General features: G+C 43.3%; 9 protein-coding genes across 12 annotated transcripts in view; 6 read left to right on the forward strand and 3 right to left on the reverse strand.

The window, feature by feature from the left end:
• Positions 1-6,166: 6,166 nt before the first annotated feature.
• Positions 6,167-10,813, forward strand: tada1 (transcriptional adaptor 1). The gene is made up of 8 exons (XM_070974594.1): positions 6,167-6,265; positions 6,871-6,962; positions 7,066-7,131; positions 7,675-7,769; positions 7,909-8,121; positions 8,528-8,679; positions 8,882-9,038; positions 9,668-10,813. The coding sequence occupies exons 1-8, from the start codon at positions 6,174-6,176 to the stop codon at positions 9,818-9,820; spliced, it is 1,020 nt and encodes a 339-aa protein (XP_070830695.1). The 5' UTR covers positions 6,167-6,173; the 3' UTR covers positions 9,821-10,813.
• Positions 10,814-11,203: 390 nt separating this feature from the next.
• Positions 11,204-13,236, reverse strand: LOC139339120 (transcription factor Jun-like). The gene is made up of 2 exons (XM_070974596.1): positions 13,024-13,236; positions 11,204-12,873 (listed from the first exon to the last, which is right to left on the reverse strand). The coding sequence occupies exon 2, from the start codon at positions 12,867-12,869 to the stop codon at positions 11,913-11,915; it is 957 nt and encodes a 318-aa protein (XP_070830697.1). The 5' UTR covers positions 12,870-12,873; positions 13,024-13,236; the 3' UTR covers positions 11,204-11,912.
• Positions 13,237-16,940: 3,704 nt separating this feature from the next.
• On the forward strand, positions 16,941-26,235 carry fggy (FGGY carbohydrate kinase domain containing). Of its 4 annotated transcripts, none has more exons than XM_070974218.1 (16): positions 16,941-17,045; positions 17,377-17,570; positions 18,411-18,522; positions 18,851-19,002; positions 19,276-19,364; positions 19,570-19,685; positions 19,798-19,926; positions 20,889-20,992; positions 21,497-21,604; positions 21,813-21,874; positions 22,232-22,394; positions 23,663-23,737; positions 23,878-23,998; positions 24,127-24,221; positions 25,457-25,518; positions 25,710-26,235. In XM_070974218.1, exons 2-16 carry the CDS (start codon positions 17,388-17,390, stop codon positions 25,789-25,791), a joined length of 1,653 nt encoding a protein of 550 aa, XP_070830319.1. In that variant the 5' UTR covers positions 16,941-17,045; positions 17,377-17,387; the 3' UTR covers positions 25,792-26,235. The 4 variants fall into 4 exon arrangements, 2 of the variants coding, with proteins under 2 accessions (XP_070830319.1, XP_070830320.1); XR_011602636.1 differs by having other exon boundaries at positions 16,958-17,045; positions 24,113-24,221; positions 25,710-25,786; XR_011602637.1 differs by having other exon boundaries at positions 16,958-17,045; positions 24,113-24,186; positions 25,710-25,782.
• A 910-nt stretch (positions 26,236-27,145) lies between these two features.
• On the reverse strand, positions 27,146-29,255 carry LOC139339199 (peroxiredoxin-6-like). The gene is made up of 5 exons (XM_070974701.1): positions 29,149-29,255; positions 28,369-28,525; positions 27,650-27,799; positions 27,369-27,515; positions 27,146-27,274 (listed from the first exon to the last, which is right to left on the reverse strand). Exons 1-5 carry the CDS (start codon positions 29,253-29,255, stop codon positions 27,146-27,148), a joined length of 690 nt encoding a protein of 229 aa, XP_070830802.1.
• Positions 29,256-29,800: 545 nt separating this feature from the next.
• Positions 29,801-31,796, forward strand: LOC139339324 (polyisoprenoid diphosphate/phosphate phosphohydrolase PLPP6-like). The gene is made up of 2 exons (XM_070974880.1): positions 29,801-30,189; positions 31,219-31,796. The coding sequence occupies exons 1-2, from the start codon at positions 29,811-29,813 to the stop codon at positions 31,638-31,640; spliced, it is 801 nt and encodes a 266-aa protein (XP_070830981.1). The 5' UTR covers positions 29,801-29,810; the 3' UTR covers positions 31,641-31,796.
• A 2,785-nt stretch (positions 31,797-34,581) lies between these two features.
• On the reverse strand, positions 34,582-36,701 carry LOC139339411 (myocilin-like). Its single transcript, XM_070975021.1, has 3 exons — positions 36,218-36,701; positions 35,518-35,622; positions 34,582-35,384 (listed from the first exon to the last, which is right to left on the reverse strand). Exons 1-3 carry the CDS (start codon positions 36,699-36,701, stop codon positions 34,582-34,584), a joined length of 1,392 nt encoding a protein of 463 aa, XP_070831122.1.
• A 9,369-nt stretch (positions 36,702-46,070) lies between these two features.
• LOC139339326 (dynamin-3-like) lies at positions 46,071-66,977 on the forward strand. Its single transcript, XM_070974883.1, has 21 exons — positions 46,071-46,424; positions 46,837-47,217; positions 49,295-49,368; positions 49,528-49,677; positions 50,986-51,189; positions 52,062-52,160; positions 52,370-52,530; positions 52,882-53,024; positions 53,207-53,342; positions 54,239-54,306; positions 55,036-55,174; positions 55,298-55,384; positions 56,004-56,074; positions 56,263-56,317; positions 57,871-57,984; positions 61,993-62,102; positions 62,937-63,051; positions 63,263-63,427; positions 63,601-63,836; positions 64,006-64,179; positions 65,265-66,977. Exons 2-21 carry the CDS (start codon positions 47,057-47,059, stop codon positions 65,305-65,307), a joined length of 2,505 nt encoding a protein of 834 aa, XP_070830984.1. The 5' UTR covers positions 46,071-46,424; positions 46,837-47,056; the 3' UTR covers positions 65,308-66,977.
• Positions 66,978-68,833: 1,856 nt separating this feature from the next.
• LOC139339107 (SUN domain-containing ossification factor-like) lies at positions 68,834-81,996 on the forward strand. Its single transcript, XM_070974567.1, has 24 exons — positions 68,834-69,120; positions 71,691-71,805; positions 72,274-72,393; positions 72,759-72,991; positions 73,215-73,319; positions 73,670-73,811; positions 73,899-74,016; positions 74,160-74,284; positions 74,385-74,452; positions 74,544-74,651; positions 74,769-74,874; positions 75,387-75,407; positions 75,874-75,929; positions 76,591-76,673; positions 76,890-76,955; positions 77,063-77,128; positions 77,391-77,481; positions 78,016-79,362; positions 79,450-79,537; positions 79,786-79,890; positions 80,202-80,359; positions 80,736-80,827; positions 80,964-81,019; positions 81,286-81,996. Exons 1-24 carry the CDS (start codon positions 69,056-69,058, stop codon positions 81,751-81,753), a joined length of 4,002 nt encoding a protein of 1,333 aa, XP_070830668.1. The 5' UTR covers positions 68,834-69,055; the 3' UTR covers positions 81,754-81,996.
• Positions 81,997-136,596: 54,600 nt separating this feature from the next.
• The window catches only part of LOC139338830 (complement component C8 beta chain-like), a 49,626-nt gene continuing 44,177 nt past the window's right edge, over positions 136,597-142,045 (forward strand). The window contains exon 1 of the mRNA XM_070974106.1: positions 136,597-136,922. The gene's annotated coding sequence lies outside the window, so the exon portion shown is untranslated. The remainder of the gene's footprint in view (positions 136,923-142,045) is intronic.

The following is a 142,045-nucleotide window of genomic DNA, read 5'->3' on the forward strand; positions in this document are numbered from 1 at the left end:
TCCATATACAGTCTGTGCATGTACTTGGAATTTTTCATAGTCAAAATTTCCCTCATTATGTAAAGGGTCAAAAAATGAATCACTGACTGATGCTGATGATCCTGGACCACTTTCTGCGGCTGGCGGCTGAGGCTGATTCCTCACGAAAAATGAGCCCATAACTGTTCGTCCATAAACTGGTTAGGTCGTTGTTAGAGGTGAATACGCTGCAGCCTTTAAAGGGTCAGTTCAACAAAAAAAAAAAAAAAACACTGAATGTCACTGCAACTGGTTGCAACACTTGGCAACCCTAGGACACGGTGCTTAAAGATCAGCACCACTTCAGTACGAGTTCGGTAAGTAAAATAGAATATCTCCTTTGTTTAATCCATACAAATACTGAACTGACAACTAACAATTTGTGGTCTTGGGGGTTTTTATATGTTGGAAAATCTCTTGGGCACACATAGGTCTGCAGTTCCAGCATGTATGAATTAAACCCATAAAACCACAACTTGTCATTTTTACAGTGCTTTCAGTATGGATAAAACAAACCAGATATGTTCATTTAGGAGCTTTAGAGGTGTTGTTATGGTGATTTTTTAGACTCTGGACAGAACCAGGCTCGCTGGGTCTGTTTCTTTATGCTAACGTAAACTAACTGCCTGCTCGCTCAAGCTTCATATTGAGAGTGAGACTGATATGAATCACCTAATTTTACGATTTGTTTGTCTCCAATTTTTATGTCATACTAATCAAGTACAGATCCGGTTTAGTGTACGTGGAAGAGCGTAGATACATTTTCTAGTTTTTGTGCTAAGCTAAGCTAATTGCCTTGTGGCTGTAGCTTTATATGGGATGAATATGGATGCTCACTTCTGACCCTCGCCAAAAATCATTAACTCAGACTATCCAAAATGTCAAACTTTCCCTTAAAATCAAGAATAATACAGACACACATGTAGACACTCACTCTATCAACGACAGCACCTTCAGGAAACAGATGTTTGGATGACGTGATATGATCTAGAGTATATGCTGAAAGTATTCATTGTGCTCTGTTGGACAGTGAAACAAAAAGAATAGACAGTGGAAAAAAGGGTAATGTAGTTCAGGTTGTGATCCAGACTTGAATTGATGACTTGTCATTTCACGGTCACCCACAGAAATGTGTTACCAAGATGTCTCTGCAATGGTTTCATCGGTCTCCTAATTGCCAACATTCAGGTTTCAAAATACAGGAGGGTTTTTTGGCGGTGTGTGTGCGTGTGTCTGTGTGTGTGTGTGTGTGTGTGTGTGTGTGTATGTGTGTGTGTCATCATGGCAAAATGTGGTCCTGCAGACACTTATTCTAGTCGTACCAGTGAGAACATTTTCAGTTTTTTGGCAGGTGTTTAAGTGTCTCTCTGTCTTCTCTGTCCGTCTCTCCTTGAACAGATTTTGTCACAATTGCGCAAGATGCAGTGAAGAAACTGTACAAGTGTGTAGTAATAATGTAGTACTGACTGCTGAGTACTCATGTAATAATGTAGTACCGACTGCTGAGTACTGTGTAATAATGGGTCCATCTACAGTAATCAGTTTTTTTTTAACATAAACTCAGTCTTCACTTAGCCTTCAATGCTTTTTCTGTGGTTACACTGTACCTACCGATGTACGTTTCTTAGGTTCCTCCCTGTTTTTCAAGTACAGACATGTTGTCTACCTGCACATAACATACTGGGGTGTGTCACCGTATAATCATGGCTCATTTTCCCAGCTTGATAGTTTGGTATATGGACTTCATTTCTACTGTGACACAAAGGGAACCTGTCAGCCATGACCTGAAATTAGAGCTGATACTGAGCTAAATAGCGCTGGATGTACAACTTTATAAAAGGAGGCCTGTTTCATGTGTGTTCAAGTGCTTTTTGACAGTGGTATTTATTATTTAAGAGGTGTGACAGATGAATATAACCTCCCAGAAACATTGAACTATTGGCTGTGAAAGTAGCAGTGGCCTGTTGATTTTTGGATGTCTTAGTTGTTTTCCCTGAGACTGTCCCTTCACATCACACAAGCTCTTTTACGCCACTGAAAAAGTCAAGCCCAAGCTCCAACACTCTCGTCCAAGAGTTTATTGAACAGCTAGCCATCTGAGCACACTTGTTTAAATCCAACACTGTTTTATGACAGGGCTGCCTTCCTGTCCCAAGTCACAAGCATGGAGCCTAACCACTCATGGTGGAAGACGTATTCAGATCTTTGACTTAAGTAAAAGGATCAACACTACACTGTGATTTCAAAACCTCACTTCAGTAAAAATATGACAGTATTATCAGCAAAATTTACTAAATATCCAAATTAAAAAGACTCATTGTGCAGCAAAAAGGTCCCTGTCAATGTTTTACTATCATATGTGATGCTTTTAGACTGATATTACTGCTGTATTAATGAATATAATACAACTACTGTTTGTTATAATGTTGAGTTAATTTTAACAACTTTATCTTCTGTTGATAGTTTAATCCACAGCAATGCATCATATTCTGTGAGATCACCATGTTTGTTGTCATATGATGAGGAACCACGCATCTCTAAAAAGTCAACTTTTAATGAGCTCAGAAAAACAGCAGCTGTTGCAACAACTGTTTTCAGTTGTGTGACAAAACATTGAACAGCTAATCCAAGAGGGGGTTTAAATGGTTTGTTTTAAGGAGCAGGAAAGTCTTCTTAACCCATAAAGGAACGCTTAATCCTTCACTTTATCACAAACATTCAAATACATAATGAGCAAAGATGGAGACACATGGTTTTCACTGGACAAGAGGGGTATGAAAAATTGTAATCTGAAAAGGAACTAGTAACTAAAGCTGTGTAGTGGAGTAGAAAGTACAATATTTGCCTCTGAGATGTAGTGGAGGAGAAGTTTAAAATACCTCAAAATGAATGTACTCAATTAAAGCATTGAATTTGCACTTAAGCACAGTACTCGAGTAAACGTACTTAGTTACATTCCACCACTGCTAACCACCCCACACACTGCCAGCGTGGGATGCTCCACTACCACAGGAGCTGTAGCTGAAGTCTTCCAATAACTCTGCTTGCCACACACTGCACCCTCACATTTCATCCAGCCGTGTGGGGGTATGGAAATGCATGATTAGGCCACAGAAACCAAACTCCTGCGCAGTCACACACTGGAAACAGAGAAGGTGACATCCCTGGCTCTGGTGAGGGGACCACACTCAGACCTTTACCGCCTCGGATACCTGGCCGACAGACCGGGGATGGCCGAGCGCTGCTGCGGTGTGGTCTTCTGAGAACCGACGCAAGTCTCAGAAGTGAAAGCCCTCTTTGTCGCTGAGTGAAGCTTCACTGTCTCTGGATTTCAGCACCAAAGTGGCACCAGGCTCGGAAGATTTCTGGAAGAAACTGGCTCTGCTGCTGTTTGCTGAAAGACATCTGCTGTTGGGGGAATGTCCGTGAGAGTGACTCATTAGCCCTCAAAAGCTCAGTTAGTGTCAACCAGCAAATCAACAGACAGGATGTGGAGCTGTTTTCTCTGAAAATAAGCACCATGACTAACTTTGCCCAAACTGGGACAGATAAACAACTCCATAACTAAGTCTGCTCCTAAGTGCCCTTTTGATTTAAAGCTTAGCAGACACTTGTTTAAGATGGACCATCATTTGGAGGGGTCTGGGAAGGCTCACCGGGCTGCAGACAGCTGCCGTTTCCACTCTCCCTTATTAGTCTAAAACACACAGTAGAATGAAATTTAATTTAGCTGCAAAGTGAGTGCTGAGGTTCTGAAAATGAGATTTATTCTAATGAGGTTTTTTTGCGACAGAAAGAAGTCAATCTAAGAACTGATCGCAACCCAGAGATAACAAACAAAGGAAAGTCTGAGCCATGAGAAGAGTGGTCCTGTTTCAGCTAACAGATATGCAGTCTGTTAAATACATCTATTAGTGACCAGAAATTCAGATGGTTTTCATTGTTCATGTGGTTGGCATGAGAAGCCTGTTTATTCTAGACTCAAGCCTTGAAACCCTTTTTATCAAATGGATCTCCTTTGTCAAGAAGTACGGCCTCGCAGCGCTGTGGAGTCAGCATTAGTCACTGGACTGGAGGGCACGCTAATAGTCTATAGTGTGACTGTTAATGTATTCTGGATATACGATTTCACTTATTGTGATGAATGGAGTGAGTCATGGAGGTCTGTTTAAGATTTCATGACCGCCTGGGGAGACAGAGCCAAAGGAGCCCTCGCCCTGACTACTCAACTGTTTTTACACCATAGTTAAAACAGGGAAAAACAAAAGGGCCTCCCAGCCTAAACCTGCTCAAGAGAGACATGAGCCAAAGAGCCACAAAGGAAAACAGAAGGAACCACAGAAATGTTTTACATCCACTCCAGTGCAGAATACAAAAAAGACTTACAGCAGCAGCAACAACAACTCTGGCCTTTCCTTTCAGCTGCTAACAATAATTCTACTTAGAACTAAAAATACTTTGCAGCATCAGTTTTATTGATTTACTTGAGGTGAGAAAATAAATCAGAGAACGTGTTCAAGAGAAAGACGAGTTTGAAATAATAGCACCAAAAATAATACATAAGGAAGAAGATAGCAAATCCTCTCTAAAATTCAAGAATGTAAGGTTATTTTGGAAGACTTCTCAGTATTTGATGTTGCAAACTTAATTATGTCGACACCAAGGGATAGTCAAATGAAATTAAAGTCCTGCTGGATGTGCTTTGAATGTGATTAGTACATTTTTCCACCCGTTCTGCGTTGAACTGGTAACTCTACGATGGCGTTTAGGTGATAGAACAGGAAATATCCTGTCTGATCTCTTCATTTTGCAATAGTTCATATTTCAGCTGCTGCACTCTAAAGTAGCTGCAGATGTGGGTGACTTTTGAATGGGGCAGGAATTTCAGTGGTTTAAATTGGATGCGATACAGTTTTTTTTCCTAATGACAGCTTTCTTCAATTTTATTAAAACTACTCAGATTCTGGCAGCTGGCTTTGTTTTGGAATGAGGTTACTGAGATCATTAAAAGTAACATTTCTGGAGTTAGTGGACCAAAAAAATCTTCTGCGTTGACTTTACTGAGCAGTAAAAAGTCGGAAGACCATCAAAAATAAAAAATCAACATTCATATTTCATTCCGAGAGCTGGCCAATGAAACTTTTAGATTTACTTAGATTGTTTCTCCTCTTGGCATTGATCAGACTCGCACTTTGACTGTACAGACACATCTCATGTCAGGCTCCAGTGAACCCATGGTGCCATATCAGCTTATATCATATTTTGGAACTAAAAATGCTAAATATAAAAAATAATGAGCAACAAAACAACACACATGCTGAGTGGCTTGCGAAAGACACAAGCAGTAAGCCCTCTCTGCCCTGGAATGGAACTTAACTGCACTATATTTTCGGATCTTTACCTTGCTACTGTGATGCGTGTGGAAACCGTGCCAAATTTAAAATGCACTGGTCTAAATCCAATTTTTGCTCAGCTCTCCTGCACAAAGATGCAAGTTGAATGGACTTTGCAGAGTTTAAATCATACTTTGATACCATCTAGTGGTGGAATAGTTTTACTACCTAACCATAGCGTGGTCTTCACTCTGTGGCAGATGGCAGGACAGGTAAAAAACAGGCAGTCCTTAAAATGATGACTGCTCTGTCACTGATGAAAAAGCACTTGTGCACACGTCTGACAGTCTTAAGCATTTCACTCTCACAAACAAATGTGGACAAGTGTGGACGATGCAAAGAGGTACAAAACATTCTCAAGATTGATCCGCAAAAACGCATGTTTGCTAACAAATGAATATATGTGTCTGCTATATATTTGTGTGAGGATTTAATCGAAATGAACATTTTCTGAAAAAACAAAAATAAACAAAACAAAACAAAACAAAACAAAACAAAACAAAACAAAACAAAACAAACCGCCGTTTCAGTTTTGCAGTGCCCCCTACAGGTATTATTTATCTATTATTCATTTCACTGTAGATTTTGTTTTTCGAAATACATATTATTTAAATATTTGTTGTATAAGGTTAATGATAACATGACAATTTATATTAACTGTCGCTTAATATTCATCCTTTTGATGAAAACACACTAAAATGTATAGACCAAAAAGGAAACATTATTTGTTGTCGCCGGGTGATGACGTCACGGTTGGACTCTATGAACGCGACAAACGCCATGGCAGCTCATGCTAGCGAGCTTGAGATTGCAAAGAAAAATTTAACGGACGCAATAGGTGATAATGTCAAGCAGTAAGTGAAACGTTGTTTGTGGGCGTTTTCTGTTTATGATGTTGGTTTTCTTTTCTAATTCTTGGCGTGCCAGTGAAATACAAACTATTTTTCCATGAACTGTCTGTGTGCTTGTTAGCAGCTTAATAGCACTTGCTAATGTTTGCAGCATTTCTCCTCAGCAGCAGTTAACGTTATCGGTATAGTATTGTTCAGTAAGTTATTCAGTATTTATTATGTGCTCCCAGGAGGACGTGATACAAATAGCAAACGTGAAGTAAAAGATATTATCTCTACACGATGAATATCATCAGCTAGCTGCGTCTATTGTAACGTGTTTGTAGATTTGTGTGACTACAGCTCAAAGGTATATGCATGTGTAACTCGAGTTAACTTCAAATGAAAAGAAAAGAAGATTGGAATATATAAAAAGTAAAACAGTTTTTTTCATCTCCGTGAGTTACTTGATTTAAGCAGTTAAGTCCAAACTCTTGAAGAAATGAGAGGAGATGACATAATGTCTGACACAGGTGTGTTTCTGAAGTGAAAAGAATGCTGTAAATGCTCAGTGATGGAGTGAGGCTTGTCCTGGATTTTTGTTTTCTGTTTCTTGTCTCTCCATACAGTTACTGGGCAAACCTGAAGCTATGGTTCAAACAAAAGATCAGCAAGGAGGAGTTTGACATCGAGGCGCGTCGTCTGTTGGCACAGGAGAATGGTTAGTAAGCAAGAAGAAATACATGTTATTGTTTATGCTGAAAAATGGATGCAATCTGGAGAGCTGTTGCTTATTTTGTATTTCCATTCTCCTTCCTCTGAAGTCCACGTCCACAATGATTTTCTCTTGGCCATACTCACACGATGCCAGATCATCGTCTCCACACCAGGTACAACCTTTTTGAATTTATTTTCTCTGAAATTGCCTGTCAATTTGTGTTTATGTTAAGATAAGACACAATTTTACTAATCTACAGCCACAGAAAAAATGGGGGGTTGCAGACAGCTAGCAATAGTAGCAGGAAGGTAATAAAAAAAACAAAACTGAAAAATCAACTCAAGCTATGTTTTATTCAAACACGCAGCCCCATAATTAACATTATTAGCTGTGTTTATTCCTTATATTGATTTTTATTGTATTAGCTATCGCAGTGTCATTTTCAGACATTTTGAAATAATGTCAACGTAAGTAATTGATTTAATAATGGAATTTGAAAGTGTGTGTTACAAAGTTGTGTGAAATTGCATGTGAGCAGTGACTTTCAATGCCCACCTATTGCGTTTAAGCTCAATAATTTCTCAAGAGCCAGTCAGAGGGTATGAAATTACAAAATTCTTACTGTTTAACTCTGGGGAAATGTTCCTTTACAAAGCCTTTCCATTTTTGTCTCTTTGGAGCATCTGTTGTTATGTGTTCTTTTACTGTCCTGTAGAGGGCGCAGGGCCATTACAATGGCAAGGTGGCTCAGCTTCAAAGCCTGGCAAACCAAAAGGCAAGAAGAAGTGTTCTTCTAGACAGAAATTTGATGTAAGTACTTTCATTTTCAAAGGAGCTAATGGCTGGTGTAAATATGAATTAAGGTTAGTGGCATCTTATTAATCACCACGTGCTGGAACAGTTGACTGTCTGCATCATGTAGGTATTTGTGTGTCCTGTGTGCCCTCAGCATCGCTTCCAGCCTCAGAACCCTCTGAGTGCCGCCCAGCCTTTCAGCCCACGAGAGGTGGGAAGTGAGGAGGACGAGCTGCGTCTCAGCGCCCACACTCTGCTCCTGCCCACGCGAGGCCAGCTGGAGGCCCGCATGATGGTGACGGCCTTTGAGCTGGGCCTGGATAACATCACAGAAGATGCTGTCAACACCATGATCTATGCTGTTGAGGTTTGTAGCAGGTGTCCACCAAGACTTCTAAGTCAGTTTTATTTATACAGCCCAAAATCACAAATTACAATGTTGGCTCAAAGGGCTTTCCGTTCTGAGCAACATGTGGTACGTTCTCTCAGATGAATTCATATGTGTACATGAAGGAAAAACAAAAGTAGCCTTTGAATTTGCTAACAGTAAAATCATTATCATTAAGACATGATTCATCTCTTAATGATCTAACTTTGGTACAAACTCAAAAATATGAGACAACACTGTTCTTAACTTTTCATTGTCATTCTGTTTTAACATCCACGCAGAGGCTTAAAATGAATGGAGAGAATTGCTTATTAAGTATGGATAACAACTTGGGTTTTCCCTGGAGATGGAGCAAAGCTTGACTTACTGCCCTGATTTATTTCAGCACCACTTGAAAGATGTCCTGACTGCTGTAATCACTCGGAGGAAGGCGTATCGGCTACGAGATGGTCATTTCCCCTATGCCTTTGGCTGTGATGTCACGCCACAGCCTTATCTGAAAAACAGCCTGGCTGCTTACCACAGTGTCACTGAATGGTAAGGACAACTGTGTTTGCTCACAGGTTTAATATAAGACAAGAAGTTAATGGGGTGTTAAATACTCTTGCTGCTCAGAAAGGTAGTACTTAGTTAATGTTATTTAGTTTTTACAGTGAATCTTCATTTCTCTTTCTGTAAATAAAGGGCAGGAGCAATGCCGATCACATTTTCAGCCCCTTTTACTGTTTCTATTTTTCAGTCCCCCTCCAAGTGCTTCCCTCCCTGCTGGCCCACCACCGCAAGTGTCACCTGATGAGGCCGAGCAACAAGCTGTTCACTTATTGGCTTGTTCTGCTCACATGCTCCCTGCGCCTCTCCCTCCAATCAGCATGTTCGATCTCTTGGAGGCCTTACAGGTGAGAGAAATGCGCTCACTATGCTCCTGGTCCCAGGTCCACCAAAAGTGGTCATCGTAGAGCAGAAATGATCATGCGATTCATTATTTCTCATTTTAAAGTAGACATGCCCTAGTTTTGGACATTTGGTTGGGCAAAATTAGCCATTTAAAGAGATCAAGTTGACCTTAATGAAATAGTTTTGTGACAATTTACGGACTAAATGATTAATCAGGAAAAGAATCCTTAGGTGCAACCGTAGTCTGTGATAGAATAACTAAACCTCGAGACCTTACCCTAAAACCATAAGCTTCAAACATAGAAACTCCAACATATTACTCATTATTGATTATCAAGGAGCATCAGTTAGCCGGTGTGTAGAAATCAGTGAGAATTAAAAAAACCTTTTCTGTAGGTAATGACCTGGTACTTCATTGCTGGTCATAAAAAATTATATTTACACATAAGTTTGTACTTTCTTGTTGTCAGATATTTTCTGCTGTTTTCATTAGTCAAATCAGTAATCTGTGCTTGGATCCCTGTGTTTGCTGCTTAACACTGAACTTGTTGAAGTACTTCCGCCCTGCCCTCACTTAACCATCATAGATTTAAATGGCTCTATAGCTTTCTGAAACATTTGTCTGACGTAGGTTCACCATGGTGTGATGCCCTCCCACACGATGTATGCCCTGAACATGGAGCGCATCCTGTCCCGGCTCTGGCACCCCAGCCACGAAGAACTAGAGCAGGACCACGTGCACCGGCAGCGCCTCGCTGTAAAAGACAGCATGCTCGTCAGCTGAGGACCACCGACACAGGACTGAATATGAACTGTGGATATCATCAGGAACCAAACACAAAAATAATCCCCCATGTGGAAATGTGATGGTGAACATTGTGTCCAAAAAACAGCATTATTTGTTTTTTTATAATACTTGGAAAATTACAGCCCCGTTGCACAAAGACAGAAGTGGAGCAAGATGAAACAAAGCAGTTGGACAGTGGACACCGAGTGGGCAGTCAGCTTGAGCCACCAGCCAATAGCTGGCAAATTAGCGCTGTTGCTGCTTTATTTTTGTCAGTTCCACCAGCCATTTTGGCAAGCAACCTACCATCATTTGGAACTTCTGTTATATAGCGCGAGTCTAATTTGGTTGAAAAAATTGAAAATGTTTGAGATATAGTGGCAGCTTATGAGCACTAGACAGGAAAAAACTTGTTCATGTCAGATATAAAGATAAGTCTAATACAGGACAGTTGATATCTGATTATATTGGCATTGTGTTCATGACTGGGTCACTGCATAAAATTATGTGAGGTCATTGAACTCATGTACGCGTAAGAATGATAAAGATTGACCACCTGCCTTTACAGGTGTAACAGAAATGTCAAACAAGTGCTGCCTGTAGGGGATCCTGGGACGAGGTCCAATCAAGCAGCAAGTGAAGACACCTGTGGTGGTTTACTGTGAGTCTGTAGGCTCTATATAATCTGCCTGACACCTGCATCACCATGCCCCTCTTAAACATATCCCTAAATTGCCTGAAGTATTCTTAAATCATTTACTGGTGTCTGCTTTACGACCAGTGAGTCCCTCAGTGTCGGTGGTCCACAGTGTGTTTACAGATGAAGCTGAGTTTTTAATGCCTCAGTGCACTTGAATATCTGTTTGCCGTGTTTGTATGCAGCATCCAGTTCAGGTTGAAATGTATATAAATTTGTACCTTTTTTCTACACAAAGCTTGTTTGTAATTTATATCAGTAGTTCAAAAAGTAAATAAAGGCTTTTTTGTACAAATTGTTCACTTGTTAATTGATGAAAATAATCCTTTAATCAAAACTCTTTCTCTTGTACCTCAACAGACTGTAAGTGTGCAAACAGATTTACTTATGCCTCATAGGTTTCTTCTAGGAGTCACCAGCTGTAGTGGGAGGACGGTGATTCACTCGCACACACGCCCGTCCCAGTGCGCATTGAAGCCCTCTTTCCATATATGGCTGCGTGCGCCTCACTTCCGACTCCTCGCTGTCCAATGGGAGGCCGCGTAGACTCACCAACCATTTGAAGCGCCACGCACTGAACCGGTGACTCAATATCCCGTCCGTCCCAGTTCCTTCAACAACAAACACCGTGTAATGAACTGTAAGGCTGCGTCTAGTGGGCACGACAACACACACACATCACGCGTGTCCAATATTTTATTTTGCCGTATGTACAGTTCCGAAGTGCTCAAAATGCAGCGTACAAATATTATTACAAAGTGTTATTTCAGGTCTAACATTAGTTACACCTATATCACAAACGTGTATGAACAGAAAGGTTAAGAAAATAAGGCAGTTTTTGTCAGTAAACGCAACACACACACGCACACCTGTAAGAGTCCATGTGTGAAAGGTGTGAGAGTTTTTTTCGCTAGTGTTACTCTGTGGATACTGTGTAGTCGCTGGTGGGATGCTCAGTGCTTGACTCAAGTCTATACGCATAAACTGGTACTTGACAGAGGAGGATTTGCAGGGCAAGGTTCACACTTTGTTGTCCATTTGCAATCTGATCCCACACAGGCTCCGGCTGTCTTGTCAGGACGCAGGACTGCACGGGACTTCAACGATTTAAATTTATCTGAGGGTATGGACACTTGCCATATTACCCCCTGTGATCCTGTATCTTTGAATGGAAAAAAGTACATAAAATTGCCAGAAATACCAGTCATATTTGGTGGCCTCTGCTCTGGAATATTTCATCATACTGGCCAATTGCAAGTATCTTGTCAGTCTCCATTCACAGCCTGAGCGGATAATTTGGTGGTAAAAATGATATGAGACGCAGCAGATCCCACCCCCCATCCCCGCCTTTGGTCCCCAAGAAATGTCCCTTAGTTCTTTTCCCTTAGCAGTCTAGAAAGCTTGGAGCTGCTGCGTCAAAATGAGCTGGCAGCCGCTGTTAACGTGGTCCATGACCTTTTGTTTGAGCAGAGCCAGCTCGTCCCGGAGGACGTTGGCAGAGGAAACCAACTCCGTGTTTTGGCTCTTCAGGTTTTTGACCCTGTCCTCCAGCCGGGAGATCCTCTCCAGCTTCCTTTTCCGGCATTTGGACGCGGCCACTCTGTTCCTCATGCGCTTCCTCTCAGCTTTGATGCGCTCCTGGTTCTCCATGTCGATGGGGGAGAGCGGCGGGGTGTCGCCGGACATCTCGGGCACCGTCTGCGGCTCCTCTTTGAGCGCGTGTAGCCGCGAGCGCTGCGCTGCCGCCAGCTGGTGGTCCATGTGGTTGTGGGACGGCTGCGGGGCGGCTGGGTAACTCATGGATGGGTGCCTCTCGTTGGCAGGTGCAGACGCAGAGCCCACAGCCCGGCTGAAAGTGCCCAAGTTTGTGTACTCCGGCGGGTCGGTGCGCACCGTGCAGCTGTAGGGAATCCCGCCGCTCTCGGACGCGGCAGAGCCGGATGCCATGCTGCTGTTCGCGCCGGTCTGTGCGTCAGGGTGGACGGCGGGTCCCTGCTGATGGTAGTGGAGCTCAGCCAGAGCTCTCGCGAACCCTTCGGCAAACCCCTCCTGCTCGTCGGTGATGTTCTTGGGACAAACAAACTGGGTCGGGGTGGGGGTCGTCAGCCCGCTGCAGGACTGGATGATCAGTCTCTCCAGTTCAGGCGAGGCCAGCTTCAGCAACCCGACATCAGGGGACGTCAGGATGTCCAGGGCCTTGGAGCTCAGCTGTGGTTTGAAGTTCTTCGGGTCGTTTAGGTTCAGGGTCATAGTCTGTTTGAGGGTTTTAGGGTTGAACCCATACACTGTCGTCCCGTCATGTTGGGAGTTGGGGCCATTCACGGCTTCGTCGTAGAACGTCGCTTCCATTTTTCTGGACATACAAAGTTTTTGATCACCTTGAAGGAAGTCTATTCACATAAAAAACAGTCCAATATCGACTGGTTACATATGTCCTGTGCCTCTCTGTCTCTCAACTGTCTTGGGACAGAGCGAGTCCGCCAATTGTTGAAGTTCAACTCACTTGACAACTTGGCGTCCGGAGAAAACTTTTCTCTTCTGAACCTTGCGATCATCAACAAAAAACGTAGTTCCGCCACCGCCGATCCGCTATGTTTTCACACGTGAACAATCCGCGTCGGTTTCTTCACCTTCCCCCAAAAAACCAGAAACAGAGACCGAATAGGGATAATACTTTCAATCACTTCCAACGTGGAGACGAACTTTATCCACCTCTAAGCTGCAGCTCGACTGAAAATAACAATGATGTCATTTTTACGGCTTCTGATTGGCTGGAGATGATTTGCTGGGCGGAGTATGTCTAATGACATGCAGGTTGCTCTGACAACTAGCCATATCCCCGCCCCCCCCGCGATGGTTTATGGGATTAGGTAATGCAGACAGTGGAGCGATGTACTCTGGGATTACGTAGTGTTTTTGAATATTTAGTTACCCGCTCAATTATTAGTTACCCATTTTAAAGAGAAGGCTGCTCCAGATTAACTGAAGATTTAACCTTGATTAAGATACAACGGCGAAACAGTAATCCGTCAGTCCTGTTCAGGATCAGGGACATAGTGCTCACAGAACGTAAAGTTACACAGATTAACACATACAATTGCATTCAAATGATGACCTCGTTATGCAAATGCAGAGACGGGAAATATTAATATAAATGTGGTTTGATCACTTCAGACAGTGAGATCCGCTGCCTGGTAAGGTAGTTAAAAGGGTTAAAGATAGAAGCGAGAAAATGAGGTCATACCTGCGCCACGAGGTCCTTTGTTGTGAAGAAAAACGCATTTTAAAACTCTTTGCATAGCCGTGCGTGTTGGAAGTGGCTTTCTTGGTTCCTGCAACGCAATCAGCTTTATTTGACCGGTCAGACACAGACAAGAAACATGGTTTTCAGTGCTGTTAGGGTACTCACACACAGGGCCAAACACACTCACTGTACAGAAAGAAATATACAAAGATAAGCAAACATAAACATAACGTACGGTCTTTATTTACAGACATAATTGGCATGATAAAAGATGTACATATGTACAGACAACATACACTACAAGTCAAATTGTTACTGTAAGTGTATATTTATCAGGTAGTGGTATATTTGGTACTGTCAGCAGTGCAGTCAGTTAATACTGACTTATAGAGCTAAATCCAAATAATGTCATGAATTTATATTACATTACAGATCCTAATATATTGTTAAAATCTCATATAATCAAAGTAACAGCTCCAACAACCAATTTCCTATTATATTTTGCATTATATATTATAATTGTAATTTGTACCTACATATGTTCTATGTATATATATAAAGCATATATTTTCTGTTTTGTTATTTTACTGTGTATATATAGATTTATAGATACACATTTGTACTGTAATAATCTAGTTTTATCTGTAATATGGACAAACATCAGAACTGAGCAAACATATGGATTATTCTAACACTTGGTGATAAGTATAATGTGTTGATGAATTAAAAAGAGGTGATTGCATTTATTATTATCAAGGCAAATGTATCTTGTATATAGACATTAGCCCTACAACACATAGGCCATTCATGCTTATCATTTAGCCACCGGATCTTTGCTTGTGTGCAAGCCCCACGATAATCTTCCTGTGAAGGAAATATATTCATTATATTTCCATGCTTCATTGCTCATAGGCCTCATAGGTAAATGTGAGGCTGCAGCTGTGACTGAAGGCTCTGTGCAGCTGCAGTCCAGTCTGTCTGGCCTCCCCCATTGTATTATTCAACATGTTCTCCTCAAGCCAACTATAAATAAGTTAACAGCCCCAGACAGCCTGGGAGAACCAGAGCTGCCTGAGGTCAACACTCTTGAGATGACATGTCCTCACAACACGGCCGTGCAACACCCATTTGGAAGTATTTGACACCCTGAAGATGAAATCCAGCGCTGGAATTCTTTAGAAACATTTGTGTCTAATACCACAGTGATAATGAAGGCAAACAAGGCATCAGATTTTGCTGTCTTTCTGAACATCTCCCAATGTAGCAATAACTTTCTCCGTCACTTCACTTGCTCGCTCTGTACACCTGTGTTAAGCCCCACTGAGGAGTATTTTCCTATCAAACAACTGCTGTGCCCGGGCCATGCTTCCTGTTTCTCTGTCAGCTTTTCCCTCTGCTGGCCCGACGGGGTCGCTTTTAGATAACAGCACTTTCCTCCTCCCTGCCCGGGCCAGCTGTTTCCACTGCATGAAGTTTTCTCATCAGGAGCTGGTCCGGCCTGCCTCCCAACAGGCCTGCTTTGTTGTACAGAGGTGGGACAGTCCAGGCTCCATAGAATCACCCGCTTTTCACAGAGAAAGATATATGCACGTGTATTTGTATCAACAGAGCAAAGTTTTGATTATCTTCAGGCATGGACCAGAGGGACACACACATACACACACACACACACACACACACACACACACACACACACACACACACACACACACACACACACACACACACACACACACACACACACACACCAAGCAGTGAGAAAGAGAGACAGATGAGATTTCAAACACTGTCTGTGCAGTGTTTGTTGAAGACCATCTGTTTCTTCCTGTCCTGCTGCTCGGTTTTTCTCTGTACTCCATCTCTGCTGATCATTCTTGGTCCAAACATGCTGGTCACAGCCAGTCCCACTTCCTGTAGACAGCTGTTGATCCCCTCTAAGAAGACAACACGATAGAGGAAAGAGACAAGGCGGGATGCAGACTAGAGAGGTTGAGATGTCAAGTGTTTTTGATGGCAGGTTATTGTCTCACACAGGCCATTTTTCAGCCCTGGCAGAACTCTAGTAATACAGATGATTATCTGTTGCAGTGAATTGTGCCTTTATTTATTTAGCTCACATTCAAGTTGTCAGTAATTCACGTACACTGTCTGTACTCAAGTAGTTCAATTTTTCATAGACCTTTCATAAGCCTGTTGATGAAATAATGAAATAATAATAACACATGTGCTAAATATTCTGACTGTCAGGGGTCTGAAGCTTTGTGGCATCAATTGAAAAGACAAGAGCTCTGCATTATTGGTTAATCCTGAGGCCTTGTCTTGTAGAAAACTAGTTTAAATACCATCACTATTTAAGTTTTATCATGCTCACATGCTGCATTATCCTTGATGAAATTGTTTTCCTTTGTTGACCTGGAGAAGACAAGAAACAAACAAAGGGGAGAAGTGGTGGTAGGTTCACGTCTTAGTAGGGCAAAAGGAAAAAAAAATGTTGGGCCCCTGAACTTGAACTTGTCACCTCCAATTTCCAGATGTGTCCAGTGCACACAGCAGACTACATATGGTGCCTTTAGTTATTTGCTCAACACTCAAGACAGCACTTAATTGTTGAGTCACAGCAAAGGTCAAATTTAAGGATATTTAGTGTGATATAATCTATGTGTAAAAATCTTGGAATCAGCTTTGGTGTCCTCTGTGGTAGCTCCATCTCTAGACAGGTCGCTTGGAATCATGTGTGGGGCTTCTCAGTATTAATCAGCTAAGTTAGTACTTACCCAGAAATTCCTTGCTGTAATAATACTTATTGTTGACCTGTGTGCCAGTTTGTGTCAATATGACTGAACACAGCTTTATTTAGTCATATGCATCACGAGGAAATAATGTAAACTAAAATAATAAAGCTCTTAATGTTAGACTACAAGTCATTACACAATAAACTTGGGGCTTTTGGGACCCTGAATCCTACTTTGTTTATTTAAAAAGCCCATCTCCCAGAGTGATGTACTGTCAGTGTAGAACAGTTGGGTATATATATATATATATATATATGAAAATGAAAGTGAAGCAAATGGGATAAAAATACAGAGCGAGAGTTGAAAATAACCCTTTCGTGGTGCCTACTTGCCTTGTTTCGGGATTCATACGCTTCAGCAGAAATATTCGACTTCGCCCTTTTTGGCTGCTTTCGCGTTCCGTCGCAACCACCGTCTCTAGCTCAAAGTACGCTTAACAGAAAGTCAAAAGTGATGTTTACTGCGCTGAAATAAGATTTTGATCTGCCGGTAAGTTCGGAGGTATTGTTCTAGCAGATTTACAAATGTCCGCTCTGTTTGAAAATGTCTGTTGTGAGCATTTCAGGTGCAAAACATAGTTGGACAATCTCTGTCTTCCCCTTTGCTGCACTGCACTGGTGTGTTATCATGATCACTCGAGGACGGTTTGAATGTCTGATAAGACACAGAAAAGAAAATAGCAATCAAAAGCAATTGCATATGTGTTAATATCTGTGTTAACTTACATCTGTCTGGAAACAGTCTATTAAATGGTGACACAGACAGTGTGACCTGGTTAATAATCAACCTGGACCCTCTGCTCCCCTGCCTCTGCATTCAGCTCGTCTCCTCATGGCAGAGGTCTACTATGTTGGGGTGGACGTGGGCACCGCCAGTGTCCGGGCTGCGCTGGTCAACAGGGCCGGTCAGCTGAAGAGCACTGCAGAGGAACCCATCAGCATCTGGGAGCCCCAAGCTGACCATTATGTTCAGTCCTCCACTGAGATCTGGGAGAAATGCTGCACACTTATCAAGGTGGGGTGAGCTCAGAGCAGTCGGTGGTCCTCAGCCTTGTCTTTACATACCACTCCAATCCAGTCAGATAAACGTCATCATAGACTCCACTCCACATCCTCCCAATGTCTTTACTTCAAATGACTTTAAGGAGGCTGTTAGCTAAGTAAAACGACATAGAAGTGGATATTGTTACATTATTTTTTGTTTATCCATTACTCCTAGCTAGCTATTACAACTTTTTACCATACTGTTAGCTAACTATTTTAGCTGTTTTATATATATATATGTGTGTGTGTGTGTGTGTGTGTGTGTGTGTGTGTGTGTGTGTGTGTGTGTGTGTGTGCGTGCGTGCGTGTGTGTGTGTGTGTGTGCGTGCATGTGTGTGTGTGTGTGTGTGTGTGTATAGCTAAGCACTTTTGGTTTATTCTGTACATTTAACCAAATTCAACATTTTTAGCCATTAGTTTTAGCTAATATTTCAACTGCTAATCCATTACTCCTAGCTAGCTAATGCTAACAGTTTCAACTTTTTTTACTTTTTATCCATGTTAGGTTTAATGAATATTTCAACTGTTTATTTTCAATTTCTTACTTTTACTTTCAGCTTTTTCAACTGTTTATTCATTACATTTAACTAATATTTCAACTGCTTATTCATTACAATTAGCTAATATATAAACCTTTTAGCCATTACTCTTAGCTAATATTCCAACTGCCATCCATTACTTCTATCTAGCTAATGCTAACTGTCTCAACTGTTTATCTGTAAGTTACGTTTAGTTAATATTTAGATGTTACTAATGTGTAAAAGCGCTGACCCAGTGTGATTTTTCAGACTGTGTTTTATATCTGTTTCAGAGAGTTACCCAAGGTGTAGAGAGGAGTCAAGTACGAGGTATCGGCTTTGATGCCACTTGCTCTCTCGTTGTTTTGGACCAAAGCTTCCAGCCTGTGGCAGTCAGTCAGGATGGTAAGTCAAGCATTTTTTTCCTCTGTAATCTGACCATTACTTTTTTCTTTAGAGCACCATTTATGTACAACTTAGCATCACATTGTGGATAGAAGTAATTATGTTTTTGCATTGTTCATTGAAAGGGGGTCGGGACCTAGACGCCCGGGTAAATGACTGATTAGATGCTGCCGAGATATTACATGTCTATCACAACAGTTTTGTTTATCTTCTCCTAATAGGCTCATTTAATTTTAGAATTACGCCTGGGATATTTAGTCCACGCAGCATCACATATCTGATATATTTTTATTTACATTTTACTTTTATTAAAACCTGGCTCTCCCAGGTGACAGACAAAGGAACGTGGTGATGTGGATGGACCATCGTGCTGAAGAGCAGGCCGCTCGGATAACAAACACCGGCCACAAGGTCCTGAGCAGGGTGGGAGGGGTCATGTCACCAGAGATGCAACCCCCTAAGCTGCTCTGGCTCAAAGAGGTGAGAGGTGAGCAAGGTCACCACAGGACCACTGATCTCTGTATGTTTTATTGTTGCTCTCTACATTGGCTGGTCAGCATGTGTCTGGTATTGTTTTAGAAGTCCTTCAGCCTTACACACCTCTTTCTTGGGAGGCCTCTGATGGATTGTGGAAACTTCAAAACATGTTAGAGATCCCAGAAAGTGTTTTGTTGTTAAGGTCTGTCAGTACATGCACATGCTGTGTTGTTACCCACTGACCATCAGTACACATTTCACTTCTCCTTTTACCAGAATCTAAAGGAAGGCTGCTGGAACAAAGCTGCTCACTTTTTCGACCTTCCAGACTTCCTGTCTTGGAAGGCAACAGGCTCTTTGACACGGTGAGCTTTGTTGGATGACGTTGGATACATTATCCTTGTATTGAATGTCTATTTTAAAGAAAAGCTTGTCCTCTATAGCAGGCGTAATTCCAGTTTTTGATACTGTGGCCTTCAGATACTGTTAATGTGACCTCATGCTGTACTTAATGTATGTTCCTCATACATTATGAGACATGTTACAGTACTGTTCCGCAATGTTTCACAGGTCTTTATGTACTCTGGTATGTAAATGGACGTATTGCCCTCCAGAGGGATGGGATGCTAGTTTTTGGACTAGTATTGGACTGGAAGATCTCCTGGAAAACAACTTTTCCAAAATAGGTAAAAGAAATTAACATACAAGCTTTAGATAAATTGTATATTGTAAGTTGTTAATGTTATGGTCTTTTCACACACCTCATTTATTATTTAAGATGTGTTTTCTGCCATCCAGGCAGTGTGACGTGTCCTCCAGGGAGCCCACTGGGAGACGGTCTCACCCAGGAGGTAGCAGCAGATATGGGTTTGGACCCAGGAACTGCAGTTGGTGCTTCTCTCATCGATGCTCATGCTGGAGGCCTTGGTATTCATCCTAAACCCTTAATTGAACCAGTCTTCTGCCAAATATGCAGTTTTTTTACGTGCATTAGGTAACTTTGCAGATGCCACATGGCTTTGAGAGGTTTTTAAGATATAAACTCTTGTAACCATAAAACATGAAATGTGTCCGCAGTGAGACACCAGAGAGGGGAGGAAGACGATTGAATGTTTTTGTCTGAATTTGACATCTTGGTTAAGAGTGGGTGTAAAATGAAGCTCCTGGAGTGTCAAAAAAGTGGTTACATTTTGATATTTCTTGTGCACAAATGCGTGTAGCATAACTGTGGTGCTAGAGAAAGTGAGAGGCTCCTTAACCCCCAAATATCAACCTCAGCATAATATAAACATCCACAGCAATTTCATGGAATTCCACTCGATAGTTTTCAATACAAATCTGAAAATTAGTGTAGCAGTGATATAAGAGAGGAATGATGTACAGTAACTGGTAACTGATCTGTCTTTTAGAACCCACCAAACCTCTCCCAGCTTTAATGCTTTTGGTAAAAGACAAGTGTGAAAAGGTACTTATTAGCAGTGCTGCATACTGTGTGTGTGAGCACTTCAGAAATCTAAACCATCTGGTTTTGTTCTTGGAGATAAACTGCTCATGAACTCTGCCCTCTGACCTTTGACTGTGACCTCTGCCTATCACACATTGTTGGCATCAGTCAGAGGTTAAAATGCTCTGTACTTTCAGTGTCATGTATGTGACAGTGATGAACACCCCCTGCCCCCATGCACAGATGAACCTTCCACCTTAAACTCAAACCAGCTTGACAAACATTATTCCAGCAGTTAGTGTCACTGCTGAATCTCACGTGAAGGTTAGAAAACCACATCAAAAGGATGTAAAGCTTTTGATCTGCAACTCATTGTGATTAGTCCTTGATGGGGCTCTCACATGTAGCCATAATTCGCCATAATCTGTAATTTTGCTCTTTCCAGGCGTTATAGGTGCAGATGTAAAAGGCTTTCACTTGCCCTGCGAGGACCAGCCAATCACCTCACGCATGGCAATGATCTGTGGGACATCAACCTGTCACATGGCAGTGAGTGGTTAATGTTTCCTTTTGTACATTTCAGTGGAACTTGTGTTTGGCAGAGACTATTTTTATAAGCTATTAAAGCACAGATATGATGTGAACTCCATGATGACCTCTCCGACACTTTTCTGAGAATGTCACAGCGTGACTAATACAACACCTCCTGTCATGAATCACATACTGCCTCTGGCGAATTAACTGAGATGACTCTGAGGTGATTTAAAACATGGCTAATAGAAATATGCAGGTATGCAGTCTATTAAAAGTAGCCTCATAAATCAACTTTCCCATTAATGCTATGACAGGCCCATAGTAACTGAGTAGTGATGCAAATTGTTAGCATACTTTCTTCAGTTACTCTGAAAGTGGTTTCCATTGCCATCTAAAACATGCTTAGTATTTCTGTTAGCTTTTTGCTGGAACAATACCACATATCTTTTTATATATTGTCATTAGCGTGATAAACAATCCCAACTAAACCATTTGCTTTGTCACCTTCGTGTGCATCAGATCAGTGAGCAGCCTCTGTTTGTGCCCGGAGTGTGGGGGCCCTGCCTGTCTGCCATGGTGCCTGGCATTTGGCTCAACGAGGGAGGGCAGAGTGCGACAGGAAGGCTGGTGAGTCCAAGGGATTTGACTGATCTGCTTTATGCAACTAGAGATAACTGATTGTCATCAGTGCTTTTGAACGTACTCACAGAAAGGTGTTTATAGTGATGATAAAAAATGATTCTAAAACCTTTGTTTTACACTCTAGTTATCTTCGCCTTCTTAGCCTTTATGTCTTCCGCTGTGTTAAATCGTGTTGCTCTCTCCCCTCCCTTAGATTGACCACATGGTGAAGGGCCACGCTGCCTACACCCAGCTCCAGGAACAGGCACTGCAGAGGTCAGCTGATGCATTCAGTGCTGCGCCTCCCAAAACCGTTTTAGCGCAGCTGCTATCCCTGTTCAGCTGGTGATTAGTAATAATAAGTAAGCTTTAACAAGATTAGATGCTTAGTAAGGTTGTGCGTTCTATACAGCTCAATGATTCTGTGGAAGTTATTAATAAAATCACTTATTATTTGTTTACTTTTCCTAACATTTACTTAGAATTAAATGGAAATGCCCTGGTATATTGTCATTGTCAAAATGTCTTAAGAAAAAGGTCTGTCGCATTTTCCTGTTGTTCCTGTGCATACGACAGATTTCATGTTATTTCATCAGACGCAGTTCTTCATTCACTTACTGTTACTTTTCCCAGATCTCCCTTCACTGGTGAGAACATCTACAGCTACCTGAACAGCCACCTGACTGTAATGGCTAACTCTCACTCTGCCGTGGATCTGCTGGCCTCCAGTCTGCACATGTGGCCGGACTTTCACGGGAACAGGTCCCCCTTGGCTGACCCCACCTTGAAGGGCATGGTGAGGGAACATAAATCAATTCTTCACATGACTTATATATTATTGATGAAAGCAGAGGGTTTTGAGTTTATTATCACACAAACCTACAGAGGTGAAGTGGTCATTACACACCCTCCTGTAATGTTAAGTGGTCCAATTCAGTTACAGCTTAGCATTTTGGTAAATAAATACTAGCTAGCCATACCATTCACCCCTAAGACCACTTTTATGCTTTGTTTAATTTCTTAATGAGTGGACTGTAGGAGAATTTCTGAATTTTGAACAGCAGCAGGCTAGTTGTAGTCCCGTGCCTCCACTTGCTAAGCTAACCCTGCTAGAAAAACCAGCATAGACTAGCAAAGCTAGCCACCAGCAAAACCAGCATATGTTGTGTTTTGATGCTGGTGACCAGCATTCCATGCTGGTTATGCTGGTCCCCAGCATCCTGTGCTGGTTATGCTGGTCCAGCATCCCGTGCTGGTTATGCTGGTTCACCAGCATCACTAGCAACAACATCCTGGTCCACCAGCGTTATTAGCAACACCATCCTGGTGTACCAACATAGCTATGTTGACTCACCAGCTAAACCAGCATCAATCCAGCATAAACCAACATAGACCAGCATTTACCAGCATGGAAATGATGCTGGTCTATGCTGGTTTTTCTAGCAGGGAAGCTAAGCTAATCGCCTTCTGGCTCCAGCTCCTTGTCTAAAGCACAGACATGAGAAGTGGTAAAAGTGGTATCAATGTTCTCATTTAAATCTTGAAAATTACCCAATTGTCTGTATTTCCCAAAATGTTACGCAATTGTTCAATCAATGCTTAACACAGTAGGCTTGCAGATAATTGAAGCAGCTAATTTCACACAGCATCGCAGTCAGGCTCTGGGTCAATATTCATTTCATAACAGCATGTTAGAATTCAATTTTTCTTCCTGCAAACATCACATTGCATTTTTGTAATGTTGCACTGACAGCAGTTTACATTCGCAGAGTCGGTGCAAAGAATGAACTTGGTGCTTCAAACGAAAGTGTGTCACAGATGAATGATTAATGTGTCAATTAGGCTGAGCATTGTTTCCAGGTCATAGCTGTAGTGTCAGAAAGCAGGGAGCAGAGAGCTGGTGAATAATGTTTTTGACTGAATCATTTGTGATTTAAGATACCAGACCCTCAATGACATATTTGCTGTCATCACCCCTTTTATTTGGTGAACACACCCCTCTGATGACTCCTACTATACAGCACTGACACATTTTTACATGAGTGACTCATTACTGTTTTGCAGGTGATCGGACTTTCACTGTCCCAAACCTTGGATGACTTGGCCCTGCTGTATTTGGCCACTGTACAAGCCCTCGCTGTGAGTCTGCTGGAGTTTTTTTGTTTCAAACTTTCAGATGACTTCCTCTGAGGCTCAAATCCTAGTGCCTTAAAAGTACGAAGGATGGTTGCCTTTGTTTACCTGTAACCTGATTCCTTTTGTGTCTTCTTTGGTTTCAGCTTGGTACGCTTCATATTCTGGAGGCCATGAAAGAAGCAGGACATGACATCAGAACGCTCTTCCTGTGTGGTGGTTTGAGCAAAAACTCATTGTTTGTACAGATTCACGCCAACGCTACAGGTACTGGGAGTGACAATTTAGCTAAATAGACATTTAGCATCCAAAAATACGAAATAGTCTTAGCACTACAACTTTAGAATCAATGCAATTTCTGTACACACTTTTCTTAAACAGTATCTCCCCTTCAGGGCTGCCTGTGGTTTTGCCTGACCAGATGGAGGCTGTGTTAATAGGAGCAGCAGTCCTGGGTGCGTGTGCATCACAGGACTACAGCAGTATACAGGTGGAGTGACACACAGACACATGCAGTGTCCTTGTGTGCTTTCAAACACACGTTCTTAAGTGTTTCTCTGTGAATGCAACTGTTGTCCACAACACATGGGCCACTGCAAGAGATTCATTGTTATGGGAACTTACAGTTTTTTTTCCCCCAAAACATCACACAAAATCACTCAGATCCTCAAAACTATGCAATTGTCTCTTTCTGTACTCTTAACTGATAACTAATTTGGGAATCTGGTGTACATGTAGAGACGATGGGAATTTGCATTGGCTATTTTATGCAAGTGGTAAAAGTAGCATAAACCTGCTGCTTGGTGCATGTTGTGTTACACAGCTTGGTTCCTGAAAGCTTCAGATACACCACATCCTACATTTCCTAGCTGAACAGCATCTTAAATTAGACCACCCTGCTTTATAAATACCCATTTCTTTCAAACCACACACCTCCAGTTACTAAAGCAGGCTTCTCAAGTCCCGAGCCAAATCCAAAATAAGATTTCCTTTTTAAAAAGTCAAGAAATCTCCCTCCAGAGCCACAGACGACATCAAACAATTGTTTCCACAGGCTGAGTAGCACTCAGTAGCGTGCCCTTTTTTAAAAAAAGCATGTTTATTTTGCGATGTATTTAGCAGTTTGCAATCCAATCTTCTCGATTTGTAGTCCAATAAAATTGACCTCAAAAACTTTATATGCCAAGCTGTGTGCACACAGCACAGATCTCACAATCACTGCGCCAATGCCTCCATCTGCTGCGTGGAACCACAATACAAAGCGTAAAGCGCACGGCTCGGCTTGCTTCAGTCACAGAGAAGATTTGTGCACAGTGCATGTCAGATATAAAGCAAGGATTAATCTTTTGCAAGGTCGAGCTCTCCTCCTTTGGTGTCTCAGGACCAGAGCTCGAAGCACAAGAGAATGGCAAGCCTTTAAGCCTGATATACTAAAAATAAGACATTATTGTTTGGACTAGGCTGCACCTGTCATCCCATTTTCAGCCATAACTGCAGCAGGCAGTTGTTAGGTCTGATCCTCTGAGCTGCACTCAGTCAACTGGCTGGATTTTGTAGGTTTAGACAGCAGAGAGGCCCTGCACTGCATCAGTCAGAACTCAGCCACACCAAAACCAGTGCAGTTGGCACGTGTTCATACCATAACTGGGTCACGGCTGGCATGAAACTGAACGTGCACAACATGATTTATTGAGTGATATTTGTCTTTGCAATTTGTGTTTTTAGGAGGCGATGGGGAAAATGGCCAAAGTGGGGAGAGTTGTTCAGCCTGACGATGAACTCCAGAGGTGAGAGATGAGGGGTGAAAGTCATGGTTGCTGTAATGGTCTGTGGAAGACTAATGGAAATGGATCAAATATATATGATGCTCAATCCAGTAAGAAAGCAACACAGCAACTATTTTTTTCTGAAAGAAAAAGCGTACAGCACTGTGCATCAAATTACTGTAATACTTTTTTGCATGTTATGCTTTTCCCAGCTTCTATGAGAGAAAATACAAGGTGTTCCTGCGACTGTTCGCCCACCAGAGGGAGTACCAGGCCCTCATGAACCAGAGATGACCGTGCCGGTGGGAGGCGGCTGTGCTGGAACTGACTCTCTCTGACGTAACAGTGCTGACGAATCCACTACTCGAAACAAGAACAGACGTCTTAGACTCGCTGCTTCTCCTGACGTTATCAATGGTCTGGTTTTTACATTTTGTCAAGAAGCTGAAGGAAAAGCGGTCTGCGGGATGAACATCTGTCAGGGCGTTCAGTTGGTTCTGAATGCTGGCAGAGTTTAAACTTCACACATCCAATACAAATGATAATAGAGAAGACCTTAATGGGGACAAGCTGTTGGAGCTTTCCATGGCTGTCTGTCTTGTACACCCGCTGGAGTGAACACGGGGCATGGACAGATTTTACAGTGATCGGCTTAGTGGTCCCTCAGCTCCATCCACAGTCAAATACCATCAAGTACTGTCACCTTCAAAGACGTTCCTAATAAATAATTAAAATGATAGAATTGTGCTCATGCCTTTCACTGATGCTTCAGCATAGCACTTACACTTTTGATATATAATTTACTGCGCCTCAACTTAATAGTGACACTCATCCATTTTTAAACACCTCGTCTGTCTTCTCTATTCACTGTATTTGACCTTATTCTTCTATTTCCTGTTTGTATCTCCTCCACTGTCCTTAAATTCACCTGTGTTCTGGTCACAGAGAGGAGCCTGTTGCCAGCAGCTCCCAGGATCAAACTTGATAAGCTCCTCACTGATGCTGCCGACCCAGGGGCTGCGGGAGGGGAGACACACAGCAAATCCGGCACAGCTGAGTTAACAGCCGCCTTTGAACGGAACAAACGGTGGTGTCCAGAACTCAAGTCTTTAGTTTAAAAATGAGCAACGTGAAGGCTTTTATTGTCTAATGTTGAAATTCGCAACCATTAGAGTACAGATCCAGTAAATCCACAAGAATTTCAGTGAAATTAGTTTGTCCTGGCAAAACTATTGCAATGTTATTGTAATCGTTTATGTGAAAGTGGTCAATTCCACAAGTCAGTACAAAGAAACTGTAAAAAGTACAAAGTACCAAAACTGCCATACTATATAAAATATTTTATCATCAATATGAAAAAAACATGATCCAATTTCCAAACTCCTACCTTTCCCAAAACATTTCCCCTTTGGAAAAATGAGCTGAACGGTGCAGGCTTTATTACTGGAGCACTGCACACTGCACAATGTCTACATTAGAGAAGCCTTCATTCTCTTCAAGGCGTTTTCATTTCATACATTTTGTCAGGGGCTGATTCACAGCTGGTATGCCTGCTGACTTGTTTATCCACCCGGTGGGGACAAAAACCAGCAGGTACAGTCTGTGTGACAAAAGTGAATGCTGAACATCAGTGCTGTCTCTGCACTGTTCATGGCTGGGGCGTGTAGCGCAGGTACTTCTTGCCAGAGGGCAGGTCTTTGGTGTAGACGCCATCTGGGAACAAAGATGCTGCCTCTTCCTCAGACATGTTGGGAGGGACCATCACACAGTCGCCAGGCTGGAGGAAGACGGACGCAGGTTAATCTATGTTGCAGCAGGTCAATTCATGCTTCCACTATCTGTAGACCGTCGCTTTCAAACATGTGACATACCTTCCAGTCTGCTGGTGTGGCCACTCGTTTTCCTGCTGTAATCTGCAGTGAGTCCACCACTCTTAAAATCTCATCAAAGTTGCGTCCGGTGGAGGCAGGATAGAGGAATGACAGTTTCAGCCTTTTGTCAGGGCCAATGATAAACACCTGCACACAAGCAGAGACACAGATAGAGCCAGGGAGGGTTGTTCACTCTTTGTAGGCATGAGAGCCGATAACATATTAAGCTTGAATGCTGCCCTATAAAATATGAAAATTGGATGTTGATTGTGAAGACTTACGCAGCGGGCAGTGAGTGGCATGCCATCTTTGTCCTTCTCAACAGGGTCCAGCATGCCCAGGGCCACTGCCAGCTCCCTTTTACTGTCCGCTATGATGGGAAAGGGCAGCGAGCAGCAAGCAGAGTCCTCACAGTTGTAAGCCAGGATGTCCTGGTTAGGACAGAGACACAAGTCCTCAGATCGTTATGTCCACAGAGTGATACTCTGATGGAGCTCTGTTGTCTTATAGGGGATCATCTAAGTTAAGTGATATTTATGATAAAAATAATTTAAGGAAACATGTAGTGCAGCACACACAGCAAAGAGAACATTGATCAAGATAAAGATGGGAAGAAAAAAACGGGATTTGGCTTTAGGATTGTTACTAAAATGGATGAAATATTCAGTATACTCATTTGAACTTGCTTAACAATCAGTGTCTGTGACGTTTCTGCAGCTGCAGCTTGTGCTTTCTTGTCTGCTTACATTCAAACTAGTGTCATTGACCATACCATCTTGTCCAATTCTTCACTCAATCTGTGTTTTCTCCAATGTGAAATAATCCAGTAGAATCAAACACAGTTTGTCTTGTAAAATTTTAAGGTTTTATGCCACATAAGACCTTAAAATTTGAAATGTGCAGTTCACAGGATGGCAAGATGTCCATGTTGACTCTGAGCTAAATTTGCTTGAAAAGTAGACGCTTCTTAGGTCCAGATGTGCCACTGCAGCTGTCACACCTTGGTCCAGCCGTGGTGATTCTCAAGGCAGTCGATGGACAGGGCGATCATCTTGACGTCCCGTTTACTGAACTCGCTGCTCAGCCTGGCAGCTCGACCCAGCTCCGTGGTGCACACAGGGGTGTAGTCTCTGGGGTGGGAGAACAGGATTCCCCATCTGGAATGAAAAGAGACATTAGCGAGGCTGTGTCAGCCATGATGTCAGGGTCAGTGCTTCTGTAATGAGATGCAACCTGAGGTTTCAGTCTGACTCACTCTCCTCTCATCAGACATTCAACTCTTAATATTGTTGTCATTGCACAATATGCACAATAAGATGAAGGCGAATCTGTACCTGACCTCAAACTGACAGGATGTGACCTCTGTGTGACTCCACTATTTCAAAAATGATGACGGGGGACAAACTCAGCAATGCGATTGTGCACCTTCAACAAGTTGGAGGGATGTTAGGTTTGACCTCCCCCCGGTCATCTCTCTGTTGCTTTTAATTTTTCTGATTTGATCATCTCAGTGTCTGATCAAGACATTTCTCATCATAATGTCACTATTATAGCTTTAAAGGTGAAATGATGTATGCAGCATCGTCAAAGGTGTATAGCAGAAGTGAAAAAGCAGGAACTGGACGCACGCTCTCTCTCTCTCTCTCTCTCTCTCTCTCTCTCTCTCTCTCTCTCTCTCTCTCTCTCTCTCTCTCTCTCTCTCTCTCTCTGAGTGTGTGTGAACTGAATTCTTGCGAAGCAATAACCAAAAACAATAACCATATTCAATCAGCCTACTTACGAATCACCGAGAAATTGGTGGAGTTTAATTTTGCCAGTAGTGGTGTCTGCCTCGAAATCAGGAAACACATCTCCGAGCAGTAGTCCCGGCATATTCAGTGTGATCATGAAGGTGTTCCGTCTGTTAACAGCCGCTCTGATGACAGCGTAAGAATAAGAGGAGGCGGAACTTTCACTCTGAGCAGGCTACTCTATGTATCTGTGAAGTGCACAGGGCAGCATATCACTGACTGCTCTGGCGCGTAAGGTGCGTTCAGGTTCAGTTTTGACGATTGACGCAAGGTTTCCAAATTGGCAATTTACGCACGCGTGCGGCACAGTTTCCTGTGCAGTGCAGCACTGAAACGTCTCCTCTAGAGTGTGTATTATTAATCAGTTTAATCATAGAGTTGACGGCAGCATTTACAGTGTAGAAGCAGTGCATTTGTTCCAGAAGTTCCACTACATCATAGATTTAAAACTCAATTTTACTTTTAAACCAAGAAGCAAAATGTTACCACGTGACCAGAGCAGTCCAGTTCTGAACCAGTGGCACGTTTAACCCCTGTGTCTGGACTTTCCGGTTTGCAGGATGTTTTGCGTCTGAGCGCAGCAGGATTAAAGTGTTCGAGGGCACCGGTGGTCGACAAAGAAGGGTGGATAGATTGCTTTGTCAAAACGAAAATGTCCTCTTCGACGTTCAGACGGAATAGTTTCCGTGGAGTTGGGTGTGCAAACCGGGCATCCTCTGAGGGCCATGTCCGCCGCCGGGGCTCCAGCTGCTCTTACATTTCCTCTGGAGCGCAAGCTGAAGACTTTCCCGTCAGTCTGAGCCAGCCCATGTTCACCATAACGCTCCGGTTTTTGCTGGCGATAGATCTGTGGCTGTCCAAGCGGCTCGGGGTGTGCGCCTGTGAGGAGTCTCCATGGGGCAGCATACGGCCCCTGGTGCGGCTGGTGGAGTTCTCTGGGCATGTCGTTCCGTGGCTCATCGGCACCGTGTACACTCTGCTCCGGGGAGAGAGCGCGCAGGAGCAGGAGGTCATGCTGAACTTGGCCCTGGGTGAGTGAATGTGCGGCGATTGTTCTGAATTTGGGTTATCAAGGATGACTCAAGCAGGGCCACAGATGTCAGCAGTAGTTTACATTCCTGCAATCAAATAATTGATTTTATGCTTCTTAAAACGGCCATCAGAGTCTACAGCTAGTTAAAATTGTTCATATGGTGTAGCCTACATTTACAAAATTTCCAGCATTTTTGGAAATTTTCAGTATAAGTCAATGATGATATATCAACCTGCTATCATTTAGGTGTTCGCTGTGAGCGCACCTTTACATTTATCACATTCGCTGCGGGTTAAACCGATGCGTTATTACGCACATTAGTGCCATCGCTGAAGTGAAACCTTTGGCAGTGCATACAAATGGCTTTGTTGAGCTGCTTAATGTTAATGGCCTTTGAAACAGCGCAACATAACAGTCCAAAGCCGCATCAGTCCACCCAAGTGTCAAATAATGTATTAGAGCTACAGGCTGTGCGTCCCCGTCACCGAGCGAGAAACAGCACCAGCCATGGAAAGTTTTCTCCTCTGAGCCCAGCTGATGGCATCTGTTGCCACTGAGAGACATGCACGCGACATGGCTGAAGCTTTATTGGCATGTGTAGATTATATTCGATGACTGACAGCTCTGAGATCAAGCCCTGTGCAGTTACACCGTATAGTGCTGTGGGGTTATTTTTGGCACATAATAGCATATAGGATGCCACATACTGGACAAGTATAACCATTCTGATATGCTACACACCAAAGAGATATTAATGAGGTCAAGTGTTTCATAAAAAAAAAAACTTTTCACCAAACCAACTTTTCAAACAGCATTATCACCAAATAAAAAGGATAGACACCAGCCAAGGGAATTTTCCACAAAAGCTTGTCCTTATTAATGGCTAATAACTGATCACTTGTAAGTGATAACCATTCATAAAGCCAGTAGTTACTAATTATAACCATTTATTGAGAGTTGCAGAGTTGGTGTTGCAGAGTGATGTCTTAGAATGAACCAGTGTTGTGTCTCTCCTTCCTCCTCACAGCTCTGTTGTTGGACCTGCTGTTGGTCAGAGTTGTGAAGACTCTGGTCAGACGTCGCAGGCCTGCCCAGAACCGCTCTGACATCTTCTCCACCTTCTTCGTGGAGCGCTACTCCTTCCCCTCGGGCCACGCCACACGGGCGGCCATGTGTGCCCGTTTCCTCCTCGCCCAGCTGGTGGACACGGCCTCCATGCGGGTCCTGGTGGTGGGTTGGGCCGCCCTGGTGAGCCTATCCCGGCTGCTGCTTGCCAGACACTATGTGACAGATGTGGGCTTTGGCCTGGCTATGGGCTACTGCCACTACAGTCTGGTTGAAAGGTTGTGGGTGACCTGGGACTGCCTGCAGGACCTACTGCTCATGCGACTGAGAGAGAGACTCAACAGGGTTTATGGTGGACTCTGGATGGCTGATTGGAAACACTAAGTTTGATGGAACTGTGTGTGTGTGGGCAAAATGTGTAGCATGAGTGTGTTTAATACAGAAATTCCCTGCTGTTATAAAAAGTGAACTTTATTATTTTTTGGATTGAATCAAAGTTACTTCAGTATGCTTATATTTTGTTTAGCTGTTTTTATGTGTATCTGTCTGTGTTCTCTTTCATTTTTTTAAAGAATGAAGGAAATATTGAAATAGATGGCTTGGATAGTCACCGGTGAGTTGTAACAAATCCTATTAAAATTCACATGCAGCTTGTTTGCACAATGGTGTCAATGATGCATGGACTTACAATGCCAAAATGAATTTCATTAAAACATTTTTTTAATAAAGAGCCAGTTAAAAAATAACCTGTGTACCATTTGCAGATGGAGTTTTGCATGTCACTGAGACAGGCAGTGTGCTTATGGTTGAGTATGAAAGCTTATCTACTGTATGTAAATGCCACTGCCACAGGGCTTTCTGGTAAAGTTAGAATTTCACTTCAGCATGTGGTGGCACAGTGTCACATAAGGGGTTTGTGGTTTTGTAATGAGCTGAAACAATCCACAGTGGGTTCACTGTGTTTGTGTGAACACTGGTGGGGGGAAGTCAACTCACACACGCCGAAGTTTCCATCAGCTGCTGCTTCTGAGTCTCCTGACTATTATTATAATACAGCCCATCTCCTCTTACAGTGTTGTTAATCTGTGCTGCCAACCACCGTCTTTAACATACCAGTGCAAATTCCAAAGTAAACTATGTTAACACGAGGTGTTTTTTTGTTGTTGTTTTCATTCAAACTGATAAATCAGAGAGTAGACAAGTCCTTCTGCCAGTACATGATTGAAGCAGACTAAACTGTGTGTGCATAATGCAGGTGCAAACAGTTGTCTACAGAGGGCAGTGCATAATAAGAAAATGGTTGCCAATGGCAACATGTGGGCTTGTGCTCATGGATGTAACAGGTTCAGGAGTTTTTCACCAACATGGGGTGTCAGGTGAGGACACAGAGACTGGACCTGTGATTATACTGAGGCCTCAGGTACATATCCACAATCTGCTCACAGTCCTTAAACCTTTCCCATAGTCATAATGCAGGTGAGGTGTGTATGTGTGGGGGGTCTGGTAAACTACACTGTAGTTACTGTGTGAAAAGGGAGAAGAGGGGGTAACTTAAAATAAGGATGCTTTTACCCACATTTTCAGAGCTTTGTCTTAGTGGTAGTTAAATGTAACAGAGTCATTACCTTGGCTGATCATGATGTGAAGGATCACAAAAGCTGTTCTGAGTTCTCCTCAAACATCAGTTTTAATCGTCAGTTAGATCCTTTGGGATGCCAGATGGACATTACTCTTCCCCAGGATTTCATCATCATCATGTTGAAAATATGCACATAATATTGTGTTGTTGGCCAAGTGTTTTGTTCTCCCACAGCCATTACAATATTCATCGTCTCACAATAGAAAGTACTCCACATTTAAAAATCAGAAGATTTTTTTTAAGTGTATTGTCATTTAAAAATAAATTAGATGATACTACAACTAATTTGACTGCAATAACACTGTACCCTGTTTTCTCATTTTTTCCTGACATGTTACCAAGCGATGGCATAACTGCACCTTATAACAACCACATGGGTACTCAGTAATTAAAAAAGTCCCTCATAAAGAAAAAAGTTGTTCCTCATTATTCCCTAACCTCTTGTCCTTTTCCTCAGTACTTACACATACAGGTGCCCAGTAGTGTTCCACTGATATCCCATAATTATACCATAATTTGGGGCCTTAGGTGTCACCAAAACATCGCATCAACAACTAGCTTCCAACAACTAGCTAACATACTAGCTTAAATGCTAATTAGCATTCAACAAGGCCCTCTAGCCTCAGTTATAATTAGCATTAGCATAATTAGCTAACCATAAAACAGACATTAAGGTGCTAACTTAATACAAACTATATAACACACATAACTGTTTTTGGAACAGTGAACTGAACAGTCCACTTGCTGTACTTTAGGTTGTGCCTGCATGCAGGTAAAGTTTACTTTCATTAGGTCCTTTCACAATCACAGACTGTAGCATGATGCTAGGCATTTCTGTCGTTGCCATAGTGATTAATTGGCTCTGTGATGCAGGGGTTATACCTATAAAAGCCACAAGAGTGGAACTTTAATTATAACATGAATGTGCGGGTGAAACTGTCACACATTTTAATTGGTAAAAGTGGCGCCTGATCCATTTGTACTGTGTTTCATGACCTTCTAGAGCCATGATGGACTGAATTTGTGAATGAATATGAAAATATACTGTAGGTACGCTCAGCTCAGCTCAGCTCAGCTCAGCTCAGCTCAAAGGTCACTGGCACTCTTGGTTACTTACAGTATGTGATAGGCCACAGCCAGCCTCTGGTTCAATGGCTGACATAGTTTAGTTTTTTACTGTTACTATTGTACTGCTCTATTTGGTACCCTCATGAAGCCAACTGAGGCGATATATAATGATATAAGAACCTTACTAAAACACACAAAGCAAACATTTCATACATATTTAATACATATACAAGCATACAACCGGAGTCTCACTGCACTGGAGAAGCACATGTCTGCTCATCATTAGTAAAAAGATGTGGCCATTTGAGATTAAACTGCAAACCATGACATAAATAGGCATACGCATCTTTTTTATAACTGTTTTATTGAGAACTTAAATAACATGAACATTTTTGACAGATAAAAAAAAAATCACAATTCTAAACTATGATTCTCTGAGATCATTAGGGGCTCTATTGTCTATTGTTTATTTCTTTATCGATACATTTCTGTTGCCATAATAGATCTCATTTACAATAGTAATAGAAAAAATAGATTTTTATGATGCAAAAACACATAGATGACCTCAGGACAATGCAAATGATTTTATGTTTCATCTCATTTAGTTCTGTGTCCTCTTTAGCTGCTGCTGTGGCTGGGCCTGCCCAATCTGATGTCATAGGTGACCATGTGGAAGTTGTCCCAAGCGTACAGCTTCCTCTGGGCGTGGTTGTAGTCCACCATGCTGTTATAATGATACTTGTTCTTGAAGGGCACAACAACAGCCCGTCCCACGCTGGTGGCTGTGTCGAACATATAGTTGATGGTGGTGTTCAACGTGGTGTAGCTGGCCACTGTGTAGAGACGTCCGCATACCATGAAAGCATTGGCCACTGTGTTCTTCCTGATGTTGGTCTCCCAGCTCCTCTTCACTTCCAGGCTCTCAGGGTCCAGCAGGGAAATAACGATCGCACCCTTTGCCTTGTTTGTGCTGTAGATGGCCCACAGGCCCTGTTCGTCCGCCGCCAGGTCGATGTCAGTGTAGCCACCCCAGGAGTAAGGGTGCTGACCATGGAAGCCAGCATGAGGCAAGTCAAGACGTGATGCCAGGCTCTCAGAGGCCAGGTCGTAACGGATCAGGGTACGGCTGCGTCTGCGTTGGTAGTAGAGGGAGCCGCGGTACACTGTAGCGCCTGTGCTCTCCACAGGCTCTGGCAGGACCAGCACCTTCATGGGGAAACCTCGAGAGAATTGCTCCATGTCTTCGTATGCGAAGAGCTGACGGACATCTTTACCCACCGTGTCGATCCTCCACACCGTCTTGTTGGTGTAGTGTGGGCCCTGGGGCTCGGGATCCTGCAGCCACATTCCATACTTCCCTGTGATACTGTCAGCCTTCCTGTGCAACACGGGATCTCCCACTGACTGCAGCTCTCCACAGCCTGGAGAAAAAAGAGATTTCATGCTATGTCTTGCGCGTTTACAAAGCTTTTGAATGGATTCATTTGCACCAACACACTCACCACTAGGTCAGTTAGAGCAGCTACATTAGCATCAGGAAAACCCAAACTGTACCTGTGAAGTTGTGATTTCCTTCAGGAATTAGGTGGGATGCTGGAACCTCTGTAACCTCAGCCTTCATCTCCTGATATGCACCATTCCCAAAATCATATGCAGTGTCTTAAGGAGACAGAGTGAAGAACTTGCATAAGAAAAAGTACAGACTGGGAAGGAATTTTGAGTAGAACATGACAAAAAAAAGACAATTTCTGTATGTATTAGTAGTAAGCTACAGTAAAACCATAGTCAGTCCCAACACACAGACATCAAAGTCCAAGTGTCTTATTTATTTGGCTCAGAGCACAGCAGGTTCCCCCTGTGCCCCTGCTGCTGTTCTCCTGAAAATGATCACAGGCACATAAACAGACATGCATGAGTGACGAAGCCATAAAAGAAGAGTCTGTGTTGTAAATTCCAATCCCCTTACTCAACCTGGGACAGTTAACTGCAACCTGACCTGTTGTCCCAATAGACTTTTCATAGCCTAAGTCAAACGACGATGTTTAGCCAAAAGAAGCATCAACACAGATGAGCAGCAAAATTTGCAGAAAAAATATCTTTATTTTCCATTCAGCTTCCCTGAGATAGAACTCATTGGATGCCTCAACACATTTTTGTTGTAAAGAGAAAATGTGCTCTTTTGGGCACACAAGTCGATTAAAAGAGTTGAAGCTTTCTATTTGTGTGTTTTCCTTTTGATCACTGATGTACGTACCGCTGGCAGGTCTGTTATCACGCTGAGATCCTCCTGAGGTGTGGGTCTGCTTGCATGGTTTCTGCCTGAGGCTCTCTGCCTCCTGACTCAGCTCGTCCAGCCTCCTCTGCAGCTCCTGGACCTGCCTGTTCAGGCGCTCCTTGTCCTGCTGCAGCTGGTTTCTTTCCCCTGTAACCTGGGAGTAAGCTTCCTGGAGACCCTCTTCACCGTTAGCTCCGGCACCAGTCCCGACGCCTCCGTCCACTCCTGCTATGAACCGGCTGACCAAAGCCTCCAGCAGAGTGAGCCGGGACAAGACTTCATCCATCTCTGGTTTCATGCTGCTTCCAGGGCAGCTGGACTCCTTTGGACTGGCCACGGTGAAGGTGTAGTGGCAGCGTCCAGCGTGGTCATTGCTGCGGTGGAGGGAGGCTTGGTCTTGGTCCTGGCTTTGGTTGGACAGGGTTAAGCAGGACAGACACAAGAAAAACACCTGGAGCCACATTCTGGAGGGTGAGAGTCGATTCTGGTTTGGGGAAATTTGCAGGGATGCAACTGTTCAGTGGAGAATGTCTGCACTAGATTTATATTCTTTCTCTCTTTCTTTAGCTGCTCTCTTCCCACCCGAGTATCCCTGGTCAGTGCAGGTCAGTGTCTGAATCCCAGCAATGCTCAGAGTAGGATATTTATACAGTTAACTGTCGGAGAGTGGGAGGGGATGAGGAGTGTGGCAGGGAGGGAAATAACTTAGGGGGTGTGCAGTGTGTCGAGATCCATGTGTGTGAGGTGTGCTGAAAGTGACAAACAATGTGAAAATCACACAGTATCAGTGGAAAAATACACAATTTGATGTTTGTTTTTTCCTGTGGAGCATTCTTTCATTGCGTCTCAGCACTTGGTATGTCTCTGCAGGTTGTTTTGACTGGGCAGCATCTCTTTATGTGTCTACTGGCTGTCAGCTGCTGTGCTGATTACTTCCTCCGTAACTGATGGTATTAAACCACCCTGTGATTAACCGTAAACTCAGTTTATGACCTGGGTATGAGGTGATATCTGGGCACCGAGAGTGAGGGTGTGGGAATCTTGGAATCTGAAGCTAACATTCACCGACTGGGTTCAACAGCAAGGTAACCTGGTCCTTCAGAAGACCTGAGAGCTCACTGGTACTCTTCTCCCCTCTCTGCATCTGGAAAGGATGTCTGGTACAAGAGGATAGGCTGGCAGTCTGGCTAGGAAAGGAGACATGGGGTGCTTTTAATTATGCTAACTTATGCTTCCTCACATCCTCTCTCCTCCCATGACCCAGACATTGTTCCCCCTCTGCCATCATGGAGGGTTGTCCATCTCTTAAATGCACCGTGAGGAGACAAGGAACAGGGAAAGAAGAGACTTCTGGAGTGAGGAAACATAGGTGCCTCCTTGCACGAGGAAGAGCTTGAGGGAAGCGAGGAGACATGTTAGCATAATGAAAAGTACCCATCTCGTGGTTGCTCTCCTTTCTTCCTACCAAACCCAGATAAACCCACACATTGACAGCTTTGCAGCGTTTACTATATAGTGCACCATGTTCACTGTCTGCCATCTTACTTGAGGTAACTGCCAGTGTGTAAATGTATCATTACATAGTGCCCTCAAAAATCCCACAATATACTGAAAAAGCATGACATGTATTTTATTTCTGCTATCAATCCGAAGTGGTGGACTGATGGACCGACCAGCCAAGAAGATAAACCAACATGCCAATCCCCTGGAGCCATACAACAAGCATGGCTTAACAAATGGATTAAAAAAACTAAACATGGATTTTTATCTGACTGGACACCTTATAGTGGAAACTAAGCCTTTTTATTATCAAAATCTGTCTTTTCTCTCTCATGTGTTCCAGCTGCCTGCATGTGATACGTGAACAGAGAGGGGAAAGAGCGACTCTGTCACCAACACAAGTGGACCCATTGTAAGTGTGCAAAAGAAAATATAATGGTTTTCTGGTCTCTGGGGGCGTGAAGGCCATTACTCTCAGTTATGAACTGGTAGCACTCTCACTTCCTCTCCACTGCCCTCTGTGACAAAATATTTAATACAAATACAAACAGCAATAAACCAGTGTACCCTGAAAAGCAGCTTGCAGCACACATCTGTTCTTGGTTCCACATCATCCGTCTGCTGCCTAGTTAACCTGTCTGTTTTATGGCCCGTGGAAAGTCACCAGTATTCCACAAGGTTTTTTACCACTGAGGTGTGTTTTTCTTATGTAACATAACGACTCAGGCAACCTGTGAAAAGGGAACAGGGGATCACACAACCTCATGCATTCCTTGTATATGCTGAAGTGGCTCTACTGGGAGACGGGGCTCACTGTTTGTCTGTTGAAATGCTCAACATATGCATGATGGTTCTTACAGTGTGCTCCAGTGCTTTTGTCCCTCGCGCTTTTCTGTGGTCACATTCATACGCAGCACATTTGCTAGTATGTAGGATTGAACCATCATTTCTCTGAAGTTGCTTTATTCTTTATTCCACACTGTCTGATAGCATCATATTCAGAATCAGCTGGCTTTTCATTGAAGCCGTTTCACGTTTTCACTCCATAAAATATACAAAACCAAGACTTCGTGTCGTGCCATGGCTTTATGGCTATATCATTCCATCAGATTGAAGTATTCTACATGTCTTGTACATCATTTAGACGAATTTAACCAAACTTGAGTCGGACATAAATGGTATCTGAAAACTTTGTGCTCTTTACTACAATTTAAAATAAAGTTTTGTAGGTTTCAAACAATATTTGGCTGTACAAAGATGAGCTTGTTATGACTAGCCACCACTAAGAAGTCTTTGTTTAAACCTCCAAAACCTTTTTTTTTTTGGGTCACTTGGGTGTAATGGAAACAAGTTGTAAATACAACATTGACATTTTCATCACCTGGCCAAATGATGAATGTAAGACCTTTTTTAAGCATAGCATAGAATAAAGATTTTTTTTAGGTGGAACGCTGCCATAACATTTCAGCAACAGCTACCGTTAGCTGACCTGTCTGCACACGCCGGTTGAATTGGGTTTTGGGTTTCCAGGGTGGTTTGTGGAATGTGTGTGTAGATTGTGTGTCACACCCGATCTGTCAGCTGGGGTGATGTCAGACAAACATACAAAACTTATGGATCAATGTATGATTTTTTTCTCCCGTTTACAAAACGGGATTGTCTTCATTTAGACTGTTTTGTTTGATGGATTTTTAAAGGCCCAGAATGTGAACAAAGTTCCTGAGAATGGAAGCAAAAATGAAAGGAAAGTAAGACGAAACAAACAAACAACAACAACAACAATTCTGTGTTTAAGAAATATTCAGTTTGTTTCTCATCTCTCAAGTCTTGATTGTGACCCTTTGGATTTATCCAGGAGCCACTTTGGGGTCTTGACCCCCAGGTTGGGAAGCACCATCTTAAAGACCACAAATAGATACCAAAAACAGCTCTTGAAGACAGCAGCTACACTGTAGCACGCACATCGTTCTCAGAAAAATAAGAAAGTTTCAGCTGTTAGTTGACAAAAAAATGATCAGTAATAGAGCCAGATGGAGAAAAGAGGAAAAAATAATAGACATTTTGTTATTTTGGAAGTTATTTCAAAAACCCTCATAAAGTACGATCCCAGAATTCTTGGCAGTTTAGGATTTCCACTATTTAATTCTGAAGGGACAGTTAAAAGCTGCGTTTGTTTGAATATGAATTACATAATACAGGAAACAGCAGAGAGGGCTGTTCGGGACAATGACATCACAGAATAAAAACCAAACAGATGAGAGACACAGTGCGACTGCTGAATGAAGACAGACATGTGGAAAATGAAATTGTCATAGTCAGAACTGTGTACACAGAAGTCACTACAATGTGACTGTAGATTCAGAGGAAGTCAGACGTAAGGTATTTGAAGAGCAGGAGGGCTTCGGAATAATTTAGACGATGTGCCAGTTCTCTCACACAGGGTCATTAAGACAATGACAGCATCATTTTCCAGTGGCTGATGAATAGCAAATTTGAGCTACACCCTCACTGAACCATCACTGGCTCACCAGATGTGCATTTACAGGTGTGAAGTGTTGCATAATGTGTGTTTACATGGGTGCCAGACTGCCTTGTAGATGTGCAGTGTAATGCAGACATGAAGCATTCCCTCACAAGAAGTGCATTGAGCACTCAGCCATTTAACACCCTTGAACACAACCTCCCACCTCAACACATAGGTGACACTGTACTAACAGCAGTCAGATAAGCAGTAGTTTGAGCCTGAGCTGTGCTCCTCTGGACGTCTTCATGTGTTCAAGTTTATTAGAGTGAGAAGAGCGAGGCTGTCTTGAGGCTTTGTACATGTTGTGATGTGAGCTGCAGAGGCTCAAATGAGTCATGTTTGATTCATAGAGAGCCATTGATGGGGCAGAATGATAATTAGGTGTATAGCTCTATAGTGTTCTGTAAATGGGCCTGCAGGGGTGTGTGTGAGGTGTTTTTGAGAAAAGCATTAAAAATGGCCTGCTGTCTGCTGTGACTGTGAGGGTATAATCACAGTGGATCATACGCCTCCACACACGAACGCTCAGCCTCAGCGCAGTAGGTGTTGTTTGGTCTTTGACAGCTCAGTACAGGTGTTACACCAGAGGTTCTCATTACTGATGCAGACATGGCACCAGAGTGTCCTTGGTGAAAACACAGACAGGCGCACATACAAACAGATCAGATGAAGCTGACATAACACAGTAGTGATGCTTCCTATTTAACACTTGCTGTCTTTTCTAGGAGTCCTCTACCACACAGGAAGAGATGTGGTTCTCAGAGGTCTCAGGAAATAATAGAGTCATCACTTCCTTGACCTGCTATATCTCCAGGATGTTGCGGTAGAGACAGTAACAAGTAAGCTGTCAGCATAAACCAATAGGCTATTAACTACTGAGTGGAAATCAGTTTGATCTGCTAGGATGTGCAGAAACACTGGATTCTTAGAGGGACAGTTTGAGATTTTGGGAAATGCACTTAGGCCTATTTGTTTTCTGAGTTAGATCAGAAGATTGATTGTTAAACAGCCTGGCTCCATCCAATAGCAACAAATTCTGCCCACCAGCAGTCTAATTTTCACTAATTATAACTTGTTTGTCACCAAAAAAATGGCACATAAACACCTTTTCAAGTGTGGATGTTGTATGGACTGAACAAACAAGATAGATGTTCATCTATGATTTTATGGGTTGGCCTTTCCAGTGATGCCAATCACTGCGGCATCAGATTCACTGCCCAGGATGTAGCAGTTTTCCAGGAAATTCAGGTGCCCAGTTATGGGATTTTCAAACTATGTAATCAGCAAAACTTGAAAGTATAAAAAGTGACAGCCACCATGGGTGAGGACAAAAAATAAGTCAGTATCACCCACAAAAACTTCATCTGCACCAAAAAAATCAAGAAAGAAAATGTAATAGGACTGATTGACAAGTGATCTGCGGTGTAAGAAGTCATGCTAACAACTCTGATGCTACTTAAGCACAGTGGTGTTTGGGCTACATGCTAACAATGACATGCTAACATGCGCACAGTGATGAAGCTAACATGCTGATGTTTACCACGTTCACCGTCTTAAGTTAGAATGTTAGCATGCTAAGGCATGCTATTTAGCAGTAAAAACACAACGTTCAGCCGAAGTAGATGGGAATGTTATTAGCTTTTCAGGTATTTGATCATAAATCAAAATCTGGACCAAGTGAAATTATGACTTTATGATGGCCCTAGATGAAACGTCAAGGGATCATTACATCATCTTCATCATTGGTGTCTGTAACAGATTTAATGGATATAGCCTTCACATAGCCTAGTAAAGATATTTCAGTCCAGAAGTGGCGCTGGCTTGACTGGCAATGAGCACTTAGCAGTCTGTCTTCTACCTCTTAAATAGGTCCAGAGTGTACGTAAAATTAGAGGTTTTAAGATTTGAAATATGACAGACGTAGCCTCATTGATGTTCAGCTGAGACAGCTAATATTTCATATCTCTATGTCTCAAGTACTCTCCATAGCTAATGTTCGTGTGTCTGTCTTTTGTGACATTACATCATCTAAATACACTGTGTAAAAATAATGGAATTGCTGCTCATTGCAGTTGTAGTAATATCTGTTAGAGCATCGCCCTCCAGACACGTAGTAAGTATGGGTTTACAGGATTCCAGCGGTTCTAATACGCACATTCACACAACACAAACTGTCATTCCATCTGTGTGTCTGTGTGTATTTGTGTGTGTTGTGCAGTATGTGACTGGGCTCTTTAAAGGTGTGCGTTACGTAATGGGGCCACTGTTTTTCCTCCATTGATGACAGTTTAACAACAGAGCCCTTCCACTGTGATGCACGTCAGGCTACGATTTAGGAACTTTGCCCCAAACTAGCTTAAAAGCGGAAAAGGCTGAGTCTGTCCATTCAAATATTTTCCTTCAGCAGTTGAGCCGTGAATAGTTTGTAACCCTGCACAACTCAGATACTGGTCTGTTTTCATCTTGAAATGACAGGAGTGCATGTATCTCTCCTTAGCTCATCACAGAGGCATTGTAATCTCATTTGAGAAAATAAAGAGCAAGGTCAACTGAATTCTTTCCCCTTAAGCAGATTTAATTCTAAGGCTGTATCACATCCAACAGCTGCGCCTGCAGTTCTGTCTGTGACTGCTCGTTGTGAGCTCACGTGCAACTGCAGCTCATGTTCTGGTACCGCTCAAACCGGACACAGTAAAGGTCATTTAGTGAGCTCAGTCATGGTGAGCAGACAAAGCCATCTTGTCCAAACACAGTGCTGCAATGAAGCATGGGTAATGGATGATTCAAGGCAATGGTGGAGTGGTGCATGGGGACCAACATGTTGATTTCGCTCCCTGGCCTCCCTTTGACCTGAGGCCAATAATTTGTTTTCCACCAGCACTCCACCATCTGTCTCATATTCAAAACATACTCTATGTACAATGACAGATAGATCACACACACACACACACACACACACACACACACACACACACACACACACACACACACACACACACACACTGATATATTGTACATCTGTAATGCTGTGGTATCTGCTGTACTGTACATGGGCCATAGTAGACAAAATAATAGAAACAGCTCATTTTTTTATGAACACTTGTAGCACTGATTGGTTAAGAAACAATTTGGAGATTTGTTAGTCATGAATATGTTTTCAAAGCAACATGAGACAACAAATACATACTAAATCATTTGCTCATGTAACATGACTGCAACATTTTACACGCGACCACCATCTTGTCAGTCTGGATCTGGAAGTCCCCACAGGATCTTGGCTCGGTCATTTCTCCACCACCTTAGGAGGTCTCTTCTATTTTGACCTTGAGGCTTCCAGCCCATACTCAGTACAGATGTTCTTGTACACTATGCTTGCCACTTGTTTATGGTGTTCCATGTGTGCTTTTCCTGCCAATATCTTACACTCTGCCACTATGTGCTGAACTGTCTCAGGAGCACCTTTGCACAGCCTGCACCTGGGGTCCTGTCTGGTCTGGAAGACCCCTGTCTCTATTGATCTTGTACTGAGGGCCTGTTCATGTGCAGCCATGATTAGTGCTTCTGTGCTCTTTCAGTCCAGCCTTTTCCAGCCACTGGTAGGTTTTCTTGATATAAGCCACTATCCTCTATCTGGCAGTGGCACATGCTGTGAAGGGGCTCGTCCTTCGATGATGGTCTGCCTCTTCTCCATTATTGGGTTTCCGTTGTATTTACTTAGCAGCTCATCATCGGGGGGCATCTCCAGGATGCATTGACTGGGTGTTTCCCTACAATCTTGGTTCCCCTACACCTGCACTCAGTGCCAATCAGCCACCACAGCTGTAGTGAATCCACAATCATCTACAACAGGATAAAGACCCGGATCTCCTCACCAGTTGTTGCACTCATTAGCCTGATAACAAGTCTCGGCCCCTTTGCTAGCTCTTGTGCTCTTTGTTGATTCAAAGTTTGCCTTGTCTGTGTGACTAAAACTATTTTCTCTGTGCCTCAGGATCATCTCCTCGTACCTCTGACCTGTCGCCTCTGCCCAGCTCCAGTCCACCACCTAGTGAACCTGCCGACTCACTTCACCTACCTGCCTGCTCCTTGCCTGGATTAGTGTGGATCATCTCCTTTTGAACATTATCCAGATTTTGTGACAATAACTTCCTGTTATCATTCCCTTATTCGTTTGTCTGTGTTCTGCATTTGGAGTTCAGCCATTAATCTCAGACTGTTGCGAGTGCAGTGTATTACTAAAGTGTAAATAATATAGGAGGCCGTGCCATGCCAACCTCTGAAAATTGATCTTGTTTATCTGCTTGAAATTCAGATGCTTTCAGTTAAAAGTGCAGGTGCTAAGGGAATCCCTTGAATATTTAGCTCCCTAAAAACATATCACCAATAGTTCTGACACAATAAATAAGTATGATTCCTGAAATGACCTGGGAGCCTCTTTATCTGCAAGGCCCCTGACTCATCTAGAGCCTCATTTTAGTGGCACCGCTGCTGTAGGTAGATAGGCCACGTCTAAAAACAGGCTCACCTATATCTGTAAGCCTTAACTACTGACCTGGAGACCAACTCTCCTGACGGCCTAGATACCCCAGGACACTGGATCTTTGGCAGGAGATGAAAGGGAGAGGTGTTGGATTAATGTTGATGTTCCTGGATACCTCTGCTCACACATCCTTTCTCTGTCAGGTAAGGTCACAGGGGTCCTGGGATGAACCACAGCAGTTCAGTCAGTTTTTCTGTCAGTATAACTCATGACTCATAATATCCGAACAACACATTCAGTTACTCCTCACCAGAAATATTAAGACCATAAGACATTTTGAGGCCTACTTGACCGTTTCCCATGATTGTGACTGTATTTCCATCTAAAATGATTAGATTCCATTCATGCTTCTTAGTATTTTGAAAGGATTCAGCTCTGGTGTAATATACTTTCTAAAATAGATTTTTTTCTTAAATAATAGCAAATACCAACTGGGCCCAAACACAGAGCTGCACTGGTTAGGTCGTTACTGCCACCTAGTGATATTCCAGCTAATTGCAACATGGTGTGCTGATTAGAGCCCTCTCCAGAGGCCTGACCATAATGAAAAGGCCAAATACTCACTAAATCGATGAGATTTTACTGTCACAGTCAAATGGGGGATGGCACACAGAGCTTCACCTGTTATCTCCTCGATGCATATCACATCTCTTTTCAACCTCTTTGCAGAGGGGCCTGAAGAGTGAATTAGATCTGTCCTCTTAGATTATCTCCCGCTAGGCGGATGCTCACATCCAGTGGCAGAGACACACTTGTTCTCTGACACAGAGGTTGTCCTGGGAGAGGTTAAGGCACAATGGCAGCGTCCTTTCCGCATGACCGCCTTCACCAGCCTGGGCCTGCTGTGACAATCTGGGACCGAGCGTCACACTTTTTTTTTTTTTTTTTTTTTTTTTGTCCAGTTACAGCAAACCCTTCTGGGCTTTATGCGCTCAAACGTGGGCCTATAATGTCAGTGTCATAAAAGAAGCGGCTTGTCACATCGCTGTTTCATATGCACAAAGCACAGCGGCATAAAATGACTGCCACGGCCTGTAACATGTATGAAATGGTAGCCTATGTAATTTACGACAGCTGGTTCTGCTCCTACTGCAGGGATCTGAAGGAGCGCAGCCGCCTCTTCTGTTGCAGCGATGCGCAGCCGTGCCGCATGACTCACAACGGCTGAAATGGCACGGATGTAAACAGGGGGCGGGCTCAGGTAGGCCTAACCTGTACCTGTCCAGCCAATGGGATGCCGCGCTTCTCTGCTGTCGTCGCCAATCCCGCTCTTTCCATTGGTCCTCCGCCGCGTCGATACGGTGTCGGAGCGAGGCGCAGCTTCGCAATTACACCGCGGAACGGAGGAGAGGGCGAAAAAATGATTAATCTGTCAAAGGCGAATTTGTGTTCGGGATGAGACCGCTCTGACATTCAGCCGACCGGAACGAAGCCCACAGGCGACCACAATTGATGCACAGGATTCTGAGATCGAGCCGATGCACCGCCGTGGCAGGTGGTGCTTGTATAATCGTCCAGGGTCTTGTCACTCGTCTTTGCTGGCTGATCTGCGCGTCGTTTCAGCACTGGACAGCGACCGGGAGCATCGGACACTGAAAACACCGAGGGAATCCTGAGGCGGGGTAGGCTCACGACAACTCAGTGCCACAATGTGTGATTATGATATGTTTCCCCTGGACTCCATTTTCTATTCTACATCTACGCGCAGCGAGCGGTGCTTTGTTTTGCCTTTATTTCAAGATGAGATTGGTGTGATTTGTGGAGCCTGGAGCGCACGGGTTTGTTCAGTGTTACTCCATGGAGCCTATGGAGCCCCGCTCACCAGATGTCCTTGAAACTATAGGCTTCGTGCGGCTCTCTCTGTGTGTGCGTGCGTGTTTGTGCCAGAGAGGGGGAGAAAAAGAGAGAGGGGGGTTATGGTGGTAAGCAACTGCGCAATTGTCTGTCCCTGTCTGTTCATATCCTTCCTTTCTGCACCTCTCTCTCTCTCTCTCTCTCTCTCTCTCTCTCTCTCTCTCTCCTCTGCTTCCACAGTCGGTCCGACCCTCGCTTGGCTCGGGGCAATGCGCGGCTAGATGACTTCACTACATCAACAAGCACCGCGGTATCCTGGACTAATATAGCAGCGCCACATCCCCCCTCCCTCCTCTCTCTCTCTCTCTCTCTCTCTCTCTCTCTCTCTCTCTCTCTCTCTCTCTCTCTCTCTCTCTCTCTCTCCATTCGCTGATCCCGAGTCCCTCCGTCTAAAGGCACCATGGGAAACCGTGGCATGGAGGACCTGATCCCGCTGGTCAACAGGCTGCAGGATGCCTTCAGCGCCATCGGTCAGGCCTGCAACCTGGACCTGCCGCAGATCGCGGTGGTCGGCGGCCAGAGCGCAGGAAAAAGCTCCGTGCTGGAGAACTTTGTAGGCAGGTAAAATTGACCACCAGAAATAGGATAATCCCTTCTCCCGTTAACCTTGAGGATGACATAAGAGGCCTATCTCTCTGTGCAGAGCTCAAACCATCTCTCCCCAGTGCTGAGGCACCGCTGTTGCACCTTGTGATGAGCAGAAACAGTCACTTGTGCTCTGTGTAGTATATATTTTTAAACACACAACACACTCTTGGCCACTAACAGAAGAGGGAGCGGTATTTGGGTTACAGCAGCACCTGAGGGATTTCAGCCCAATCAGCACCAACTGCAGTCAGACTCCTTCACAGTCCTAGAAATATGCATCACTTTTTCTCTTTCCAGGCAGCCCTTCACGAGCATTAATATGCTACCGAGTATAAAAGTGACACTGCCATGTTCCTTGCGTCCCAGAGACTGCTAGTAACCGTTTAAGTCTTCGTCCTAACTGTAACAGTGCCAGCTCCCACTCCTGAAAACACGCATGAATATTCATCATCTTGCCCTGGATTTTTGGCCACAACAAATAAATTTTGAGCAGCTGCATTTGAATGCATTCAAAAAATAAATAAATTAAGGCTCAGGCCAAGTAAGAGTGGGGTTCTGTTGGTGACTTCGAGTGTTGAAGTTGGAAAATGTATCGGAGCTGAAGTGCATCCACGTCCCGCAACAACTGCCCGATAGCTACTATGATGTGCTTTTGTCTGCTCTGAGAGCCTTATCATTCTGTATTAAGGCCTTGCATTTCAATGTCAGGATGTTTAATGTCACCTACCTTGAAATTGATGAATTTATTGTCGCATTTCTTTTGCTGTGCTGTGACTGTGCTAATAGATATAATTCCATATGTAACAAACTCAAGGGTCACTCGCTCTGATTGTACACATGAAGGTCATTTTATTCGTCATTGAGAGCACTGCTCAGCCTGTGAGAGCAGTGTATGTCTTCTGTGGCTCTGGAGGGAGATTTCTAGCCTCTGACGCTAACTGATGATGTCATCAGGGTTATTTACTAGGATGTTATCTGGATTATTGGAGTTTGTCCTGAGACTCTAAATGTTTGACACAAAATTTTTTTATATACTGAAAGTATTGAGAGTGTGTTGAGATGTATTATGGGAAATGTAGTGTTTTTGGAGCTTCAGCCATGGGGACTGAAGTCAAAATGCCTCTGCTGCTTCAGTTTTGACCACTCTTTTGTGGTCTCTCTCAAATGTCCTCCAGCTTTGTGGAAGTGCCACATGAAATGACAGGAGCACCCCTTCAGTCACAGTCACATTCCATTAAGTGGATTGTCTCCAGTTTGACCAAAGAGTTAATTTCTTTTGCAGTCTCAACATGCATGTGTGCAGTTCCAGATGGATGCATTGATTTTGTCTTGTTCCAGCTTCATTGAGAGTCGTGATGCTGAGTAATGGTCCATCTGTCCAGAACTGGCTCTGCACAGCGCTGAATGGACAAGTAGTGGGCTCCTCTTTTTTTGACTCATCCCACTTGAGGGAGTTCTGAGGGTCGATATGTGTTAATAAGTTTTCTTGGAGCAGACCTTTTGGGGCAGGGGGGTGTTGTGATGGCTGTCACGTTTGTGGCATGCATGCCCGCACACACAAGTGGACACACATTCTCACACGCACAGAACGAGTTGGTGTGGAAGCCCTGAGGCAATGATGAAGTCATCGTTTTTAAATGAGAGAGCTCCTTGTCAGCAATGCGGCTCTTCATTTTGACCTGTTGTTTATCAGGTCAGATTGTTCTGTTCTGTTCTGCTGGAGCACTTTGTCAGAGCAGCAGCAGCGGCAGCAGCAGCAGCAGCAGCAGCAGCAGCAGCTGAAAGCTACAGGAGCTGCTGTGTTTTGAAATGGCCCTTACTCCACTCAGACTGTATTCAGCTGGCTTATATCATACCAGATGAGTGACACTGAAGGCTATACAGTGGCTGGTGTTCTCTTATATAGGGTGCAATTATGAGAAATGTGCTGTTGAAGAGTTCAAATGGAAAAAAAGCCTTGACATGAAGATATCATAATAGCATACCTACACTCTTTGCTAAATGTTTACCCTGGATATGGTTTGATATAGTGAGTTTTGTCTTTCCTCAGGGACTTTCTGCCCCGTGGATCTGGCATTGTCACCCGTAGACCTCTGGTGCTGCAGCTTATCAGTGCCACTGCAGGTGGGCGCACGCACATTTTCACACCCACACATGCCACCTCCCCTTTTAAAATGCTATGTGTGTTTTTCCCCTCTCAGATTTGCATTATTTTCCTCTCATACAAATGTAGCTCAGCCACCTTTAATCCCAGTGATGTATTCTCCATTTTCCTCCTCTCAGAGTGGGCTGAATTCCTCCACTGCAAAGGGAAGAAGTTCACAGACTTCGATGAGGTTCGCCAAGAGATCGAGGCAGAGACGGACCGTGTCACAGGGGCCAACAAAGGCATATCTCCCGTCCCCATCAACCTGCGGGTTTACTCCCCTCATGGTGCGAAGCCATAACTCAGCTCCCCGCCTTTCACTGTCAAGTAACATCACGCAATAACACTTTTGAAACAAAGTAGACAGTGACATGCTGTGAGTCATCACACTCTAGTTCTTTGTACTTTTACCTAGCAGAAAATGGTTTTAAAACTGGCTCATTAGAAACAAAGAACATGCTAAATGCTAAGAGAGTGAATGAATTTCTATATTATGAGTTAAAAGGAGGCAGCTAAACAGAATCTTTAAAGGCTTCCTGTTAATATTGCTGAATACAGCCTGTTCAGACTATACTGAAGCTAAAGTACACTGATGCTGCAGTGATGTCCTTAGATTGTTTACACTGTATAACCAGAGCCTGGAAATGAAGTGAATTTGAATGGATTCATTTATGCAGCTCTCTACCAAGTGATCCGCTGACACATAAGCTCTGCTTAAACTGATGGTGTGAATTGTTTGGCATTAGCTCACGGCTATTAGCTTATATTTTATATATCATCATCATTAAGTTCAAGTTTGAAGTTTTGTGACGATGCTCATGATGAAACGCTCATGAAGCAGATTTTTGCACGATTAAAAATGAGTTCTGTAGGTTTCTAGTGATTCCTACAGACCTTCCAGCAGTTTAGACGGTTGCACTAGCTGTTTCAGGTTAGCAGAACCAGCCGACAAAACTTGCTTGCTAACATTTAACCTGCTTAGGATGAAGAGTAGAAGAGGTAGTTATAGAATAGGGTCGACATAACTGACCTGACACTAGATGTAAATGCTGTTTATAATCATGTAAACTGGGAAGATTTAAAATACCTTAAACTACAAATCATAATGCTAACAATGTTAGCTTAAATGAGCTCAGATGTCATCGGTGAGGTTAGCATAGTCAGATATTTTCCAGTCCTACGAAACTGCATTAATATGAAGAACTCTGAGAAAACATGAGGCAGACTACTATCTACATTTACAAAGGATTGTCTGTTAGCTTGTCCCCCTAAAACTTTATGTGGAAGATTAGCTATACAAGCTGACATTCATTAAGTTTTAATGGTGCAACCTGATAGTAATGGCTGGTGTGAAACTAGCCTGTTGCTAAGAACTTAGAGGAGGCCTGAACCACAAACTTTGCAATGAATTTATAAATGGCAAGTGCAACCCAACCTTGGTTCCACGATAAGTTCTAATATCATAGTATTTCTTGTTTTTTCCTGCTGTAGAGGGCGATGTTACAGCCTAAAGGAAATAAAATCTCCCTTTGACTCACAAAATGTCACATTAGTACGTCCAGTTTTTGCCATAATGCATATCTCTGACTGTGCAGTGCTGAACCTGACTCTCATCGACCTGCCGGGGATCACTAAGGTGCCGGTCGGGGACCAGCCTGCCGACATCGAGCAGCAGATCAGGGACATGATTATGCAGTTCATCACCAGAGAGAGCTGCTTGATCCTGGCCGTCACTCCGGCCAACACTGACCTGGCCAACTCTGACGCTCTCAAACTGTCAAAGGACGTCGATCCACAGGGTAAGGAAAGGGCACGAGGGCGTGGAAAGGAAACTGAGAGTAAAAGAGGCGGTAGGAGCCATGTAGAAAGAGGAATGGAAGTAAATGAAGCACCTAAAAGGTGGCCTTGTGGTCAGTGAGGCAGACCTGAACAACACATGAAATCTCTACCATGCATGGTGTTCAGTGTCTGACCTTGTCCTCTGACCTCTCTGAATGTAGAAACAGGATATCCCCACAGGACCAATCAAACGCACGTCATTATTAGAAGCAAGGGGCTTAGAGGAGCAGAAAATGGAGGATAAGGAGAGCATCAATAGATAAATGAGAAGTAAGGAGGGAAAGGAAAAAGTAAATCAGAGAGAGGCGAGCCTAAGGAAAAAGAGACTCTAAAGTGGGATAAATAGGAAGGGTAAGAAAGGAGAAAGGAATCAAATTAGTTTAATGCCCAAAGAGTTTGACCTTCAGACAGGAGAGGAGGACACAGCAGAGGAGAGGAGAGGAGAGGAGAGGAGAGGAGAGGAGAGGAGAGGAGAGGAGAGGAGAGGAGAGGAGGATATTAGCTTGGAAGAGGAGGACTTGGATGAAATAACCTTGTGGGATGGATGAATGATACCAGATAAGGAGAGTGAGGGTGTAGAGTACAGGAGGGAACAGGAAGGGATGCTAACAACCAAAGATGTGTGAAAAGGATGAGGTGACAGAAATGGATTCAAATAAGAGTAAAGAAGACGAAACGATAGTCCAAAATCCAAATATAATCAATTCACAATGATAGAAAACAGAAAAAAGTAGAACATACTTAACAAGCTGGTATGCACAAATGCTGCATTTTTGCTTCAAAGAGTGACCCAAATGAATCCTTTTTCTCTCTTTCTGACCCCCTTTTCTAGGTCTGAGGACTATTGGAGTGATCACCAAGCTGGATTTGATGGACGAGGGCACAGATGCCCGAGATGTGCTGGAGAACAAGCTGCTGCCTCTGCGGCGAGGTGTGTGTTATGATGTCAGCCACAGTCACTTGTTGTCACCTTTCTCCTTCCCTGTGTTCTTAAGACAGTGTGAAACCACTCTGTCCTTGCTCTACCTTCTTTCACCTCCACTGCTTGTTTTTGTTTATGTTTGCCTTGCTGCCTTTATCTCCCGGGATTGCCATTCATTATTTTTCTCTCCATTTGTGCCCTTGTTTATTTATTCCAAGGTTACATTGGAGTGGTGAATCGCAGTCAGAAGGACATTGATGGGAAGAAAGACATCAAGGCCGCTTTGGAGGCTGAGAGGAAGTTCTTCATGTCCCACCCATCCTACCGGCACATGGCTGATAAAATGGGCACCCCACGTCTGCAGAGAGTGCTCAACGAGGTGATCATAGATTTACTCCTGGTGCTTTCCCACAGTGCACTTTCAATAATGAATAAGAGGGCGGACTTTTCTTTTTTTCTCTTCCATTGTATGGCACACCAGTGTGGGTGATACAAGATTGTCAGTAGGTTGAAAATGCACTCGCTCTTTCTAGTTCAGCTCTTTATGATTTATAATTCCACTCAGGCATGTTGTTATTGACTTGTTGCATCGTCTTAGATTACACTGAAATATACAGTCTCGATGGTAAATCACTCCAGCCTGTGCAGGCAAAATGCCAGTAACATAATCTATTTATCAGTGCTGAATGTGAGTAATTTGCTTCACTTTTCTGCCTTTGTGTCCCCATAGCAACTGACCAACCACATCCGGGACACCCTGCCAGGTTTCCGCAGTAAGCTGCAGTCCCAGCTGTTGGCTCTGGACAAGGAGGCTGAGGAATACCGGGGATACCGACCTGATGACCCATCCCGCAAAACCAAGCAGCTGTTGCAGTCAGTACCCCCATTTTCTCACAACAAGAGCATTTATGTTCATAAAGCTATGTATCCTCCAAATATCTTACCTCTGAAGAAATGATTATTCTTCCCTGGCACCCGTTGCTTATCTGCATGTATGCTGGTGGTCAGAAGTCATCGCTGGGCTTTTATTTATTCTGTTCTTTCCATTGTTTCAGGATGGTGCAGCAGTTCTCTGTGGACTTTGAGAAAAGGATTGAGGGCTCAGGGGACCAGGTGGACACAGTGGAGCTGTCTGGTGGAGCAAAAATCAACCGCATCTTTCATGAGCGTTTCCCCTTTGAACTGGTCAAGGTGATATATTGCATAAATGAAGGTGACACTGCAAAAAAAAAAGAAACCAAAAATGGAAAAACCTGCCGGGGGTGCAATTATCTGACCTGTCTGAAATGATACAGATGGTGTTTTTCTTGCATCAGGTGTTATTTTCCTGATGCCAGTGCAGTCATGTGATGCCTGGAGCCAAAAAAAGTCCAAGTCTCCCAAACAGAACCTCAGAAATTTCTGACCAGATGTGAAAAATCTTTAACTGTTTGGATATTTTCACATTTTATTTTTTCAACTTTAATTACACCTTGTCTGTAAATCTCCCAATGTGAAGATTTCTTGGCTTAAATGATCACTTTTAAATACATATGTCCAATCTCTACTGGAATCCTGGTATATGTAGCCTGTTAATATTTGTTAATAATTGTGCAATTTAAACTCCCTCCACATTGCTAAAACTCCCAAATCCCCAGAAAATACAGAGTTCATGACCTCACTGTTCTCGGTGGTGCTGTGACACTGAATCATCTGCCTTATTCGGTCTCGTTTAAAGACAGTGACACTCATCTCCAGAATACTCCTGAAACTGCCCGGGAAACAATTAATTAATTAACAGTTAATTTCCTCCATTGTTTTCTTTGTTCTCTGTCCTGTTTCCTCCCAACTCCTCACACAATCTGTATAACAGCCTGTTATGTTATCTAATTGTGATTTTCTCTTGAATGATCCCTAAATAGCTTTGCTATTGTCAATGCCTGTTCAAGCTGATAGTCCAAATACAGCCTTTGGTACTATTCCCCTGTCTTTCTATAATCTTATAATTATTCTTTTATGTCTGCTGTGTTCTCTCTCTTCATGCTTCCTGTCATCTTTTACACTTCAACAACCCATCTCACTGTCTAAACTGTCTCTGCTCCCCTCAGATGGAGTGCGATGAGAAGGAGATGCGTCGGGAGATCAGTTATGCCATCAAGAACATCCACGGTATCAGGTAGGAATTTGCCGACCACTAAACTACTAAAATGCCTGATTGGAAAAAATACAAAATGAATTTTCATTTCTACACCTCCTGCTGTTGTATGGCCTCCATATCGGTTTCCCTCCAAATGGCTCACAAGTCCTGCAAATGTTTCAGACCTAATAACCAGTGACGCTATCACTCTCATCTCTGCCTGTTAGTATTATAAGGGTTCAAAAAACATTTATTCATAACCTGAAGAGAGTCATTTCTATTAATGGTGATGTGGAAAACAGCATAACAAGTAAAAATACAGATGTTCAAATTTGGTTTGCCTAAAAATACACGCCTTGTATGCTGTTATGAAGAAGGGAGGAGCATGTTGTCTGTCTTTCTTTCTTTTTTTATGTTCAGTCCAGCCTCTCTGTGTGTTTCTATATTGACACAGCAGCGGTTAGCCACCGTAACCAAAAAAATTGCCACCCAAGCGAAAGAGAAAAAGAAACGCCACATTTAGCCTGAATTACCTCCAAAAACAATAGCAGGTCCAATATCTGCCATGGCTGTTCTTTTTTTTAATCACATCACTCTACTTATTGATGCTATATGTGATTTTAGGTCGCTTAATTTTGCTGGCTTTGTGTCTCCATAGCAACTGACCAACCACACCCTGCCAGGTGTCCAGATAAAAATTTCATCGAAAAGGGAAACCGCTTTTCATCACAGTTGTATCCTTTTTCTCTTCCTCTCGGTGGGTTTCAGGACCGGACTTTTCACCCCGGACATGGCGTTTGAGGCCATTGTGAAGAAGCAGATCATAAAGCTGAAGGGGCCCTGTGTCAAGTGCGTGGACATGGTCATCCAGGAACTGATTAACACTGTGCGCCAGTGCTCTAACAAGGTAACTGGTGTGCTTTCTGTGTGGGTTTGGAAGTTTGAAGGGAAGGAGAAAAATGATGATCTATTATTCCACATTCCTCGTTGTGTGGAATGAGGGATAAGCTGTGCGGTTCTGTGTTTTCAGCTGGAATGCTTCCCCAGGCTGCGTGAGGAAACTGAGAGAATTGTGACGTCTCATATTCGAGACAGAGAGAGTCGGGCCAAGGACCAGGTAACGCTCATTAGCTTGTCATTATGGACGTAAATGCTTGTTTTACAGGGAAGATCTGTGACATGTGTCGACACGCAGGCACGCAAAGCCAACGTCACTATCCATATCTGTCACTGTAATGTTATGGAATTACAAACAAGGTACCCTTTATCCAACTAGATTACTATTAATATACATACTGTATAACATTTAATACATTCAAAGAAAATTTGAAGATCAACGCACTCTCATGTCTGCATAGCAAACATAAAGCTACCACCAGCAGCTGTTAGCTTAGCACAACGACTGGAAACAGGGGGAAACAGCTAGCCTGCCTCTGTCAGAAAGCAGCAACATCCACATGTCCATCACCTATAAAAGCCATTAATGATCATTTTATATCTTGTTTGTTTAATCTGGAGAAAAAGCAAAGTGTGAAAATGATACATGTGACAGATGGAGAGCTGTTCTCCCCCACTCTCAGTCTTTATGCTAATAGGCTGGCTGCTGGCTGAAGTTAGGCATTTAATGTACAGATAGGAGAATGGTATCAATCTTTTCATCTAACTCTCTGCAAGAAGACTAAGTCCATCCCAGAATGTGAAACTACTGAATGAGTTAATGTTTTGTGCTGTTACAGGTTCTGCTCTTGATAGACGTCCAGCTGTCTTACATCAACACCAACCATGAAGACTTCATTGGCTTTGCTAAGTAAAGACTCAATCTATTAGCTCCATCCATCATGATCAATTATTTATGATTAGATGTCAGGCTGGTGAAGACAAATGTTTAGAAGACCTCCTCTTCCCCCTGTCACGTTCTCCTCCTTGTCTTTTTCTCTTTCGTCCCGATCGTCCCGTCTTTCCTGCCACCTCCGTGTCGTTGTTTTTCCACCGCAGTGCACAGCAGAGGAGCAGTCAGACTAATAAGAGCCAGAGTTCAGCAGGAAATCAGGTGAGCATTTGTCACGTCTTGTCCGTCATACACAAACAGCACAAGGTCAAGGGAGGGCTGCACACCCACACAACAGCAGGAAGGCTGCTGCAGGGAGCATAATGAGAGAGAGATGCTGAAATGAAAGAGATCTGACCCGAGACGCTCATTCAGTTCAGTCAATCTTCTGCTTTGCACACGTTTTATGTTATGTACATTTTAGCCTTGTGTTTTCCTTTTAGATTTTATTATTATTATTTCCTATGTAAGTCATGCATGCTGTATTATGTTAAGTGGGGCACCAGTTGTGTACAGTGGTCTGTTTGCTTTTTTGGTTTTATGATTTTATGTCAGTAAGAGAATCACATTGGGTTCTATTACTTTCTGCCACCATCATCACTGGTGTTGTTGTTGAGACATCTCCCTTTGTTTGAACCCTTCCTGTGTCATCAAGGTGCCACTTTGCATTTCATCCCCATCCCTTAGTGAGAATCTCAGCTGCCCTCTTATGGGTGTCTGTTGGTGAGTATCGCTCATTGTGGGTTATGGTTTGCAATGTCATTTGTGCCTGCAGTAACACTTCTGCCCATTGTGTGGTGCTCTGCAGCACCGCTGCATAAGAACCTGTCATTTTCTCCTTTTCCACTCTGTCAGGTCAAGAATGGCAAATTGGCTGTGTAAGCTACTGTTGGGCAGAGGCATTTTCTTTAAGCTGCACTAGAAAGTTGCCATATTCTCAGTGCCACAAGGTTTCTAAATGCCCCACATTCCTTCCTGTTGCAGGCCTCTTCTCCTCCCGCATCAGGCCTGATTGTAAGAGTTTACTATCCAACCGTTTACTCTCTAACACCCCCTCCACCCACCAAGATCCACAGACTGCAAGGGGTTGCCAAATACATAAAAATGAAAAATGTCCTTGGTTTGGCTGTTAAAATATCCTCTCTAAGACTAAAAGTGTTAGAAATGTGATTTGTTTCAGTATCCTGCCATGGATCCAGACCCAAAACAGCTATTTAATTTGAGCCTATGACCGAAAGGCTTTGTGATGATTTGGGTAACCTCCTTAGTGAGTCTTAGGCGGTGCAAGACTGACAGTAATCTAACCTAATAATCACTTGGCACTGTGCCCACAGACTTGTCTATGTCAGGCTGTAGGGTTAATACACCTAACACAGTTAGAACACACACGCTTTATTGTGTGCTTGAAGCACTTAACACAATGGTCACTTAACAAGCTAACACGGACCTCTGCTTGTGGCATTGTGAACACAGTTCCTTGCATGAGACTGCACTGACACACAGTCACATGCTCGGCTCTGAGTGAGTCACAAAGACACAATGACCTAACCTGACCTGCTCACACATTTCATCGCAGCTCAAGCATCGATGACTTGCAGATTGTTTTGGGCTAGCTTTAGCCACAAAGTGTTGTAAGAACTGGTTGTTTTAGAGGCGAGTGAGTTGTTTTTGTTTTTTTTAATTAAAATTATTACAGATGATGAGCTCCTGTTAGGTTTTTGTTTTTATTTTATTTCTCAGTCCAGTTGTTTCTGACTCTCTGACCTTCCCCACAGGTCATTCGCAAAGGCTGGCTGACCATCAACAACATCAGCATCATGAAGGGAGGAGCCAAGGAGTACTGGTTCGTGCTGACTGCTGAGAGCCTCTCCTGGTTCAAAGATGATGAGGTGAGTTAGCTTTATATTAGCAATATTTTCTATTATGACAATGTATCAAAGGTTGCTTGTGATAAAAACCCCACAGAGAATTATCATCTGACTCTGCAGTTCACCTCAGTTTTACAGAGTTTTAGTGTCTTTCAGGTCAGGTTTTTTATTAGTAAGAAATCCCTGAAAAACCCACTGCACGCTACCTACTCAGCACCAAACAGCAGGCAGACAAAATTAGCAGCTTTAGCAAGTATTTAGCAGCTAAAGAGACAGATATTTCCTTCAGGAGTTTTGAGGGTTTGTGGGGTTTTCCCTTTTCATATTTCATATTTTGGGACCTTGATGTTTAGATTGAATGTTGATCTGAATGTTGTGTAGGTGGGCAGGAAAAAATATTCTGTATGGAGCTGCTCTTTATGTATTTAACTGCAAAAGAAAAAAGAAAACAGCTCAGACATGACAGAATGATGCTGTCCACTGTTGGATAAATGACTCGTATCTCTTGGATGTATTCAAAAACAAACAAACAAACAAAAAAAACAGCTAAATTTTATTATTTTTTAATAACATCATCACTGATAAAACATCAGAAAGACCACAGTGACACACACACACACACACACACACACACACACACACACACACACACACACACACACACACACACACACACACACACATAGCGTTTGCACCCGACAGGATGCAGCATTTGCTCCGTCCTGCTGGCTTGCTTGCCGGGCTGATGTCTATCTGCCTGTCTGTGCCTGCTGTACAGGTTGGAGGATATTCTGCACAGCAAGTGTAGATAGGCAGACACACTGCAACTCCTTCAGCCAGTTGGTGTTGTAGCTGCATTGTTGTTTGTTTACTGGACCTTGCTTAGTCTCTTGCCAGGATGCAGTTCCAAGAAAGATGCACAGAGTAGAATTTGTAGTCACACTGATGGAAACAATAGTGTTCTCTCTTGCTGTGGTTGTAAAATAGATTTTTAAATATGGTTCCAGTTTAACACAGGTCAACTTAACCTGGCCAGTTTACTATTTGCAAGCTTTTAGAGTTTGTCTAAGAGTGGATCATCATGGAGCGTTTACTGTATGAATTACGTATGTGGCGTGGTTCTGTCATTCACTCTTTCTTTCCATTCATCTTTCCCTTTGTCTTGGAGTTTCCCTACTTTTCTCTCTTTCTTCTCTCCCCACCTCTTTCCACTGGGAGTTCAGGCATTCGCCTCTTCTTTGCAGATTTGGAACAGTCCCAATCCCGACCAAATGTTCACTCACAGATACCCAAAATATATGAGAGCATGCTCAGCCCTCAGACAGCTCACGGGCCGCACAGCACTGGGCCTACAGATTGTCATTTGATACGCTAGTGTGGTAATATAGGAAATTATAGACTCTGTGGTTTTGCCTTGTATATTTCTGTTTTACACTCTGTGAACTTTCTATAGTCACATAAGCATGTATGTGCACACATGCGGATGCACATACACACATTCACCCTCCTCCCGCTCTTGGAGTGGTTGGCAGTTACTTTGGAACGGCTTGCATTCTTGGCAGGAAAATCACAAGTTTTTAATCCAAACATGAGCCTTCAATGTTTCAGCAGAGAGAAACCCCTCTATTAAATATCAATACCCCCCCCCCCATTTCTGTCCTTAAACTTCATAACCAGCTATCGCTTCATGACCCCATGCAATGCATAATATTCCATCTGCAACAGTGAAAAAGTTGCATACTTTCACCTCAAACCAACAACATAAAAGCTCACCTAAAGACCTGAACACTCATTTAACTGAAGGCTCAGATGTTAAACAACATGCGTGTACATATATTCTTTGTGCACTGAGGCTTTTGCTTTCTTGCACCATCTGCAAAACACTTTTTCGCTACCAGCTTTCTGCAGTTATTTGACACCACAGCAATCTAGTATACATCAGTGTCTTTTGCCTGAAGTCTCCCAAGTCCATTTTGGCCACCCACTGAAATAACTTCACTGGAGGTGTCTGACTGTACTTTCAAACTCCACTTGATTGATTGGCCCTCGTTCCTTTGGCCTGTGTTAGATGCTTTGCAGCCACACTCGCTCCTCCCCCTTCCAGTGGACCACATCTTCATCAGAGCACCAGGCTAGCAGCCTGCACACTTACTCATTCATGCTATAAATTATGTGAGCTCACTATTTTGCGAGCTTTGGCTTCAAAATGTTTCTCATTCTGGCTCAAAATTCAGAATTCTTTGGTTCACCTTGGTATTCACAGCAAGTTGTCAAATCTGCAGTTAGTGTTCAAAACTGGTGATGTATGTTTATTCCAAAAAGCAGTGAAAAGGAAGTGGTGAGTGTTAGAATGCACATAGGACAAAATACAGATGAATGTAGATCACATACAGATTAAAAATAGCAAAGGGTGAGAAGGAAGGAACAGATGCAACAAAAAACACATCTTGGAAACCTGAAATGCCAATAGAGAGACAGAGAGCGCGACACAGAAAGACAGACTGACAGACGAGGGTCCATGCCCAGTCTAACCAATGTGCAGACTACTGTACACCAGTATGACAATGAACAGGTAGTCTGAACACTGGGTGGACGGAGCCGGAGTTAAGAGCCAGGCCTTGCGTGCTGTTTTCTGCCATTCCAGATGCTCGCGGCTCTGTCGTCTGTGCCCTCCCTTCGCCCCTCTCCGCTTTGGCAGCGAGGATCCCGTCTATTGAAAACCCCCGAAAACTGGTCTCATCCGTGTTTGCCGCTGTCTGGTGCACGTCTCTCGGCCTGTTTATTTGTTTTGGTAGACGTCTGAGCTCTGGGTCCCCTCGTGGTCCGTTTTGGTCACGCCGGCCATGAAGAGTATCCAGCCTTGACGTGGCATATTCGCTCAGACGACTGGGACAGACTGGCTGCACGTTCAGGGAGGGGATATTACAAAAAAGAGGGAAAGAGAGAGACGAGGGGGGGGAGTGAGTGAGAAAGGGAGAGGAAGAGAGAGGAAGAGGGAGGGGACCCCTGTGACCATATATGGGCTGTAGTGACCCCTTGGGGAATACAACACAGAAGAGTCTGCAGACTTTTCTTGTCTTCTCTTCTTTCCTCTCACCTCATCCTCTTTAATTCTTACCTGCGACCATCTACCACCACTTTCCGGACCTTCGGACCAGATGTGGGCTTTCTTCTGCAAATCTTTCGCAAATCCACTTTTGTGTTGCTTCTTCTCGGTCTCTCCTCCTCCTTCGCCCGCCGTCTCTTTAACTTCTCCCTCCTTCCCTGGTTCTCTGTGTGCTGCTAAGCACTACCAGATGTTGAGTTTTAACGCCAGGCTGTCATTTAATCTCTCTCCCTCCTTCTTCAAAAAAAAAGAAAAAAAAATCAGGCAGGAAGTGGGCCCCTCTGGAATGGAAAGAAAAAATATTGAAAAAATATAGAGGGGGAGGGATAAAAGAAAAAAGACAGGGAGTTAAGAAAGATGGAGGGAGTGTAAAAATGAAGAGCAGAGTTGCTTCGGCCTGAGCATCCATCACGGCCTCTCTTTGAGCGAGTCGCAGCCGTGCCTGAGCTTCTTCCTCAGGAGGTGAACGTCGTGTTTGAGCAGCTCTCTCGCTCTCTGGACCTCCAGCGCTCACACATATCAGCGTTCTTTACCACAGCCGGAGAGTTTACTCAGCCTTTAGCTACCAGCTCTCCCCGGCAAAACGCACCGTGAAGAACGACTGTGTCTTGACCCACACTGTAATGACTTCCACATGTGCTCTCCGTCTTTCTCTGGTTCTGCTTCCCCCTTCACCACCCCCCACCCTACCTCCCACTCTCATTTCTCCCCCATTCCTCCTCCCTCTTGTCACCCCCTTTCTCTTTGCTAGCACCCCCCCCCCACCCTTTAAAAACCTGATTTCACCTTTCTCTAATGGATGTAATCTTGTACAAGTGTTTGCGCCAATTCATTGCACAACGATTCAGAAAATAACAAACGGAGCAAATTGCATGAGTCATAAAGTGCTCATGATCCATACCTTCTGTTTTCCTCATTCACAGGAGAAGGAGAAAAAGTACATGCTCCCTCTGGACAACCTGAAGGTCCGTGATGTGGAGAAGAGTTTCATGTCCAGCAAGCACATATTCTGTATTTTCAATACAGAGTCAAGGTTAGCCATGACAGCCTTAAGTTCTAATTTCTGCTGTTTTTTTTTATTTGCAGCTGCAAATAAAACGTTTGACAAGCAATCATTTGCTGCAGATGGAGTTAGAGAGTTCAAGGCCTGTGTGCTGCTGCAGCGGCTGAAATATGTTTTGGATTATGTGTTTTGTACAATACGTATGCATGCATGTATGGCTGGGACAAACTGGAATTTCTAAAGATCTAGATGTAGATTTACAAGTCAGTTCATGTAGTTTGTCATTTACATTTTATGTTAAATGCATCTTTCTGCATCTCAGAAGTGTAAAATAATATTTTAGAATGCCAGATAAAGCAGTTTGATGAAGATGTTAATGATGATCATGATATAAGGAAAACAAGCATCCCCGACAGGACTGTAACCTATTCATGACACAGTGAATCTGTGTAAAATGTTTTGTATCAGGCCAGAGCTTTAGTCATTGGTGAAGAACGTCTTGTAAAAAGTTTTATGGCCATCCAGTTTCTTCATCCATTTGAAGGACGTCTTGGCTCGAAACTGAAAAAAGGGTTAAACAGCAAAATATCCCACATGGAAGGAGGCACATAACCTAATAGTGTCAACACTTCCAGATGCCAGAGTTTATATCTTTTGTTGAACTCCTTTTGTAACAATGGGGGGCATTGTCTTCATAACCATAAATGGTGAAGCATTTTTGGATTATTTAGATCAAAATTGATGTTAATCTCAAATACTCTCCTCTGCTTTAATATTATTTGCATTATTTACATATATGGTGTAAAATGTGAGCTCTTTTTTTGACTTCCCTGAATGCATGTTGTCCTGTGTGGTGGTGCTCAGGAATGTGTACAAGGATAATCGTACCCTGGAGTTGGCATGTGACTCTCAGGATGACGTGGACAGCTGGAAATCGTCTCTCCTACGTGCTGGGGTCTATCCTGAGAAGACCATCACGGTTAGTAAACTGCAGGGCAATACTTTGCCTTTTTTGCCATAGTTTTTTAACAATCCTTCTTTACAGGAATCCTCTTATTTCAGAAGGGTTTTAAGCATCCTGCACCTAAATACAATCCTACAATGCACCAACATTTTTTGTAAATGTCCCCTTTTCTTACTCACTTCTTGCCTCATTATATTTCTCCTATTTCTCATTTTTCCATCTGTAGGTGGAGAGTGAGACCACCACCACCTCAGATAATTTCTCCATGGACCCTCAGCTGGAGCGTAAAGTGGAGACCATCCGCAATCTGGTGGATTCCTACATGGCTATTGTCAACAAGTGCATTCGGGACCTCATGCCCAAGACCATCATGCATCTCATGATCAATAATGTAAAAAAAAAAAAAAAAAAGATTACTCAGATGTTCATTTATATGGACTGTGGAGACAGCTTTACTTTGTTGTTACTGTATTAAAGTAGATATACTACTGCTATATTGATAATAACAGTGATGGCCTTAATTCTCACGATTCATCCACCTGCACTACCGCTTCTCGACACTAGGTGAAGGACTTCATCAACGCAGAGCTGTTGGCCCAGCTGTACTCTGCAGGTGACCAGAACGCCCTGATGGATGAGTCCCAGGAACAGGCCCAGAGGAGGGATGAGGTGCTGAGGACCCACCAGGCCCTGAAGGAGGCCCTGGCCATCATCGGTGATATCTCCACCTCCACCATCACTGTCCCCATGCCTCCACCTGTTGACACCTCCTGGATGGGAGGATCCAGTGGTGGTCGCAGGTAAGGTTACTGGAGTTAAACTGATCATGTACATGCAGACTGAAAATGTTAAACGTAATTGAAAACAGTACACAGACAACATATTTAATGCTTTACCTCATCAGCTGTTGCTACCTGCTCTCTGACTTTCCTGAACCGCACTCAATAGTATAATCTTTCCTCTCTCCAGGTCTCCTCCACCCAGCCCAACTGCCCCCAGGAGGATGTCTTCAGGCCAGCGCCCGGCTCCTCGAGGGGCCCCGCCACCACCAAACCGCCCAGGACCACTGGGACCCTTCAATAACAGTGCTGACAGCCCTCAAGCTCCCAGCCGCCCTAACAGGGCTCCTCCTAGCATTCCCAGGTAAATGCAGCCCTCACATAAGTGTTGGGAAAATGCAAAAACACTAAAGAACACAGAGCTAATATTACACGTTATTGATCTTGCACAGTCAGATGTAATCTCAGCTGTCCCATATCAGCCTCTAGATCAAGAGTTAATACTTTTCTTGTCATCCAATGCAATTTACTTTTAAGTCAGCTAACAACAGCTGAGCAGGTGACTCTGATGACATAAAACAGCAGCACTGGCTCTCCTCTAAGTTGTGTACCAATATGGTTAATATTTAGATATAATAATATCTAATGTTATATTATATTTATTAAAAAAAACGTGTGTTTACGTGTGTTTGCTTGTACTTTTTAGTAATAGAATGAAATGCTATTGAAAGGCTGCTTGCAGAGTTAGATTGCTTGCTCATATTGAGGCACAATTCCATTTCCCAAGACTGATTTCGATGTTCAACACTCAATCCAATTTTTATTTTTAAATGTAGTTGGACGTTTTGGGAAAGAATCCTTATTTAAAATAGATGAGAAGATTGATATCACTTTCTTGCTTGTGTGGCAAATATGAAGCAACAGCTAGTAGACAATTAGCTTAGCACAAAGACTGGAAACAGGGAGACAGTGTGGCTCTGCCTAAAGGTAACAAGAGCGCCTCTAAAGCTCAGAAATTAACATTTTGTATTTTGTTTGCTTAGTCTGTAGAAAAACCAGAGTGTAAAACATCACACTTTACGTGGGTGAAATGTAGCAGAGTTTTGGAGAGAGCCAGGCTAGCTGTTCCTCCCCAAGCTAAGATGGGCAGCTGCTGGTGTTAGCTTCATATCTAGCATACAGGCATGAGAGTGGTCTCAATCTTCTCAAATAACCACTCATTTTTGTTTTAAATGGTTTTTACATGGCTAGTTTTGACTGTGAGATGCTTGCACCATTTTGTACTATGAACACATTCATTTTCCTTTAGGTACATTATTAGCAAGCTAGACATACTGAAGAATCTGTTAAACTTGTGTGAAGACTAATTTCTTCTTTTCTTTTCTTTTTTGTCATCTCTTATCTTCCCTGTTTTCTGTCACTTCTCCTTATACACAAACTCTACTCAAGCCGGCGACCCCCGCCATCTCCTACAAGACAAGCCCCACCATAAACACCTGAAGGGGTTCCTCATGCCCCTGTTATCTCCTCCCCCTCATCCACTCCATCCCCCCTCTCTTAGCCATGGCTCTGCTGTCCTGGTCTCTCCTTAGTGCAGACACTGAAGTCTTTGACCCTTTGACCCTCAATTTCCTGCCAGGTGACGATGTCCATATATCTATGTACAGTATGGTACTTGTCTTGTGGTGTATGTGTATGTGCGCTTGTTGCTCGCCTGTGGTCCAGGTTTGCTTTAGCAGATCCACTACCCAGTATCAGTCCCTGGAACCTCTGAACCCCCCCCCCCCCCAACCACCACCACCACTACCACCACCACACAAACCCCTCACCAAGTTCGCCACCACCCCCACTTGCTGCTTCTACATGAAAATACGCTCAGCAGTCGTACTGCCCTACTCATTCCAAAATGCAGCATGGCACATAAGCTGCTTTTATTGCATGGGAGTGTGTGTATGTAGAGTGTGTGTGCGTGTGTTTTGTGTGTATGTATACAGGGGAGGGACTAATTTGCCTATATGTAGGCTGAGTTTGATTTAGTATTGTATTAATTTATTGTATAATGCCCCATTAAGTGTTAATTATCAGCTTAATGTTCTCTTAGGAACAGAAGTTGTATCTTAGTATGTGTGCGTATGTGCGTGTTTGTGTGCGAGTAAACCTGTGTATGTGTGTGTAAGAGTGTGTGTGAGGACACGTGTGCATGTGCTGTCTGTCTGCACGTTTGTTGGCGTTTCAGTTGTATTTGTTTTCATGGTCAAAGCTGTTAATGATGAATCATAAAACCCTCGGGGGTAAATTTAATGTTGGACTTTTGTGAGTTGTTCCTGTGTTGTAGTAGCAGCCATACACACATAGCAAGGCTGAGGAGCACCTTCAGTATTCTCTATATGGAAACAGCCTCAATAATGCATTTAACCCTGTCATAGGTGTCCACCTGTGCTGTATCAGTGGTCAAGTTGTGACCCTTGCAGCCTCAAGCTCCGAGCCAGACGCTGACTCATGAGATGGAACTTGTCAGTTCAAAAAAAGAGTAACTCAGTGAAACACAAGTTTTTTTTTTTTTCTTGAATGGACAAAGAACGTGTATTTACATGTTTCCATTTAGCCTTTTTCTCAGGTTTGAAACATGCAACTCCATGCACATCACAAACTAGCAACCTTCCTCTTCTCTCAGCTCCTCTAAGCTCTCTTATTTCCTCTGCTCTCACAACCAATGAAGCCAGTCAGCGTCTGCGCCTGAGCTTAAGGTGCTGTTGTCAATGTTCAAGTGCTTCTCTGTCAGTTTGTTATTGTGTATGTGGGCCTAAACTGTGTTCTGATGTATATAGGTAATGATAAGGAGATACTGTACCTGTGGACTATAAAGACCTCATCAAGGATCCTAGCGCTTTAATCGTTCTCTGTGTCTCTACTAAATGCTCTCTTCTCTCTAATTTAGACTGCCTTACCGGCATGAATTACAATTCTATATTGCCAAAGCTAAATGTAAAAAGAGAATTGGGAAGTTGAAAAAAAAAAAATCTGCTGAAGACCAACAACGAAATGTTTCCAGTTGTAGTGAGATGGCATTGTTTAGCAGAGGGCATAATGTTAAGCAGGGGAATTGCATCAGTTGTTATTTTCTGTGTCTCTGTATCGCTCCTCAATAAACTTCTTCCTCATGTCTCGCTTTGTCAACAGAGTCTTTCTTGACCTCTCACTGAAGTGCAGCAAATTAATATTTCGTTCACAAATATTAAGTCATGCTTTGCTTGTCTTTGAATCTCAAGACTGTCACTGCTGATATTTTCATTCTTTGGGATTTTCTTTTAGCCAGAAGATGGCGCTAATACATCATTTTTCTAACTGTGAGGCACCCTTATATCTGCAGGGCATGACATCCAAATATGTATGCAATTAAAGCACAGCTGGCTCCATGACATCAAACTCCAAGAAGATGATGAATACATGACTAGAAAATGAGCAGAAATGACTTTCATCTTCAAAGATCAGTTATCTGTGTATTTGCTTTCTTGATAGCCTGTCAATTTAGTCATTGTAGATTTTTTTTTTCCAGCCTGAAAAGCAACCATCAAATAACAGCATCTTTATTTGCATCTATGTTGAAACTCTCTCAAAATATACTGTGAATTTAAGCTACAACAAGTGGAACTGAAGTTTATTATGTATTTATATCAAAGATAAAAGAATATTTAGGCCTTGCAACTTAAAACTTTTGCCTATAGCATTCCATAGCTCAATGCAAAAAGGCAGTTGGCAGCAGGCATGTCCATGGTCCCTTATCCAAGGTATCTGGATTTGTGATCAGCTAGTGCTTGAATCAGGCTGCTTGCCTAAATATATTATGTGCAGTTAGCATTGTTTCATGGGAAGTATGAACTGTGAATGTGGCCTATAAGCTCAAAAAGTGTTCACTATGTAAAAACAAAAAAAAAAACAACTAGGTGAACAAAGCACACAAATACCAAAATGCTTCTTATACCATCTGTTGGCTGGCACTTACCTGGTATATGATGTGTGACATTAGTGTTTGCATCACAGTAGAGCTTGATCCAAAAAACAAAACAAAATAAAGCAAGGTAAAAACAAAAAGCAAAAGAACAGATGGTGTGTTAAATGATGTGGTCTGTTTGTGTCTCAAATGTCCTAATGTGTCTTCTATTATGGCTGCTCACAGGGCCTGTGGTTGCAGTAGCTGAAGTGCTGCTCTGGTGTGATTGTGCATGAGGCTGTGACCTCGGGGCACAGCCCTGCAATGCTCATGTAGCAGGACTTAGATATATAGAGTCAATCAGAGTGAGTTCAAATCATGTTTTTAGCGTCTGGCAAATAAGTTGAGCAGAGGTCTCCCTCTAGTGACCATGACTTAAACATGCGTTCACTGTCTCTAAGGCAAGGTCGGAAGTCTGTACTGCAGGATCCCTGCTCAGAGAAGTGTAATGTGAACCCCCACTGTCGAAGTTGCTGTAGAACAATTGCTACTTTTATTGCAACAGCCTTTTTTAAAATAACAAATTAACGCTCCCATCGTTTTATTTTGCACAATTTTGTCATATTGCATCAGAGGTTTATTGCTCAGTAAGCTCCTCTTATAGAACATGGAGGTACAGTATATCACGCGATGTAATCGTCTTCAAACTGGATTGTATTACAATCGTTTATATTAAAAAAAAAGTCTTCAGCTACGTCTTTTTAGTCGTGTATATTTTTGCAGTGTTCATAAAGTTGCATGTAAGTGCATCAGCTGTTGCCGGGACACGGGCTACTATTCACCCACTAAACACCACGTGTCGGTGACTCGTATATCAGTCATATTTTCAATATTAACAAACTGTTTTTATGATCTTGGGTCAAATTGTCAGAATTATAAAAACGTTTGAAGGCACGATTGGCCTCTCTTACGCGGAACAAATACCCCTCTCAGGGAAGCTCCACCCGCTCGGGCGATCGTAGGCTATGAAACAGGCGCTCTAACCGCACACTCGGTTTGAACTGCGCAACAGCCTCCGTGGCTTCTCATTGGCCAGTTGAACACTGACATGAAGTGACACTTCGCAGCAGGTTGTGTGTGGATGGCAACGGCTAGCATCACACTTCAGCCCTGAAACCGCAGACGATAGTTAAGTTTAGCAGGAACCTGTGGATGAATTTATGTTCGACATAGCTCAAGAGACTGCTAGCTAAAATAACAAAAGGCTATTTGTGAGTACGGCGAGGATGTCTGTTCCGGCAGGAGAAGGATGAAGATGACACCACTGTTATGGCGAGTTGTGTCAGTGTGGCTATGTGTAGCTGTAGTCTGTTGGTAAGTTGATTAGATTTTACCCATTTGAACTTGACTTATTACTTTTATGTCACTGACTGACACTGTCTGTGAAAACTAACGAACTGTGTAACAAATGATACCCAAGGTTGAGTGGAGTCAGTTAACGCATTGCATTAGCTAGCTAGCTAGCGCTAACATTTTGCTGTGATGTGGCACCTGGCTGACTTCTGACCTGTCAGTACGAGTTAGCTTGTGTTGCTGACCCTGAGCATTAGCTCGTTAGCTAGGTTTAACCCAGCTAGCTGATAAACAAGTTGAGCCCAAGTTAGCAGCTATGTAACACACATAACGTTAATCGCTACTTCCTCATGACATTGTGATGATTTGGCAGAATTATAGAAGTTTAACCAGCCGCCATAACTTTGTGTCATGTATAAATCTCCCTTAAGGAAACGTGGCTGATAAGCATATATAATAACCTGTATGAAAGACCCTTAAACAACCACAAGATCCCTGCTACACAAATGAATTCGCTGAGTATATGTCACCGGTTCCTGATGGCACTGTTACCACCACTGTCACACAACTAACATGAGCCGACGCTACAGATTCGGTTCATCTGCTCTTGGCAGGATTAAAGGTCTTTCACGTCAGTCAAGTCAGTCCTCTTGAAAGCAGGAGATTGTGGTCTATGTAAATCTGACAGAACACGGTAAAGCCTGCAGAGAGATTATGTGGGATGATGACAAGCTCCAGCCGTGATGTTAGAAAACAGTATCAAAGCATCGTACTGACTACTGTAGTAATGATAGGCAGGGAGAGGAGGATATGATGTCATATGGTTTTAAGAGCTGTGTTGGAGATGTTGACCTGACCCACTTTTATCAGCATTGCTCTAGCCCTCATTTTAAAGTGAAGCTGTGAACGATAGTATTTTTGACCTTTCAAGTTATTTTATCTGTGCATTTCAGTAAAATGGAAAGATGCATTGTTGTAGTTAATTGACCTTTGCACAGGTCATAGCAGGAGAAACACAGGTGTAGTGAATGACATGATTAACAGGTGTATTACATCAGCTCCAGGGCTGTGTTACTGTGCATGCTTGCTAACTGGAATGGCATGCTGGGACACTTAATGCAGGACCTGAGTTTTCATTAAGTTTATTAATCACATCTGAGCTTTTCTTGCTTTGACATGGTTAAATGTCTCCTGTGAAAAGGTCTGTCTGATCTTAATGAGTGAACAGTATGCTGGTGCCTCAATATCGATGTGTTTAAAGAGGCCGCATCATGATACTGTAGGTCAAAATATAAATTATTTGTTCTATCTCTAATTCCAATTCTGTTAGTGCCTGAAATCTCACTCAACATATGGGTGACGCCATATCATTTATCATCATGTACTAATCTGCACTGTTATGCAGGTTCAGACTTGTAGTAATCAGTGACACATCATGTCCTGTGACCGACGAAGAAAAACTCAGGTGTCACTCAGCTGACTGTTGTCAGTCAGGGGCGTGTCTCAAGAGCAGTGTTGATGAGAGTCGACACGTGCACACGATCTTTGCACTTGTCAGAAACGTGTTCATTTGCTATCAATTATACAATGAAAGATAGAGTTAAAAATCTCCTGCATTTCCTGCAAGTCTACTGCTTTAACTCCTTGTGTGCAACCACTTAATTATTTAGCAAGTCATGCCCTAACACTGCTCTTGCTCCATTGGGATTTACATTAACAGCAGTCAGCTGGCTTCCAATTAGAAAACAAAAGCTGTGTTGTTCACTGAAGTGTGTGTGTGTGTGTGTGTGTGTGTGTGTGTGTGTGTGTGTGTGTGTGTGTGTGTGTGTGTGTGTGTGTGTGTGTGTGTGTGTGTGACCAGTCTAGCATCTCAAGTCAGATCAACAAAGCAGTTGCACCACCCAGCCCAGTGGTCAAATAAAGTGCTTGCCCTGGAATCCAGAATAAAAGAGTGTGGCCCTTTGAGACAATCAGGACGACCTTTTCCCCCACAGCAACGTGCCCTTGTTATTGCAATTATTTAAAACCTTGTTACTGCGAGTTAATACTGTTTTCCTGCCAGCAGTGAGGACAGTCACTGTGACCCTGACCTTTTCTTTCTACTGAAATGTGACAGTGTAAAGATCTGTTTAAAACAAATAGAAAAGGGCTTTAATTAATGGATACACAGAAATTTAACTCTAATAATAAAAAAAAACTGTGAAGCAAAACAGATTTCACACATTTCTCATTTATTTTTCAAGGCCCTACAGTCGGGTTGAGCAATATGCAACTTTTTTGAGGCGTGTCTCTTGACAGCATTTCCTGACTCTGCATACAGATAAGATAAATTGCCTACATTGGGGTACAGGCCACTGGGATTTTCTCAGCGCGTCACACTGGGACATTGGCCTGCAGTTTCCTCTATGCATGACTCACTGCAGTCAAACAAAAACTTTAGTATGCTTGATTCAAGAGTTCATGAGTACCCCCTGTACTTATTCCTCCCTTCCAGAAACTAGGACATTTCCACCAGTGCATTAACAAGTGACCCACATTCAGAAAAATTAAATTGTGTTATGACACTGATTGTCTTTCCCTTTGTCTCACAGGTACTCTAGTTGCTATGTTGGTTGCACAGAGTCAGACCAAGAGGCCCAGAGGCCCGTGTCCTCACAGGACGTCAGTTTGGAGGAAGAGTCAGGGGAAAAGATTGATCATCACAAGGTATCATCACCTATATACAACAATACTACAACCCACCCCATTATCCAGAGGCTTCACAGGTTGCTGTATTACATCACTCATGTGACCATACCCTTCATTATGTCTTTTTAGAGTAACCGCACAAGAAACACAGCACGCAGCAGTTGCACAACATTATCTGATAGAGCTGCAACATGCGATTATTTTCACTGTTGATTAATCTGTCAATTATTTTCTTGAATAATTAGTTAGTTGTTTGGTCAATAAAATGCCAGAAAATAGTGAAAACTGTCCATCAGTGTTTCCCAAAGCCCAAGATGACGTCCTCAAATGTCTTGTCTTGTTTTCAGCCCAAATTTATTCAGTATACTGTCATAAAGGGGGAAAGAAACCAGGAAATATTCACATTTAAGGAGCTGGAATCAGGGAGTCTTGACCTTTTTTTTGGTCTGTCTGCCTGCCTGCCTGCCTGTCTGTATGTCTGTCTAGGTTGAGGAAAGCTGGGTGTTACCATCCCAGTCCCAATCTGAAAATGAGCAGTTGATAGAGGAGGATCGGCAAAAAGTGGACCAGACAACACCAGAGATGGACAAAAACCAATATTCAGAGGTACGTTAGAGTTGTTGCATTTATGCGAATTAAAACTTGGATTTGTCACATCCCCAAAACAAACTCAATACTGCAGATGGATTATGTGCTGTGATGTTTGCTTAATGCATAGAGTAATCATTTCAAAGACATGTTTATGCTGAGACTTCTGAAGATTTTAACATTTGTTTTCATCCAGCAGCACAACAGTTTCAGACCTGGATTATCAGACATATGCAGCGTACCATCCTGTTCTTTTTATTGATCATACCTTTTGTACATTTGAAGCTTTAAGTGTTTGATGGATCATTCCAGCTCTGGCTAATGGACCAGCCGTTTTTACATTTCCCTTGACAGCTCAATATCTGTCTCTCTTTATCCATCAGGCCTTAGAAGTGGAGGAACCCGCTGTGGAGGTAGAGCTGGAGGCAGATAAAGGAATTTCACAACCTGAGCCAGAACCTGAGCAGAGCTCAGAGTGTCAACATCCTGCAACCGACATCACTGAAGACCAGGACTCAGCCTCCCAGCTGCCTTCCCCTGACCCTCTCACTGATTCTGCTGCTGAGCTTAAAGACACTCCCAACATCCCTAACATTCAAGACAACATCCCTGATAGGCAAGATATTATTACCTCCAGGCTTTTTTTAAATTTCTTTTTTTTCCACACAAGCTGTTCAGTTGCTCTTCTGCATCTCCTTCTTCTGCTGTTTCAGAACATGTGCTTAGGGTTACAGCACCATATGAGCGCAAGTTCTTTAAATTATTAGTTTTTTTGTTTGATGTCTTCCTGGAAAGCAAAGGGCTGCAAAAACATACTCACATAATTTGTTTCATTTCAGTGTTTCAGATGACGCGTCTGATGCAGCTGCACCTGAGCTCACTGATCTTGACCTGCCTCCAGCTGAATGTGAAGATGACGACAGCAACCCATATGACGGCGATGGGTGGGAACAGTTCATCTTTTGCCCTACTTAGTGAACCAAGGGCCCTATGAAATCCGCTCTCTAGATTCTGTTCTATTTTTTCCTCAATGTCTGTGTTTTCCGATTTTTCAGAGTTTTGTGTTTTACAATTAAGTCACTTCTTGCATCTACAGATGTAGTTGCGCTTCTGAGTTTGTTGAAGTCATGAGCTCTTGCTAATGTGCTGCCCCTCAGTCTCTCTCACGCTCTCTCTTTCTCTCTCTCTCTCTCTCTCTCTCTCTCTCTCTCTCTCTCTCTCTCTCTGGTTAATGCTACAGTTCAATTTAAGATGCCAGTCTGATCGTGACAGCAATGCTTTTTCGTTCCCACAGCAGTCCTCCAATAGTTCTGGAGAACACTTCCAATGTTCACACCGGAGGAACTAAAACCCACACCGACCCTCCTCTGAGCCCTCCGGCAGGTCACGGCACACAGCATCTGGAGGCCAACACATCACACACTCTGACAGAGCAAGTAAGGAACTCGGATACTGGGTGAATTATATTCCTCTCTCTACTAAAGGAGGTGTCCCAGCGCTCATTTTCTCATTACCTTTGACAGGATCTGAGCTCCCCTGTTACCACAGACACAGATTCCAGTGTGAGCAGCAAAGACCCCGAGGACATCCCCACTTTTGATGAGTGGAAGCGTAAGGTGATGGAGGTGGAGAAAGAAAAGAGTAAGATTACAAGTTCCTTCTGCTTGTGAAGTTATGTTAAGCTTGATGATCCAGAATGTAACACAGTCGGGTATATGTATGAAACTAAGGACTTGATTTTTAGACTCCCCCATAATTCCCTCTTATATTCCTCCTCTCAATAGCTCAGTCTACTCACACTGCTACCAATGGGGCTCCTCATGTGGTGAAGAAGGTCCAGAAGAACTTCAATAACTACGCCTCAGTGGAGTGTGGAGCCAAGATCCTTGGTGCTAACCCAGAGGCAAAGGTGCTTTAAGCATGATACTACATCCTACAGAGGAATCTGTCGCATGTTGACAGAACGACACATACAAGCACTTATTGATTTGTGAATATGTTCCGTACAGAGCACTTCGGCCATATTGAGGGAGAACATGGACTTGTACATGCTAAACCCCTGCAGTAACAAAATCTGGTATGGAGTGTGCATGCACCCTCCCTTCAACATTTCAGTTCACCTCCACCTGAAGCCGTTTTTTGAAGCTTTGTTTCTCGTTGTCTCTCAGGTTCATCATTGAGCTTTGTGAGCCCGTCCAGGTGAAGCAGCTGGACATCGCTAACTTTGAGCTCTTCTCTTCGACTCCCAAAGACTTTCTCGTCTCCATCAGCGATAGGTATGCACCGCAGCTACCAGACATGTTTTTAATACACTTTGGAAATATTTATATCTTTGACATCATCCAGACATCATCATCATCATCATTGAACTGACTGTAAATCTGCATGTGTAGATATCCAACAAACAAGTGGCTGAAGCTGGGAACCTTTCACGCCCGGGATGAACGCACTGTTCAGAGCTTCCCATTAGATGAACAACTTTATGCTAAATATGTGAAGGTGAGGGCAGTATTTTTTTTTTCTTGTCACATTACCATCACATCTGTCTCTATAGGACTCAGCCTCCCAGCTTCCTCTTTAGTAGTGCAGAGGAAATGCTGTAATCTTTTAATGCAGGTGAGTGTTTAACTGGTAATCGTTTCTGTACACTTCCTCTGAGTCTCTTTGAATGGAAGTCTGGGCTTTTTCTTCCTTTTCCTCACAGTCACAAGGTTTATGCCTGTAGAATGATAAGTTGTACTATAAGAGGTCATGTAAGAGTTTCACTGTTGCTCATATTTTGTTATTCTGGATAAAGAGGACCATTAAATTCCTGAAAGGTAAAATTTGACGTTGGACAGTGTTTCACACTCTGGATTTGGATGCGGCTGAGTCACAGAATTGATTGCGTAGCAGTTCTTTTGCATCTGAAGTGACCCGAATTAAAACCAAGATGCAGCCTTTGGTCCTGTTTTGAATGCATGTGTGCATCTCTTTAATTTTGTTTCTCTTTTTTCTGTCTCTTGCTTCAGATGTTCACCAAGTACATAAAGGTTAGCCTGCTTTTCTTGTAGAGGTCTGTGTTTGAGTGAGCTGAGTAGTAAACATGGAGGGCGGATGTGTTCTGTGTCTTTCTCTTGTTTTACGTGGTGTGAACAACTCTGAATCAGATCTAACTTGCTCTGCCAGTTGCTAACCTATTTAAAACCTCAATCAATCCTCTGTGAATACATGTCACACATAATGAACATTTGATGCCCACAAGTTGTCATTCCAACAATCAAGTATGTCAAATGATTTCACTCTATATAACTTATCCTGAGACATTCTGTCAGATTTACTCACATTGTCAATCAGTCTCTTTACATTTCATTTCAAGCCATCTTACAACAAAACTAAATCACAGCTTTGCAGTTTGTAAGTAACTCAACCACAGTTCAGAGCGCTGATTTGATTTGCGTGGGGAATCATACGGACTCATTTCCATTTTAATATCCGAATCATTTTTGCATTTTTCAGGTGGAGCTGGTGTCTCACTTTGGTTCTGAACATTTCTGTCCTCTCAGTCTCATAAGGTATGGAATATTCAGCCAATGTCTAATACTCTTTCTGTACCATGTGACAGTGAGATGCATTATTGTGGAACAAACGTGGAACAAAGTCAAATCAAAATGTAGCTGTTTCCATCATGTGTCATGTTCTTATCATACCTTTTGTAGTTTTTCACTGATTAAACCAGTTTGCTTAAATGATTTTCAGGTGACAGCTTGTTGCATACTGCATGAGCTTTAGGTGGTGTCACCTGATATCATGCAGTATTTGACATGAGGTCATGGGCAGCTCACCCTTAGCCCGTACCTCACTATTAAGCCTTTGGTAGGGACACTGTGACTTCATGCATGGCACACGGAGGGATCCAGGAGTGGAGTCACAGGGGCATTGGCCCCAGCTGAAATCTGAAGTTCCCCTTGTTTGCTTCAGGACACTTTTCTGTTCACCTTTTAAAAATAATTCTGTGTGTGTGTGTGTGTGTGTGTGTGTGTGTGTGTGTGTGTGTGTGTGTGTGTGTGTGTGTGTGTGTGTGTGTGTGTGTGTGTGTGTGTGTGTGTGTGTGTGTGTGTGTGTGTGTGTGTGTTTGTTTTAGGCTTTTAGCGGAGATCGCTGCCCCCTGCAGGCTGTCAAAGACTGCTACATGAGCCTGTTTCTGGAATGATTTTGATGTCATTTTTTTCCCAGGGTGTTCGGCACGAGCATGGTGGAGGAGTACGAGGAGATCGCCGATCCCTCAGAAAGACCAGATGATCAGGATGACGACTTGGGTAAGAACGGAGAAAAACAGATGCAGTACTAATGCAGTTTGAATTTTTCTCCACATGTGATAAATTGAAGCATTGCAGCATGAAGATACACTCAGAGCAAGCTGTTTGGTACAGTTTGTATCACGCGTGAGGATAATATAACAGACTAGTTGCATTATTTTTTATGTTAATGTGGTTTTGCAGTCACATTTTTCACTGTTTTGTTGCTCCCTACAGATTATCCTCCTGGATATGCAGCTGGTGAGGTCAAATTATCCAAGAATCTGATTGGGTCAGCAAAAGGTAATTAAAGCCAGCATGGATTTCTACTGTATAAAGATGACCACAGTGATCCCAACGCTGGATTATTATATTAACTTGTTACTCTGGTGTTTACATTTTCTCTTCAGATGTCATTTTGAACATGGTAAATAATATCGCCGTCAATGTTCTCGGAGGAGGCCCAGAGATGCAAGGTATGACCAACACAATCAGCTCTAACATCCAGTTTGATCCCACAGCCTCAAGTTCTCATAGGATCAAATGATGAAGTACTGACACTTTATAATCAAAAGGTCAAAGGTTAGTTTGACTTGCAACAAAGCTGAGCTGGTAATTCTGGTTAGGAGTAGTCACTGTTTTACATTCTCAACTGTTATGGACAATGTTGTTGATGACTTTTAGAATTACAATTATGATTTCACTCTTACTGTAGTTTTTCTTGTTTACATTTTGTAGGCAACCTTTCATCACAGGAAGTAAACGTGACTGAGCCGTCACCCCAACTTGAAACCACCACTCCAGCTACCACTACAGACCTCTCTGCAGAGTGAGTACATTGTCGTATATTTCAGAATTGTAAAGTGACCTTCAATCAACTGTAGCTCCATCAGTGTTGAATGAAAAAAAGAGAACTGGCACTGTTTCATATCATTGACAGATCATTTCAAGTGGAACAGAGTAACAGTGGTAAATGTGACCTAGCGTCATGAATGCTTTGTGACCTGTGAAGTCTACATGAAAACCTGTGGAAAATGTCTTGTATTGTGTTTCATTAAGTGTAATTAGACATCCTTTTATTTTTCCTAGAATCTCATGTACACTTAACAAGTCTGTATATATGTAGGTTGGAATATCTGTGCCACTGGTTTAATGACTAATGCAAGCACATTGTGCTTCCTCAAGTCTGCTATCTTTGTGTCTCATGTCTGGAAATCTGCTTTTCCATTAACCAGTGCTTTGTGAAATAATGGATTAAGTGATATTTTGGAGGTCAACTTAAAGGCTTATTTTGTTATGGCTGTTGTGTGTTGTGCCCTTTTTTACTGTATTTAAAATGTACTGTATTGTTCTCCCTCTCTAGTCTCGACTCTGAGGAGGAAGTGATTTTACCAGACCCTGATAATCCTGCAACTGCAGCCCCATCTTCAGAGACCCCTGTGGAAGAGACACCTACTGCTGGGACAAGCGAACAAGAGCCCCCCCTAGTGGAGGAAAAAATTGTGATTCCTTTAGTGAAAGATGAGGAAGAACATATCAGCTCTACAATCACCCTTTTGGATAAAGAGGAGGAATCGGATGAAGAAAAAGAGAAAAGGGATAATCATGAGCGAAGACAAGAAATCCAGAACTACTGCTCACTGCTTCCTTCACTCTCTTCCTCCTGCTCTTGCGCAGCGTCCCTCCAGGAATATCTCCATCGGCAGTGCTCAGCCCTGCTGTCCAAAAAAAGGAAATGCCAAACAATGGGTAAAAAGCAAACGATTCCTCCCGTCCAAACACCCGTTTGGCTCCAACCCCTGTCCCCCACTGCCTGCCCTGAACCTCAGCAGCACCACAGTGAGGTACATCAGCCCCATGAAAAAGAACAAGCTTCTGAACAGGAGCCAGAGAGCGGCGCCAGACCGTCAGAAACACCACAGCCTCCAGGGAACACAGCAGAGTCTCATAAAGAGTCCATGTCAGAACCTCCTCTGCTGGAGCCCAGTCAAACTGCGAACCTCCCCAAACCCAGTGCCACTGACTCATCCTCTGCCAATCCTACCCCTATTGTGGAGACTCCGCAGCTGTCTTCTGAGGAGCCAGCGAAGGAGCTAACGCCAGAAAAGAGCCAGGATGTGCTGGATAAAGAGAAGCACATTGAGCCCTCAGCCTCTCTCAGTAGCTCCGACTATGTACAACCCAGTGTTGGTGCTACAGTGGAGGATGTGTCAGTGGAGCCAACAGAAGACAAAGCTGATATTGATGTTTCTCAACCAGAGATAAATGTCCCCATACAAACCCCGGATAAGACAGATGAATCTCAAATTCTCCATCCCACCACCTCCCCTCGTTTGGAACAACACCCTGACCCACCTGCTGTACCTGAAAGTGGTACTGCCTCCACTGAAGTAGCCCATCCTGCCCCAGATATTGTCACTGAACTCGAGCCCTCTGGTGGACCCCCGGTCATCACCGAGACTAAACTGGAGGATTTTGCAGAAGACATTGTCGCATTGTCCCCCTCCCCCTCGGCTCCTTCTTCCTCGCCTACTTCACCGTCCCTCTCAGACATCTATGCAGATCCTCCCAATGGCACAGAGCAGAACGGGAACCCGGTGCACGGCTCCAGCCAGAAAGAGTCCGTGTTCATGAGACTCAACAACCGCATCAAGGCCCTGGAGATGAACATGTCCCTCAGCGGACGTTACCTGGAGCAGCTCAGCCAGAGGTGAGGAACAGGGACACACACACACTGCAGAGAAACAGAGTAGAGGATAATATAAAGGCGACCTTGTCTTCTCTGTTTCGATTTAAGGTATCGAAAGCAGATGGAGGAGATGCAGAAGGCTTTCAACAAAACCATCATTAAACTCCAGAACACCTCAAGAATAGCAGAGGAGCAGGTGAGCTATGAAAATGTCAGTCAGTCCAGACAGAGAGATGGCGAGGCATGTGCTTTTTTTTGTCTGACCAGCTTTATGAGTCTGTTTAAAGCTTGTTGCACTGCCCCAAGTGGCCACCTCCCCCACCCCCTGTAATGCTGCCTGAAACATTATACCTGACAATATTGATTGTTAACACCTTTACATACCATTTCCAGGATGTGAACATGGCTGTCGTTGCTTCATTTGTTGTCCTCTCTCTCCCGTAGGACCAGCGTCAGACTGAGTCCATTCAGTTGCTGCAGGGCCAGCTGGAGAATGTGACTCAGCTGGTTCTCAACCTGTCTGTCAGAGTCAGCCAGCTGCAGACTGAGGTGAATACAATGCTGCAGACACAAAGCCTTCATCTGTAATCAGGAGGGCTTTTCAGCCTGATAGCAAACTGTACATTAAGTCTTTTACTGTTACTCTTTCACACCAGATCCTGATGCATTGTTTGAGAAACATCTTTTAACATCTTGGTACTTTACTGATTCAACTTCTGAAGTACACATACGGATGTGTACTTGCATGATTGTTGCAGTTATCGTCCCATTTTCTACACTGTATGTTTTTGTCTCTCACGTCGTCACATCAGACAGTGCTGCTGTTTTGCCAATGATACAGTCAATGGTCTGTCTCTCAGGTGTCAGACAGGCAGAACTACCTGCTGCTGTCTCTGGTGTTGTGCCTGAGTCTGGGCCTGCTGCTGTGTGTCAACCACTGCCGCATCACCACTATTCCTCCAACCACAGAACCAGAGCCACCCATAGCTAAGAGCTACAGCTACTGCTGTCCTGAAAGGTAGACCACAGTTTAATATTGAAAGAAATATATCACCATAAAAACTACTGTGTACAAATGCTGTCTGGAAAAGAAGAAGTAGAATAAAAATGAAACACTAAGATGCATCTTCACATCCATGATGGCAGAGAAAAAGCTTTAGTGCAGAGGGTACGTGTGAGTAAGCTCTGAGTGACATCTCCAAATGGGCTATTACAGCTTATGGGCGGAGGCTACAGCCTTGAATGGCTGCTGCTCATTAAGCCGTTTTATTGATACAATTATTCATCAAGAACATCGCAGCTGGAATCTTAAGTGATCACGCAGCTGTGACTCATGTCTTAATAAAGGTGCTACATGCAGCTTTTTCCATCAACCATTACCGTTTGCTTAATAGGAGGTTCTCTGCCTGCGATGAGACGGGCCTGAAGAGGAGTGCATCCTATCCACTCATACACTCTGAGTCACTGCAGTTAGCCACCACTGAAGGTAAGCATGAGTGCCATCAGGGTAATAATACTAATGTGTTTCAAGTTTTTTCTGGAATACGTGGGATAGAAGCTGCTCAGTGCAGAATTGAAACGTTCCTTGTCTGTAGAAATTAACTTCGTTCTTTGGCTCACAGGCCCAGAAATGCTGCACGCAGAGGACATGCAGAGTCTTTGTGCAGCTAACAGAAAGGTGTGTGAAGACAACTTTAATCTATCTATCTATCTATCTATCTATCTATCTATCTATCTATCTATCTATCTATCTATCTATCTATCTATCTATCTATCTATCTATCTATCTATCTATCTATCTATCTATCTATCTATCTAGATATAGATATAGATATATATAGTATAGTGCAGCATATTGGCGTAAAATAAGTGTTTCAAATGCTGGTTGGAAGTGATAAACAGTAGTTAACAGTCATTCCTTCTCGCTAACCTTGTCCCACACAGAAGAGACGCCGTAAGATGAAACCCATGGAGAAGGTGGAGACTCTGAAACCTTCTTTCCACGCTGCTCCAGAACTGTCTAATGGAGGTGTTGTTTGTAACGGTGCACCTGTCACCACAAACCCTACACCCATTACAAAAAGGTTACTTCAACCTATCTTTAGAGACTCGCCGTCAGAGGGCAGCTCGGAGGGGTCTTCTCATTCAGACGACCCCTCCTTCTGTGGCATCACCACAGCTTGCTCCCGAATCTGCGACGGGCACCCTCCACCCAAGACCCGGGCGGAGAAACGGGCTTTAAGACGCAGGCGTCCTAAGTCCAGTTGCGCTGTCGTGGACTTGCTTCAGGCCCCGAGGAGGGACAAGAGCGAACCACTGCCCATCTCTACCATACATGACATCATGAACAGGAAAACGGAGCAAAGCTCTGGGACCTTTGGGGTAAACGTTGCCCTCTCAGGTCCTGTTTGACATTTGACATCTCCTCTTCATCTCACTGACTACTTGACTCTTTCCAAAAGAGGATGGACGTTCATTCTGTAGCCACTGGCAGCTTTAAGCTTCGGCACGGGACAATCTCTTCACTGAGTTTTCTTTTCTGTTCATGTTCCCCGGTCTGTCCTTTTCAGATGTTTATACTGTGGTATTTGCTATACTTCAGAACAAAGAATTGTCTTCCCAGCTTTCCATTAAAGCTTTTCTCTTTTGTTTGATGATACTGACTGTGTATTCACCCCACACGTTTTATTCTACGGAGCCTGCAAACAAGAAATTCCTCTTTTTAAAATGTCTTATTTTCTGTCAGTACTTTTTTATTTCATAAGAATTCAGTTCTGACCTCCAGGGAAACCTGCTATCAGGATGTTGCCTCACATTTTAGTGACTGAAAAATTATTTTCAGTGTAAAGCACAAAGACTTGTCAAAGCACTTGGAAATCTTTAGATTGAAAGTGCAAAACCAGACACACAAAGGAAGCTGTATCTATTGTTAGTTATTGATCGAGTGAAGCTGAAAGAGAAGAAAGACGGCGCACAACATGAAAGGACTTCAGTGAAAAACTTGTTTTAGTGATTCGTTACACAACAACTGCTGCTGGACCAAGATGAAATGCAGGGTCCAGTCAACCTCAAAATGATGCTTCGCATATTCTTCAGACAAGAGGTTAATCCATTATCAGCTGCCCTCCAAGTCCAGTCACGCAGGTGTTGGAGGACAAAAAAAATTTAATGCATCATGTTACATGAATGTGACGCGTTCTGTGTGGCGTCTGAGTGTCATTGCAACATCATCAGCTCCTGTCATTTCCACTACATAGCAGTGTATGAAAGATGTGAGCCAGTGGTTTCAGATGGAACAGGAAACAGCTGTAACAAGCATGTAGAGATTGAAATAATAATAATAATAATGATGGTCACATGAAACGGCATTGCTCAGTAATCTGGTGCATGATTGGTTGTTGTGAGTTATACAATAATTTTACACTTAAAATTTAACTTGTCCACTTTTTCTCCAGCAATGAATCTTAAGTCTAATTCCAAATGATGCTTGAAATGCCATCAAGGGAATCTGGATTTGAGCTCTGCAAGTATCCACTTCACTGAATTATCTCGAGTATGGGGGGGCAGTATGGCTGAAATTCTGTTTTTTTTTCCTAATTTCTTTTTTAGAATTGGTTCATTTTGCAAATCCTCTCAACCTTTAACAAGGTTAAAATTCAGAGTCAGTTAAAGCTGTACACACAGTTAAAATGGAGCTGTGAGAACACACACACACACACACACACACACACACACACACACACACCTGCAGACCCTGGTTCTGTTTCCCACATCTGCTGGAATTTAAGTCTGAACCACAGTGCCCTCTCTTATGTAAGTGTCTTGTTTCTTTGTCCAGCAGGGGGCAGTGTAATCTTTGGATAAACCTTCATTGTGTGATTTCTTTTGATCTACCATCACCATCATTTTCCATGTGATGAGTCATTACACAGGATGGAAGTAAATTAGTTCAAGGGCTAATACTGCGCTCCACTATGCCAACTCATTTGCCTTTGCCACCATGGAGCCACTGAAACTGCTGTCCTTATTATCCCGGCTGTGTTCTGTTATTAAAATGCACTCATTCGACTCTGAAACAAGGACTAATCAGACCAAATGTGCTCGCTGATTTGCAGCGTACATTTGAAGTGTCTGACTGAAAACGTGTGTGAGACGGCGGCATCTTTTGATGTGCGGCATCGACCGACGGCATGTCCTGTAAAGCTCCAGCTGCGTTTTTCAAGTCGAAAAAACTGAATTAATTCCATGACTTTTACACACTGTGTCTCGCTGGCTGTGGTCAGGCATGGTCAGAGCAGTGCTGGATGTGAGAAATTAGGTTAAAACCTCTTTATTTATCTGACCCGGTTGGGTAGCAGGAGCCTTTCAGAGATAAGCGTGCCTGATGCTCTTTTTTCCCCCTCATTTTGTTGACAGAATTCCTGGGTTTCTCTTTGCCCTGCCTCGTTCCAAAGATTATCTGTAAATGCAGGGCTGCAATCCTCTTTTCCCGGGCACTCTGTTTTTATCCAAGGTCTGTCATAGACTGAGTGTTTTCAGTGTGCTGTTGTATCTGTATGTTTTCCTTTTGGTATACAGGTGTTACCATACTTACATTAGCATGCTCACTCCTGACAGATTCACTGAAGAACTGACGTCTTAACTCTTGGCAGAAATGATTTACTAACACCCTCCATAGTGATTTCAGGGGAACTTGTCATATGAAGCACTACTGAACCTGTGAACAGCTGAGTGATGTGACTTCAAGAACAGAAAGCAAAGCAAAATTCACTCAAACTCGACAGCCGGACTGTCTGCAGTCTGTTCATTTGGACCAACTGTACAGACGTTAGCTGAGAGCCAGCTAGCAGTCGACTGTGTGTGCCTACAGTATGAGTGCTTTGCTCAGCCTCCGACTGATCTCAAAACTCACCAGGAACTCCAGTTCACTCTATTATTTCTGTCGCTCTCCTATTTCCTCTCATCTCCGCACATTGATGATCTAACACTAAATTCATAAAGCCCCAGGATAAGCTCAAAATTTTTTTTTTTTTTTCAAGTTAAAACATTTTCAGCTGGCTCCAGCACATCTTCTCTTGAATGTTTCAACATCCTGGGCTGATTCTCCTCTCGTCACTCCTACTCACGTTTTCTGGTGACTTTATACGCAGTTTCGAAAATTTGCCTCTTGTTCCGTCTGAACACCCCTTGAGAAACTAATCCCTGGTGACATCATCGGGGTTATACAGGTTTGGGTTTAGAGACAAATAAAATGATATGAAAGAGAAGCTGCGGTACACACTGAGACCATAAGGGCATGGAAAGATGGGGACATTTACCAGGCAGGAAGGGTCAAACAGAGGCCATTTCTCAATATGCGTTCTTCTCTGTTCTTGTGTTCTCGTGTACTTGAGGAACGTCATCACTCTGAGTCCAAGTACGGTTCCAATTCTCAAGTCCGCATCTCGACAAGTACACTCAAATACCCGGATGTGTTCTTGCCCCTCCCACTTTATCGAGGATGCATCGGATGGTGACTTGTGCGGACTTGGGGCAACCACGTATCCCAGAATGCATTTCGTCGCGACAATGCTGGAGGAGAGGACTCACAACTATAAGTTACAAGTTTGGAAATACTGCTGTTTTAGTAGTACGGAATGTGGTTTTAAGATTATTTTATGTGAGAAAGTGGACGTTAAAACTTAAAATCTGTGGTCGATTCATCACGATAGCGCGTAGTCTAAAATTTGCTCCAAAGTTTTCGGAGATGTGTCGTCCTGCTAACGTCATCAAGTACGCTGCTGTCCCAACTGCAGAATGATGGTCCTGCGTCCTCCCGTCCTGGAGAGACTGCACTCCCAAGTCGAACTTGTTAAGTCCGAACTGCCAAGTTCGTAAGTCCGAACTTGGCGTACTTGCGTATTGAGAAACGGCCAGAGTTACGCTGTTGGGTGCATTATGGGTAATGTTTTTGAAGCATGGCCCATTAAAGGGACTAAAATTAGGGTTACTTGGCATCTTCGATTTTGAGCATTCTTTTTAAAAGTCTCTTGTGAGTCCCTCAGCTCTATGAAAGCGCAGTGATGTATTGTTGGAGGATCCCTGAAATCAGTAGTAATGATTAGTTATTAGTTATTAGCTAGTCATGCCAGCACTTGAGGGGATGGCAATGTCATGAGTCGATGAGTCCACCACTTTGGTCCAGACTGAAACCTCTCAACAATTATTGAATGGATTGCCATGATATTCTGTACAGGCATCAATGGTACTGTGCTGATGTTGAGCAGATACAAACAATGCACACGCTAAGCATGTTAGCATTTTCATGGTGAACATGTAGCCACGCTGGAGTTAGCATGTAATTCAAAACGCCTCCTCGCAGACCTGCTATTATGGCTGTTTACTCTCAACACTGTGTTTAAGTCACCCCTGAACCCCCTAATCTGGCACTCACAGCATGTTTCTTTGTAAAATGAATGCTGTTTCAGGTGTCGTAAGACTGAACTGGTCACCATCAAGAGGACAAGGTTAGGTTTAGGTTAACATCATGATCAGGGTTAGTCAGGTGAGCAGTGGTTATGGTTTGAGTAAACGTCTATGTAATATCCCCAAAAGTCATGGAAACATGACTGTGTGTGTGTGTGTGTGTGTGTGTGTGTGTGTGTGTGTGTGTGTGTGTGTGTGTGTGTGTGTGTGTGTGTGTGTGTGTGTGAGTGTGTGTAGGTAGGTAAAGCTTTTCGAGTGCCAGCTCTCGTTGGGCCTGAATGCTCGTCTGTCCTTTAAAAGAGCAAAAACTCTAACCCTCACTCTCTTTTCCCATCTACCTCGCTTCCTCATTACTTCACTTTCTCTTCACACATCTCTTTACGGTTCGACTCACCCCTTTAGATGTACTGTATATTTCTTTCCCCCTGTGCTCTTACCCTCCTTTAGCTCTCCTCTTTTCTCACCACGCAGACTTCTCTTTCTCTCTCGTTGGTGTGGGAGGGGGTCTGTTAGTGATCCCGTCAGTGTGAGCGTATGCGATTGGAGGAGAATAATCCTCTGGGTGCTTTGCTTTCTTAGATTTTTGTGAGAAGGGAGTAGAAGGGGTTCTTTGATGTTCTGTGGATACCATTTGAGACCGCGGCATTAAATGCGGCTTTACAATTCCTGTCATATATCCTCCCATCCCCTCCCTCCGCCGGCTTCATGAGTGTTATTGCTCATTTCCTTCTTTTCTTTAAATTGCACCACTCGTTATATTCCTGCGACCCAATTTCCTGCACTTCCGCTCAGTGTTGGACATCACAATAAACACTCTTGTAGTTGTGATTTAGGAGCAGTTAAATCTTCTTCATGGTTGAGCTACAATGGCATTCTGACAGGGCCGTTTAGCAGGGTGCTTAGCAAGAGGCCGATAAGATGTTGGCAGCCACTTGGAATCAATTCGGCCATGCCTTACCCTCGGTAAGCCCACAGTCGCAGAAGTCCCATTCCCATGCGCTTGTGATTAAGCCCGGTGCGTAGGGCTGAAGGAGACATTCAAAAAGCTGCAGCAGACATGCCACATTTGATAAGCCTTTGGTTGGAGATGTATGTATATGAATAACAGTCTCCTCCAGGGAAGCTTCTGCTTAATGTTTCATGGACTTATTTCCTCTGTGCCTCTCTGTCATCTGAGATTTGCTGCTGTCTGATGCGACACACAGAAACATGAGGTGTTCCCTGTGATCATGGCTTCTCTCGCACAGAAGCCCGAGGTGTGTGAGGAGTAATAATGGATATACTTTCGCATACACACTCACATATCCCGCGTTCGTGTGGCACGGGCGCGGACGTGGACGTAACATATTGAGTACACATTCACTGGGTCACCGCGTGTTCTCACGCGAAGCTCACATGGATGAGACACAGCTGAGGCACACGAACACACACAGATGAGATGTGACATGTTGACTAAATACAGGATAGGATGCACACCATTCAGCCTGGAGTAAAGGATGATCATGCATGACGTGCACTTTCACGGAAGCATGTAGCCTAACCTTTCCCCGGCTGATGAATGAGTCACAGCGCAGATGCCAAAGGTGACCTTACTCAGTCTATGTTTGTGAAGGGAGCCAAAACCAAAGTCTTTAGCACCACCTCTCCAGACTTTTGCAAACATCTTTATTTATTGTTTGGTACTTTTACTAATTTGTTCACTTTTTTAAAAAGATCGTGGAGAATTGTACATATTGGAGACTTCTCAACACATCTTGACTGCAGCATTTAACACACATCTTGTGCCAGTGTGTTAACTCATTATATAACACGCAGTATAGAAGTGAATATTAATGTTAATGGCTTTTGTCATTCATGAATTAATCGTGGACTCCTAATCCATACTAAGATATGGCTCTACTTAACATGAGAGGACCAAATTGGCAGGTAATGGTAATGTAATCATGAAAAAATGGTGCACATGGTGCAATGGTGTCACACCATCCAGATTTAAAGGGAATCATTTGGCTGTAAATTCAGTGCGTGTTTAATGCAGCTTTATGCACGATCTAGTTGTTCTTGTTTCCTTTTTTCTGTTTCTCTTGCCTTTAAAGTCACTATTTTAAAATTGCAAAGCTATCTGCTTAATGCATATTGATATACCCGATAAATATATGACTGGCCATACATGATGATGAATCGTATATATGATGGCCAATATTGATTACACAGAGGGTTACAGCCAGTAAAACTCTATTGACAAGGGGGTCAACTCAGTTTGTTTCTTACTGGAGGTTAAAGCAGTGGTTAACTGCTGCCAAAAGAGGAGCAACGTGCCTCCCAGTAATTCCAAAGTTGTCTTATTCACAAGATGTGTGTTCTTAGCTCTCTTGCTAACATTAGCCATGAGTATGCTCAGGCCTACATTCAGGAGTCACCTAGTTTTGTCTGGTGGGTGTGAACAGTTTGGAGGGCTGTTGGCACGCCCTCCTGTCTGATCGCCCCATGCTTTCTGCAGCTGGGGCAGCTACCGGCACCCGCTGCCTAATCTGCGCTTAGGGGGCCAAAGGCAGACATGACTTCTAGAGAGCTGTGTGCAGTCACTAAGGCTAAGCTAGCTGCTGCTGGATGGTCAGTAAATCTCTCTAAATTGTAGAGCTGCCGAATACAAAAGATATGACGTATGGGTGTGGAGGATTTGGACTTGTCTGAAGACACCCTGACAGAGCTGGGCTGAGTCATAAAAGTAATATAACACGTTACTTCTACTGCTGATGAGTGATTAGTTTTTCAATGAGTAATATGAGTAATTGACTATAGTTTTCATGTAAGTTGTCCAACACTGGTTACAAGTGACGGAAACTTGTCTTCTTAACTGAGCTGCTACACAACTCTAAACCAGACTTTCTTCAGAATGCTCAGTTTTCTCTTTCCACACTATGATCCACTGCGATCACTAAGACATACCCAGTTTGTAGACTGTTTTTGAAAAGTTTGCATTCAAGAATGTCAGCTTAGTGTCACCAGAGGGCTGAAAGGGAGAGAAAAATGCTATTTCAAATTTAATCTGGAATAGTGTGGACACACAGTGAGCCTGATGCTCACCTTTGCAGAGAAGCCTCCATAGCAGGACTGGATTTCTGCCATCTAGCTGCTGATTAAACCTTGTGTGGTGGACTAGTGCAGGAGAGGGAGCGAATGCAGCCTGGGCCTGACTCCTCCTATGTTCCCACCTCCTAATCAGGGCCTGACAATATAAGCCACCTGTAGCTCTTCCCTCTTCCCTTTTTCCTGCCTCATGCTCTGTCCCTGCTGTGGCTTCTTGTTGCTTGCTCCAGGTATGTGCTGAAAAATAGCTTCGGCATGCGCAATGGTACCTGCCTTATTTTTATTTAGCATGTGCAATGTTCTGGTTGGCTAGGTACCGAGCTGATTTCCCTCCTGCCTTGCTGCATCCCTTAGATTAGATACCTTGAGGTGGTGAGTAGGGTACTTCATCATAATTTTAAAATGAAGTATCATGAGCTGGGCTAACTGTGTTTCTTCCCTTTTTTTTCTTTAGGCCCTCCTGCCCCTTTACCACTGCTGCTTTGCCCTACTTGGTTTTATCTGCTTTGTCCCTTTATTTTGCCTGTTTTGCCCTAAGCTATTAATTTGTTCCTTTGTTACTTATTACTTTAGTTATTGTATTATTGATTTGTGTTTTAGCTGATTTTGTTTAGTTTTGCCTATTTTGTTATTATCTTGAGTTCTCCTAGTTTGAGTTTTGGAGTTAGTTCATATTGTTTACCAAACTGGGATACATGCATTTTTGTTTGTGTTAATTATCTCTGAGTTTTTTTTCTTTAGTTCAGGAGCGGAGAGTCATTTTGGTGAGAGGCTAGGCACCCGTGGCGAGGTCCCCTCACGGTTGTGTGTGAGTAGTTGCACTGGGACACCATATACTGCACCATTTTGTTTTAAGGATTGCTGTGTTGGTTGCTGTGCCCACCTGTGGTGGTTAGTGGTAGCACCCCTAGACACTCCTCTGTGTAGTCTGCCTCTCCCAAGTGGCTTCAGCTCCAATTATTTTCTTTAGTTTGGTTACTTTGGGCTGAGTTTTTAACTATTGTATCATTCATTTTTTAGAATTTCTATCAAGGCCTTTTTTAGTATAAATTGTAATAAACTATTTTTATCTACTTTGATCCTTGGTTGTTTCTTGTTTATTAATATTATTCTTCTCCTTTTCAGCAGCTCCAGCCCCTGCCATTTGCTTTGATTATTTTGTTTATCAATAAAAACATTTTTGCCTTGATTGCTTACACGTCCTCGCCTCTGTCAGTAACGAACCTGTGGGCCTTAGTAATTATTCTACATACCATTCAAGGTATTTCAAGTATTTCCTGGGGTGAAATTCCCCAGGTGGTGTTGTTGGTACACCCTCCATTGTCCCTTGTGTTTAAATCCCAATCTATACCTACCTACCCTACCTCGCCCTCGCCACACTTGGAAAGTTTGAGAAGCGAGTGTACAGAAACACAGATATCAAAGAAGTCATCTATAGCTGCAGGTTTGTCAATAAAGTGACTATAGTCCTTGTTTCAGAGTTCAGGAACCTCTGGTTTGAGTGTGAAAAGAAAAGATGAAATGTACCCAGAGAGGACACAATAATGGAAACACCACCATTGTACAATATAATATATGAGCCGTGTAGTAAACACCATTCTACTGAACATAATCAGTTGATTCCGAACTGAATCAACTCAATGACCATTTTCGACACTGCATTGTTGCCAAGCAAACTTAATTCACCAGAAATAAAGACCACATTTGCACTGTCTCATGTGCTTCTGTAATGTGCTAATCAGTCTTTAAATTAATGGGAGTTGCATGTGTAACAGCCTTTGTAATTGTGATTTACAGTGCTTGGAACAAACGCCACAAATGTAATGTGAACAGGGGAGAAAACTGCACCAGCGAGGAGAACTTGTGTGCTGTTCGTGGTATTTTGTTCACCTCCTGTAGACCACACTCAGATATATAAACTACACACTGAAAATGTGGAGCTCCCTCCATAAAAGCCTCCGTGTATCATGAATGTCATTCAGTCTCAATGTCAGGCTTCATTCTACATATGTGGGAAACTAAATCAGCTGTGAGTCAGAGGGGAAAAATCCCCACAACAACACGTTCAAGAGGTAACATTACATAGTAGTTTTCTCTCTAATGCAGTGTAGACGATTGTCACCATGGTTACACACGATGATGGGGGGGGTGATGATTATGGTGATGATGATGGTGCTGGTTGTCATAGTTTGTCCCCAGGGCTTCTGCTTTCACATCAGGCCCACCATCCTCCGCTCGTGACCTCTGTCACCTCCCCAGAGGCGACACTTGCCAGGTGAGAAAAGCAACAGGAATTGGAAGGGCCAGGTCGACTGTATGTGTGCTCCCCCTGAGCAAGGTTGTGTTTGGCTGATAAGTCTGTCTTCTTCGCTCATTTTATAAATAAAAGGCAGGTCATTTTCTTCCAACTCAAGCAGGAACGGGGGAAGCACAAGCTGACACATAACGAGCAGAATGGAGTCGCTCTAAATGTTGTTTTACTGTCTCATCACATTGAGTTAGTTTCAACTTCGAACCAACAGCAAGAAAAATCTGTTTTCAGGAACTCAAACTGAATTCCATTCATTTTTAACATTTTTTCTCCACTGTCCAAACAAAGTGGCTAACACTACTCCAGCCAATCAGCAACAGGTGGCATTCATGCTCGTGCCGGGGGGAGAGAGGGATGGTAAATCTGGCGTGCTGACCCTCTCTCCATCATGATGAGCGACATCTTTCACACACAGTCTTTTGACCCAGTAGATATATAAAAATATGGTGCAGCCTTAAATTTTGAACCAGTGTTTCACCTTCTAACATCAATCTGGACAAAACCTGTGGCTGCCCTCAAATGTTCACAGCCAGAGAAGATTTATTGTGATGCTAACTGTTAATAAACAAGAAAAGTTGCCCTGGAAGTCACCTTGGAACACTGCTGCATATCCCCGCTGGCAGCTTCCTCTGTCAGTGGAACAACTCCAAGACTTTCTTGCAGTGGCTCATCACCACTTTGGCTCTCTACTTTTCTTTGAAGGAGAGATGTTGATGTTCACACACCAGAAGTGAACTTTTCAAGATCACAAAATCATCCCACGTGAATCCTTTTTCTCTCTAAGGGTTACAAAGGAGAGAGAACTGCATTAAGGAGCAGCAACCTGACTAAAAATACCTTAGTTGATATGTATCTAGAGTGAAACAGAGCCCCACAGTGCTCTCTGAGACCATCTTAATTAAACCTCCCTCTTTAGTTTTGGGCTATGCACAAGGATGTTGTTCTCGGCTTCATATCTTGTCTTGTGTTGGATCATGTTGATGCCATGTCGGCCCCCGGCTCGTACAAAGTGTAATGAAGGGTGATTATTCGGTTTGAGGCTACAAGAAGGTGGTAGAGGAAAGTACATCCCTGAAGGCTTTTCTAATGGGTAAATACAGACACATGTATTCTTTAGTTATGCAATTACACAGCAAGTTTCTTTTATTCCCCTGGAATACGACAAGACACATCTTCTATCATTGCTTCCCTTTTTATGTTGATTTAATTTTAATGTTACTCATAATTTGTGCAGTTCTTTGTAAAAAATGCAAGTCCAGACTGATGTAGCTGATAACAACTATGATGACAAATGTTTGATTGCCATAAATTTCGTTCCGCAGTGGATGAATCCTGCTGACTTTGATGATCTTCTGTCTTCTCCTGTGGGGTTACCATAAGGATGACATTTCCATCATCAGGATGAGATCTCAACAGTCCAGAACTGTAGGCAATATTAACTGTATTGCAACTAAAGTTTAACACAGGCAACATTACATGCTAAACCTTGACATAATTTAGGTCTTTGTGGGCATGTTAGCATGATTATATTAGCATTAACTCAAAGCCCTGGAGTGCCTAATGCTGCGTCCATGTCATATTAGAGTAAGAGTAATTAAAGTCATATTGACCACAGAGAAACGTCTGAAACCATATGATTTAGCCAACTGGGCACTTAGTACTGAAGTGGCTGAAAACCAAGCAAATATGAATGCCTCACAGCAGCCAAAGACCATCGATCAGTGTAATTAAACACAACTTTAATGCACATGACCAACTCTGTAATCATACAACCAATCTTTCCCAACTGCAGTCTCACGCAGTCTTGTTCTACAAACTCAGTGCTCTGAGCTCACATGAGTCCAAATCCATTCCATCTGATAAACCTTGACGTGGTCTCTGGAGCCTCGTGAAGCACATGGTCTCCTCTTTGTGCATGTGGTTGTATATGTACATTTGTGGTGTGTGTGTGTGTGTGTGTGTGTGTGTGTGCGTGTGTGTTTGTGTGTGTGTGTGTGTGTTTGTGTGTGTGTCTGAAGTCGCATATGTGCATGTATTCACCTCCACAGAGACCTTCAGTCTGTTGGGCCAAGTGCTCTGCTATTTTTTGTCCACCAATCAGGACTGGGCTAGCAAGACATGTGCTAAAGTTTACATGTGAACTGTGCTTGAAGACGATGCAGTGAACTGTCTCAAAAACATCCTCCTGCCAAAATGATTAATTCAGCCTTTGGGTCCAAATCCATTAAAAACGCTGTGCTAATCTTCTGGTGTGGGGGCCAATCAGAAATAGACCGATGACTTATTTTGAATTTCAAATCTTTAACCATGACTAACTCTTGCACGCTGACTGAGTGATCAGTGGCGTTGTAAGTGTCCTTACATGATGCTGTGTCCCTGGGTGGGCTATTAGAAAACAATAGGCCATGTCATATGTTGAGAAAAGCTCGTTTTACTGCCGTCTGTGGCTGTTCAAGGACCCTGTGTGGAATGAAAGAGAAATACAAGACTCACGAGCGTAGCTGTGATGCATCATCAGTAGTGTAGACTGCACAGCCATCAGCAGAAATGGGTTGCTCCACATCGAAGCGGCTACTGTACTAGCGGACTCCTTAGGATTGCTTTCTGACATACCCCATAAGCAATTTAATTCCTCCAGAGTTACTTTGTGCTACAGTCCTATCCACTTGAGAGCCTCGACATCATTAATCCATTAAACTTTAAATTCCAGAGGATTTTTAGCCCTCCTGCTCCCAGATTAGCAGTTCAGTGCGTTTCTGTGTCAGTTCACTGGGTTGAAATTAATTTCTCGACTAATTTAGTAATTGCACGCCAAAGCTTTTTTTTTTTTATCTGTGTGGAGGATAAGCTGCATCACACTGCCGCCATACTGCAGGCAGGTTAGATGTTTGGGAAAACTGTGGTTAAGTTCACTCTCCAACACAGGTTTATTATTACACTTTCAGCATCGATGCTGTGCTAGTCTGCTCATAACGCCTAACGCACAGGCAAATAAGTGACTTACCCGATCAAAGCCGGACGAAAATAGGCATTTTCTATTCAATCTGTGAAATCCAGATTGCAGAATATTGCACGCTGTGACCTGTCACAGCGAGAAAGCCCACGTCAGGATGTAGACGCTGAAACATGATAATTTGCACAAGCTTTTAACCACTTTCTCTGAATGCCTGTTCTAACTGTGAGTACTGTATTATACAGGATGGCTGCTCGGGATAAGTGCTTGATTCACTGCTACAGCCTGCTTTGCCCATTATGGATAAGCTCCTCTGACACACTGATGCAGAGGCTTCTCCTTTCATATGCTGTCATATGTGTGTATGTGAGTGTGTGCGTAAACTCGGTGTGAACATGCTCTTAGTTCTGTGGGTGGTGTGGGCTGTAATGAGGGAGGGGGGGGGTTGATGTGGGCACATGTGCGATGATGAGTGACTCTCAATCCTTCTCTCCCCCCCCCCCCAACTCTTCATCTACAGCGTGAGTCACTGTGTCTCCCTCGGCGCCCGCCACTAAGACACACACACACATGTAGACACACACACACACACACACACACACACACACACACGCACACACACACACACACACACACCAATGACAGTTTTGTGCTGGCACGGGACGGCTGGACACTGTCCCCGCTGATCACCCACCACGTCTGACATCTCTGCCTCTCAGCATGACTCGAGTTCACAGGGGTCGGGGCCATCACACGGGCACACCGCCCCAAAATCTGGGTGTCTCCTCAGCCGTGGATCCACTGGCTTTCATCCTCTGAAAAACATGACAGCGTTTGAAATGCACATTGCCGCTGTTGTGACACTGACTAGAATTACACTAAATTACCAGTTTGTAGTGAGGTGTAATAACAGCATTGCTAGTCATTGTTCCCATGACGCCGGCTGCGCTGCTTCACTCATATGAGGCCCATCTGCCGGCAGAGATGTGCATTTCTGTCTTACAAGGCGTGCGTGAACATGAGGTGCGCCCTGTTATCATGTCTCACTCACTCACACACACACACACAAGCGTGCTTGCCTGAGGTGTGATAGTCGTGATAATGGTGTGTCTTGCGAAGCCAGTCATCACGTGTCACTTCTGACAGTCATTGCTCGCCTCCTCTACTCGCATACTTGCACCCACCGTCACAAATACGTGATTGTTGTCACAAAGGTATGAACAACAGAAAGGAGAAGGCTGACAGGTTGTGATGAGGAGTCGTGTTGTCTTCTCATGCAAGACACAGAACTCAGAAACACATGCTCTTTGGATATTTAGGAGTAACTTGAACACATTGAAGCCACACTGTGAAGTGCGTGCGTCCCCTCTCAGCCTCTTTCCTCAGATATCTTTCGAGCACGTATCTTTCACACAAACAGACACAAAGTTATCATCTGTTGATAATGCACATGGCACGAGCTCAGGTCTTGGGACGACTTTCTAAGCTGCCATTTGTGGAGCCAGTGCCTGGCGTTGTGCAGTTGGTTAGAGCAGTGTTTTCTCTGCCATCATCCCTCGTCATCCCTAATCCTGTGACTGCAGCTGTGCACACAATGGGTAATCCCATCATGACTCAATTGTGTGTGGAAATAAAGACACACGTTGGCTATGGAGAGGAGAGTTATTTGTTAGAGCTCAAAGGGAACAGGGGCTGTTGTTGTGCGTTCGCTGGGGATGGGTGAATAGTATTAAATGTTCACCTGCCAATACGTCTCTGCTTGGATGGGCTCCATCGTGGCTCCTGCTGCTGCTAGCAGAGTAGGGAAGGGTTTTACACCATGAAGAGAACGTGTCACTCTTTTCAAAGAATTGGAATTTTTGGAAAATACAGACTAATGTGCATAGTGTAAGGCTAACAATACACCTCACATGGCAACCACAGGCTTTGCTCAGGGTGAAAGAGCCTTTTATCCGGTCTAGCCTTTTGCAAAATGTGTTATTGAAGAGACAGACAAAAGTGAATTAGAATATTTTTGCTGGCAGGTTATTTGCTCAGGGAAAAAAAAAGTCCGAACTGGTAATTGCAATACTGTATCCGACAATTTCACAGAGGGATTTCCTGTTTACAGAGGGCTACCACGCACAGCTTGAAAGCTCAGCACAACCACAGGCTGTCTGTGTTGATGCCTGTTTGTGGTGTACGGAGCCACTGACCATGCTTGTATGTGTCAGCCTGCCGTGGCCTCTATTTCTGCTCCTGCTTCACTGCATTCTGTGCACTGGCTCAGATAATGAACGGTCCAACCCAAGGGGGACAATTAGCTTCTTAATGTGTCTGATCTGATAGACGTTTGCTCTGGTGAGTGGAAATCCTGTGGAGGAGTGAGCCCTGCCACGCTAAGGCCGTCGCAGCATATGAGGCTGGCACCGTGACACAGAAAGGATCAAACCTAAAACACAAGCCTTCTGTCTGACACTGTTGTCTCTTGGCTGTACAAGGAGCATGAACCCTGCTATGCATTTGGGATTTGCTGTCTGAAGATTTCTGCAGAGCGCACCCCCACAGATTCCCACTGCACTTAACACTCGAAGGCGGCAATTGCCTCAAGGAGTTGAAGCCTGTACCTTTGTCTGAAACCCCCTTGACACACCAATCAGGCAAAGAGGCAGGGCAGACGCTTGGAATTTTAATCAAAAAGAGAATATTGAATTTGTAGAACTTGAAAATGTGCCTCTCAAACAAAATGCTCCCAACCCTCTTTGATATGGAAAGCTACCACTCCTCCCTCCCTCCTTCATGAATTAAATTATTTTCCCTGTCTGTACAGTTGAATAGCCCAGGGCACTCTGACCCTCATTACATGAGTTGTGCATATGAGAGAAAAGCCTCCACGTCTCTTTATTTGCCCTTCATTTTTTTTATATATATATTTCTTCCTGAGTCTCCACTGTACAATAACTCCCCTGCCGAGCAGTGACAGGGTGGTGCTCCGTGCTGACAGGGTGTTAAATAGGTTATAAAGAGGTCTGGAGGTTATTTAAGATTAACTGTTAAGTGTCATTAATTACTGTATACTGTAGTTCATGATGTGTACATTAACCTATGTGTGATTAAACCAGAGCAAAACGCTGTGTTGGAAGTCTGAATCACATGAGCCAAATTTCTGAGATATTATAAAGTCTAGCTTTCTGCTCGATCTTAACAGCCTTCTGTGCAGTCCTGAACGCCTGAACGCCTCCAGCTTTTCTACTCCAACAAGTTTTAAAAAGTAATGATATATTTGAAAAAAATCTCTAATTCCAGTCTTATTTTTGTTCATTGTCTTTCATTTTAGTACAGTGGAGGCTCTTCAGTTGGAGTTTCACTCTGCAGTGTATTAAAGGATGAACGTCATGTGAATGATTTGTTGTGACACACATTTTAAAAAAATCACTACAGTGCAATTCTTTCATATAATGCCACCATATATTTAGAGGATAGGATAGGTGCCTTTGCAGACTTTATGACTGACTTGAGAGAGCATGTTTGGCTCTGATCTGTGTCTGTGATATCTGAACTGACCAGAATATAGAATTGCATACAGTATTATGTTTGTCCTCTGAGACATATCAGGTTTTAAAACTGACTGCTTATTATCACATTCAGGCTCATATACTATATCATGTATATTAACAAACAGTTTCTTATTTACCCATCCACACATTAGCATCATATTGGATGAATCTAAGTATAATGGGTGTGTTTAGGACCCGAACGCAGTACCGCCAGTACACAGGGATTGCTTATAGTGACTTAAATCTCAGAATTGGCAATGACAGATAAGCAGCAACACAAAGCTTGGATGTAAAGTCTCTCAGTATGCTCAGATGCTGCAAAGCACTCAACAAATATCACTCAGTTCAGTCCTTTTAGGCGGATCCAAAGTCTCTTGAAATGTTTGGTGAAGCCAACACCAAGCAATCACAGGCAAACAAAGAACCAGGAAGTGTAGGGCAAGACTCGTGGTCAGAGACAGCAGACTGATGCATTGACTGGGGAACAGAAGGCCCGGGCGTAGTCAAAGTCAGGCAGGTTCAGTAACGAGGGCTCAGTCCAATGGTGAACGCTGGAGAATCTTTCATAAAAGCAAAGAAACAATTTGGCAATGACTGAGGCTGCGTTTACACTTCGGGAAAACGCATATGTTTTCATGTAGTTTGGCCTCTTGTTTACATGCAAACACATTTTTTTTTCACAGAAAACGATCATTTTGAAAAACTCCCACCAAAGTGGAGATTTCTGAAAACGCTGGTTATGTGTTGGTGCGTAAACAGGATTAAACAGCATTTTAGGCTCCGAAACGTCACAACATGTGACTGAAACGTAACGTCACGTGAGCGACCTATGTTTACACTCACGCCCATTGGTTTGGCATAGTTATGTATGATGCGCTCGACGGCGGATTTATCTGGGTTCATGTAAAAGAAAACATTTTTGAAAACAATGTTGTGTGCACGATGTTATTTTTGAAAACGGAGGGGCTAAAATATCCGTTTTCCAACATACCCTGCTACGTGTAAACGTTGCCTGAGTGTGTGAGAGCGGCTTGATGGGCTGATTGGGAATGAGGATCAGGTGAGTGGACGGGTGGGCATGGCTGGCCAGGAGAGTGTGAGTGAAAGTACTGTCTGAGCAGGTGAGCAGATGAAAAGAATGGCAGCTGGTAAAAGACTGAAGACACTGTAACACAAAGTCCAATATTTTCTCTGTTTTTGGTCTCTACCGATTACTGAAGGAAATATCTGTCTCTTCAGCAGCTAAATGATCCAGTTTGTTCTCTATTTAGTTGCTGGGCAGGTAGAGTTCACTGGGTTCAGAGTGTTTTCATTAGAAGATGGTATGGCTGCTAACAACTCTGTGAGAGTGAACCAAAACAGCAAAGTTTCAAGCCATAAAACCAAAACAATTAGCTGAGAGATGCAGAAACTGGAGCTGGCAGTCCTTTCACATGCAGGTAGTCATAGCAGCTTTAAATACATTACTGTCATTAACTGGCTTTAACGATGGATAGTAAAATCTGGGTCGTCTTCGGCTGCTCTCCCCATCTGTATGCTAATTAGCTATTACTGAGTCTGATCACTCACATCACTTGGGTTAATGTGGAGCCACACAACTGGATATAATAAGTGTTTTCACATGCTGCTTATCAGTCCACATGATGAAGAACATGATTTTAATGTGTGAAATTTAAACATGCCCAAAGTATCTTAATTGTAAATATATAAGAAGCATGTTCTGTTTTTACACTTTGAAAACAGCAATATTTTTTAAGTCTAGTTCTAGTTATATGCGACCATATAGATATGGTGTGATTTGGCTTTTACTCTCTTATGAGCCTGTGAGCTCTCTGCAGCTGAAACTTTTTTCTTTTTTTTTTTGCTTTTGCTTAATCAAGACTGAAGATTAAAGGTGGTCGGTGCTTTTGCCGTCAGGTCCCAGTAGACTTCCTTCACCAGACGAGCTCACGCTGCCACATTTTAAATCACTTTTGCACTGTGTTTTATGGAGAAACCATTTTCTTTTTTGCTTTCATTAGTTCCATTTATTCATTATTCAAAATTTAATCTTGAATTTTCTGTTTCATGGGCTGCACGGTGGCGCAGCAGGTAGTGCCCGTGCCTCACAGCAACAGCCGGTTCGATTCCCGGGTCGGGCCCTTTTGTGTGAAGTTTGCATGTTCTTCCCGTGCATGTGTGGGTTCTCTCCGGGCACTCCGACAGACCAAAAACATGCTCATTAGGTTAATTGGTGACTGTAAAATTGCCCCTAGATGAGAGTGTGAGTGTGAATGTTTGTTTGTCTTGTGTGTTGCCCTGCGATCGACTGGCGACCGGTCCAGGGTGTACCCCGCCTCTCGCCCGTTGACGGCTGGGATAGGCTCCAGCACCCTCTGCAACCCCGAAAGGGATAGTCGGTATAGAAAATGGATGGATGGATGGATTTTCTGTTTCATATATTTTTATCCTTTGTTTTGAAAACTGCTATTCTATGAATTAGAAGTGCATCATCATTCTTTGTGTATATGTGTAATGCACAGCTGCACAATGTTCTTTACGCACCATTGAAAACACAATATGATGAACATTAAATTAATATTAGTTAAAGTAACGTGAAGCGGTTTATGATTTGGTTGAGGTGAGCAGACGGCTGTAATGTATTTTAGTTCTGCTCTAACAGCTACAGTATGTTTGATGCTCCAGGTTGTGACACTCTGGAGTTACTGTTGGCTAAAGCATATGGCGGGCTCTTACTCTGCTTTGTGGACCCTTTAATTAGCCCAGTGGTCCAAATGAGGTTACTGCAGTGAAGAAAAGAAAAATCTAATGAAAAAGAGCAGGGGAGAGAGAAACTGTGTGTGTGTGTGAGGGGTGATGTGGGGCAGCCGTGGGGGTTGGGTGTCCTCAGAGCACAATATGTTATGTAATTCATTGCTTGGTTATGTAAGGGATCAATAGTGTAACTGTAAGAGAAGTCAAGCCCCCCCATCTGTGTGCACACATGCTAATCATTGTTCTCCTCTGAAGTTCATGGCTAATTGTTTCTCAGGAGAGGTGTCTGCCATCCTCTGCTGCCCCTGCTGTGGAAACAGAGATGGTGTTGCATGCTGTGTTGTCAGACATGCACAGGAAGAACTGCACAGCTGTATTAGACAGGATCCCCCCAGTGCGTTTTAACATTAAAGAGATGGGTCATAGAGAATTTCTGACGTGACTGGCAGAAGCCTTCCTGGCTTTAACCAGCTGAAATTAAATGCATGTTTTTTTTCTCCTACAGCATTCATATCTACTCTGAAAATCATGTCCTTTGCTCTGCTTTGAAAGAAAAAAAGCATTCATATTTCATACTTTTGGTTTCATGATTGCATCCATGACCCAGCTAGCAAGAAATATCCAGGCCGGCAGCGGCAGAGTGAAGGCAGATCTTCTGGGTCCCAGCAGGCAGCCAGCACAACGCCTCACCGGTTTTACTAATACGATTAAATGCAGGGTGACTTTATGGTTCAACATTGGCCCTGAGTTGTCAAGACTGCAGGTCTTTGGCAGTTCTTGGTCGGCCCTTTCTCAGCATGTGGCTCAGAATGGAAGCAACCCCCTCCCTTCAGCTCAGTCTGCTTTGTTATGCTAATACTGTGATTCGCAACCACCCTCCACAATGCTAGCCTCGGCTAACTCTCCACTACTTATTAATACAGTAGCCTATAATATAATTTAGTACAAATAATTTCTCAAAAAGCACTGATAATGGTTTCATCACCAGTTTCAAGTAAGTCTTCAGAGCAATTTTAGCCATGTGTGGAAAAAATGTGGGCTTCTCATTATTTTGAATGATGTCACTCGATCGACACAGTGACATCAAAGTGTACAAGTTAGTTAGCTAATTACCATCAGCTGCAGCACATTCAAGAACATAAAAACGTGCCCTCAAATGGCATTTTGGTTAGTTTAAATGCTGGTATGGTCCTTCCTCTTCAACATCACTATTAACACCACACTGTTTTCCGATGGCTACCAGGCTACAGTTTATAGCGAGAGTTTGCTCACTTGTTTCCCCAATCCAGACTCAGCCTGCTAGCTGATGTCAGCTGTTGTCAGTTTTCCTTATCTTTTAAGGGGAACTCCACTGATTTCACACAACAAAGTCTGTTTACAGGTTTCAGGGAATACTGAAAAAAAAATGTTGCTTGAGAGTGAGCTATCTGAATTTTGATAATTGCTTCAAGTGATGTCATATGGGGCAATGTCAGTTTGGGTTGAAGACTACAGTTTTGAAAATGAATAAAATCTGGATGTGTATAGTTAGAAGGAAGTGAGTTTACCAGATCTATGTAGACCACTTTACATCTCTGCTTGATGCTCGTGGCTTGAGTCTACACCGGCAGCTACTAGCACAACACCTCCGACCAAATGATCAGCAGATGAGTTACAATGGGGGTAATGTAGGCTCCAGGTTTGGACCAGAGAGAAAAATGCATGATATCTCGGATTCCATGAGAGTACAGTACGTTTTAAAATCACTTTTTACATCATTTTTGACCGCAAAAAGGACTGATTGATTGTAATTTATGTTCATCAATAACCTGTATTATCACCTTAACTTACACTGGAAAGATATATATATATATATATAGGCCTATACTGCATACATAATTCCACAACTTTAAATGCTGTTCGGAAACCAAGCTCAGTACAGTGCAGTGCAGTGAAGAATTGGCATTTCACTTCGGCTGAATGTCTATATGTGTCAGAAAGCCAACATCATGCACTGTGAAACTCTACATGACACCTGTCAAGAAAGGGAAATGGCTGTTCTCTGTTTTCTAATTCCCCTGCTCCATCAGGATGGCCTTGTAGCTTTCCTCACTGTACAGAGACAGAAGATCACAGGCTCTCCTTCTTACATCTCTTTCATTCACACTCTCTCTTGTCTTATTTTAACACTTTTGCACTCTCACATCTCTCTTTCATTCCCCTTCTCTTTTATCTAATTTCCTAGCTTTTGCTCTATCTTGCACTCTGTTGCCTTCTTTGTCTTTTGGGTTTCCTCTCTCTCTCTCTCTCTCTCTCTCTCTCTCTCTCTCTCTGGCTTGCTTGGCCTCACCTCCTTCTTCTCAGCTCAGCTGCTCTGGGATTGTCCCTGATCATTCGACATCAAAATATCTTCTCCTCACTGTTGCCCTGTGTTCCCCTCATCTCGACCATGTAATATTAAAGTCAGAGGGGACAGCCCTGCTGTTTTCAATGAGCGCTTGTTCTCAGCGGAGGAAAAAAAGACCGAGAGCAGGAGAGGGGAAAGCGATGTCACCCACAGCCGAGCCAGCGAGATGAATGCACTTTGACTAAATCTCCCCTTTAGCCACTTATTATTATTCAGAAAGTCCAAACCCTGCTCTACCGCAGCTCTAAAACTGCATATAAAATGTGAGGGATGCATTTGTAGACGGTCAACAAACAAAAGCTTTTAAAGGCAAGGCTAAGACTGATGACAGGCTCAGACCTTTTTAACCGATTACTGATGAATTCTACTGTATCTACATGCCATAAATGCAGCAGACTGCAAAATGTGAATGGCAATCATTGTCTTTTTTTGTCGTTTCCTCATTTGGATCGGTCATTGAATTTCATGTTTCTGCTTGATGGCTGACCAACTGTTATAGGGAGCAAATGAACCACTCACATTCACCCATTATCAAGAAAAGCATAGGGGACGGCCTGCTGGGAGAGAAAACACAGACTTTTATTATGCGTCCCTCTGTAGTGAAGCCCACCGATGAGGCTACATAGCAGCACATGTGCAATTAACGCAGGACAGATGGTCCAAGTTCACATCAAATCAATGCCGGGGATGAAGTGATGGGGAGGGAAGCCTGCATCGCCCCATGAGGCCACCATGGCTTCACAGTCACTGATGCATGGTTCAATTTGACATGTTTGATCAGGTGACTCCATGCAAGTGTATCCACTTTGAAACTGAAATATATGCCAGAGAGTATTTACGGTGCCCCTCTGTGTTTTGTAACACAGGTGGATCCGCATTACAAAATCTATAATTTTATATGACTCTCATGCATTATGCATGCGACATGCCATTAGTGAAGACAGGTAGAGGTAGGGCCAGGGGGCTTTAATGAATTTTTCATTTGATGATGATAGGAGGATTTGCATTTGCGGGAGGTGACATTGTGTTTGTTCTGGAAAATTGGTTGAGATTAAGGTTCATGGTCATGGTGTGCCTGTACCAGCTAATACTGTTATAAAGAACTGGAAAACATCAGGTTTTTGCTGTGTGTGTGTGTGTGTGTGTGTGTGTGTGTGTGTGTGTGTGTGTGTGTGTGTGTGTGTGTGTGTGTGTGTGTGTGTGTTATCCTTGTATTTGGTTAAATTAATTAATCTCTGCAGTAATCCTGACCTTGTTAAGTTAATTTCCATACCAATGAAAAATGTAATACTGATTACTGGTACTGATTTAATACAAATGTGACATGTGTCACACAGCATTGCTTCACACTGTGTTTGATCATCCTGGCATATTGTTGTAGACTGTATTGTCTTATTTTTGTTTTGTTATATGACCGCCATCAGTTTGTAAGAAATTAACACCCACACAAGAAGCAAACGCAGGTAAAAAAAAAAAGTAGAATTACAGATCTCCACTAGGAAACTGTTTTTACCCAAATGTTATACACTGTTTGGCATCGTCTGTATTGTCCTTGCACGTTAAACAATAAGACATTAGATTGGCTTTACAGCTCTTTCCTGATCTTGGAAACAGCAGTTAACTAAACAGTATCAACTCATGGTTCGCCTGCTTGCTCCTGAGCTTTCAACTGAATCACAAAGTCCACATCAGATAGGAATGATCGTGAAAATGAACCTGTGGTAAAAATCAAGTGAGGCAATCGCCATCTGCTTATGAAGCCTGTTTGATATAATGGAAAACTCAAAAAGATCTCACAGATCACAGAGGAATCCAATTAAAGTAAAACAAATTGATAGTCGGAGATAAATATATAATGCTTAAAATAATATGAACCCGTTTGAGTGCTGTAATGGTCATTATTCACCACTGCAATGTTAGTCACTCACAGGAAGGATAGAGGGCCACTGGCTGTGTGAGGCACAGTGATGCTTTGAGCTAAATGCTAACATCAACATGCTAACAACTGCAAAGTGACAATGCTAATATGCTATGTGTAGCAGGTAATTTTGCATTTTTCCATGCTAGCATTTGCAACTCATCCTAAGGGTGATGGGGATGCAGTTCTAACAATAAACTACTATACAACATAGAAAGCTATTTCAGTGGTTTACTGATGCAAATTCATTTCAAAATTAACTCTGGATGGTAAATATTTTATCATACCCTGCCACTGGCAGCTGAACAAAAAGCTTAATCTCAGACTCTGTCAGTCATAGATTTGTTTAACATGATAATGGTGTAGCCTACTCCAACAATGAAAGAGACATCAGAGGTCATAAACTGGTTTCTCCATTTGGTACAGAAAGTTAATATTATTACCAGAGGCTGTAGTTTAAAATCAACCAGCCTTCACCAAGAAGAAAGGAATATTTATATCTCACCCTCTGCCAGTGCAGCATCAGTGCTGAGCAGCCGTGACTGTAACTGAAGTGTTGCGATTATGACCTTGCTTCGGGTAGTCAACAAAATATTAATTAGAGGTTGCTGTGTTTATGAGTCAGCTGTGGTCGTTATGCAACCCAGGCGAGCAAAACAGCTAACAGTTTGGATGTGAATTCACCAAAAAACACAAATGTGTGAGGATGGTCTTTGTGCATGAAATGAAGCTGCTGTTACAGAAACCACATCCTTAGCCAGTGCAATGTTTTCCTGACACATATTCAACGGCGCTGCAAAAGCTATGATGGAAAATCAATACAGTAAAAAAGAAGAAGTCTTTTCATTGGCAGTTTTAATAGCAAGCTTGTTGCGTGACTCTATCATCCTGATGATTTCCTTCAGCACCTGCAGTCACAGAGGAAGCTGTTTGCAGGGGAGGGGAGGGGAGGCATTAAGAGTCTATAGCATTATGAGCATCCTCGCTAATTAACTGTTTCTATTCCCTAACCAAAGCCTGCAGTCTCTCTCTCGCTTTCTTTTTCTATCATTCCTGCCCCTCCTCGTGTTCAACAGCCCAGTCTGATTTGTATTCAGGTGGCTTCCTCTCCTCCCTGTGTGTGACTCTGCAGAGCAGGTGTCCATGGCTGTGGCTCAGACAATGATAGCCCACTGATAAGCTGCCTCGCACAGAGTGATAGATAGGCAGAGACCCTGTGTTTTCCTCTGACGAGGATGACATGTTTTCAGTGGGTATTTTGCAGACATGGACGGTTATTTAAATGCAGGGAACATAAACTTGCAAATCCCTTGGATGTGTCCTTTATCTACACACACACTGGCTTGTTTAACAGCTGTGGCACAAAGGACTTTTTTACTATAACTCTGAGCTAAATTCACTTGTATAATTAAAGTTTCTAATGTCTGTCAGCTATGAAATAAAACGTGGCCCTGTGTTATAGGAATCGTTCATCATTTTGGGAAATACAGTAAGTCACTTCTTGCTGAGGTTTACATGAGATGATCGATTTCACTCTCATGTCTGTATGATAAACATAAAACCAGCGTATTATCTTAGCTGTGATCAGACAACGCGGTTCAGAGTGGTTCTGTGCCCTTTTTTCAGTAGTCTGGACTCATCAGGCACGCCTCTCTAAAAACTGCCATGTCCCTCGCTCTGACGCTGAAGAGGAGGGACTATGGTTATTTGACTGGATTTACCTCGGACAGATGCACTGATGCTCTTCAGGGCTGATGGGCCTCCTAAAGTTTGTTGTCTGCTTATAAATCGCTGGTCTCACAAGCTCCAAACTGCTCAACTGTACGGCAAAAATAGTCTTTGGAACGGACTTTACCCAGACGGAGCTGGGATAAGGTCATAAAACTCTGCATGGTCAGGTCCCTCAAGGAGCATGTCATGTACCCACATACTCTGTTTTGGAATTGGTGTCTCCCCCTCTTCAAAGGCAAGAAGAGCAAATGCAAACTTTCTCTTGTCCATTTGTATTAACAGCGTTGCACAATGACGTAATGCGGCTTGTGCTTCAGCACACCTGCATGCGATGCTGACAGAGATGCTCAAAAAACATGGTTGTGGTGCCCTCAAGGTGTCAGGGAGGGCATTCCACAGATGTGGGGCAGCAGCACAGAAGGCCCTATCTCCCATGGTCTTAAATCTGGTTCTGGGTATGTGGAGGTTTGAGTGAGTGGAGCATGAGGGAGCGTGTTGTGTTTTGTGGGTTGATAAGTTCTTTGAGGTAGGGGGGGCAAGTCCATGAAGGCATTGGTGTGTGAGGAGGGAGACCTTGTACTCAATCCTGGTGGAGACGGGAAGCCAGTGGCGTGAGTGGAGAATGGGGGTAATGTGCTCATGTTTCCGCACTCTCATCAGGATCCTAGCTGCAGAGTTTTGGATATACTGAAGCCTCTGCAGACTCTTGCTCGGGATCCCAATGAGAAGTGCGTTGCAGTAGTCCAGTCTGGAGGAGACAAAGGCATGAACCAACTTTTCAGCATCTGAGAGGGAGAGAATGGGGTGAAGTTTGGAAATGTTACGGAGGTGGTAGAAGGAGGTCTTTTGGGAGTCCATTTTTACACCACGATTTGTGACTATTGCTGAAAGGGGGATGTTGGATCCAGAAAAGGTGATGCTGGTTATGGATGTAGATTTGGTCTGGTGAGGGGTGCCAACCAGAATGTTTTGTTTTTTTTCCCCCCTGACCTTGGTTGTTGTCTTTTGGATACATTCCCTTTTCCCCCTTCTAGTTGCCTTGCAGACTCCTCGCTTTGGTTTTGACCCTCACCAGCCTCACCCTCCTCTAAGTCTTTGTTTGGTTACAATTTTTTTAGTTAATGAATTCATTGAACTGCATCACCTCCGCCTTATTTGGACTGTGTTTGGGTTCAATCTCTGTTTCAGGGATTCAACTCATAACACTGCACCAGGGAAAGTTAAGTGAGTCCCCTGAATGCATCATCAGTGAGTTCACTGTGTCCAATTTCATTTTAAGGTGTGATGCTTCCCTATCAATATCACTGCAAACTAAATATTGCTGAATGCCATACACCGATATGTGGCAAGTCAGATCTCACAGCTTATAAACTCTGTGTATCTTCATAGTTAGCTAACACTCTGCAGGGATATGATTGTAAACTCTAAAAGATATTAATACTTACAACCTACAGTGTTTAGCTGCTTGTGCTTATCACATAAGGCTCTATTTTCAAATCCGCCGGCGCAGCGCAGGCAGGGGCATGGCGCACTTGGTATTTTGGTAAACCGAGGTGTACAGAGGTGCGCCAGGATGGGCGTTGCGGCGCAGTAGGGGGGAGGTGTCGGCATCATGAGCCGGCTCATTGGGATTTTCGACCATTTCGGTCTGTGCCGGCAGCGTCAAAGTGCGCTGAAAGCTCGCCACCTCAGACCTGGTCAACTCACTAACGTCACCAACACCTCACAGTCACGTTTCCACAGTGTCTGGCATTTCACTGCAATCAATTATTAGCAACAGCCGCAATTCAATGCAACTATCTGAGTCTGCGCTTACACATACACCGGCAGAGAAGTGGCATCAAGTCTGTCTTTATCTATGGTACGCTATCACTGCTGACATCATTCAAATCTAAGGAAAATGTGAGGTCTCCTCAGCAGACATCCTACCCCACCTATTGATATCTCTGGCTGCTTTATACCATGCTGGTATAATGCAGTTTCTGAAAATACATCACAGAAATAAAGGACGGAATTACCACTATGTACTGCTTTAAAGTAAATACAGTAGGCTAAACAACCACTTCACAGCGAACAAACACATTTATCTCACTGTCAATCACTTAATATTCATGAATGCTGCTTTAGATTTTAACCATGTAGCATACACATGTAAACTGAAAGAAGCATGAAGGCTAACAGTCATACACTCAACTCACTCCAACTCAGTTAGCTTAAAGATGCTAACTCGCGATCATGCTAATGAGTGAAAACGGACATTTTAAAGAGTACAAATATACGCCAGGAGCAACACAACGTTATCAGAAAAGGTAAGTCACATGTACACATTCATTTTACGTCACTATGGACTCAATTTACATCGTCAGTGACTGTCTATGGTCATACCACCGTAAACATGTCAAACGCTAAACGTCAGGCAGGAAGAGGAACTACTTCAACTATCTTCAAAATAAGACGCTCACTTTAAAATAAAGGCATGAATACAAAACATTTCTGACGACGAATTCTCAACACCATTCCTATGATCAGATGTAAACAAAACGGTATCCACAGCAACAAGATCAAAGCACAAGGGAGTGGAGGAGAACCAATCAAGATCGACTACTTTGAGCAAAGATCAAAGGAATCTTTGATGACATCATCATCAAAGACAACAGAAGCTGCCTCAAGACTACAAGAGACCACTGAAGACACTGGTCCGAGAGCACTATTCAGAGAACACCGTTCAGAGAATACTGTTCAGAGAAAACACCGTTCAGAGGAAACACCGTCGAGAGAATACCGTTCAGAGAAAACACCGTTCAGAGGAAACACCGTTCAGAGAATACCGTTCAGAGAAAACACCGTTCAGAGAAAACACCGTTCAGAGAATACCGTTCAGAGAAAACACCGTTCAGAGAATACCGTTCAGAGAAAACACCGTTCAGAGAAAACACTGTTCAGAGGAAACAGTGTTCAGAGGAAACACAACTGCTGGCAACTGCTTCACACATGAAAGACAAAGAATTCTGGTCAATGGAGCTTGAACAACCACTTGATTTCTATCTCAGCTACCTGGAGGAACAGGTGAGGGTCCACCTGAAGGAGGCGACCCTCATCCAAAGTCCTGAAGAAAACAGAGTCCTGATAGACGTTCGGGAGGACTTGCTGGATACCTTCCTCCATGACCTCCCAGGAAATGGAGCAGGCAACTGGAGCCAGGAGAGAGAGCTCATGCAGTGGGAGATCAGCAGCCTGAAAGTCCAGCTTGCCGAGGCCACGGCTCCACGTGGCCACGCTGCACAGCAGAAAATCGAGAAGCTGAGAGGCATCGGAACGGAAAATCAAGAAAATATCGATCGGCTGAGTGGCAACATCAGGGATCTTTCATTCAAACTGAAGAACATGATGGAAGCCAACGCCAGCCTTGAAAATGAGATCAAGGCATTGAAGATGGAGCTCCTTGCTGAAAAGCAGTCCCATGCAGCGACTGAAGGCAAACTTGAGACGAGCACTCGAAGTCTGAAGGCTCAGCTTTCAGACAAAGACATTGGACATCTTGAGGCTGATGATCTCGATCAGCTGACCAAGGCCATCTCAATCAAACTGGAGCACATGAAGGAAGTGAAGGACAGCCTTGAAAACGAGCTTAAGGCAGCGAAGGTGGAGCTCCTTGCCGAAAAGCACACAAAGGAAGCAAACGCCTGCCTTGAAAAGCAGGTCAAGGCCTTGAATGCGGAGCTCCTTGCCAAAAAGCGCACGAGGGAAGCAAACGCCAGCCTTGAAAAGCAGATCAAGGCCTTGAATGCGGAGCTCCTTGCTGAAAAGCATACAAAGGAAGCAAACGCCAGCCTTGAAAAGCAGATCAAGGTCTTGAATGCGGAGCTCCTTGCTGAAAAGCGCACGAGGGAAGCAAACGCCAGCCTTGAAAAGCAGATCAAGGTCTTGAATGCGGAGCTCCTTGCTGAAAAGCGCACAAGGGAAGCAAACGCCAGCCTTGAAAAGCAGATCAAGGTCTTGAATGCGGAGCTCCTTGCTGAAAAGCAGTCCCGTGCAGCAGCTGAAGACAAACTTGAGACGAGCACTCGCAGTCTGAAGGCGCAGCTTACAGACAAAGACGCTGCACAGCTTGAGGCTCTCTTAAGAGTAGAACAGCTGCAGAAAGACCTGATATTTGAGGGTGCTGAAGCTCACAAGCTCCAGAGGAAAGTGAGCAACATGGAGAAAGCTCTACAAAAAGAGACCGAAAAGGCAACAGAGAGCATGGTAAGATGCCAGGCTTCCCATCAAGCACAGCTGGACAAACACAGGATGGAGGCCACAAAGATCAGAGCAGCTCTGGAAAACACAAAGAGTCTGCTGAAGGCTGAACGCCACCGCTTAGAGCAGCAGAATACTTCCTGTCTGGCTCAAGTGGACGCACAGAAACATGAGAATAATAGGCTCATGGCTGCTCTGCAGACTGTGCAACAGGTGTGGAAGAAGGAGAAGGAATTCCTCCTTCAGACCATCACTGGCCTCAAGCAGACGATGCAAGACAAGGAGCAGCAGTGGGAGTTGATGGAGAGCTCCATGAGGTCGCGAGTAGAAAAGCTGGAGAGCCAGGTCACCACGAAGAAGAAGAAGAAGTAGTGGAGAATCTTCAAACAGCAGGCTCCAGAAGCTCAGAAGGACTGAGACAGAAATGTCTTCACTTTCCACAGCTGCACTAAGAATTACTAAACTGAATCGGGCTATAACCAAAGAATACAACAAAAGTAACAAAGATTTGATTAAATGAAATAAAAAGAATAAAAATCAAATCAAAATAAGCAGAAATAATGTTCATTGGTTTGTTTGTGAGTCGGTTGATGAATTTTTAATTGTAAAACATTGGTGTAATGTTCAAAGCTTTGTTTGATTGAGATATGAAGGTGGTTTAAGAGTTTAAGGCCAAGCGGCTTCATTTGTGGTTACAGCAGAGAGACAAGAGCACAAAGCTGGTTGAAGGATTCAACTTCCTTCACACACACTGTCAGTCTCTACAAACACGACACGCTGGCGGCTGTTGTCCGTTCTTGTGTCATCATGATGCGTTCGAGGCCAGATAGTTGTGTGCATGCACACCGCTGGGACAGACAGCTGCTCAGGCTGCGTACGATGGTCACAATAAGACGGGCCACTCCAGTTTCTCAATGGAAATTACTCACTGGAATCATACGTCAATATAGTGATAACTTCCATTTCACCATTCCATTTCCTTGTCTTCCTCTCTCGCTGCGTTTAAGGCAGAGATGTGACTGGAATAAGTGTTCGTTCCTTTCGGAGGATTTTGTGGAAAATCAGCTCGCACGTCAAAGTTACAGAGGGGACAGAAGTGATAACAGATGAAAAGGAAAGACAAATTGTTGATCATTAGAAATCACATCAAAAATCCACGCAGTTAATTGGCACATGCTGGACATGCACATCACATCTTACCTCAGCCGTGTATGCACTAACCAGTTTGATCCAGTGCTGTGCTAAAGAGCTGCTGTGATTGGTAAAAATTTGACTCGGCTGTGTCAACCCCACTCCACGCCTTCTCCCCTCCCTCTTTCTGAGTTGCGCCTGGGTGGGACTGAGATGAGAAGGAGGAGGAGATGCGCCGACGGCGCATTGCACGAAAATACCAAAGTCTGCGCCGCCACGCCCCATCGGCGAAGCGGACCTGACTTTGCACTGTGACAGCAGCGGAGTCGAAAATAGAGCCCCATGTGTTCCCCTCAGTCTTTTCCAGTTTTTCCCTTGAACATGTTGTGTCAAGATTTCCAGTCTGTTCAGGAGTGTTTTCTGTGTGTTTGGACTTAATAATAATAATAATAATAATAATACATTTTATTTGTAATGCCCTTTTCATCACAGATCTCAAAGGGCTACAGAAAAAAACAAAAACAAAACAAAAAAAGAGATATATATGAAAGAAGAAGGTTTAAAACAAAAAACTTCTAAAAGGGATCAAAAGCTTTGCTAAAAAGAAATGTTTTAAGACCTTTTTTAAAACAGTCAGTGTGATCTCAGCCTTCGTAGGTGGATTTTGTGGCAACTGGACAAAGCTAAGCTAGCTCTTTCCCCCTATCTCCAGTCTTTGTGCTAAGCTAACTGCAACCATTTATCACGCAGGAATGAAAGTGGCATCCATCTTTTCATCTAACTCTCAGAAAGTGAAACATACCTATTTCCCAAAATGTCAAAGTATGACTTGAACGAGTATTAACAGCCTGTAAAAAACAACTTAGATTTAGTCATTGTCCAGTGGATTGTCAATCAGTCCATCAGTGTCAGCAGCAGGTTCCAGTCCTATGTTCTGAATTTTGGTGGTGTATTGACCTTTTTGTTTATATGTGGATCACAGATTGTACCTTTAAGCCTTCTGTAAACGCCTGCTATACTTTGACAGTTGTTGCTTATGGACAGATCCCACAGGTCGAAGCAGTCCAGTATTCCCCAAGTGAGCTGTTCATATGTGATGATAATGTGCTGCCTGGTCCTGGCATCCGGCATGATACCGCGGCGATTATCTCCTGTAATCTTTAATAATGTCCCAGGGAGGAAGACAGAGTGCAATAAGCTGCATCTGCTGTTACTGGCTGAACAAGGTTAGAGAGGGGGAGGTAGAGAGAGATATCTACTGCTAGCCTTGAGTTGCCTGTAGGTTTGCTGTGGCGATGAATCCTCTAACCTCAGCACAAGGTTAAAACTCCCTGTACCTCTTTTGGCGATGTTAATTTTGCAGATTAATTGGAGAACAAAATCAATTTCTGTCCAACAGCCCTCACAGTTTAACTGGTAGAAAGCTGTGGCCTCAGGGCCATTAATTGTTCTTAAATTTTACCGTTTATCATAAATAATAAAATAAAATAAATTAGTCAAGGGTTTGATACTCAGAAATTAATTTATTTTGGTTTCTGATAGTTGTTTTTTTTCTAAAGCAGTGGGGTTTGTGAATTGTAGCTTCAAGATCCATTTTTCATTAAAATAAAGTAACTTTGTGACTTTGGTCACAGGAGCAATGTTTGTGCCTAAGTTTATTTAAGAAATGAGGCCTCAGGGTTTGTCACTCCCCACTGGGCTGCAACATTAATGTCAGTGTGTGCATCTGGGTGTATAATTGAAAAATGACTACATATAAATTAAGGGTGCCGAAGCAACAGCATGGCAATGTGATGTAAATGAAAACTGAAGGAAAAGTAGTTGAACATTAAAACACCAACAATAACGTTGTTTGAAAGTGAACCTAAATGACAACTTGTAGCTTAGAGGAGCATCCATCTTTAGAGATGTTTAACGCTGAATTTTACTCTCTTGAGAGAAGCTGCTAATCTCCAGTAACTGAGCTCAGCAAGACTAATCTCATGGTTCCAAATATAGATTGAGCTATTGTCCTGAAGGAAATGGGACCTGAGTCCGAAACTTTAAAGCTGCACTAATTCATATTTTCTTTTTAACGATGAATCAAATTGCTTGATGAAATGTGTCGCTCTTCATGATGAACCAAACTCTGCACTTCCCATTACGCTCTACCTCGCATTTTTCTAAATAATGTTTTGGTCTTACGGCCCATAAATTTTCTGTTTTGGTTCACTCTCTGCACTCTTGGCAGCAGGCCGCTGTTTTCAGCAAAATAAAGCACCAAATGATGGACAAAGTTAGCAGTTATCTTGCAACAAGGGAATCAGAGTTGGTGGAGGCTAAAAACAAAGCTTAAAGGAGAAAGAATATTGAATATTAACATTTGTCCAGATTAAAGCTAATGTTGTTCACCATAATGACTTAATAAGGCAATAAACTGTCAGTTTATGTTTATGTTTATGTTTATTGAGGATCCCCATTAGCCGACGCACAAACGCCAGGCTAGTCTTCCTGGGGTCCTATTTAAAAAGTACGTCAGTGTCATGTGTGCGGCTTGTTGAACTGCTCCCATGTGGTCAAATAAATCCATTAATGCAGGTTTAACAACAGTGCACACAAAGCATTTTACATCTGCAATTTAAATTCCTTCTTGTTGATGAAAACTCCTGGCAGTTTGTTAAATAATCACAAAACTTAATCTAAAGGATTTTTATTTTTACATGAACATAAATTTTCCATTTTTTTCATGACTCTCAGCACAAATTTAAAACCAATGTATTTCATTTGGAAGTATCTTTCCTGCCGGCAGTGCTGTGTTTGAGCCATCCACCCACCCTGTCCACTTCCACATGTGGACTTCTTTACTAGATATTAATTATATGACATTCGTCCTTATTAGTTTGAGAGTTGTGTCCCTGAAAAAATGGCACATTCATGTCCACAAGCATGAATCTATAGATCAATCTATTTCATGGCTATTTCACAAACTGTACGATAGCTGTACGTTATCTGTTTCACCGCAGATAACATAAGGAAATACTAGATGTGGCCCTTGAGAAGGACCTTGGGGGGAGCTTGCAGGCTACTTATTTTATTTTTTTATCATTACTTTTCAGACCTCTACATCAACACACACGTAAATGCGACTCACAGAAAAGGGTACGTTTGTTTTAGCCAAAAAAGGAACAAAAGTAAAATTCCCCACAATATTAACTGTGCCAGTTTTAGTGTGTAAATGTCCCAAAAGTCCACTGGATAACAAGGCAGGCGGTCTGCATTATCAGCCCGTGTGGAAATAAAAATGAGCAAACAATCAAGAGCACGTAATAAACTGACAGTATTGATCATGTTGTTTGCAGAGGGGAGGAGGAGAGGGTGGTGTTTGCAGGTGATGGCGTGCTTTTCAACCATGCTGATGGGCTCAGCTTTTATCTGCCTGTGATAATGGATGACAATTCATGGTGGCCATGGCTGCTCCATGTCCACCGCGAATCCAGGAAGGATATTTATGTTGACAGCGCTCCTTCTCCCACCAAGCCCAGAAGGAGGATCACACAACCTGTCACTCAGATTGATGTCTCCCCTGACGGCACAAGTTAAAAGGAAAGGAGGAGAAGGTAATGAAGAGAGGATAGAGGATGGAGAGGGCTCCCAGGTTTTCAGACATATGAGGATGATGTCTTGCCGCTGCATCATCGGTATTCAATTCATCACATTGACATTCACATACATACACAAACCATGCCGTATGTACTGGGAGTAGTACCCAGAGCACTGTTGTGTAGAGCAAAGCTGCTCTATTTCACAGAGGATTTGTTGAATATGTCTTTGATGTGCAGCCTGTTCATGAGAGGGGGAGAAAAAAGCATGTAGAGAAGAGCTCCGTCATACAATATGGATAAAAAAAGGGAAATAAAAAGATGCAATGTATGTCAAAGGCGTGATCTCATTGCATATTGCTCCAATATTTATTATTTGGGATGTGGCGAGATGGGCAGCAACACAGAGCGGCGTAACCGTTATCCAGTCCCATCACCTTCAGAATGGGATGTTGTTTGCTTTTGCAGGTACCTTATTCAACCACAACCCAGACTGAATTTTATATCTCTGCATGCTTTGATATCAGAACTGATTTGTTTTCCTATCGTGGCCCTGCATTGTGCAACAGGCAATTTTTGTGCATGCAGAGTGCCTCTACATAATGATGAGAGGAAACATAATCTAATTTCTACTTTCATTTACAGGACAGATTGTTCAAATGGAGTAATAACTATCTCCTCGGCCCCTCGCTGCCTCTCCTCGGCTCTGTCTCATCCCTGCCCTCCTTCTCGTGCTCTCTGCCTATTTCGGCCCTATTCATTCCTTGAAGAATGCATTTGAAACCATGCAAATGAGAACAAGTGAACAAATGAATGTTTCATGAATGCTTTTATGATGAGAAAATGCAAATGAGGATGAGTGAATGAATGAATGTTTAATGAACGCTTGTTTAATGAAAAGGACTTATTAACTAGAGCGCTGACTTAGCACTGCGCCACAGCCCAGGCCTACCACGCATGAAGGGATCACATTATATTTTGGCAAGGAGGTGATATAACACATTTAGATGAACAAGCGCTGCTAATCAGTCGGACCTGATTGACAGGACTGAGACATATTGAATTAGCATTTAACTGTCACTTTCCCTCACCCGCCTCTATTTGTTTTGGACAATATTGCACAAAATTACAATCTGATGGAGTAAAATTGGATGGGCCGTGCCAGCCGAGCCACAGTTTTTGGCTTCTGTGCCTGAGCTGGGGATAGAGGCCCACACATGAGGGAGATATATCAATTGCCTCATTAGCTGTTGTTGTATCTCTCCACATCTCACACAGAGAGCTTGAGAAAAATAATGCTTAATTTCACCCTAATGTCCTCTAGAAGATGTTTGAAGTAGAGAGTCTGTGTGTGTGTGTGTGTGTGTGTGTGTGTGTGTGTGTGTGTGTGTGTGTGTGTGTGTGTGTGTGTGTGTGTGTGTGTGCGCGTGTGTGTGTGTGTGTGTTTCTCTCACACTCTGACTTACGCCTGCATGCTTGAGCAAGGTGAATGTGTGTGTACGCCTTCAAATGAGCACAACCTTGTGTTTGTGTTTGACACGGCTTGAAGAAACCTTTAATTGTATGTTGTTTGTTTAAAGCCACTGTGGTGCAGCTTCTGTTTCTTTATGGGATCTTCCCGCTGCCTCCATCGCTCTCCGCAGACAGGCCTCATCACCAAGGAAAACCCGCTTGGAATGGTTGGTTGGTTGAGGGAAGTGACTGGAGTGTCGTTACTTTTTTCTCACTGAAATCTTTATTGGCGAGAAGCTTACAACATCACATAATAATTGGAAAATTAATATTCACATTCATATTTTATCATCTATGCAGTCCTATGAATGAATTCATTTGGAGCTCTGTTCAAACGTTACCATGCTCTCATATAATGACCATTTTCCCTCCAGGTGCTCTGCCTGTAGTTTCAATAACCTTCTTTCTATTAAGAATTAACAATTATGGGTTATTTTTGTCTCGCATCGAGGGTGCCACTCTTCCCCCGCACCTTTCTGTAGCTTTTTCACTTGAGATGAATAATATTTTAACTAAATATTTGTTGCTCCCTATTAATCTTTGTTTTTCTTAGCTACAGACATAAAGTGCCACACAGCTTACAGGGACTTTGTGTTGTACTATTTGTTGTAGTACTCTACATATCATTTCCAAAAACACTCTTATTTTCTTGTGTTTCCAAAGAAAATGTGACTGAGTGATGCACACTGTCTCCAACATATCTGGTAACTGTAACTGTTTACATTTAATCCTGTGTGTAGTAAAGAAAGAAATCAGATTTTTCCACAATTGCCTCCATGTTTGTGGATTGGTGGATGTGTGTTGTGTGTTATGTTCACCATTGCCAGCAACACGTTTCACATTACGCACAGTCATTTGATCCATTGTTTTCATAGAAACATGTGTTAGTACAGCTTTAAGAGACTTTGTTCTATTAGTGAGTGAGTTAGGTGTCTGCTTAATTGACAGGTGTCTCAGCCTATCACAGTAAGCTATTCTGAGTGCCAATGCTCATTTGACGTTAGCTCCAGCAAGCCCCCCCCCCCCCCAACCCAACTTTGGAAGTTATGCATGTGTATGGATTTCTGATACTGCAATACTGCATGTCAGCATTTTCACTGTCCAACAATCACATTGTGTCCTTCAGGTCAGCCAGCAAATGTAAAAAACAAAAAAAAAACTTGTGACAGGGTGGCACAGTTTTATAATCCCAGTTTTATAATTTAAACCTTTCACCTCTAAACGCCACCATATTTCTCCAATAACTGTCATTATCCCTCATATTAGCTTAGCAGACAGAACATGCCAGATAACAAGGGCCACTCTGTCTCCTGTTTGACCTTCCACACCCACACTAACACTCACTGCATATGCCCCCCCCCCATCACCAACCCTCCCCTCTATGTCCACATCTCCTCTCTCTCCCCCGTTGCTACAGTTGCGTTACGAGGAAATGGGGCTTAACAAAAATATTGTCAAACTGCCTGGAAAGCCGAGGGGAGGAAGCTGGGCGAGCATATCCAAATAGCCTCCATTTGAATTGCTAATTTGAGCTCCAAAATAAAAAAAGAAAAAGAAAAAAAGAAAAAAGTGTTGACAGAGCTGAGAGGAGAGTAGGTCCTTAATAAAACAACAGTGTTAACTCTTGGGTGAGCGGCTTCAGAGTGAGATCAAAGCCTTTTAAAACAGGGTGGACTTAAGCTTCTTCAGGGGACCTTCCTCACCCGTCCACACCTCTCTCTCTGTTTCCCACTAATTCTGTCCCTTCAGTCGCTACCCTCCACAATCCCCTTTTCTCACAGCTTGGGCTTTTTGGATGGGAACCACTACTTCCTCAAAGAGCATGCAAATGTGTGAGTGCATGTGCGAGAGAGACGGGGAGGCAGCGAGGAGAGCGAGGAAGAAGGCAAGCTTTGTTAGAGATGTCTAAATTGGGTTGCCTTTGTGCAAACCCGCTGATCTCTTTTGAATGAAAAGGGGAACATGTGCTTTTGTCCCATTAATGGTCTGTCCACACAGGAGCGACCCCCACATCAAAACCCATGGCCACTCGTGTGAAATAGGAGTCAGGTGAAACTACTGACCCAAGAAAGACACCTGAACTATGTTTCAGGTCTCTTTAGACCTACCAGCAAAGCAGAGAAGACCATTCTCTAAGGCCGTGGTACAATAATGTAACATTAACAGTTACAGGTCCATTATTTTGGCACACCTGACTGCAACAACCTCAGCATCCTTCCTCCTCCTCCCCTTCGCCATGTTTAACTGTCTGCACTCTGGAGAGAGCACCTGATTGGTCAGTGCTAAGGAATAGGTCGTGGGCGATGTCACACAAGACAAAAAACAGAAAAAATTCTGACATGCTTAATTCAGTGGGTCGTCGCAGATGCTGCGCAACAGCTCATTAAGCATGTCAAACTGCACGGGTATAGACACCAATTGTTGTTCATAACGTGGCCACGACGCTGGTAATTTGTCAACCACAACAAAATTGCTTCAAAATCCAGCTAGTCTGATCTCGGCATTAGCTAAAATTCATTCGGTGTGAAAGTGTTTTTTAAAGACACCTTTGAAAGGATCTGTATAACTTTTGCTGTTGAGTAATTGGCAATGAAATTACTCTTTAAATGTGCAGTATGTGATGAGTAATTGATTGATGAACAAGCAATGTTCATAACATGATCTGCGCCTTGCTATACCATAGTTACTGTATATAAACCCACGCTTGTGCATATTAAGCAAGATTCATGCATCAGCCTTGTTTTCCACTCAAAATTTACAACCAATTTACAGCTCTTCTCTTAATAAATGTTTTTGATTTTGTCTGATTGACATGACGTTTCATCTCTCACACGTGTTACTAAAACATTTAAAATAAAGCACACTGGAGCACACTTCAGTGGAGTGAATACAAGTGTCAAGGTTTGAAAAGGTGTGGTGTTCCTTGTCAGATATGACAGGCCACAGAAAATTAAAGAGCCCCTCCAGACATGTTTTAACACACATCCAGGTGAAGTAATGATAAGCAGAACACACTTTTGAGTGGAGGAAGACTTTAACATATAAATCTTTAATAGAGAGTAAAGAACTGACACACACATACACACTGGCAACATCTCCTATCAGTAACCAAATATTTCAGGCAAAATGTTAGAAAGATTAAAAGATGTACATTACTGGCATCTACTACAGTCACACATTGACACTCATATATCCCACTTCTCTCCTTATGGGAACCACATATTACAACCAAAATAAATCTGTCTGCTATGGGATCAAACAGAATATTGTGTTCAACCACAACATGACTTGAGACTACACTGATCTCGCCTCAATGAATAAATAAAGCTGCTCACATATCATTCTGTGGGTGTGCCACATTGATTTAATTTTGGATCACAGCCCTGATGAGGACGAGGGTATTATATATTTAAAGAAGTGGTGGAGGAGGAAGTCTTTAAAACTGAGGATGCTGAATCTGAAAAATGGCTTAAGAAGAAATGTGTTTTCTTGATCAATTAAATCATTTTTTGCATTTAAATCCATTTTGTCAACACACATTATGTATAGAAATGATTATCTCTGTGTATCCTGTGTAGATTAGTTTCTACAGTACAGTATATATTTGTATATAAACACAAAGTCATATTTGAACTGTGCTTATTTATTCAAAACTAGGTCATAAATTAAAGTAAATGACATCTAGACAGAACAATATTCAAATATATGCTTAGGAGTTCTTATACTTAGTAGGAATTAATGTGGTTTTATGTCTTTAAAAAGACAAACACATTGTTCACTTATGAATGCAAAACGGAGAACATAAGGAATATTACTTTTGAACCACAGACATGGTTCAAATCACTCAGGCAGAACAAAAATGTACAAGTATGTGAAGTAAACATACCTCACACACATCAGGTACTCTCTCAGTACTGCAGCTGATGTTTTCCAAACTCTGTCCAGAGACTACTGCACACTGGAGCATGGCTCATGCAGGCTACATGAAGTGCAATGTAGGTCAGGTGTGCGAGCTGCAGTGCCGGTTCACAGCGCTGACCCAGTAACGAGACCTGTCAGCCCACCTGACCTGGCACACGAGGTTAGGTGAGTCCCTCTGACTGTGTCATAGAGGGACTACGAGGCAGGAACATCCAGCTGTCTGATCAGCTGCACCATCGGCAGATGAAGGCATCCAGGATGTCAGTGTGTGGACAGCTGGTTGTCAGTGGATGGTCTAGAAGACAAGGTGGTCATTTAATCATCCACAAGATGTCTGCTTTTTGAGGGGCTGTGGGTGTTGTGATGTTATAAGCTCAAAAAGCCTACTTAATAGATAAATCAGACTATTTGATCACTGTTTAGTATTATAATATTACAACTCAGTGAAAATAAATCTTCATGAGGAAAAATAAGATATGCCAATACAGAAATCACTGCTAGGATGGTTCTGGACCACCTTTGAGACAAATTCCTGACCTTGGAACAAACCACGAGGAAAGCTTTGATGTTGTTACTCTGAATACATTAACCAATCAATTGCTGCAAGAAAATCACATGATTTCTGCAAAGGCAAGTGACTGCTTACAATAATGTTTGCTTTGGTGCAGAGCAGTGTTGGTATAAAGTCACTCAATATGGACTAAACCTAATGACAACAAACACAAAGCTCACCTGTCAAAAGACAGATCGTCAGTCTTCAGCCGTGCCAGCAGCTCTGGCAGGTTGTACTCAGGCGAAGCAGTGCTTTGAATCAGCTGACTAACATGAGCACAATACTGATTGATAGCTGATATTTATCATCGTCGCCGTGTTAGTTTAGCTTTTTAGCATGCTAGCTTTTGCTACCTTAGTACTGTTCATTCTCTGGGCACCATCAGTAATCAGTCAATCCAACAGTTGTTCAGACATTACACTAAAAACGTCAATGTCACTCGAGGAAAAGCTCTTCAAAGTCATTAGGCTTCATCATCTGGACAACATGAGTATCTGCACACAGTTTCATGGGAATCCATCCCATAGTTCATGTGGACCAAGCTGGTGGACCGACCAACGGACTGACAATGGCGTCTGTGGAGCAAAAAGACACATTTGTCTATTTGTTTTTCTTCTCATTTCCATCTCATGTTGTTTTGATCTTGGAAAGGCGATGCTCGATTTCTTTTTTCTTGTTCAGTTTATGTCGAGGTTTGAACCTCTGTGGGGGCAGTTAATAGCCACAGTGCGTATCTCTGCTCGTCTTAACTTGGCAGTTTTTCTTATTGCAAACGAAGCTGCTGCTGCTGCTCATTTTGCTGCTTCTTTACTTCCTGACACACAGAGTTTTTTTAATCAGGAAATTGTTAAGAAAAGTTAAGTGAAAAACTGTATGTTTTGAGTTACTGTTGTGTTCGAACCAAACTTAAAGGAATAGTCTGACATTTTGTGCGATGCACTTGATCGCTCTCGTGCCGAGAAGTCAACAAGATTGACACCGCTCTCATGGCAGCATGGCAAATATGGCAACCTGTGGCAGCTTATAAAAAGAAATACATCAAGATGCGATAAGACCTGAGTACATAGAACACAATGCTATTGCTCCAAAAATTAAGAATGGAACAAACTGAATTCTTTCAAGGATGTTTTGTATGTCTCACAAACCTGATGTGACTTAAAAAAAGTTTCATTGTTTTAGCAATAAGTGCATTTTCATCTTTACGTTTAAACTGTAAAAAAAAAAAACATACAAGGTCAAAAGATGACATGATCGCAAAAACCTTTTCCCTTTTCATTAAAAATACAGTGTGTCATGTGACATTAACTGCGAACACGGTCCACAAAAACACACTGCAAACTTGAACGGCAATCAAACCCAGTGTCTTGAAAAAGGTCAAACGCTCCGAACGTCACAACATCACCGTGAAAAGGTAAAACATGTGTGGGTTCACGTGTCCTTTTCACCACACCTGCTTTTTCTCCTGTGAAAAATTGAATTAGCAGGTGGTACATTAAGCAGCTTATGTTTAGTTTATGATCATCGCCCTCCCCCCTCTTTCTACCTCTGTTTCTCGCTCCCACTTTTCTGACGGATGTCGAGTCTCTCTTCGAGCTGCTCCACCTTACTCCTGTACCTGCCTGCGAGGCTCCACCACGGCTCTGTGTGTTTGTCGACTTAAAGCCGGAGCAGGGCTCTAATCTGCCATTAAGACAGGGGGAGAGAGAGGCTTACTGGTGTTTCTCTTACAAATCCACTTCCAGAAAACCCCGGCAGAGATGCTGCACTGCATCCCAACGGATTAGTGATGGGGCTACCACCGACAGGAAGGGTGTCGAGGAGAGGAGAGGAGAGGAGAGGAGAGGAGAGGAGAGGAGAGGAGAGGAGAGGAGGAAAAAAGGTCAAAAAGAATGATGTAATGAAGGAAGGATGTGGATAAAAAGAAAGGAATGATACAGGCTACAAGTGTGCGTGTGGTTGATCATCGCCTTTGTGTGTGCTTACGTGGGAATACGAGAGAGGGAGACGTGAAAAGGAAAATGGCACAGGAAGGCAGGGGTGTAAGAGCAAGAAAACGAGGACAAAAGGGAGAACAGAGAGAGGTGGTGGTGCTGTGTGGGGGCGCTGGTTGTAGAGTGAGGGGTTGTGGGCTGAAACATTTAATATCTGGTATCCACACAGCGTTTACTTAATGTTGTGTGCAAATATCAGTTACTGACAAATCCCCGCTCTGCGTCTTAACCCCTTTCAACCTGTTCAAATACACAACAGATTTACTCCTGCCTTCCTCCTTCATCCTCCTTTCTTCGCTCAGCCTTTTGCTTTAATGATAGCCAGACTGCGCGGCCCTCCCAGTGTCACTGTGATGCAGCCCAGGCATGACTAACACCTTTCTGAAGGCTGTCCATCTGTGGTGGGAACACCGGAGAACCAGAGCAGGGGTCTGAAATGGAGCAGTCCTGACAGGCAGATGGCTCAGCTCCTCCGTGCCAAGACTGTGCCCAGTTCCCTCCACCCCCGCAACTCACCCCCTCTTGGCTCAGCCCATCTGTGGACTGGCCTTGAGGGGAATGACTGTGACCCACCTGGGCTGACTGGGGGTCCCCGCTACAGTGTGCATTTTGTTCTGAGTCAGAGGTCCGTCAGAGCCTAAAACACACACTTAGCACAGGAGAAACCACCCACGCTCATCGCAGGAGCTGCCCCTCTAAAGGTAAGTGAAGGGTTTCTTTTTTTTTTCTTATTCTCCATCAAACACTCTTGGTTTTCCGTGGGCAGTTGCCATGGCTACAGTAAAGTAAGCGACCACCTGTGGGCTCGCTTGAGATGTACAAGAGAAAAAGGCAAAAAGAGACAAATCAACAGACTGCAAACTGATTGACCGAGAGTACCCTGGAATAAATCCAACATTTCAGAGCCTCTGATGTTTCAGGAGATTCACGCAGGCAGATAAAAACATCTTGATTCAGCAGACGGGAAAGTCTCTGAATCAGTCAGATAGAGACACAGAGCTCACAGTGGTGGTGGGCCGCAGATTTCAGCCCGGGTCAAAGCAGCCCAAACCCCCAAAGCAACTCACTCCACAGACTCCTCTGCTGCTGGATATCAATCTTCAGAGCTGCTGTCTAGGCAAAGAGCAGATTTGATTTCTCCACTGAACAGAAGTCAACCCTTGACCTGCCTCCCCTCAAAGCCCTGCTAGCCCAAAGTAGTTGCTATGGTTACTGTAAAGCTGGTTGTAGCAGTGGTTGCAGCCCTGCAGGATGCAGAGCCAGTGAACATTATAGCAATAGATATAAATTTGTACGAGCCCCTCACAAAGTGTAATTGAATGTAGTCAGGAAACCCGCCCCTGTCAATAAATTACCTATTTATTTCTGGCCTTGAACAAGGTGAATGTGTAATATGTGAGAGCCAGAGTCTGAGCAAGAGAGGATCCTGTTTAAAAACACAGCCATGTCTGAGCACTCTCCACTTGTGTATGCGTGTATGCATGTGTGTGTGTGTGTGTGTTTGCATGTACTGTATGTGTACATACATGTGTCCAAGCATGTGAGTATGTGTTGACTTGGTGCCAGTGGGTTTCCTCGTGCCAGCACCACAGTCTGGTGAGGCAGAGCGGCATGTCGGCTGCACAGCTGCGCGCGGGCAGCTCCCATTGGTTGAGGTTAACGAGGTAGAGAGCACATCTGCATCGGAGCAGGACACGGATGAGGTAGGCCACAGCAGAAGCTGTCATGCTCTCTCCCCCTGCATGTGTTTGTCTTTGTGTGAGAAGTGCATGACTATGGATTTATTTTACGTCAGGAAGGGTGTCAGTGTGTCACCGGAAGGAAAATATCATTTATTCTACAACAGGATTATTTGCATTAGCCTCTAAAAGCATTTCCTGCATGTGTGTACATACCTGTATGCATACAGCATGCACTGTGCAAGGAGCCACGGCAATGTATAGCTAGGCCTGCTTCATACTGAAATACAGTTATTTAAATGCAGGCAACCAAGATCTTTTTCCAGACCTTCTATTCTATTCTATTCTATTCTATTCTATTCTATTCTATTCTATTCTATTCTATTCTATTCTATTCTATTCCCATGTGAGCTCATCCATAGCACTTTTAGGACTTCTCATCCCTGTTGGCATGTCCAGTAAGTTAAGCATGACATTTCATTCCTGAACTTGGACATAGTAGTTGGACAAAGCAGCCCCAACTCAAGGTCCACATGCCAGCTTTTTTCCATAGCTTTGATCTTTATTGCACGGTTTGCACCAGCGGAGCGCAGTAGCTGTTGTGTTATTCTATCCATTTAGCCTGGTAATCTCGACATCTTTTAATCTGCAACACGACAAATCAATGATGCGTGTTCATGGAAAGGTGGCCAAAAATAACAAAACTTCTCAAGTCACCTCTGATTGTGATTCTGGAAAAACAACTGTTATTTTCACATCTTTAATCTGAATCATCTTTAAGCTGAATGGTCACATGGACACAGGGACACATAGAACAGAGACATTGTTAATGCTATTAGTAACACCTGTGCTTTTCCTACTATTGCACACAATGTTGGCAGATTGGGAAGAATATTAGAACCTCGTGAAATTCTCATTTGGGAGTAATCCAGCTTTATTCTAAGATGGAATTCCACTGCTGACCTTGTAGTCACATTCTTTGAATAGTCTCATTTAGCTACTTTAGCTGTGTTACAAATTTGGAGCAGTTCTCTAACAAATGACCTCAGATATAAACAGCGAATTTGATTAAATTCACAGTATTGTTGGATTTTATTTGGGTGTAGCAGCCAGCAATTGTGGCTTTTCATTACAGGTTTGTTGATGCCTCTGTACTTCTTTTCATTCAGTGGGAGATACCATCACTGTCAGAAATTCCTGATACACTGTCTCTGACTCTGAATTACAACTCGGAGGCTGGCATGAATGTTTTTCCCCACTCGGCTGCTCATAATTACAGCCTTAAAGATATGAATGTGGCATATGACAAGTTAAAATGTCTGCTGTGAAAAAGGTCTGGTTTATGCTCCAAATGAAAGCAGTCATTAAAAAGAACATAAGTAGAAATGGTCTACATGCTGAAACTGCTAAAACTGATAATCAGAAACCTGCGCAATGTTGGAATCATCAATGAATAATCAGGTCGCATTAGGTTCCATCCATAATATGATCAAAAACAGGACATGATTCAAAACTTGAACACTTATTTACATATGGATATACCCTACATCGTCTTTAAGAGAGAAAATCCCTTCTTTTATACATGAATTTTCAATGCAACATGAAACAAGTCACTCCTGGAAGTACAGGTGCATCGGTTTGAAAAACTAAAATCAACAAACTTATCACGGCAAGCGGCGTAGTCACGCAATGGCAATAAACTGTGGGAGTAAACATGTGCAAACTGAAGAAGTGATGCTTCCATTTACAGCTCATCAGATGTCTGTGATTTCCTACTGTAAACACAAAGATTCGTTAACACGCCTTCAGTGAACATTTTGCCCAAGTTTTCACATCCCCTCAAGAAGGGGAGGCTTTTATTGTGGAAATATTGCCCTATATCCCATCGCAAACAGTTCAGGACAAGTATTGCAGCATCAAAAGAGGACTGAATGGCACACAATAGGCCTCCTCATTGTGGACTTCATCTAAATGAGAGCTCATGTTTGTTCATGCATGTGCTGTCCTTGGCCTCACTACGGTCTACTGCTAAGCATGAATGTGAGTGTATCCAGTCATGCATAAAAATATCTTTGTGCTTAATTGTGTTGCAGTGCACAGTAGTATCTATCTAGGACAGTAGCATGTAGTGATTGTTGTTTACACTGCCTATTTACATTAGAAAGCCTGGTAACAATAGACGGTCTCACCATGTAGATCCGATAGCCGGGGGTTTAAACGTTGAAGCCCATGGTCCTTATTGTCGGTCTCACCCAGGGAATGTAGAATTAACAGATTAGCCAACAGGAGGGGGGTAGAAGAAGAAAACGCCTGCATCTGCCGTTTGATTTAGAAAAGGAAAGACAGTGGTGATTGTTTGAGCGAGCATGCATGAATTCATATGTCTATTTGGGGATAATGGCTGAAATCGTATGTGCACAGGACCTGATGAATGCAAGCAGGCCTCGATAATGCGCTGAAACAAGTGTCTCCCTCTGTCTCTCCTCCTTCTTTTTTTTTTCCAGAGTTTGCATTTGCGCGTGGAGACGAGCCGATGAACCGAAGCGTGTGTGGAGAGCGAGACAGAGAGACAGACAGAGAGAGAGAGATAGCGCTGAGATGCGAGGAGAAAGAGAGAGGGCAAACATATTCCTCTTTACCTTGGATCCACTGGCTGAGTCACTGCAGATGGAGGGCATTTTTCATGCTGCATTGCTACACAGTTCTCTTTACTGCGTTATTTTTTATGACATTCCTCCCCAAGGATGTTGGAGTCTTAAGGAGGCCCCTGACTGTGATTAATATAACAGGCTGCCCATTACGACTGACATTTGAGTTCTTCTCCTACACCATTACACATCTGCCTCATTCTTCATCAGGCGGGTTATGGCGACAGCCGCACGTCACGCTACGGTGCGTGTGGAGGGATAGCAGTTAGCAGAATATTCAAACCTCCATCTGGCTCTTTCTGGATCTATTTTTCATTTTGCTCTGATTGTCTCCTACCTTTGTCTCTCCTTCTGTCACTCACTGCTTCCCTCAGATGCTGTTTCTCTCCTCCTCCTTCAGAGACTCACAAGCATGTAGCATCTCTCTCAAACTGGGTGCTTCCTCATATACCTGCAACCATTTCCATTCCAAGCAGGTTGCAATTATCATACTTGGCCAGCCAGCTTAAATGAAATTCAGCTATTCGTCATCAAACATCACCTGTAAGCAGCAGGAAAGTTTCTGGTGTAATAATAGAGCAGATTCCTTGTTCATTAGGATTTAGGGTTGTGTTCTGAAGCGATGTGTCGTAGTAACGCCCCCTGTGGAACAAATCAAAACTGGGTCAGAGCCTCAAAATATCAGAAGAGGAGCCTTATTATCATTTCTGTGTATTGTCAAGCTTCATATTCTGCCAGATAAAAACTCTGTAAACAAAAGGTTGGCACATTTAGGATGGAGATGTGGATGCAGTGGGAGGAGAGGGAAACCCAGAATCCAGATGTCGGAGAGGCAGGAGCTGTAGTGCTGTGTGTTTGTCCAAAGCAGCCTCCAGCCTCTAAATAACTCATAGTCAACATCTTGGTGAACTGACTCCTGCATGTCGATCAAAGCCTCCAATCTGGGCCCTGAACCAGCTAGACTCCTGAACCTCTGGGGAGCTTACTGGGGCAGCCCTGCACACGTGGAACAGTGAGTGGAAAACCTACCTGTGTGTGCCTCCATCTGCATCTTGCATGTGTGTGTGTCATGTAAAGTATGAGTGGGTGGTTAAATATATATGTCAGACACAGAGAGGTGTGCAGCAGCTGCACCCATCTGTCTGCATGTGCACAGGAGTGTGATGATGCGAAGATGTGTATGTAGGTGTGCCTGTCAGGGCTGTGCAGGGGAGGTCTGAAGGCATTTGAATGCGCTTGATGGAAAATCAAATGCTCCCCGGCTCCCTCCTCCATCGCCTCAACTCCCTGTGCGGAGCTCCACTTTTCTGACGCGTTCCTAAAAGACCGGCGTGACATCTGGGTGCCGCGCCGCAAAATATACCCATCTCAGCTCGTCATTTATCTGGGATTGAGCCTTAACATCTCGTTTTCCTTATAAAAAGTGAGCGTGTGTGGCTGGAAATTTGAGTTGTCTACAAAGCTCGTTCACCTGTTTCAAAAATGTTATTGTCTTAAAATATGGCACACGACTGCATTAATGATATTCTTAAACCATGATGATTTGCATTGGAAACAAGTGAACGAATCTCGATCCAACTGACTGTGTTTCACTCGCTTTAACAAAAGTAGTTTTTCACAATTATGCTGGACTTTTATGGAGGCCTGAAGATAACAAAATGTTGCAAAGTCTAATCAGAATATTCCAAAATATAATAAATGGAAAAATAAATGAACTGTTTATTAAATAATTCAAGTGGAGAAAGAAGACATGTCTTACACTTTTACCACCAATCAGTTGACAAAATTAATATAAACTTATTTAGACTTTATTTATTCAAAATACAGTATTATTAACTTATTACAATTTTTAATTATTTTAAAATTATGCATGCAGGAAGCAAGTTTTTTTAATTGATCTATCTCATTTTATTTTTAGTTTTTCTCCACATTGTCCACAATAGTGACTAAACTCCCCGCAGCTTGCAGCCAAGCTGCAACTACTACGTCATAGTTTTCATCATAAATCTAAACTGACGATGTTATACCGTGTTCAAGTTATATCGTTCACACCTTTATCACAAGCAGCCAAATGGGGGGAAAAAAGGTCCCCTCTGCCTCTGCCTTGTAATTCGGTGTTAGCCGAAATTTCTGACAGTGGCAAAGCCACCATCGCTTGCAGTCACGTGTAAATAAAATGACTTATTGGCAATATTACAGTCTATTGAGCAGTCCACAGTCTGTTCAACTGATTTAAAATTAGCTACACAGAGTCTGCACTTGGATTTAGTTGTTGATGAACTGCTATAAATATGTAGAGCGGCAAAAGTTAAACTAATTTAGGCTATAACCGCTGTGACTTGATGACAAAGCTAACAGTGGGTAACCATCGTGGAATAATACATGAACTAGCGATGCATGGATCGTAGTTCTCGCAGTTATCTGCTGATCAGGCGGGCTGGATCCTAAAAGTTAATAGCAGACGGTTAGCAGTGTAATACAGTGATGATTTAAATCTCCCGACACACCGGCAGGATCAGTCAGGATCTGATGTTAATTAATGTTCTGTGTTCATCTACACATTCAGAAGTTACACACACAGTTCAGGTTCATGCAGTGAAATTGTTTGGAGTAAACGTGAACACTCTTTTCCTGCTGTTCCAATTCTACCAAAGATACAATCAGTGCATAAATACAGCATCATTTATAGACTCTTGTAACAGAAGCTAAACCACATTAGCCACGTTAGCTAACTAGCACTAACCAAATATGATGCTTCTCACATTATCTTCATCTTTAAGTGCATGTCTGACAGGCCTTTTTGTCAGTTTCAGGGCTCCACAGATTGAAGGTCTTGTCACGATGGACATTTTTGCTGTCCAGACAGATACGACATACAATTTGCGAGGCTTTTTTTCTATAAGTGCAGAGGCACGACTGAAGCTGTGATCTCCTCCTGTCCTGCATTTACTGTCTTCAGTTTGTCCCTCTCTGATGCATCACTTTAAAGAGCATCAGGAAACCCATTTCTCTCTCTTTCTCACATCCATTTGACACTCGTGTATGCGTCTTGGGATTTTATGCATTGATGTACAACACACACCCACACTGAAAACTCACTCTCACACATGCAGCGGCGCGCGGGGTGAAACGCACATCTGTACATTCACGCAGCCACAACCCCTCGATGCATTGCAGTAAATACAATGATTGTATTTTGGCTCCATTTTCTTCAGGGTGGTGACAAGTCTTTTTTCCACTCACATGGTTGAAATGAAATCCAATTATATCTGTAATGGCTCTCCAACTCTTCTTCTGCTTTGAAGGAGTCAGCTTGCTTGAGTCACCACTGTTGGACCCAAATGTGCTCAGTAAATCAGTGATGCGCAATGGTGCAAATGTGCAATGGAGACAGATGTAGTGTGTGTGTGTGTGTGTGTGTGTGTGTGTGTGTGTGTGTGTGTGTGTGTGTGTGTGTGTGTGTGTGTGTGTGTGTGTGTGCATGCGTGTGTATGGTCCATGAAAGTGACTAAACTCCTGTCAAACTTTGTTACTCTGCTAAGTGTGTCGCATGTTACGACGATGGCTGACTATTTGCATATTTTAATTAAATAGCTGGAATTTAGAATTAATCACTTCCTAAATTTATGGGGTAATTATATGGTGTTTGTCCTTGACTTGGCAGTGTCACCCACCCATGAATAAATTCATCATAGCCTTGTGATGGCAGACAAAGTTACGCTGACACCTGCAAACTTTGTTTCCTCCTCTTACCCCTCAATTACCCTCTCTTACTTTCTTTTCTGACACAATAAATCACACACTGTCACATTGTCTTCCCTCTGACAATTTGATCACAGTGATGTGCGGGTTGAGAGAGAGCATGTACAATACATGCTTCTGTGTGTGATGGGATTTCTAAATACTCAGTGCACTGACTGAAATAAAGGGCTTCTTTGACAAACCGGACATGAGCAAAGTGTCGTGTGTTTCCATGGCACCCTGAACAAGCTGATGTGTGCTCAGAGTTGCTGATTGGGCAAAGACAGCACCACCTCACTGTTTTCACTGCTTCACATGTGTGGCAGAGCAGGTAAAAATAAAAATAAAAATGACCAGATAAGTGATTAAACCTCTTTGGATGATAACAGTTTTCAGAAAAAATGTGTGTAACATAGTCTATTAATATATGACATTTACAATTATGGCCTATTGACACAGGACAAACATTCTAATGACTGAGTAGTATTTTTATTTTATTATATCTGCTCATATAACGATATTAAACAATAAGATGTGGGAGTTAAGACTTTGCCAGATTTCTCAAACAATAATTAAGATGTTCAGACCCCAAATAGCTGGCAGAAGGCATCTGTATACTATCTTGTATCCATGTACAGATGCAGTGTAACCACATTGTGTTAGCGCTTTTAATTAAGAATGAGAGTTCAGCAGATGGATATAAATCCATTGCCGTTTCCCTCCCAAAATAAAAACTGGCACCTGTCAGTGTCCATCTGCTTTGCTTCCTGTTCCTGTGATTTAATGTCAGCCGCTAATAAGCTGTTGCACCCTGAGCTTGATCTTCAACTGGATTGTTCATGCTCTGCAGCATGTAGAACTTCTTTCTACCCAAACAGAAAACAAAGCTCACATTTTCACAACCGAGTATTTAAAGAAAAAGGAAAAAAACACTTGAGTGGCTGCATCACAATTTCCATTGTCTGATTATCTCCAAGATTTATGAGCAAGATTTTCCTTGGACCTTCATGACCTTCAGAAGACAGCTGGTCTGGCTACGTGAGATTAATGAGCTGGTGTTGTGGCTGCTGGACTCAGACAAGACACAACAATGGCAGAGAGCAGCAAGACGCAAGAATAAAGTGTGTCCCAATGCACAATCCCAGTGAGCCCCAGCACTGCAAATGTTCCACAGCAGTCTGGCTGCATTAATCCTCTGCTGCTCCTCACTTCATGCCTGCTGTTTCAAGGCATGCATCTGGTCAAGTGACAGCTGAGTGGGGAAAAGAAGGGCCGAACAATACACCTAGTCCTTCGAGGCAGAAAGTTGCTTAAAGCAGTATTAATGGATTTTTGGCCACTTGGGAGCGGTGGAACAAGCTGTAAACATATTGAGCAATGACACAAAAAGGTGAAGCCAACAGCTGCCTTTATACACATCCTGCAGACACAGGGCAACATTAGCATTCATTCATTCATCCAATATCTCACCTTCTGGCCGGGGCGGGGTCTCCTCCACTCTGCTGCCTCCTGCCCAGTCACCTGCACACCTGATTCGCATCAGGCTCGTCAGACCAGCAGTATGTAAGCCTGGCTCTCTTCACCTCTGGTTGCCATTTTGTCCTGAGACCTCCTGTGTCAAGCGTTTCCCCTTTGCCTGCCAGCCACGTCCAGCCTAAGTTACCCCGCTCTGCCTCTACTCCCAGTTTTCTCAAAACAGTTGCCATTTTTCAGTCCAGCCAAATTTTCGTGAAAGTGAAAGCTTGACAGGTAAATGCTCCACTATGTTTATCAGCTAGTGTCTATGCTGAGCAGGTGGAGAACAGTGGGTTTACAGCTGCCTTTTACATCCAGAAATGAGGCTTTTGTCCAGAAAACCAAAACAACAAGCTGAAAGATACTCAAATGACCTATAAGGCTTAGGGGAACTGATGTAATGTATGTATAAAATTACCTCTGCCAAAGAGGTTGCTTTTCGCTCGGTTTGTTTCTCTGTCAGCAGGATTGCTGACTAGTGGCCCAATTTTCATGCAGCTTGGTGGAAGGGTGTAGCACGGGCCAATAATGAACCCATTACATACTGGATCCAAATCACAGCGCGGATACACAAATTAGTTTCATTATTTTTTATGCATTGTTAAACCAATGCGTTGTTAAGTTCCTCACTTACTGCTCATCCCTCAAAGCATTTATGCTAAATTTGTAACTGATGTAACAATGACAGTTAGCTTGAACAACGTCCTTATCGCCCTAAATAAAAGCAGGGATGTATTACATTACCGCAGGTGCTCCCTCCTTTGTCCTCAAGACTTTATGATTGGCCAAGCTACAGGAAATGAAGAGGTCCTGGGTGAGACTGATAAAAGGACAGGAACTTTTCAGCAGCTGGAGCAGTCAGGGTCAAGGGTCACATGTCATTTATCGATGTCAGGCTTCTCCCTGCCAGCCCTTCCTGAATGCTAATCACTCACACGCTGCTCCGACAATACGATGAGACTTGATTAAAACAGTCCATTAGCATAGAACTGAGTGGAGGCCGAGCACAATGCTAAGAAGACGGCCGGCTCTCCTCGACAACACGCTCACTCTGCCACTGTGTCAAGAATACAGCTGAAAGGCCTAATCAGCGGTCAGGTCTTCAGCGAGCTACAAACGCTGAAGCAGATCAGCATCGCCCGTGTGTCCAATAAGCATGTTTTCTGCTGAAGTACATGTTGTGCTGTGATCCTAAAGCTGCTACTCTGTCATTGTAACCAGGAACTAGTTATTGATCAGCTTTCACTCCAAGGTTTCACAGAGAGGTGGGGGAGGGGGGGAGTTTACCATCCCTCCTCTGGGAGATGACTAATCATTTGACTGGGAGCGGTGATGAGAATTTTGACTGCGGTAATCTCTGGATTGAATGGAGATTAACCGCCATGTGGGGTGATGACTCTCCTCTTTGTCTTTTTTGTCTGGATGGGGATCTGCTCCCCTTATCTTATCGCTCTGCCTCATTTCTCCGGGGCAGTTCCCTGCCGTTATCAACACAGCTCCATCTACATGGAAATCAAAGCTTTTGCAGAAGTGGAATATGATTAGGGAGGGGGAGAAAAGTCTAATCTCTCCCCTCTTGATTCATGCTAATAATGCACCTAATGCAGCAACCTACAGTATGAAGAGCTGAGAGACTGGAGGACAACACACGCTTGCTGCTGTTGTGAAGGTGGATGGATGGATGAACAAGGTGGCGCAAGAGCGATGTGCTCGTGTGTAACTCATGAAACATTTCATCTGCGGGGCTTCTTTATGTCTGTGGGCCTTGAAAATGAGGATTAACTCTCGCTTCACAGAACCCAGCTGCCTGATACTGACCTCCTTTGTTTTTTTAATGACCAAAGAGTAGATGCCTGTGTGCATTTGTGTGTGTGTGTGTGTGTGTGTGTGTGTGTGTGCATGCGCGCGTGCGTGCGTGCGTGCATACACACTGGCTGCTAAAGGGAGGGTGGGTTACAGAGGGGATTAGAACCCACACAGCAGCCTCCCTTCAGAGTAAACAAAAGTACATGGTGCTGTACAGTGTGTGCCTGTTTGTGTGTTTGTGTGTGTGCGTGTGTGTATAAATGTATAACATGCCACTGCCACTGCTGGTGACACCAGACAAAAAAGAGGAAGACTGAGTCCATCTGTGAAAGCAGCGGGATTAAGCTGTGCTCAAGCCAAGAGCTGCACGTCAATCAACCCGCTAAGTGTATGTGCAAGTGCGTGTAGCTCTGCCAGCGTGTGTGTGCGTGCGCGTGTGTGTGTGTGTGTGTGTGTGTGTGTGTGTGTGTGTGTGTGTGTGTGTGTGTGTGTGTTTTACTTACACAACTGTACACCCACGTACACAAACACAGCTCTGGTCCGGCAGTGGGGGAGGGAGGACCCCAACACTGTTGTTTTCATTTGTAATCTCTGTGATGGAGTAAAGCCAGCGATGCATCAATCACACTCAGTGGCTGCAACAGGACAAAGAAATGAAACGAAAAAGTTTTTTTGAGCACGTGTGAACTCTGGCGCAGGAATCAGATATGAGTGGCTGTGATGTGGAGCTGAAAAACGCCTTATGAAGCAAAACAAGAAAGCTGACATTGAAGACGAAACAAAATATATTTCATGCTGACTGGTATCTGCTGGAATGTCCCAGACAGTCTTGTTTACACCCTCCATGCATCGACTCCCCCTCCCCTCCTATTGGGACCTGTCTCTTTGAGAAGCTTGTTGTTGCTCTGTCAGGACCCCCAACTGTTCCCCCATAATGCACCAGCACTTCTGCATGGCCCCCCATGGGGGCCGGTCTGAAGCCACTAGTGTGCCCGCTGCAGTCTTGCACAAAGGTCGAGGCCGTCATGCAGTAGGTGTGTATACATGTGTGTTTGAGGGGGCTTGACCTGGATGTAGCAGGCCCCTCAGTGGCCGGGCATGAAGGTGGGGGGTCATTATGGCCCCGCGTGCCGTGTAGAAGTGATTGAAGCTGGCTCGCTCCCCTACACCTTTCACCCCGGCTGGAGGGGGAAATTGAAATCAATACAGCCTATGATGAGGCGACTGGAGTGGGACGGGGGGGGGCTTCGCCTTGACGGATGGCTGGTTTAAGGGGGGCGATCAATTACCCTGATGGATTGCTTTTTGGGGATTTTCAGAAATGAGACGGATCTGTGCTCCTTAAAGAGCGATCGTCCAGTGAAGGAGAAGGAGTGGAGGGGACGCTGCACCCTGCGAGGCTGGAATATCATTCACTTACATCTTTGTTGTTGTGAGAAGTGGCAACTGGTCCCTCCTCCTCTCCCCAATCCTTTATTTTTCGAAAAATGTTTAATCCCCCCGCGCGCGCGCACACACACACACACACACACACACACACACACACACACACACACACACACACACACACACACACACACACACACTCCCTCTAACGACCCCCCCCTCTCTCTCTACATTATTCTCTGTGCATTTTAATTTTTTTTTTCTGTCACCGGGGGCCCAGTTTCCCCGCCCACTCTCCTCATTTTCGCCTGAGTCTAGAATAGTGGAGCCAAGAAATAGTTAATCTCTCCGGCTGCTGCTATGATTGGCCGCTGTATGCAGCCTTCAGCCTCCTTGAATGAGAAACAGGGGTAACCAGGCAACTTCAGAGCCGGAGAGGAGGGGGAAAAGAAGAAGATAGGGCTTTACGGGATCTTAGAATTATGGAAGAATTCTGAACATGTAAAAAGCAAGGCAATGTGATTTCACCTTGTGTGTCCGGCAAATGGAATTAACAAATGGATTTTCTTAAACACGCTCTCTCCCTCTCTCTCTCTCTCTCTCTCTCCCTCTCTCTCCCTCTCTCTCTCTCTCCCTCTCTCTCTGAATGGGGGGAAAATAGAGCGCTCAAATGAAGGGGACACAGATGTGGATTAAAACGCATAAATGGGACACTCCAGAGAAGCATCCGCTGAGAAAAGGTGAGTGACATGTCAGTTCTGAGCTTCTCTATTAACGGGAGTCTTTAAAACTGTGAAACTGAGGAGCTGTTTAAGGATGCCAGGCAGCTCAGCGACATGGCAAGATTTATGGAAAGGATGCGTTGGCCGCTGAATGAAAATGGGTTGCGGAACCGTCCGCTCTGGATGACTGAGACACAGTCACACAGAGGGTCGAATGACAGAAATAAGATCAGAAATGAGCTTGTGAGCAAGATCATCGTTGCTGCTTGAGAGATTTGAATGTGGAGTCCTTTAAAAGCGCAAACGCCGGTCGCCTGTCAAATAACCTGCTGTCCCACATTGAATTGCGCACAAATTGGAAATGGACATTTCGTTTTGAAATGATTTCGATGCGTGACTCACATGTCCACATTATGCTGCTTTACAAGATGTGATCTAAAGATACAAGTATTAGCCAAAAGCTTTTTCAACCACGTCTGAGCCCCCTCCCTCCTCAAATATTCAAATGAGGAGATGTCCTGCTGCAACAGCACTAAGTCATCTTCAAACGACTGCCTGTTAACCCGCTCCGATGGCCGGTGAATGACTGAACAATGACGCAAATGTTGATAAATGTATCGATTTGTGTTCAGAAACCGTTAGATGATGCTCAGCGGGCTGCATTGGGGGATGAGTACCTGTGGATGGAGGGTTGGATAGGAGCGCGCAGCGCAGCGCAGCAGCGCCGGTCTGACCGGCAGCGCTGAGCCAAAGTCTGCCTCAAACCAGCGCATAGGCCTGTGGAAGAGTGGCTCCTCTGGTTCTCATTCACGTTCAAGGGTCATAATGGGGATAAAAATCGTGGAAGCTTCCAGGCGTGGGGGCGGGGGGGGGGGACACGTTTGAACTGCGTCAGGGTAAGCAGTAGCGCCCACACTTGGATTTCCCGATGGGAGATGGATAATATCAGTGGCCAATGATCCACCCCCCACCCCCCCCCCCCTTTTTTTTTCTTCTTTTTTTTGCACATAACACTTTTTATAGGCTGTTATGGTTTGTGTTTTATTATGTAACCGTATTGATCCTATTAAGATAATCAGCAGCATAGAAATATTCCGATTAACGCGCCATTTTCTCTTATTGTCTTCTTAATAAAAGTCCAAAATAAAAGTTGTGCATTGCAAAATACTTTGTTGTAAGACCAATCTTGAACAATTTCCCAAGTAACCTTCATGAGGCGGGTACTAGTAGAGAGTTTAACCCCGTCCTAACGTGATTTTCCATGACTTTAACCCCTCAAAGCTCAACCCCCCGCCTTTGGGTAAAACTGAATCTGAGCCAATAAGACCAGTTGAAATTTTCAATGAAGCGCTGGACCATATGTCTATCATGATGCCCTGTGTTTTCTGCTTGAGTGCTAATGTAAGAGCAGGCCTAGATGGAAAATGGCTTTGACTATGGCTGTGGAAAAGCAATAACAAAACAGCTAGCAGCGATAAAACAAGCCGCTGGTGAAATGATGGGGCTCACCTCCATCGTGTTGGCTCAAATGACCACAAATCATGTTTATGTTGCGGCTTGGCACAACATAAGCAAAGGTCGGCGTTTGACATTGGTGCCAAAGTTCACTGGCCACTTCTGCCCATCGGCCAAACTGCCTTTAGTAATCTCCTTACAGAGGATGTTCTGCAACAGATTCTAAGCTGCACCCACTGGCTCAGTCATCGGACACATGTGCTGCACACACACACACACACACGCACACACACACACACACACACACACACACACACACACACACACACACACACACACACACACACACACACACACACACACACACACACACACATGCATACAGTACAATTTCCAGTTGTCATCTCAAGACAGTTCTTCAGCCCAGTGTGAGTTGTGGGGCTTAAGATGGAGCTGAACAAAACACTAGAGAGCATTAACGTCTCCAGTAGGGGCGTCTTTGTTGGGTCTCCCAGTGGAATCAAGACACTTAATTTAACTCCTGACAGCAAAAGCAGCAAGTGGATATGGGAGCTGGATCTTATCCGATTAAGACCATAGTGCCTTTTGCGCTTTTGCAATTATTGTAAAACGGTGAAAGTGGTTTGGTTATTTCTTTCTCATGTCATCTCAGCACAATTACGACAATGCAGGGACAACATTTGGGCTGATTGTTGTTTTGCACTCCTTCTGAAATCCTTGGGGTTGTCTCGCTCATTTGCCGTAGTGTTGCCTCTTGCCTTTTGTCGCGCTGAAAGCCTGGTGTATCGTCACATTTGTTGTTTCTCTTCCTACTGCAGTGGCATTACCTCAGTTTGAACTCCCTTAAGATTTCCCAAGTGCTCTGTGATAATGCATCTAACGAACAGGGGTTACGCTGACATTAATGTGGCGTTTCAGCATTAGACACATGATTCTTGGAGTGGCCTAAATCTTTTATAAAAGTAGTCCAAATGAGATTGCAAGATTGTGTCTGAGTTCCCATTTTGCTGGTGGCCTTATCACTTCAAATCTGTTCATTAATGAAGATGTGGCCCCTGGCAGAGGCAGGTCAGAGGTGATCTCAGTTGCTTCACTTGAAAGGGTGGAAGATTGCTGAGATAGTGGTGCATTGTGGGATGCTGAGTGATGCACACGCTCCGTTGGGAGTGTAATCAACATGACAGGTGGATCTGAAGTTGAGAGTGCAATGGGAGGGTTGTGGCAACCAAATGTGTCAGAAGCAAAGACTCCAACTGCAAGCTGTAAAAGTAGATAAAGAAAAGGAACTCAGATGTCCTCCATAAGAAGTTTAAAGGAACAGTCCTTTAAGTTAAAGTTTGCTGTTTTATATGCCAGAGGGTTTCTATGCCTGGGTGAGGCTTATACCCAGGTTGGCCAAGAAACAGTCTGGCACATAACTGCCCCAAAACTTTTTTGCACTTATCATTTATATGCAGCAAATAAATGAGATATGAAGTGTTAATTAGTGAGTTTTAGAGGTGCTCACTGATGGAGTTTGCTACCTTTGGGCAGACTCAAGCCAGCTATTGGAGTCTTTATGCTAAAGTAAGCTAAGAGACTGCCGTCTCCAGCCTCAGTTTAGAGTGAGGCTGTGATTGCAGTATCAATCCTCTTTTGAAATGAGAAAAACAATGAAAAATGTGCAAGTTAGCTGAAGAATAACAATTGTCAGCCAGTGTTGCTAATGGCAGGCGAGGCTTACGTAATGTTTCCATCAATTCACATGTAATTTAGTCATTTAAGTGTACATTCTACAGTATAGCAGTCAAGCACCATTGACTTTGAGTGTTTTCTCACAGTTATATCCCTTGTTGCACTGACCCTGTTGAGTTGACAATGAGGCAGTGACCCCACCACTACAGAGTGTGTTACTGCAATCAAATGGGGCAATGAATTGCCAGCCCATCACACAATTATTTCCATTGTGTGGAGCTGGGTGGCTAGTTATCATTGTGCCTTGGCCTGTAACATCTGGTGAGTGAGTGAAATGTTCAGGGTGAAGCAGGCAGCGTCAGCCTGCCTCCCATGTTCAGCCGGAATGGCCGTCACTGCCGGCTTCACTTCCAGAGGACTGGGCATCTTCAATGCATCAATGACACCAGACATCACAAGGGACATGTAGCATGCCAAACCAGTGATTCATTAGGACTCAATTAGCTGGGAGGCATGGGGCGTCCTGCCATATGCCTCGAGGTTCTACGGCAATCTGTACCCACTCCCTACTACTGTACTCTCAACTGTCTTTGGCACTGTACAGTCTGTGCATGTGTGTAGCATCAGTGCTGTACAGTACCAGCACAGGGCTACAGTCTGTTCCTTTCCACAGAGCCGTCGTCTTTGTACTATTAAAACAAGTCAGTAGTAGAGATTTAGCGGCTCTGTCTCTAGCCGCCCAGGTTCTGAGCTGGGAATGAGTCACAATGACCTTCAGCTCAACTCATGTTGCGCCAGTTGGCTCCGTATGAAATGCTCATCCATCTACTGAAGTATGAGGCTGCGGAGCTCCAGATACTGTAAATCTTAGGAGGTAAGAAAAGGCCCCGCTCAATATCGACTTCGCCTCGCCTGCCAAGAGGCAGCATGTGCTGCCGACAAGATCTATCCGCCCTCAAATCTAGTTTGTCTTCTTATCTGTGCCAAGGTAAAGGACCCCCTTGCCCCATTCCCCGTGCCTCCGCCACCCGATCACACTCCTCAAGAACCCGAAATTAATTAAATTAGATTGAGCAGAGAGCAGCCTTAAAGAGAACAAGGGCAATGAACACACCAAGCTCCAGATATGTGATGTGATGTGATGTGATGTGATGTGATGTGATGTGATGTGATGTGATGTGATGTGATGTGATGTGATGTGATGTGATGTGATGTGATGTGATATGATGTGGCACATGCACATGCTGCCCATACATGTAAGCTGGCATGTGATACATATTACTGATACTTCCAAGATTTTAAAGGTCAATACGTCCAATTTGGTATCAAAGCTGCCACTGGGCTATTTGTTGCACTCATCTTCAAACACTAAAATTTATGTAGCCCACATTCATCAACACGTGACTTTTATGGAGTGAAATGGAATATGTTTGTGGGATGTCAGTTCAAGAGGGATTTGGTGAAATCATTCAGCTATTTGATTGAAAGGCTACAAAGTGGCTGCGGCTTCGAGATCATGGCTCTGGAGACTTTTTACCTCCACCTGCACCTCCCTCACCTGCATTGTTAGATCAGGCGGTGGAAAATGAGAGAGAAATTAATAAATGAAACCTCAACCACACACCTCCAACCCATAATATGACAAGTGATATACTTATCATGCCAAAGCGTGTAAGCCTCCAATCCACTGTGTGTGGCACACTTTGCATCGCCAAGGTGTGAAAACCTTAGCAGTAATACAGTAAATGTGCAACATCTGGCTTTCCTGTTTCACTCAAACCAAAGCTTGCTGAGAAACGTTTCAGGTGATGGTTGCAGTTTGGTTAGGTTAAAGCAGATTTAGGAATAGATCTAGTTAGTTTAAAATAGCTACTCCCTTAAAACAATCAACACTGACTGTTGGTTTCACGTGGGAAGGCAAACACACTTTGGCATCAGATTGGGCTGAGCTATAACTACTTATTAAGACCCACAAGCTAAGAAATGAAGTG

This window comes from Chaetodon trifascialis, chromosome 11, assembly GCF_039877785.1.
Source record: "Chaetodon trifascialis isolate fChaTrf1 chromosome 11, fChaTrf1.hap1, whole genome shotgun sequence".
In the NCBI taxonomy this organism is placed as follows: domain Eukaryota; kingdom Metazoa; phylum Chordata; class Actinopteri; order Chaetodontiformes; family Chaetodontidae; genus Chaetodon; species Chaetodon trifascialis.

What these genes read in the sequence shown, in the direction of transcription:
- LOC139339120 (XM_070974596.1), bottom strand. Translation starts at nt 12,869, where the DNA reads ATGGAAGCGACGTTCTACGACGAAGCCGTGAATGGCCCCAACTCCCAA.
- tada1 (XM_070974594.1), top strand. Translation starts at nt 6,174, where the DNA reads ATGAACGCGACAAACGCCATGGCAGCTCATGCTAGCGAGCTTGAGATT. An exon ending in GATCATCGTCTCCACACCAG is followed by an intron (nt 7,132 to 7,674) that starts GTACAACCTTTT and finishes ACTGTCCTGTAG; the next exon opens with AGGGCGCAGGGCCATTACAA. An exon ending in CTTCTAGACAGAAATTTGAT is followed by an intron (nt 7,770 to 7,908) that starts GTAAGTACTTTC and finishes GTGTGCCCTCAG; the next exon opens with CATCGCTTCCAGCCTCAGAA.
- LOC139339326 (XM_070974883.1), top strand. Translation starts at nt 47,057, where the DNA reads ATGGGAAACCGTGGCATGGAGGACCTGATCCCGCTGGTCAACAGGCTG. An exon ending in AAAGGACGTCGATCCACAGG is followed by an intron (nt 51,190 to 52,061) that starts GTAAGGAAAGGG and finishes CCCCTTTTCTAG; the next exon opens with GTCTGAGGACTATTGGAGTG. An exon ending in GGATCCAGTGGTGGTCGCAG is followed by an intron (nt 63,837 to 64,005) that starts GTAAGGTTACTG and finishes TCCTCTCTCCAG; the next exon opens with GTCTCCTCCACCCAGCCCAA.
- LOC139339411 (XM_070975021.1), bottom strand. Translation starts at nt 36,701, where the DNA reads ATGTGGCTCCAGGTGTTTTTCTTGTGTCTGTCCTGCTTAACCCTGTCC. An exon ending in TGATAACAGACCTGCCAGCG is followed by an intron (nt 35,623 to 36,217) that starts GTACGTACATCA and finishes TGTCTCCTTAAG; the next exon opens with ACACTGCATATGATTTTGGG. An exon ending in AGGAAATCACAACTTCACAG is followed by an intron (nt 35,385 to 35,517) that starts GTACAGTTTGGG and finishes TTTTTTCTCCAG; the next exon opens with GCTGTGGAGAGCTGCAGTCA.
- LOC139339107 (XM_070974567.1), top strand. Translation starts at nt 69,056, where the DNA reads ATGAAGATGACACCACTGTTATGGCGAGTTGTGTCAGTGTGGCTATGT. An exon ending in CTCGTCTCCATCAGCGATAG is followed by an intron (nt 74,652 to 74,768) that starts GTATGCACCGCA and finishes CTGCATGTGTAG; the next exon opens with ATATCCAACAAACAAGTGGC. An exon ending in TGTCCTCTCAGTCTCATAAG is followed by an intron (nt 75,930 to 76,590) that starts GTATGGAATATT and finishes TTTTTTTCCCAG; the next exon opens with GGTGTTCGGCACGAGCATGG.
- fggy (XM_070974218.1), top strand. Translation starts at nt 17,388, where the DNA reads ATGGCAGAGGTCTACTATGTTGGGGTGGACGTGGGCACCGCCAGTGTC. An exon ending in AATGCTGCACACTTATCAAG is followed by an intron (nt 17,571 to 18,410) that starts GTGGGGTGAGCT and finishes TATCTGTTTCAG; the next exon opens with AGAGTTACCCAAGGTGTAGA. An exon ending in AAACAACTTTTCCAAAATAG is followed by an intron (nt 19,686 to 19,797) that starts GTAAAAGAAATT and finishes TCTGCCATCCAG; the next exon opens with GCAGTGTGACGTGTCCTCCA.
- LOC139339324 (XM_070974880.1), top strand. Translation starts at nt 29,811, where the DNA reads ATGTCCTCTTCGACGTTCAGACGGAATAGTTTCCGTGGAGTTGGGTGT. An exon ending in CATGCTGAACTTGGCCCTGG is followed by an intron (nt 30,190 to 31,218) that starts GTGAGTGAATGT and finishes TCCTCCTCACAG; the next exon opens with CTCTGTTGTTGGACCTGCTG.
- LOC139339199 (XM_070974701.1), bottom strand. Translation starts at nt 29,255, where the DNA reads ATGATCACACTGAATATGCCGGGACTACTGCTCGGAGATGTGTTTCCT. An exon ending in CACCAATTTCTCGGTGATTC is followed by an intron (nt 28,526 to 29,148) that starts GTAAGTAGGCTG and finishes TTTTCATTCCAG; the next exon opens with ATGGGGAATCCTGTTCTCCC. An exon ending in CCACACCAGCAGACTGGAAG is followed by an intron (nt 27,275 to 27,368) that starts GTATGTCACATG and finishes GTCTTCCTCCAG; the next exon opens with CCTGGCGACTGTGTGATGGT.